Source organism: Beta vulgaris, chromosome 8 (genome assembly GCF_026745355.1).
Source record: "Beta vulgaris subsp. vulgaris cultivar EL10 chromosome 8, EL10.2, whole genome shotgun sequence".
Taxonomy (NCBI): Eukaryota; Viridiplantae; Streptophyta; class Magnoliopsida; order Caryophyllales; family Amaranthaceae; genus Beta; species Beta vulgaris.
In genome coordinates, this window is record NC_079209.1 from 54969588 (window position 1) to 55113766 (window position 144179).

Consider the following 144179-nt stretch of genomic DNA (forward strand, 5'->3'; position numbering starts at 1 on the left):
AATAATGACACGTGCTTGGTGCACGGATCGTGCACTTACCCCCACCCCCACCCCACCTGCACCTGGTGCAGGCTTCCTGTGTTAGCTAGATGCATTTTGGTTTATGTGTCTCGTTGACTGTCTCGATGTTGCGCGGGCGAATCCCGATGCGCTTGACGCACCCGTTTGCGCACCGCACAACCGCAGATATAACCAGATTTTGTTTGCTATCTCAAAATAAAAGATTCCTTTTGTCTTCATTAAATATTATTGTTTAAAATATGAAAATCAAAATTTATTGAAAAAACAATTAATTATTAGGAATAACTAATATATATTAAAGTATGATTAATTATTGGAAATAATTAATTAAAATTTTAAAAATTGGGGTTCAAAAATACAATTAATTATTATAAATAATTAATTGGACTTTTAAACTGAGATTGAAATAAATAAGTAGACTTTAAGGTTCTTAAAACGATTTTGAACTTAGATTGTTGGATTATTCTCCTTTGGACCAAATCACATTTGGACGACAATAACTTCATTATTCGTTGCCAAGTTGGGGAGACACGATTATACATCTACAATACTAATACCCCTAACTCTCATATTATATATTTCGATTTATTTAGCAATAAATGTCAAAACACAAATATTCTTTTTCACCCAAGTCAATTACCATGACAAGTACATAGGACATCTAATAAAAATCGCCATTCAAACAAAATATATACTTCCCCCGTTTTTGTTTACTGCAACATTTCCCATTGTCTAAAGTTTTATATGACCTGCAATATTGACAATATGTTCTCTCTTTTCCTCTCATAACACATGGGGGTCCTCTCTTATCTCTATCGATCACATAGGAGCTAAAATCGCATAAAATAGAATTGCTAAAATATGAATAACACTTGATATTACAGAAAGCCCACGAATCATCATATTCGTAAAGTAGAACATAGATCGATGGACTTCTTACGAATGTTGAAAATATGTTGAAATAGTCGATTGGAATATGTCACGTTATTCATATATCTTTAGTCAAAATAACAATTCATTTTAAGTGAACCACCTCATTTTTTTACCGCAAGATATGTTTTGTGAAGAGTGGTTACTAGAACCTTAATCTCATTTTTTTGTGCCATACTTCAATCTTATAAGTGAAAAAAAAACCCAAGAAAGTATAATCTTTATTATATAAAGGAATAGAAAAAAATTGAAGTGCATCCTAAATCACAAAAATACCATCAAATAAAAACCAATCAAACTCATTTTACCATTTTTGTCAAATTTCAAGGCAAGTTCACAACTGCATAACTTTTATTTTAGTTAAAAACAAATCTAAATAAATGCAATTACACAACATAACTTTTCATTTGTTTTTACATGCGTCGCATCGCATACTTATAAGACAAGTTACATCTGACATCTTCCATTATAAAATAAGTGAAACAATTCTTAAAAATACTATCATATAAAAGAGAGAAGCGTTTCTCCTACAAAATATATTTTTAACTTATTACAGTACTTTTTTTTTTCAAAAAAAACTTATTAGCGTTACCATATTTACACAAAATAATAATAATAATAATGTCCATCTCCCTCTCCAACACAACACTGCCCATTTCCTCTCTGTGGCATTCACACACACTTCCCAATATCAAATCTTCTCTCTCTCATCAGTCATCTCTGCCAAAAAAAAAAGCACTCACCTTTTTACCATTTTTAGAAACCCTTTTCTTTGCTAAGCACAGAACAAGGAAGAAGAAGAGGAGAAGCTCTGAACTTCAAAAATGGCGGGAAATGATTGGATAAACAGTTATTTAGAGGCAATTCTGGATGTGGGTCCAGGACTTGATGATGCAAAATCATCTTTGCTTTTGAGAGAAAGAGGCAGGTTTAGTCCTACTCGTTACTTTGTTGAAGAAGTTATCACTGGTTTTGATGAAACCGACCTTCATCGTTCATGGGTTCGGGTAATTTCTTTCTTTCTTTCATCTTCAATCATCTAATATTGTTTTTGTTTGATTTTGATTATTTCAGTAGTGATGATTTTCTGATTAGTTGTGATTTTTTTGGTTTTGGAAGTTCTTTTAAGCATAGTTTGATTGATATGATTTGATTTAATTTGAGTGTGTTAATCTTCCATTTTCTTCAAAAAAAGGAAGAAGAAAAAAAGGTTTGATTTTTGGTTGGTTTGATGTGATTTTCAGGCACAAGCAACAAGGAGTCCTCAAGAGAGGAATACTAGATTGGAGAACATGTGTTGGAGAATTTGGAATTTGGCTCGTCAGAAGAAGCAGGTGCTAAAGCTATGAACTTTGGTGGAAATTCTAGTATATAGTATATTTTTGGTTTTGAATTCTATGTTTGATCATAATATGATATTCAGAGAGATTGTGAAAAACCGCGAATTTCGAAGAAGAAAGTAGGGGTTGAGTTTGAAGCTTTGATGGGTTTTCTAAATCATGATCTGGGTGTTTGGTTATTGGGGTGTGTTTGTTGCTTTCAGGGTTGGAATTAGAAGAGATGGAAAAATGGTGGTTTTAGTTGTTTGATTGGTTTAGTGGGGAGGGTTTATATATGAGAAATGTAATGTGTGAGATCTGTGTATACTGGAATATAATCTTGGCTAGTGGATTGTTTATACTTTATGTGATTGTGAATTGATGTTCCTCAGCTGTGTGAGAGAGTCAAATCTTGGACTTGTAAAGTAGTGATTTCACTATCATGGTTTATTAATGATTTTGACACTTTTGCTCTTTTCAAATATGAGTCTTTTGGTCAATGAATCTATTATTAATGTGTGAAATGGTACATAATGGTTTAGTTTGACTTGCTTGAATTTGTATTACTTAGGTTAATCTGACTTGGTCTTTTGGTGGACCTTTAAGTCAACTCTGTATTGAACATTATCTGGGCTTATGATGCCTGATGCCTTCATGTTTTGCTGGGTATGTTTACATGTGTTTTTTATTCTTTTACATGATGTACAGCTTGAGAATGAAGAAGCTCAGCGGAAGACAAAACGTCGTATGGAGCTTGAGAGGGGTCGTCGAGAAGCAACTGCTGATATGTCGGAGGACTTATCAGAAGGCGAAAAGGACATTTCAGCTCATGGTGATAGCACCCGTCCTAGATTGCCAAGAATAAATTCTCTTGATGCTATGGAGACATGGATTAGTCAACAAAAGGGAAAAAAACTCTACCTTGTTTTGATAAGGTAATGTTGCATCAGAGTAATGATGGACTGGCTGGATTATGTGAAGTACTTTTGAAGCTACTGCAAATATCAAAAATTCTCATTTATTACACAGAGCTTGCGTCTTAATTTTTCGAGATACTTCTCCCCGTACATTCTGTTACGAGTCATCACTGCTACTCTACCTGTGTCCTATATCAGAAGAACAGACAGAGATACAAAGAGAACAGGGCAAACAAAAACTCTTGACAAAGTAGTCCATTTTATCAACTAAATTGACTTGGCCCTTCGCGACTAATCTATATTTATTCCTACTACCCCTCCCCCTCTTAAGCTAGGAATGGATGCTCAATAAATTTTAATAAATTCTTAGCTTGCGAATATCATTGTGATGCTTTTGAGTTGGACCAATTTTGGTAAGAATGTTTTCCGATTGAAGCTAAACCTTTGATACCATGTATTTCCGCATCTTCCATTAAAAGTTTAACAGGAGTGATGCTTCGGATCGGAGCTGAATATAACTTGCAGCTTATTTAGTTGTGATAGTGATTGGTATGGAAGGAAGGAGATCTCTATTTTGTGTGTAGTTGCTAAGCATTGGCCCATCTCTTAGCAATAGTGTGGTTTTGTTGATTACACACTGAGTTTACATCTGTATATATGCAGTCTTCATGGTTTGATACGAGGTGAAAACATGGAACTTGGCCGTGATTCTGATACTGGTGGTCAGGTAACATGAATATAAGATCTTGTGATTTATCTCTTTATTTCATGATAGACAGACTCAGAATGATGGAATATTCCTTCTCTTCGTTACAGGTTAAGTATGTGGTTGAGCTTGCAAGGGCTCTAGGTTCGATGCCAGGTGTTTATAGAGTTGATTTGCTAACTAGGCAAGTTTCATCTCCTGACGTGGATTGGAGTTATGGGGAGCCTACTGAGATGCTGAATCCAAGGGATTCCAATGGTTTTGATGATGATGATGATGAAATGGGAGAGAGTAGTGGTGCTTACATTGTTCGTATACCATTTGGGCCGAGGGATAAGTATATCGCAAAAGAAGAGCTTTGGCCCTATATTCCTGAATTTGTTGATGGTGCTCTAAACCACATAGTTCAAATGTCCAAAGTTTTAGGTGAGCAAATTGGTAGCGGGGAAACAGTTTGGCCAGTTGCCATTCATGGACATTATGCTGATGCTGGTGATTCTGCTGCTCTTCTTTCTGGTGCCCTAAATGTTCCAATGCTTTTAACGGGGCATTCTCTTGGCCGAGACAAGTTAGAGCAGCTCCTCAAACAGGGTCGAATGTCTAAAGATGACATAAACAATACATACAAAATAATGCGTAGGATAGAAGCCGAAGAGTTATCACTTGATGCCTCTGAGATAGTCATAACTAGTACAAGACAAGAAATAGAAGAGCAATGGCGACTCTATGATGGGTTTGATCCTGTGCTAGAACGTAAACTCCGTGCTAGGATGAAGCGTGGTGTAAGCTGTTATGGAAGGTTCATGCCCCGGATGGTTGTAAGTTCATCAAACTGGTTTTTAGTATATATCAAAGTTCGTGGCCACTGCTATTGTCTATTAACTGAACCATTAGATGTTTGAGTGACCAAATTGGCGATGTTCGTTTTCAGTCTTGTTGATAGTTCTTTCAATTAACTACATGAGATCCTTTCCTAATTAGCCCCCATTAGTATCTTTTTCTAATTTTGAAAACATGGGATTAGTTGGTACTGCAATACTACGCCCTTATTGTCTGATAGTCCCACTTGGGGTTCGTTTTCATGAAATTGTTTTCTGGAAAAGCTAGAACTCTACCAAATCTTTATACATGACTTGTTTCTTCTGTGTCTCGAATATAACAGCAGCCGAACACTCCCCCCCTCCTGTCAAGCTATCTGGTGGGTCATTTGGTAGATACTGGTACTGATTAGGGATGTTTCCCTTTTGCAGTCATAATACTTCTCTGTATGCCTATATTATGTGGATCCCGATTCCAGATCTTAATCTCTTTTTGGTCTCGTCCTGTGTCGTTCCCTCTCATCTTCTAAATTGACCTTTGTAGATAGTTCTTTTAAGCTGGTGATGTAGCAAGATGAGAGTGTTGAGACACATGATGAGATCATAAGACACTCAATAGTCTGAAATTCTTCACTGATCAAATGTATCTGTTTCAAATGGCATCATCTGCATTTTGCAGAGCTGTTCTCATTCAACAAACTTTGCACCTTAAGGATTCCTTGAGCATAGGAAAAATCTCATTTGTTGCTCCCGGACCCAATTTACTGAGTTGCATATGTCTATACTTTAGTTCTTAAATTTGCTCCTGAAAATATGTCATATTCTGCAGGTTATTCCTCCTGGAATGGAATTCAATCATATTGTTCCACATGAGGGTGATATGGATGGTGAAACAGAAGAAACTGAAGAGCATCCTACATCACCTGATCCACCTATCTGGGCTGAGGTTTATACATGCTCGATTTTCCTAATTTCAACATTATAAATTTCTTCTTTACTCCCCGTGGTTTTATTGGTTTACCCACTTTTCTTTTTGGGTTGTCATATTTTTAGTTTACCCACTTCTTTTTTTCCTTTTCTGGGAGTGGTCTCACGGCTTCTTACTTTACTTCTCTTAGCCGACAACATTAACTTCGATACAATATGCAATAAATAAATACTCTCTTTCCTTTTATGCCCACATACTTATTTCTCCTAAAACTCTGTGCCCAAAGGAGTAGGCAAGCTAATATAAATTGGAGGGAGTATTTGCTTATTTGGTATCTGTACTTTGATATCTTTTGTCTCTAAAATTTTTCTCTGGTTTCCACATGCACAGTTACACCGAAAGCCCTTGCTTCTGATTTCAAATTTTTTATTTCATGTGCAGATTATGCGCTTCTTTTCTAACCCAAGGAAGCCAATGATACTTGCCCTTGCTAGGCCTGACCCGAAGAAGAATATCACGACTTTGGTCAAAGCATTTGGAGAATGCCGTCCACTAAGGGAGCTAGCTAATCTTGTACAACTCCTACCATGATTGCTGCTTTATTGAAATTATAAATGGTGTTACCTCCACAATGTTCTTTTCTTCACCCCCTTTGAGTATATTTGACTTCCGTTTGATTTTTGCAGACTCTTATAATGGGTAACCGAGATGGTATTGACGAGATGTCAAGCACCAGTTCTTCAGTTCTCCTGTCAGTGCTTAAGCTAATTGATCAATACGACCTTTATGGTCAAGTAGCATACCCCAAACATCACAAGCAAGCTGATGTTCCTGAGATTTATCGTTTGGCAGCAAAGACAAAGGTATTTTTGTTGTAATGTTTGGCATTTATTGTACTAGTATGGTTTTGTTTAGAACATTTAAGGTTTGACTTTGATAGTGCTCTTGAATCATCTTCTTTCTGGAAAGTATTAATCTGTTCTCTTTTTTTGTTTGGTTTCCATATTTCTGCAGGGAGTCTTTATTAATCCAGCTTTTATTGAGCCATTTGGGCTGACTCTAATAGAGGTGCTTATCTACCTTTAAAAACTCTACTACTACCTTCATTTCTTTTCATAAGGCACAATATTTGAGGTTGAACTTTGGCAGTTAATTACTCTCAATCATATTTAAAGAAAATAGTATTCTCAAGTAATCTCAACACATATTGATAAAAAATTAGAAGAAAATAGTATTGTTTGTCATTGTAATTCAAAATAAAGCTGATGGTATAACTTTCATAACAGTAATTTCATCCAAAGCTAAGAGATACTTGTGGTCAAACCAAATTTATAGGGAGCTACGTGCCTTATAGGTAGATAATTGATCAACGCTTTTCACCTCTTGTAGGCAGCAGCTCATGGTTTACCGATGGTTGCTACGAAAAATGGAGGCCCTGTTGATATCCAGAGGGTAAGTTTGCTGATTGATCTCGTTTTGAAACCTGACACAGTCACTTTTAGGCTGGGTTTTATCTTTGTTTCGATGTTTCATAATTATATAATATGGTCACAGGTCCTTGATAATGGTCTTCTTGTGGATCCTCATGAGCAGCAGTCTATTGCTACTGCTTTGCTGAAGCTTGTTGCTGATAAGCAACTATGGACAAAATGCCAGCAAAATGGACTGAAAAATATTCATCTCTACTCTTGGCCAGAGCATTGCAAGACATACCTATCTCGAATAGCCAGTTGCAGACAAAGGCAACCACAGTGGCAAAGAAGTAGTGATGAAGGGCTTGACAATCAAGAGCCTGAATCTCCAAGTGATTCTTTAAGAGATATAAAGGATATATCTCTAAACTTGAAGTTCTCGTTAGACGGAGAAAAGGGTGAAGACGTTGAAAATCTTGGGATTGATGACAAAAGCAAATTCGAGAATGCTGTTATGTCATGGTCTAATGGTGTCCATAAAGATGCTCGGAAGGCTCGGTTCTCTGACAAAGTAGATCAGGCTTCTAGTAAATATCCAGCATTTAGGAGGAGAAAACTTATATATGTTATTGCTGTAGACGGGGATTATGAAGATGGACTTTTTGATATTGTTCGGAGGATATTTGATGCTGCTGGCAAGGAGAAGATTGAAGGTTCCATCGGGTTTATATTGTCAACATCCTATTCTATGCCCGAAATTCAGAACTATTTGCTATCAAAAGGCTTCAATCTTCATGATTTTGATGCATATATATGCAACAGTGGGAGTGAGTTGTACTATTCATCTTTGAACTCAGAGGAGAGTAATATTATAGCAGATTCAGATTACCATTCACACATAGAGTACAGATGGGGTGGAGAAGGCCTTAGAAGGACTTTGCTTCGCTGGGCAGCTTCCATCACAGAAAAAAATGGTGAAAACGAAGAACAGGTTATTACTGAAGATGAAGAAGTTTCTACGGGTTATTGCTTTGCGTTTAAAATAAAGAACCAAAATAAGGTAATCTCTTCTTTGATTAATATAAGCAATGAAGAGTGAAAATAATACATCCTCTGTTTTTAATGCATGCAACATTTGACTATTTTAGGTCAAACCTCACAATTCTATCAAAAAAATCTTATCATGTACGATCTTGTTAGATTAATTTCCATTTATACTTTCACAATAATTATTTTTGTTAACACTTTAACCAAAGATGATGGTCAAAGACGTGTCTTGCAAACCGTAAATAGTCAAATGTTGCATGTATTGAAAGCACTAGAAGTATGATTTTCTCATGTTGTTTATCCTTCTAATTTGGTCTTGCTGCACGAGTAGTGGCTTTTCTTATGTAGTTGTTGATGTCATGTAATGCTTTTCTCATCGCAGGTTCCCCCTACGAAGGAGCTCCGCAAGTCAATGAGGATTCAAGCTCTTCGTTGCCATGTGATTTACTGTCAGAACGGATCTAAAATGAATGTGATTCCAGTACTAGCATCCCGTTCTCAAGCCCTCAGGTTATATGTGATTCCAGTACTAGCATCACGTCTCTTGTTTCCCCCCTCATACCCCAAAATATCTGGGAGAAAACTGAGTGTTCCATAATGTATCTAACCTAATCTTTCAGGTATCTTTATGTTCGTTGGGGAGTTGAGTTGTCGAAGATGGTTGTCTTTGTTGGAGAATGTGGTGACACAGATTATGAAGGCTTGCTTGGCGGGGTCCATAAAACCGTAATACTGAAGGGAGTCTCCAACACTGCTTTAAGGTCTCTCCATGCCAACAGAAGTTACCCTCTTTCACATGTCGTGTCGCTTGACAGCCCCAATATTGGCGAGGTGAGCAAAGGGTGCAGCAGCTCCGAGATCCAGTCCATCGTCACAAAACTCTCCAAAGCTTAATCAGATATCTGCTGCTTTCTTTTGGGTAAGCAAGGTTTCATCTTATATGATTATATCATAAGATACTATATAAGCACCTTATTGGTAAGTCAGTCCCATAATAATAATGTACTTCAGAACCACAATACTTAAAAGTTGGTTCAGTAGTGATTAGTCTCATAATAATCATATAATTACACATCCGCTGTTAACTAGTGGTAATATCTAAGCTCAACAATAAAGATGTAAAATGCTAGTATGGAAATGAATTGCTAGCTGTTGATCTCTTTCCCTTTATTCTGTATTATTTCTTTCCTCATCTCATGTAAAAACAATTTTCTGAAGGTGTACAGTTTTTTCCCCTTATATATCTGTATTATTTCTACTATTTTTTGTTTGTAAGAATATCCTCTCATCGAGGAGTGATAATTAAATAACCGGCTTGCTAAATATAAAGCTTATTCGAGTTAAAAGCTGCTGATCGCTAAGACGCTAACCGCGTTAGTGGTTTCACACTCGTTTAAAACTTTGATTACCGGTTATGGGCTAATACTTTCGGTCCTTTCGTCATGGTTTTAGTTCTTGAGTGATAGGTCCCTCTGGTAGTGTAGGAAACTCTGGTGTATGGTATTATATCATAAGTGGGATTAAGGCTATGTTCAGTTCACCTTATATTTGCTTATTTCAGATCTAATCAGATCAGAAAAAATAAGTTCAGATCAGATCAGAAAAAATAAGTTCAGATCAGATCATGCTTATATTTAAAAATCATTATACTATTAAATATCTTTCATTACATATTAGTAAAAATTATAATAATTGAATATTAATAAAGTACTCATTGAGACGAATCAAACAAGACCTCACATGACTATAATTTTTGTTATATATTGAGAAAAATCTAAAAGATAAGATCTTGTAAGCAGATCAGATCAGATCAGAAAAAATAAGTTCAGATCAGAAAATTTCAGGTGAACTAAACATAGCCTAAGCTTTTCTGCTGATTAGCAGCAATGAACTTAGAAGCTAAATTAGCTCAATAATCTATGAATGGTGTGAGTTTATTAAGTGCACTGAAGTGTAAGATATTTACAACAAGTTATAGTAAGTCAGATAGGTGCACTGTAGGGGAGGAAGTATCCATCCTCTGTAAGGTTAAAAATCATAAATTTTGACCATTTTTTAAAAAGGAATCATACTTTTCTTTTGAGGAAAAAAAAAGGAATCCTAGTTTTATTATATTACTTTCATACTGCAATTCATTGTGTAGAATTAAGATTATTTTTCTAAATTAATTAAGTTCTTTTTAACTACTTGAAACTTACGCACCAAAAAACCAGAATATATATATAATTAATAATAGATGTATACAAATAAAATATTTTCTGAAGATCATGAAAGGCTGAAAGCATAAGCCTTTTTCCACGCATACATGTAACAATTAATATGGTGCCCAACTATTATACCTTGCTCTCCAAGTTTTATTTATACCAAAAGTCAATTTGATTCCTTAAAAAATGAATTGGATTCTTAATCCTATAAAAACAAGGAAAAATTGTCAAGAATAAGTCAACCTTTGCGTTGACCGCTTTTGACAAGTCAACCTTCATTTATTCCAGTAGCAAGTAAAGCTTGTACATGAATTAGCTTTTAACGAGTTTTTTTACTTATGACCTGAACAACCCCTACAATTTTGTTCAGTTTTAAGTTTCTCACGGAACTTTTATAAAATTCAAGCAGTGCAAATATGTTCTAGAGAACAATTTAATGAGTTCTAGATACACACCTGTTAAAACTGAACAAAATTGTACGGGTTGTTCAGGTCATAAGTAAAAAAACTTGTTAAAAGCTAATTCATGTACAAGCTTTACTTGCTACTGGAATAAATGAAGGTTGACTTGTTAAAAGCGGTCAACGCAAAGGTTGACTTATTCTTGACAATTTTTCCTAAAAACAATACCTGAAAAACGAACTTATAACTTTTGCTTCATCCTCTTCTTTTGAAACTTTCAAACACCAAAACCTCCCTTTCATCTCCCAAGATGATCAAGATCACCGTAGTACCCTTAACTTCTACCGCTGCTAAACCCATCTACATCACCGAGCTTGACCGCCATGCTACGCTCGACGATCTCAAGAATCGTCTCCTACAAACATATGCCATTCCTACACATCAACAACTCCTCCTCCTCCCTTCACCCTCTTCTTCACCTCATCAGTTCACCTCTCCTTACGGCCCTCTCCGACCCCTCGATGGGATCTCTCTCTCGGAATGTGGGCTCTTGGATGGTAATGGTTCCATTGTCTACCTGTCCCTCCGCCTTCGTGTTCTGGTGGAGGAAACAGAGTTTTTTGTAGACCTTAGTTATGGTTGCACCATAGGTAACCTACGTGATCAAGTCAAGTCCTTTACAAAAATTGTTGTTGATGAAATGAGTGTTTCTTGGGGTACCCTTAAGTTTGGCCCTTATAAAGATAGTACCCTTGAGAATGTGTGTAAAAATCTTTGGGATAACCCTACACAACCTTTTGTTGTTGGGGTTGTTTCCTTTGTAGTACCCCACAAAAAGAGGGATCCATCGTTGGACCTGGACGATGGACAGTTGGACACAGACTCCGAGGATGAGAGGGCCCGGGAGAGTGGGTATAACTCTCCCGGGGCTGTGTTCACTTGTGAGCGTCGTCGGAAGTACAGTGATGTGGGTCCCTTACACGCTAAGCGTGGGGGCGGAACTTTCTTTGGGATTCAGTATAAAAAAATTGGGCCTAGGTCTATGATTGTTGATGCCCTTGACCCTCCGGGAACTCTTATTCCTTTCCCAGAGGGTCTTTCGGGCATCGAGCTGATCAAGGATCCTAAGATTAAATTTGTTATCTTATGGCTCGGGGTTGAAAGAGGGTTCGAGGATTTGTTACTAAGATTCAACTTTCATAAGCAAAGCAACACGCGTTGTGTGATTGTTAAAGGGGAGAGAGACTTATCAACTTATTGCTTTCTTAGAAAGCTTAAAGCTGATTTGGTAGATGTACCAATATGTGCTCTTACAGATTGTGATCCTTGTTCTTTAAAGGTGCTTGCTTTTCTTAGACACCCATTAGTTGAAATCCCTCCAAAGTTGCAAAGACGGTTGGGAAGTGATTGGAAGAAAAAGGCAACAATGTATGGAGCTAGAATTGAGATCAAGTGGTTGGGTTTAAAACCTAGTTATAGCAGGTTGTGTCAGATGGAAAAGTTTACTATGACTGAGAAGAATTTGGAAATGGCAAAGGACTTTTTGGAAGAAGATGGGTTTATTGGGTTGTTTCCTGAATGGGCTCAAGAGTTGAAGCTTATGATTGAGTTCAAGGAAATGGCTAAAATCGAAGCGTTTTCTCGGTTTGGAGAGGAGTTTCTGACTTCTGTTTTTCTGATTGAGGAACTTGGGAAGCATCGTTGCTGCAAGATTAAACTTAATCATGCTGGTCGTCGATAATCGTCGATAGTTGAGTCTAACACTTGAACAAATTATCCTTATTTGAATTAATATGGGTAACATAGAATTTGATGGTATAATTTGGGGAGCTTCCTAATATATAACTAATAGCTATGATACACAAAGCATATCACCTTGCCAATTGTTATATGTGTATTTTAGGATTTTTTTTTGCAAAAACAGAGAAGTGCTACGGGAAGTTTGACCTCTTTTCTCGCACAAAATTGCCAACATATCACATTTATAAACTAAGAGTTATTCACATGTTTAATCTTGTGATAGAAAACTAACTTATTATGCCAAAAGAAGTGGTCAAAGGATAATAATTTCTTTCACTTCTTGTTTTGGTAATCCCAATTGCATAAGATTACAATAGGTATATCATTATGCTTAAACAGTTAACACCAACAAATGATATGAATAATTATATCTGACAGCTAACAAATGAATAATTTTCCTTTATCTACAAATCCTATGAATTCCAATATATATAATCAAATCTTTACCAGTGAAGAACACAATAAATATTGAATACAATGAAGATGATATGATTAAGAAGTTAATCCATATTTTAGGTCATTGTCAGCACCCCACAGCATCTCTGTATTCCATGAAAAGCAGGGCAGCGCCATAGTGAGCCAACGCACCCAACAGCACAAACACATGAAAAATTTGATGGCTATGGCCAGCAAGATCAAACAAACCGGGCCTCCACCTCTCTGGGACTCGACTCACGTAGAAGCCGGTTCCAATAAGGTAAGACAAGGCCATGGCAGACTCATAGGCAAGGGTCAAGTTCCTTCTTGGGTTATCCCAATTTAATACACAACCATGTATGGCAGGAACAAGACCAAACAGACCCATGGACACAAAGAGTATGGCTCGAAAGGCTCGACATTTCCCTGAGGAGAGGGTCGGAGAGAGTAGTGTCGCGATTGTGAAGGCCCCAAAGATAGAGATTCCTGAAAGGTAGATGATTTGCCATAGAGGTTGGCATTGGAAGATGTAGTAAATCGGAGGGAAGAATGAGGTGATGATCATTACAGTGATCCCGGTGTAGTCCATTCGGAGGAGCCATAGGTTCATGTGGTGAGAGTGGCAGCAAAAGAGATGGCAAATTGTGCTTGATAAAAGGCAGAACATTGAGCCACTCAAGTAGACATAAAATGGCCATCTTACTGCTTCTGAGTTCATATGCTGGATTTCATTACCTCCTTGATTGGATATGTTATTCAAATCAACCAAATTTGTCACACCCTGCAAACATTTAGTGGTACAAATTAAGCTAAGAAAAATGGTTCCTCAATTATATGTTGATTCAAGGAATTAAGTTGCAGAAAATGTAGGATAACCCGGAAATCTGCTTACCATAAAGATATTAGTAGAATCATGAGATGAATTTTTCTCTAATCCAGAGGGATAATTCCTGAAAATTTTAGAAAATTATACAGATATATCAAGTTCATATTCCTAAAAATTTGACAAGTATATAAAATTGTAAGCGAAAACTAGCTGTACATTATTGCTGTAATTTTGGGGTGAAGTATCAGTTTTAATTACGATAGACAACAATGTTGCTTTCTGTTACAAGGTATCTTAACAATCTGTTGCTTGATCTTCATTATCTTCTCTAATACTCTTATTAGAACCGGAACAATGCGTACATAAGTCATGTCAATTAACAAAAGTAAAATTAGCTCGCAACAAGATTTGAACCCGTGACCTCATGCTATTATACATGACACAATTACCATCTCAATCAACTTTTAATCATGCTTTAAGTGTTCACATTATTATATTTGTACCTTTTAAATGTTGAGTTCTTAATATATTTTAATGGGAATTAAAAAAAAGCATATTAAGTTCAAAAAACAACATCAAACAGGCGCAATACCCGAGCCTAAATACTAGTTCCTTGCTAAAACTATGAAAAATTACTATTAATACACGAAAACTTGGAGAGTTTCTAATTTCATGAACAAGGACAATTCAAAGATGGTATACCTACTCAAAGACCATATTATTCAATTACTACAAGATACCATGTAGAGCAACAGTTAAATGTGGTTTAACAACCACCTTAAAAGTCAATTTTTAGCTTTAGGGAAGCAAACGTACAAGTGGAATTTTTTAATAGTAGCTAATACATTGCTTTTACTCGTAAACCATAGTTAAGAATTGTGATTGGTATATATTTTGATGTAGAGGTGCAATACAAGTTTCATGCATGAGTTGTGGATTTTAATTTGATGTAACTTAAAAGTGATACATGATATTTGGGTGTCTCACTTTAGAAATTAAGTATCGATAGATATTGAGGTAACTCATAGTTGATATGTGATTAGGTTATGTGTTTTTTTTCACAAAATTATCCTCTTATTTAGCTTGGAAAATCTTATAAAAGAAAAAAAACTGGATTGGACTTAAAATAGTAAAAACACACTAGGAGTGATTTATCACTTGTGTTAGTATATCATAATATCAAGTTATGAAGAAACTAAAATAATCAAAACATAGGTGAAGCACACAATATATGTTCATGAACGCAACATACTCGACCATGCACTATAATAGTAACGCCAGATATCCTTCACTTGATATTTAATTAACTAAAACAAATTTTGAAGGTAATTTTATTGAATTTTTTTTCTTTTAACTTTTTTCAATCTAAAATTGATACGGTGATAACCCTACTATACTCCGACTAATTTTGAGTATGAAAATCTAAAATGGGATTAAACATTTCCCAAGTTCCAACAAAAAGTGTAGCTAAATTCCGAGGGATCAAACCCTAAAGTCTAGTTAATTAGTCGGTAAAGAACTCTAATTAAGTTGGCACAAACCCTTTACGAGCTAATCCCAACGCTTATTGGTAAATGAATTTGAGCCTTGAGGTGAACATAGATGCCTAAAACCAACTTAAGAGATGCACTTACTTAAGCTCAACTAATTTGAATTTAAAGACCCAAATGAAATGATCAATTTTGGTCAATCAAAGCTCATGATTAACAAAATTTCAACCTAAAGAAACAAGTGAATCCTCTCATATAACAACAAAACACAATTTTATCTTTTGTAGAAAAATTACCTAAAAATTCCGAAAAGGTCAACTGCTTGTGACACATGAGCTGCATTAACAACAGTTAAAACCACAAACAGAGCAAATCCAAGTAAATGCCTGCACATAAACCCAAAATCCACAATCAAAATCAAGCCAAAAATAACTAATACCCATCAAAATTAAGCTCACAAAAAAGTCAAAAATTTCATCTTTTAGAAGAGAGAAAGTAAAAACATACGTCCAAACATTGAGAGTTTCATTATGCCATTGAAACAAGCTAAAAAAAGCTTGCTTTACAGACCATTCTGCTCTATAATACTTCAGAATAAACTCATTATCCTTCATATAATCAGGTAATTCATTGAAACTCAAAAGTTCAACATTTTTGTTTTTGTTGGAATTTTTTCCAAATTTCTTCATACTTTGTTGTTGCTCACAAAATTTGTTCCCATTTTCCATTTTATTCCCCTGTTTTCCCCTGTTTCTTGCAGAACACATTGCCCCAGAAAAATTCCTCTGAAATTATTGATTGTTTGTTTGTAGTAATCACAAAGAAAAAGAGAGAAAAAAAAGAGTCGTCTTTCTCTCTCTTGCTTGGATTGTTTGTTGAAAATGTGGGTGTTTATGTGTGTCAATTATATATTGGTTGTTGGGTATTTTGTTTTGCAACTAACTTAAATGAAAAAAGGAAGTTAGCATTTAAGGAATATAGTTGTGAAGATAACAGCAGTAATAGTATAGTACAAATATTATAGTCATATACTGATATTACAGGTTTTGATGAGCTTTTTATGGATTGGAAAAGGTAGAGGAGACAAAGAAAGTTTGTGTAATTAGGTTAGCAATAAATTTTGGTGACCTCCCTTAGGAAGAACACAACCTAACTTCAATTTAAATGCCGTCAATTTATGCACAACTTTGCTGTGCTGTGACTACTTGTTGACTAAGTACACGCTTTGCCTATGCCTTTGAATAATCCTTGGAAGGCATGCTTGTTTGAATTTATATTTACAAGCATAATATATTTGAGTAACTAGCAAGATTTTTTCACACCTATACTCATGGTCATGTAATTTATGTAAAAAAATTGTTCTTCTATCTATAGTCTTAAAGATGTAATACAAGTGGATAGAGGTGGCTAATGGATCATATTAGAGGTGTGCTAGTAATTGAGAGATGGGTGGATCGGAGAACTAGTGATCGATGAGTCCATGAAGCATTTTCTCATAGGAGAATGCTATGATAAGTTGATAACCATTATTAATTAGTTTACTTATTAGAGATCGACAATGGAGAAGAATTGAATTCCACTGCGTGTTAACAATTTACTTTTTGATGGGTATTTGGTAGATTAAGAACTTTCTATGCTAAGAAGGCAACCGATCTTATGTTACGTTTGCCACCTTGTTACTAATCAATTTGCACTCTTAGGGCATGTTCTCTTCAGTATAAAACAATTTAATTGAACTGAACTGAATTAAACTGAACTGAACTGAACTGAACTGAAATGAATAGTGATTGATATCATGAGGTGAGTTATTGAGCTACATATGTCTTGATTTGTTTATATATGCTCACCATTATTTACAATTTTCCCATCATTAAACCCTAATCCTAATTCTAATCTAACCCTAACCCTAACCCTAGTCTAACCATACCCCTAAACCCTTCTCCTTACCCTAATCCTAACCCCTTGGCAGCCCCCACCCCCTCCCCTCTACCCCACCCTAGCCCCCACTCCTCCCCCTCCCCCACCATCGCAACACCGTTCCCCCTCCCCCTCTTCGTTCACTGATGCAGCACCCCCACCCTTCCCCTCCACCAGTCCCCTTCCCCTCCACCGGTCTCTCTCCCCTCCAACTATTGCTGGAAATTCACGTGTCCTCCTCCCCCTCCAACTGCTGCCGGAATTCGAGTCCCCTCTCCCCCTCCAACCGCTGCCGGAATTCGAGTCCCCTTTGAATTCGAAAACCGCTCCACCGGTCCCCCCTCCCTCTCTACTACTGCCGGGAATTCGAGTCCCCCTTCAAATTCGAAATAAAGATAAGGACGAGAGAGGGGTTGTGGTGGCATGGGAGGGGTGGGGGTTGCGCTAGGTTAGAGGGGATGGGGATAGGGTGGCGGCGGCGATGGCAGGAGAGGGGGTGGGGTCTGCGTTGGGTTAGAGGGGAGGGGGAGGGAGTGGGGCTTGGGTGGACGGTATGAGGTGGGTTAGGGTTAGGATAAGGGATTAAAGATTAGGGTTGGAGATTAGGGTTAGATTTTAGGATTAGGGATTAATGATGGTAAAATTGTAAATAATGCTAACGGTGAGTTAACGGCTGTTAGAAAAAAGGTATTTGGTGCACGTTTTCGAATAGTCAGGGGTATACGGTGCATTTCTGAAACATTGAGGGTATATTGTGAATTTCGCGATTTGTCGGGGGTATTTGGTGAAAAACGGTTAATTTTCTATATATCTTAGACCTAAACGAATTAGTATAGGTAAGAAAATAGTTTGGTTTATTTTGAGAAGAGCCCCTCAAAAGTTAGGATTATTCTGGAATAATTCAAAGTTGAGATTATTTTGAGAAGATTAGTGAAAGTTGGGATTATTCATATCATATTTTTTTTTTCTATAATTTTCTTATTGTAATTTCACTTGTTTGTAAATGGATATTTAGTAAGTTTATATCTCTCATCCCTATACAACCACTTATTTGCCTAATATTATTATTATTATCCATTTTATCCTATATAGGTCTATTTCATTAGTTTGACCTATTTCTCAACAAATTAAAGTGACAATTTCAAGTGATAAATGTGTCATTTTACATCACTCTCTTCTTTTGGTCCCTTCATTATCCAACCGTCGACTTATCTCTCCTTTGACCTCCACCGGAGCAAGTCACCATCCCTTATTTTTTACATACTCCAATTTATACTAGCTTGTTGTGGATGACTGTTCACACTGGCGCATTACCATAGGTCATAGCAATGATAGTACTAGGCATATGGTGAATAACTAGATGAGTAAGAAGTACTAAAGTTGACATTATTTACAAAAAGTACTAAAGTGGACATGGATACGAACTCAAATATGGATATATAATATATATATATATATGTACTTGTGATTTGCTTGGTAGGCTATAATAGATTGTGACAGTATGATAGTGGCTAATAACTATAAGAGCATAAACAATGGTTTATTCAAAAATTTGGATCATCAATTATTTTAATATTTCCTCTCTCTTCCACTTCACTTATGATCTATCATTAGTTTTATGCTTTTTTTTACCCATAATGGATGATCTACAATTTTGAACTTTTTAACCATTGGATTGGTTTTTTTAATGCCATTAGATTGTTGCCAACTCACCATACGTGAGACCTACCAATTATTCTCTTTCATGAGCTTTAACTATGATCCAACAATGATCAGATCATTGTAATGATCTGATCATCCTCCTCTCTCTTCTCTCTTTTTTTTCTCTCCTAATTCTTTATAATATTTTTCTCCTTCTCTCCTCATGATCTAGTTTGTAGATCATCCAATGGGCTCACTCTAAGGTTCAATTGAAAAAAATTATTGTTTACACAATCAAGCAATGACTATTGCAATTCAAAGAAAGTCAAATTAGATAAAGCAATCACTTATGAAGTACTTTATCTGTTTCTTCTTGTTCTTGTTATTTAAAATCTTGACATTATTCACAATTAGAGAAAATCTTTTAAATTTATTATAATATATAAGAACCAAATATAGTCACAAGGGTCTTGTTTAATTCGTCTCAATAAGTACTTTATTAATGTTCAATATTTCGTTATAACTATACTTTTACTAATATGCAATGAAAGATATTAACGTCAAAGAAGTGATGCATTGACAAACGCGCACAATCAAGACAGGATGAACAAAAAGAAACTCATAGAGTATTTAGGAATATGCATTGGTGCGTATAATTGAAAGAGATTTAACGGGAGCAAAAATATAAAAGGCTTAATGGGAGCAAATACATTTAACCTCATTGTATTTTTTCGACATCAAGAGAAAGTACATAACTAGAAAGTACTAAAAGGAATGCGGTTTTTGCGACACCAGATTGTCAAATCATGTGTCTTCTTTACCTGTTTATAGACCTGTGCATGGGTCGGGCCTGTTCACGGGTTCGGTTAGTGGGCTTGGGGAAATGGCGGGCCGGGCTCGAGCCAGTGAGCGTCGGGCCTGAAATTTTCAGATTTTGTCCACGGCCCGGCCCAGGCCCACGGGACCGCGGGCCAGGCTCGTACCTCCTGCGGGATTGGGCCCCGTGTTTTATGCTGTTTTTTTTTTTGGATTTTTGACCGTTTTAGGCTAAAAAACAAAAGAAAGGGGGTGTTCGGTCCACGAGCCATCTAGGCGGGCTCGTACAGGTGCGAGCCTGAAATAAAATTTCATGACCGTAGGACCAGCCCACATAGTGGACAACAGGCCGGGCCTCGAGCGGGCTCGGGTTGGCTCGCGTGCTGTCCCGGCCCATGCCTACCTCAACATGCTCGTGTGATATGACACTACTGTAGGGAGGCTGCTGTGCGGCGAATAGTTGCTATTGTCCATTTTGTATTTGCACTCAATTGGTAATGCATGCAGCCGTCCAATTGAAATCTTGATGCCTATTTATTCATTTTGTATGGCACAAATTAAAAACCAGCCGCCAAGTTTGATTCTCTCTCCTTGAGTATACATGATCTTGACAAAATAGTGCACGAACATTCTACTTCATGGTCCTCCATACCACGATCATTCCTACACTAATGACCTATATAGTTATTTGAGTATGATTTGATGATGATAGACAAGTGGATTCATTGTACAACATTGTGCTCATTGTATATACCAGTCTCCATTTTTAATAAATAGGTCACACATCTATTTTAAGCAGTCCATGGTTACAGTAATAGGTCACAATATATGGACAACGTTAATGTAACCAGAAAGAAATCCAAAAAATGAATGTATAGTACCCAAAAAAAAATGGACAATATGATGAAGTTTGAATTACAAAAAAATAATAATACTTGTAGGGGAGGGGAGGTGAGAGGAAAAGATTTTGGGTTTTTTAAAATTTTGTTTACCTATTTTACAGGTTGAAGGTCAAATTGACCTACCGGAGGAATTTTAGGCAGAAGTTTGTATTATTTAGAAATAATTAAAATTTTGTATTATTATAAGAGAATGGACAAAAGTTTGTATTATTCTAATTAAAAATTCTTTTTAAGAAGGGTTAGTTAATGTTATCAAACATCAACAAGGGTAACTTTTTACACAATATGCTTTACTTTTGGTATTATTATATGTAAGACAATTGATATGATTTAACGAATTCTAATATCAGACGATCTAATAAGACGAGACTGGTTAATCTCTTAATTAAAGAATACACTTTTCGATTTTTTGGTTCGTAACAAATAAGGTGGTGAAGGAAATCTAATGATACTTGCATGAGAGTTTTTGGTTGGGGAAGGTCATCTATGTTAATTTTCACGTAAAACATAATAGCTGTCTTTCTTTTCCTTTTTGTTTTGGTGCATGAATCCGTTGACTTGCACTAGTATTACTTGGTTTGTCAACGTTCAATAATACTAACATGGGACTTGGGAGTAGTAATATATATATGCATTCTAGAAGCAGGAAATGGGCAGCCTCATCTAACATGGGATTATGTGAACACGGCACGGCATACATGGTGTGATGGCGACATGTACCCTAAACTCCTTTAACAGCAATGTTTTCCTTCATTAAGCAATTCCAAATCTCCAACCATAATTCATCATTAATACATGATTTGTTTTTGTAACTTTAATATAAATTTTATTGTCATCCTTAAATGAATAAATTCCATCCCCGCGGATGAAGGACATGTCTATACCCTTGAACACCTGTTCTTGTGCTTCCTGAAATGGTAAGGTAGGTAGGGTGGTACTAGTAGCATATCGACTAAGGATGATGATGTTAAAATTAGTCCGAATTCTTAGGTGTATTCAGGAGCATGTAGAGCTATATGCTTCTAATTACATTTTACATATTCGATTCGTACTTTTGTTAAATAAGAAAGTATAAAATATGCAAATATTATGAGAAGGATAGGTGTTTCCAAGAACATTATAAACTAGATGGATTCTGTAAAATTAGAGATGGAGTAAGGTGCGTTTTTATGCGGTGAACATTTGAATCATCCGAATTCAATGAACATCATCTACGTACATCACTGCAAGTTCTCCTAGGAAATTTGGTGGTGTTGTTTATGGTGGGCATGTTTTTTCATTATTTGGTCCATATGGAAAGAAAGAAACAAAAAAAGGTCTTTGTGGAACTCAAACCCGCATCTTAAAGTAGGACAGAAGATTTCTAGCCCAAGACCTCCAACAAACCACTGAACCATACAACAATACAATGATGCAATACTGTGCATAATGCTTATATATAATTTTTTAATTTTGATTTTTTCATTGATTTTTTTTCCTTTAGATTTTCGTAGGTTGGATCCGCCCCTACCACCCATCCACCCAAAAAAAGAGAACTTCTTTATTTTCTCTCTCTACATTCAATTGAATTTGTTTCTCCTCTCTACATCAAATATAAAGGGAAAGCAAACCAAAAGCATTCAAAAACTGGAGAAATAAAAAACGAAATTTGCATAAATTGCAAGAAAAATCATATGGCGATTTCAAGGAAATGAAACGAAATTGGGGGGGTTCTGATTTCATGAGAAAATAAGATGCAGAAATTCGAGAAGAGATGTAGTAGAAAATCTAAGCCCAACACAGCAGAGAAGCACTACAAGGGAATGAAAGAGATGTTAAAATACGAGAAGTAAAAAAAATCCAAGATTTAGGGCCCGTTCGGTATTACGGTAGTTTTCTATTTTTTGGTTTTTTTATTTTCAAAGTCATATGATATATGTCCTATAATGAATAGAAAATTTATTGGAAACATGATGATTTTGAAAACTGACAACTAAAAAGTGAAAACCACTTTTTTTGGTTTCCTGTTTTTGGTTTTTAGTTTTCAGAAAAACTGAAAACTGAAAACAAAAAACGATAACGAACGGCCCCTTAGGTACCTGATTTTGAAACGTTAATTTTTTTACCTTGTCAATTTCAGTCATTTTAGCACCTAAAATTTTATTTTTTGATGTTTCCCAAACACACCTAATTCATTTTAATACCTAAATGTTTTAGCAACTTATCATTTTAGGCACCTAAAATACCGGCCTCTTTTCCTCCCATACCCCTCATAGAGATCAACTTTGCATAGATACATGCTATTTTTCGAGCCATCCAAATTACTATGGGGTGTGACCGTATTCAAAACCAAAACATCATCATTGAATATGATTCACTAAATGCTGTTAACCTGGGAAACTGAATTTCAATAGAAATGCCGCCAAGTCTTGGTTTTTCATCTCTATTAACCATCATGTATTCATGTTGTTGATGATTTACTTGCTAAACATAATAAATTTTTATAATTATACGTAATTATAATTTATAAACACATGATCTTTAATAAAATGTGAGAGTTTAACCATCAATCCACTACAATTTCTATGTTTAAAGTTTCAAAAGAAAATATATTAAATTCTTATAATTATATGTAATTATAAAGACATAGACAATCTTTTTTTATCTCTAACACTTTTATGAAGGTAATAACATTCTATTACCCCAATTCCATTGACATTGTTATATTTATCACCAGTTCCTTGATTTTTTTTTTTAAATTAAACAACTTATCATGCCATAACATCAATTTTTCAATTTCGCACTAGATATAAAATAACGAAAAGCTAATAAAATCAATCATAAAACTTACGATATTAATATTATTCGGTTTTTTCACCAAGTACCCCGAGTTTTCAAAAAATTCACCAGGTTCCCCTCATGTTTTCAAAATTAACAAGCTACCGACCCCTCAATTTTATGTAAATACACTCAAATAATCTTTAATGACTAACAAGCTACCCCTCCCCAACCCTCCCACCACTCCTCCGGCCCCTCCCAAGCTGCCCCCAACCCCGAGCCGCCCCCACACACCAGCAACCCCCACTCCCCACCCCACCCCACCCCCACCCCAGCGCCGCTAACCCTCACAGTCTGAACCCGCCCGCAGCCCTCGACCCCACACACCCTCTGCCACCCCTGCCAACCTACGCATTCCCCGCCAGCGCAACCTAACCCCACTCACCCCCTCGCCAATCGCTTGCCTCGAATTTCAAAGCCTCACCACCCCTGCCATTTCTGTTGATCTCCTATAGTTTTCGACCAAGCTTGCCTTGAATTCTGAGTGTGGAGGAGATGATCGGGGTTGGGGGTATTTCGAGAACGCTTGCCATCCCACCAATTACATGTTTGCAAGGGTGGGGTGAGAGATGGAGGGTGTGGGGGAGAGGATATGGGTTGCGGGTTTGTCGCTTCCCAGTTGGCAGGGGTGGGGGTGAGAGATGGAAGGTGTGGGGAAGGGGATCCGGGTTGCAGGGTGGGGGCTGGGTGGCGTTGGCAGGGGCTTGTCGGGGGCGTGGGATTGGTGGCGATGTTGCCGCTGTTGAGTAGGGGAGGTGGTGGGGGTTAGGGTTAGTGAGTTATGCTTAGGGTAAAGGGTTAGAAATTAGGGCTTTAGTTAGATTAATTAGAATTTAGGTAGGGTAATTAGCATTTAATTAGATTAATTACTAACGGAGTTAACTATCATTAGTCATTAAGGGCTTTTGATGTATTATCACAAAACTCGGAGGTATCTTGTGAATTTTGAAAACATGAAGGGTACTTGGTGATTTTTTTTTTTTTTTTTTTTTGAAAACTCGAGGTAATGGTGAAAAATCGTAATATATTTGATAATTATAATTGCTCGGGAAGTCACCCGATAAAAAATACTAGTTTTTTATGATAAGCTGTTTAACAATAGATTAGTAAATGACCGATCTAAGTTTTCCCCAACCAAAAATCTGAACCAACCACGGTCCACTTTAACGTTTTACCTTTAAGCAGTAACCAGGCCAAAGCAACTAAGCGAGAATGTGATTGCAGGCCTCTTGCAATAGAGGACGCTTAGAAAATCAATCCTAAATTGGGTTCTTTACCTTAAAATTATGGACCACGTTATAAAATAAAGTCCACCTACTAACAACCACTGTGACTGAATGTAAAGCCCAATTATCAATTAGAGATTCAGAGTGCGTCTTAACTTGGGTGTAACCTATTACACAATAATTTGTTGTTTAACAAAATCTTACAGGTACATAATAACACGAACTCCGACAAAAATGGTATAGACTATACATATAATGACATGAATTACCAAGGATGTTTTGGCCTAGTGGTTAAGATTGAGGTGCTGTGAACAATAGGTCACAGGTTCGAATCCCCCCTCCCCTTGTTTGTACTTTGTACCGCCTTCGTGGCTCATATGGATAAAAAAAAAATATAATGACATGAATTTGATGTCATTTTGTCATTTATTTCATGTCATTTATATTTTTCTTACAAAAAACACGGTGATTTATGAGTTGTTACTCCATAAATAATGGTGTAACATTTACATCCAAAGATTTCTATATCAATTATCAAGTCCAGAAAGAAAAAACTAAAGCAATCTCTAGCTTCATTGGAATTTTGTCTTATTTTTACTCTCATATTCGCATATCTTTCTCCAACATCTTTTGATTATGAGAAATGGTATCAATATCCAAGGCAACTTGACTCCGATGAAGTATGCATAGTAGTAATATGGGCTTGCAGAAAAATGGTTCCCTTCCAAAAACGCAGTCAAGTAATATATCGTGAAACCGTAACATTGCCACAAAGATATAGCCAACTGAAGAACATACCTATAGGACTTGTGAGTTGCTATGGCATACCTACAAGCATTATATGAATTCAACATCGAACGAGAATTAGCATTATCATAGGGGTGATAATAAGCCGAACCTAAGGCGATCTTATAGCACTTATACTTGAGTTTGATAATTGAGAGTTTAAATTAATGTAGAAAAAAACATATAGAGTTCTAAAACTCTAATTAATTTAAATTACCTTTACCCCCAAAAATAAGGTTTATGTTCCTTTGGGTTGCAACCCTTTTGAAGTCATACTACAACTTTTCTAGTATTTTGAGATCATTATAATCATGCAAAATCTTTACTACAAGTCTACAACCTCAGTTTTCATATAGATATAACACTTGTTCTTTTATACTCCCTCCGTCTCATAATATAGTACCTACTTCATTTTTGGTGGGTCAAACTTTAAAATCTTTGATCGAATATTCTCATTTGTATATATAAAAAAAACATTTCATGTGGTATCTTGTTAGATTCGTCGCAATGTGTAGTTTCATAATATCAACTTTTTATATTTTTTATTAATACAAAATTGAAGATATTAATGATCAAAGTTACGTCTTGGAGACCGTGTAAAAAAAAAAAACAAGCACTATATTATTGGACGGAGGGAGTAATATACAATGTATGCTTTTGACCGTTAATATATTCATATTTTTTTTTAGTAAAAAAAAGTAAATGTTGCTATTCCGAAACAAAACACTTAACAAGATTCCACATGATAGCATTTCTCAATATAGTAGTAAAAAAACTAAGAACAAATAAAATTTAATGCTAAGTACTTACGTTGCTGAAAGACAAGCTGGAGCTGCTATAAAGACAGTTACTCCTTGAAGAGCTACAACATTGGAGTCCATAATGGCATATCTGGAATCACCCTTGCTAAATTCTTTCCCTGAGAAAACCAAAATATCAAATAATATATGTTGCTAATTAATAATAGATTTTACGAAAAATTCACAAGAATAATTCTAACTACACAGAGTCATGGATCATTATCAGACCTATTTAACAATTGATTACTAAAGATATTAATGATAGAGTATAAATCTATTCATGGGGCTTCAACCATCAGCTTAAACTTTTGGTTGAGTTGGTCCTTTGACATGGTATGATAAAGTATAAATCTATTCCTGGGGCTTCAACTAAAAGCTCACAGGAATAGATTTATACTCTATCAATTAAATGTTGAAATTGTACATCAACAAGTATGAAAATCAAGTGAAACAATTAAATAAAAACGGAAGCAATATTGTATAAGAACTTTACAAATTTCGTCGAGGTAAAATCCAGTCTTGTCTTTGTAAAAATGTGGTCTTAGAGGCAAATATAACTCAACAGTCATATATAATAGACCATTGAATGTAAACCAACAAATGAGCAATCTTTCCACTTTCGTTGACTTCGATAATAGGCCTGCATTACAAAGACAAACTGGTGACTAAAATTTGTAGCTAACAGTCACACAAATATATAGACATTGCTACATCTACTCGATGAATAATTTACCCATTATTAATAGAAGCATTAAAATATTATTAATCATGTGAGTTGAATTCCATTATCATCACAAGACTAATTATTTTTCGAAAGATATCATCTTCACTTGAATTAAGAGTTAAAGGCTAAAATTCCTATGCCAAGAACAATATCAATGATAATAATATTGTAAACCCTGATACATGTAAATATATTATGCTACATGTGCTTTAGTAATAGTATATGTTTAACAACTAAACTCTTCAACTTAAAAAAATAAAGTTATAGGTCTAACAAATTTAGATACATAAACAAGTTTTTTTTTTTTTTTTTTTACATCTAGTACATAAACAAGTTTTAGTATTACCTTACTCCTGTTTGGTGAACGTGAAGAGAAACCACTTCACTTTAAACAGCTAATCATTAACCTCTAATAATTTGGTACTTTATAGGTTCTAATAACAAACAAGCAAGATCTTGCAACTTGCAACAACAAAAAAAACTATTAGCCGACTACACCTGTAAACAACTAGTAACCCAATTAATTATATATAATCTCAACTATGATTAGTTTTCTCACAATAATTAAATACTAAAAACTTGTGGTTTGTATCATATACGGATTAAGATATATTATTATAACAATAATAGTATATTTCTTTGTCAAAAATATTACCATAATTTTTAAATTAAAATAATTGTAAGAAACCTAAATAATAGAACATCTTATCAAATAATGATATTGAAAAAATGTTTGATACTCCCTCCGTTCCAAAATATAGTTCCCATTTTATTTTGGACAGTCTTCAAGACGTACTTCTAACCTACAATATCTTCTATTTCTTATTAGTAAAAAATATAAAAAGTTAATATTACGAATTTATACACTGAGACGAATCTAATAAGACCCCTCATGAATATATTTTTTTATACATTAATTAATAAGAGTATTTGGTCAAAGTTTATAAAATTTGACTCCCAAAATAAAAACGGGAACTATATTTTGGGACGTAGGGAGTATTTACTACTGTCATTAACAATTTTAACTACTCTCCATATTATTACAAAATTCTTACTTACTAGGATAACATATAAAATTAGAGTTTTTTTGTGGGGATATACCAGGGTAATAGGGGATTTTGTGGGAATATACGTCACTAAGTTTTTTTTGGGATATACCAACCTAAATTTAAGTTTTGTTAAAAGGTATCATAAATATTATTTTCGGTGAGAAAATCAAATTTTCAGCCTTTGAGCCACAAAGTGACATTGAGAAAGTTGGAGAAAAATGAATGTAATAGAAGCAATTGAATATCACACATATACAAAGAGTAATTAATAAATCCAAAGGCCGAAAATTGACTTTCTCGTCAGAACTAGTGTTTTTGGTACCTTTTAACAACATTTAAATTTAGGTTGGTATATTCCTACAAAAAAATAAAATTAGTGAGGTATATCCCCACAAAATGCTCTACTATCCTGGTATATAAAAAAGTGAAAAGATTAAATATGGTTAGTGGCTTAAAATATTTACAATATACACTCCATCCGTTTCATTTTGATCTACACTTTTCACGCATGTCAATGCAAAATTTTGAAGACATTTATCTTTAGTTTTGTATTTGTAAAAATTATAAAAAATACATATTAATAAAATACATGTTATGATGAATCTAACAAGATCTCACATGACTATATTTTCATCCGCGTATAAATCACAAATGATGGTCAATCTGAAATTGGTGAATAGTATAAAATATCAAAGTGTAACAATTAAAATGAAATGGAAGGAGTATAATTTACGTAATTTCTTAAAAGTGTAGGGACAATTGGCATACATAAGCCACAAGATTCACAAGATGCGCCGAGTGTCAAATACTGGGTAAATCTATAAATAATATAATAGATTAGATGTGTTCTTGTTCCATAAGAAGCATAATTATGAGGTGCCTTTATTAGATAGAGGGTAAGAGAAAATAATTCAAAAAACAACGAGATAATCAATTATTAATAATTTAAGACTTTATTATTCGGAGATGATACCTCGCATAGTTGGGTCATTCCATAATAGCCCATAACCAATAATGTTCCACAAGACCAGCATAATAAGATGTATTATTGTGAATTTCTCCTAATTTTATAGAGCAATAATAAACCTTGAATATGTAACAAATTATTAATATACAAATTCTAATATTGACATCCATATTATTAGTTGATGGTGTGACGTGAAGAACTGATATCGTTAATAGCTCAATTTATAAATGTGTATTCGCAAAAAGTTTTATATTATTTAAACAAGAATTGCGTGCCAAGGTTATAATAACTAATGAGGATATTGTTAACGGATTAATGCACATATAAGATTACTGACACAGTCACACTCATAAATTGTATTACTAATAACGAGGTTACTTATCATACTGCGCCATCATATCCATGTGAGCATGCAACATGTTACTGAAAATATGATCTATTATTTCATTGCATACAATTTGAGACAAATAATTTTCCTGATAAACTTTTTCCTAAGAAGAAACTCTAAGACACTCAAACTGCTTTTATTTCTCACCTTCAAGCTGCTTCTATTATTTTGAAGTTTTTTGCAGGATGGATTGAAGCGGATTTTGGGGAGTTGGACTCCTCTAACCTAAGTGGTTGGCCTAGTGGTAATTTTCCTAAGGTGGTTCGCTTAGTTAGAATGTGACTTGGAATCCCCTCCGTATTTGCCAGGTTTTATTAAGTTAAATTTTGATGATTCTAAGTTAGATAATGGTAATTCTTCTTTTAGATTTATTATTAGAGATGAGTATACTATTGTTGTTCTTGCGAGTGCTAAGGTTCTTGGGCTTTTGCTTCTATTCTACAAGCTGAGGCTTGGGGTTTACAGGAAGGCCTCAGGGGTGCTTTATACGAAATCTTATTATAAAAGGTGATAACCTTGCTGTTATCAACTCTAGTAAGAATATGTGGAGTATTCCATGAGAAATTAACAATATTATTATTGATGCAGATATTGATCTAGATCGTTTTTCTTCGATTCATTGTGGTCATATCTTCAAGGAGGCTAACAGATTGGCGGATTTTATGGCTCATGAAGGCCACTCTTATCCTAATCTCCTTCATTCCTTCCCTCCTTTATGACATTGATTTATCTCTTATCATCAAAAAGATGGGTTAGGTTGCCTCTCCGGATTAACAGAGGTTTTTCCTAAGTTTTCTTTCCTAATAAAAAAAACCATGTTAAAGATCGAGCAAGAACAACAAAAAGTCGGTCAAAACAACTAGGATCAGAAAAAAAAATTAATTCTCTCAAGTTTAGATTGACTTTGATACCGTGGTAAGGTTTGGAATATATGAAAACTCATCCACCTTTCTCATTCAACTTTAGAGAACATATATACAACCTAATATCATGATATCTTGATAAACTAGAAATTATAAAAACTTTACAAATAGGAATGCATGAACTACTACTTAACTACTGAAGTGGACTCCTTATTAATATAATATTCTAATAACACACTCAAACATATATCATCAATATGAGTATGTAACTTGAACTATATATGGCCATATGGGTTACACAAATATATAAGTCATCTCTATCTTGTATAATTTTAAACTGATTATCTCAAATTATTAAATGGTGAGATAAAAGAAGAATTAAGCAAGGTAGTAAATTAGATAGTTAACGTACCCGAGAGAATCCATGAGATGGAGAAAACAATGACTGAAGCAACAACAAAAATACCAAAGATGGTTGTTCCAGGAAGAAGATTAGGGGTAAATTCTGGCAAATGAAGATCTTTTGGTGAATACGGATGTCCCTCCATTTTCAAGATAACCTTAGCTTGGAACTTTTCCTCAATACATATACTCTATACAGTAGTCTGTAAGGGATGAAAAAACAGGGAGAAAATAGGGAGATCTAGAAGAAGAGAGTAGTTTGACTTTTGATCATTATGTTATCAAGTCATAACTCATAATCACGTACATAGTTCACATGTCCAACTTGCTATAGTAAGGAATACTATATACTTCCTCTAGTTTTTTTCAAACTTGTAAATTTGAATTTTATGTTCACCTATGCATAATTTCGATTGTTAATATATTTTTCTTAATATTAATTAACAATTATAAGAAGTAGATTTTTGGAAATTATATGTTCAGACAAATTTAACAAGATCATACATGAATATATTTTTTCTTAATTATAGATCACCAAATATAAACTAAGTAGAGTTATTGAATAATGTAAACATCAAACAATTGAAGTAAAAGAAACATAGGAAGTATGTGAATATTGTCCCTAGACCATAATTAGAGGGCGTTTGATATAATGAATGGAAACGGAATGGAAATGATTTGGATAAGGAGGGGAAATGGAAACAATAATTGTTACCTTTAATTGTGGTTTTGTATCCTAGAGGAATGGAAACGATTGAGAGGTTTATGATTGAGGAAGAAAATGTAATTTGTTTCCACTAGTTTGATAAGGATAACAAATGGAGGGATTATGTTTCCCTCTGGAAACGGTATTTGTTACTTAACACTCGTACCAAACAATTAGAAATGGAAATGCTTAATTGAATGTGTTACCTACATCAAATTTCTCTATACCAAACATCCTCTTAACCAATTACTAGTACCGCTTGTTTTGAAATAGACCATTAGACGTTAAGGGTCTGTTCTCTTTGGCATAAAACAGCTGAACTGTACTGAACTGAACTGAACTGAACTGAACTGATCAGAACTGAACTGAACTGATCATGAACTGAACTGAATTGAATTGAACTGAACTGAATTGAATTGAATTGAATTGAATTAAATTGAATTGAATTGAATTGAACTGAACTGAAATGAATAGTGATATGTGATGAGAGTAAAAGTATTGTCAAGAGTTGAACTGAACTGATCTGAAGTGATCTGAACTGAACTGAACTGAACTGAATTGAACTGAACTGAAAATAAGTTGGGGAGAACAGGCCCTAAGACTAACTAATGTCAGACGTGGTGGCGTAAGCTTAACGTCATGTGCATGCATCAAACACATATCTTGGCCAGGTTATAAATAATAGTGAAAATAGTTAAGTACTTGCAGCTATTAGTTATGCCAATCTTAAATTGTCTCTCGACGAATTAGTTAAGCGCTCACAGATATTAGTTATACTATACAAATCAAATTATAATGCATTTAATTACCCCTAAATTTATTACCAGGAATTGATCATTCTGACGTTCTCTCTTTCTTCCCCAATGCATCGAGCCATCCTAACTCATTAAATTCCTCCTCCCTTCTCTATTTTTTTTAATTGCAGTTGTCTTCATTAATTCAATTAAAGTAGCAATATTACAAGGCGTTAAGGCCCACAACGATACAATAGTATTAGAAAGTGTTGGTAACTAATAGTGAGATGCTATTTTGGCATCTCATAAAAGTTGTCAAAGCAATATGTACCATAGTAAAGTACAAGATGGTACCAAAGCTCAGTCAAATTGATACCGAAGTAAAGTACAAGCTGGTGGTACCAAAATTTGGTCAAATTGGTACCAAAATTCAGTCAAATTGGTACAAAGTAAAAGTTTTTTTTTTTTTTTTTTTGACGGGTACAAAGTAAAAGTTATATTGGTATTGATATCACAATAACTCTATTTTGGTAATAAGTGGCTCTATGTTGGTACCAGTTTGACTGAGTTTTGGTACCAAAGTTACAATTTGGTACAAACATACATTTTCGTACCAAGTGAGAGTTACTTTGGTGGACTCTATCTTGATACCAATTTGATTGAAGTTTGGTACCAACTTATAATAACTTTGGTACCTATTGCTTCGGTAACCTTTGTGAAATGTCATTTTGGCATCTCACTATAAGACGCCAATCCAAACTCATACAATAGCAAGATTCACATAATCGGAGTTTGGCAGAAGATAAGACACCAAACAACGAAGGAACATTCACGAGTATGTGACTGATAACCTTCACGTGTTGGCAAAGATGGCATGCATGTGGCTTACAAAATGGACAGTCTGACGAAAAGCTTAATGACAGGCAGTCTCTTAATGACAGGCGATCTCTTTTAAGAATTTGTGTCTAATTACTATGTTTAGGATTAGGGGCCAATTCTATTCAACTTATTTTTACTTATCTGAATTTAATTTAACTTATTTGAACTTATTAGGAATTAACTAAACTTATTAGACTTTATTTTGTGAGAGTATCACACACTTTTTTCTTATATTTGCTTAGTGAAGTTATCTAAACTTGCTAGACCTATTAGAGCTATTCTGACCTTATCTGATTTTATTTCTTTTGATACGGACTAAAGATAAGGTGAACAGAATAGGCCCTAAGTGTGATGTGTGGATGCTCGATTTAACATATTTCTTTTCATTTACTCATGTGGAGGACTCCAAACGTGTAGATTAAGAGAACCGTAAATGAGCAAAAATGTTTTAGACGTACCATTCACATGATACACGCAAGTGCCTTATACATGCACTAAATTTGGGGCTTTACCTCTTAGGCTCAAGTATTATGCGAGCAGCATTGTTTATGAGATTTTGGAAGCCTAAGGGCGAACAAATACACTAGGGTCGTAATCAAGGTGTTCATCTGCTTGTTTGAAGTAAAATTGGAAAAGTTGATCGGTATTCCGTCCAAGGTTTTTAAATTTTCGATTTTTGGTCCGAAAAATGTAATGTTTTTTTCAAAAGTAATTTATATATTTATTTATTTTTTTGAAAGAGAAATTTCATTAAGTAAAGGTCAAATGACATCTACAATAGATATTAAAGAAAACAAGATACAATTGAACAAGATTTAATCAAATTTGTCTCCGAATAAACTATAATGAACGAGATCGAGCAATACACTGCAACCCCCTTGTATTTGCTGAATCAAGCAGCTATTGATGAGGAAGTCTATCATTCTGACATAGTTTGGGAAGCACATTCTGGATCGAGCTATGTTAACCACATCCGAGATTCCAATACCTTCATGTTGAGTCTCGAACTTCAACCAATAAGAATAATTTCTCATACCTAAAAACAAAAAAACCACACTCACAACTCCCATAGGGGAGAAGGAGATCTCCGATACAGATACTAAAAATCCCATAATAGGATTTGAAGAAATCTCATAAAGAGATAGTAATTTATTCAACAAAACAAGAAAATGAACTAAAAATTGAAAATAAAAGGGAAAAAGGGGCTTACCATGGATGAAATTATCCATGGCAACCCTAACTGATGAAAAAGGGATAGGGGAGGCTAGGGTTTTAGAGAGAAAAAAGAGAGAGGAGACTAGGATTTTTTTCTTTTTCTTTTTGACAGGAGAGGATTGATTCAAGCCAAGCTAAGTAAATTAGGTCAAAGTAATCTAAAAGACGAGGTACATCTTTCATAAATGGACAATTAAATATAGAGGTGATCATTTTGGCCTGGCCCGGCCCGTTTTTTTGCTGGGTTTTGGGCAGATTTTTGGGCCTGCGGGCCGGGCCCCCGGTCGTATTTTTTTGGTTTTGGGTGGGCTTTGGGCAAGCCAAAAACGACTTTTTAGTCTATTTTTTTTTGGCCCGGTCCGATTTGGCACGCAAAAGCCTGCTAATTTAGGCCCGAAATAGCGGGCTTCGGACAAAAAAAATCAGCCCGAATTTAGGCCTGGCCCGACGAATGGGCAAATTTTTTTGGCCATGGCCCGTCCCGTCCCGGCCCATGATCATCTCTAATTAAAAAATAAGTAACTAAAGTAACTTATATATAATTTAGTTTCATTATATATTTTAATCAATTTTTTGTAGATAATATATCCAAAAATAATTATTACATATTGGCTATATTTTTCAAAAACTAAATAAAATATGATATTAAAACTACAAAAATATAATTATTTTTAAAGTGAATAAAATAAATAAATCCATAAAACCAATATATGACGCGCTTTACTAGTTTAGTTTTCATTATTTCAGAAATTTCAACATTTTCAATTTACGATCCAATCATGTATCAATGAACATTCAAATCCATATTTCGATTTTCGATCCGATCATGTACCAATAAACATTCAGATCCCTAATTAACAATAACTTAAGGGTCCAACTGCATGATACAATACAAGAAAAGATCACTTTCAACAAAACACGTACGAGTTACGACATAACAATAAAAATAACAACAGACTTCACTGGACTTTTCTCTTGTTTGTACGCTCAATTTCACAAATATTTTTCCAAGATCTTATAATTATGAACAATGGTATTAAAGCCCAAGGTAAATTAGCTCCAACGAAGTAAAGTGGACTTGCGGAATATTGTTTGCCTTCTATGAATGGAGTCGTGTGAAATATAACAACACCATACAACTCCCCTAGACTTGTGACCAATTGGAGAACATTTTTATAGCACTTGTCAGTTGCTACAGCATACCTGAAAAAGTTGTACAATATGAGAAATCTTGTTAAGCTTAGTGTGGTAATATTTATTAGTCAAGAAATGTACTCACTCCGTCTCAAAATATAACTTGGTACTAATTTAGGTACTAATTTAACTTGGTTTGATTATTGCAATCAAACCCATGTTGGAGGTAGAAATTCTCCAACTAAGATTCTTGAAAATGAGGATTTCCTTATCTTTTCCTCACTCTTGACTCGTCTGTGATTTTGGGCTGAATCAATCTATAAGCAATGAGAGAATGATATATATACTCTCTAATCATACCATAAGAATGAAATAATTATGTATGTAGAATTGTAGATGTAGCAATGGGAAAACTCCTTTTGCTATTAGCACTAATGTGTAACTAGATTGATTCACACACTATTTTTAAATTACCTATCTTTGTTAAACCATGCACACATTTAATTTATTTTTGTACAATTGAATTGGGAATATTTACTACACATATAATTGTGAATATAGGTTAATTTTCTGTGTAATATCCTTCTAGAAAACAAATAAGTAATAAATTTTAGGAAACTAATGTCATTCAAGTTTTCAACCGCTACCTTCGTCACTTCAAGAAACTGTTCCAAAAGCATCCAAAAGGGTATTAAATAAAAAATTGTCCCAAAAAAAACATAAAAGCGACTATATTATATAATAGAATTGTAAAAATGGCAGTTCTAGACTTACATGCTAATATGCTATTAAGCCGTTAATTAATCTCATCATTAATAACCAAAAGATAATAGGCCAACAATAGAAGAAGATAGCATGCTAAATTGTTAAACACTTACGCTGCTAACAGGTTCGCCGGACCTAATATAAAGATTGAAAGTCCTTCAAGAGCTATTGTTGTGGAATCATAAGAGAGATATCTAGAATCACCTTTACTGAATTCTTTCCCTGTATAAGCAAAAAATTAAGCTATATTAAAACACATATAAATAGTCAATAGAGACATGAGGATCAAGATTGGTCTAGTGGTTGTTAAACTCTGATCTCCTCCCATTCTTATGATAGCTAACAGCCAATAAGGGTCGATTCTCGCCCTTTGCAAAGCGAATCCCCTCCCCCTAACTCATCAATTTCAAAATGAAGTGACAACAGCACATATCTTTGCTTTTTATTCAAGAAGGTGTTAATTAATTAAAAAACCTACCAAGTTAAATTAGCAAAAAAAAAAAAAAAAAAAAAGTAAAAATAGTTAAAGAGGCGTACAAATTTCAGCAAAGATGTTTCCAGTCTTGTCCTTGTAGAAATGAGGTCTAAAGAACAAGTATAACACAAGGGTCAAATGCACAAGACCATTGAATGTTAACCAACATATGACCAACTTCTCCGCTTTACTTGCCTTTGAATATAGCCCTGTGTCACAAACATAAACTATTTGACTAAAAACGGTACTAATACAACAAAAAAATCATTGAAATTAAGAAATATAATACATCTTATATTAATCTCAAATTACATGTTGTTAATTACTCACTCCATCTCATTTTATAGTTCCCGTTTCACTTCGGGTACGGGAATTAAGGAAATAATTATTATTATGTACTTGCATTGAGAGTTGGTGTGTTTTTTGGAATTATTGTAATAAAAAAATGAAAAAGAATCTATATAAATATATTAAAAGGCGTGCGAGAACAAGAAAATGTGCCACGTGGCGCTCCCCTAGGGAGTTTTAGTTCATGTAATCCATGAACAATAAAAAAAAATTAAGAAATTGCATAGTATAGGGTTTGATCCCGAGACCTCAAGTACATATACTAAAGTTTTAGAGAACGTATTGTGTCGGACTCGTCCGACCATAATCTTTGGTCGGACGACTTTCAGGTGGTTTCAATTTTTTTTTCAGTTAGTCTTAATTTTTTTTCAGTTAGTCTTCATTTTTTTCCAGTTAGTCTTCATTTTTTTTCAGTTAGTCTTAATTTGTTTTCAGTTAGTCTAAATGAAAATAAGTTACCTCTAAATAAAGTAAGTTACCTCTAAATGAAAGTAACTTAGGTCTAACTGAAAGTAACTTAGGTCTAAATGAAAGTAACTTAGGTCTAAATAAAAGTAACTTAGGTCTAACTGAAAGTAACTTAGGTCTAACTGAAAGTAACTTAGGTCTAAATGAAAGTAACTTAGGTCTAAATGAAAGTAAGTTAGGTCTAAATGAAAGTAAGTTAGGTCTAAATGAAAGGAACTTGAGATTCTTAGTTTTATAATTCTTTCATTTAACAACTAACTAATATTAAAAAAAAAATACTAATCTCTGCTTTCCTCTCACTTTCTCCTTCTTCTTAATTCATTCCTCTTAGCTGATTTCTTTCTTTTTTGTTAGATAAAAAAAAAGTATAACAAAACTATATACATTCAATGGCTCGATCTTTTTCTAACGCTAAGGTTTTCTTCTCCCTTGTTGTTGACAACATTTCCATGGCCTCTCAAAGGTAGTTATACTCGTGTTTTTTAGCTCTAAAATGTTTTCAAGTGTTGTCCAGCGGCACGGCGGCGGCGGCGGTGGAGGAAGAAGATGAAGAAGGAAGAGCGATACCGTTGTCGCGATTTCGTCCGACGAAACATATTGAGTCAGACGGTCTGACCCAATACTTTCACAAAGTTTTAACCACGAGGCTAAGTTGTATTTAGTGTTATTATCATAAAGTATTATATTAATGAATGAAATTTTTTCTTACCCGGGGCATAGCCCGGAACTAATAACTAGTTAGAAAATTAAATGGTGTGAAAAGAGGAGGGAGGAAGTAAAAAAAAAAAAGTGAGATTGAATGAACGTTAAATGAGGGTGTTAGAAACCCATGTAAAAAGGTAAAAGGAGAGTAAAAAGTAATGTTTAAAAATGAAAATAAGGGAAATAGAAACAACATTTTGAAATAGGAGGGAGGGAGGGAGTATATAGAGTACTATTGATTATTTAATACAATTATTCAAATTGATAGAGTAGAATATTCTGTGGTAGATTATGCAAACTCCCTTGATCGGAGTCAATGCGTTTGATCATATATTTATACTCCTACTGTCTTTAAATAGAATTTTCATTTCTTTAATGCTCGTTTAACAATGCACATTTGTATAGTTAATCTTTAATTACATATTAGTAAAAATTATCAAAGTTTAATTTTTCTAATATATACAATGACATGAATAAACACATGACTATGTTTTATATTATATATTGATAAGTGTATATTTGAGTATATTTTTATTCTCTTATTTAGCTTTTTATACCATTATTTGGTCAATATTTTAGATATATGAATTACTTTTTATGATGTTAGATACTATATTACACTTACTAAAATTTAGTATAAATTGTGTTAATTAGCTTATTTTGTTGACATAGGTACATTTAAGCCATCTTACATCATAAGACAAGCAAAGGAAGGGAATAATGAGAAATAAAATAAAAAGAGAAAATGAAAAAGAAACAAGAATCAACACACCATTTTACATCATGTGGAATTCAAACAAGAAAAGAAGATAGAGGAAAAAATCTTAAAAAAAAACCCTAGCCTCTCATTTCTTTTTCTCTCTCTCAAATCCTAGCCTCCACTACCCCTTCTTTATCAATTAGGGGCTGCCATAGATGTTTTCATCCATGGTAAGCCCCTTTTTTCCTTTTATTTTCAGTTTTTAGTTTATTTTCTTGTTTTGTTCAATAAATTAGTCTCTCTTTATGAGAGTTTCTCAAACTCTGTTATGGGGTTTTTAGTTTCTGTTTTGGAAATCTGTTTCTCCCTTATGGGAGTTGTGAGTATGTTTCTTTTGTTTTTAGGTATGAGAAATTATTCTCATTGGTTGAAGTTCGAGACTCAACATGAAGGTATTGGAATCTCGGATGCGGTCAACCTTACTCAATCAAGAATGTTCTTCCCAAACTATATCAGGATGATAGACTTTCTCATTAATAGCTGCTTGATTCAGCAAATACAAGGGGATTGTGTTGTATTGTTCGATCTGGTTCATTGTAGTTTCTTCGAAGACGAATTTGATTTAGTCTGGTTTAATTGTATCTTGTTTTATTTTAATACCTATTGTAAATATCGTTTGGCCTTCAATTAATGAAATTTCTCTTTAAAAAAGAAGATAGAGAAGAAATGAAGAAAATCTTCATGTATCTCATCTTACGGGAAGAAAGAAGATCGAGAGGAAAAATAAAAGTTTCCTATTCAACTTGTTGTACATCACAAACATGGAAGGTGATCAAATTACTCGAATTTCCTTCTCTCTTCCACACTAAAAATCTTACAAAATCAGTTCCAAATTGTCATTCGACGAATTTTGGAAAGTTTCCCACGGTCTTTGTTTCGCCGTGAAATTGAGTATAAATTGGAATCCCTTCTTCCAATATAGGGTATGCAAGTATAGTCAGAAAATAAGGAGACCATTATAAGAGAGTTTTGTGAAGCCATAGTAGCGGAATCGGGAGTTCAATTAAGCGAGAAATTGCTTTTCGCGGCTGTTTGATACGTCCGAAATAGTCAGTGAGCTTACGTGATATTCTCTTTATATTGTTTCTCTTAATTTTGTTATTAGAATTCTCAATTCAATTTCTTTGTAGTTTGGTTGATCTTTGTATTAGTAGTATGATTTTAGATTAATTATATGAATTTAAGGTTTGGTTTAATTTTCGAATTACATTGAATTTCAGTTTACCATCGTAATTTTATCATGATTTGCTATCTTTTTGTGTTTTGGATTACGATTGTTTGCTAAGTGTATAATTTGGCCTAGTTTAAATTATATACTATTAGTAGTACTAATCTTAATGTATTTCTGCGAATAGTCTGATTTAAGGTTAGAGTGTATAATTCGATATAATATTCATGTTAAACTTATATTCACATGATGAAGTCCTATTCCAAATGCTCCTAGATTTTGCCATTATAAGTCGCTATCATACTTAGAATGTAGAGTCTAGTTTAGAGTTAGTATCGCCCTAGTTCAGTACTAATTAATAATATAAAGGATAGGGAGATTTTGCTATTTTAATCTCTACAATTAATCAATTATACCAATCTTGAGTTTAGTAGTTATATTGAAAATCATGGCTAGTTGCTTAAGTCTATTGTGGTGGTAATTTTCGGACTTGTTTGTCATCACTTGTAGATAGTATATTAGTTTTATTTTACATAGTTCTATTGGTTATTATAATCTCGATCCCCCCCAATCTATATAAATAGGTAAATAGTTGTATAATCTCGCTTATTTGTATGAATAGTATTTGTCTTAATTAAATTTTGAGATTAGGAATTTAGTAGTCTTTCCGTGGCATCAAGTCATTAACCCTTTCTTACCCTTTTCTACTTGTTAATATTTTTGAGGTCCAAGAATAAGTTATAAATTTTATCCAGTAAACGTATGTATCATATATTAAAAAAAATGAAAGATATTCTTTACCGGTTAATAGTGACAAAATTAGGAATGAGAAGTCTATTTAGGACGAAGGGAATAATTACAAACTAATAATAATCCTAAATGTGTTACGTGACCTATTGAGAATATAATTTTTTTTAAATATCCAAATACTATTCTATTCTATCTCAGACAATATGTAACCAACACTACACTATACTGCTATAGAAAGAAGTATATCAAGTTTGACTTCTACTACCCACGGTTAATTAGATCTTTAATTTTGATCTTATGATGAATTAATAGGTTACGTTATGATAAAATTTTGATTCTAACACCTAGTTTAACCCCATATCATTTCAAAACTTACATAATTTTTGGAGAAGAGAGAGATAGACAGGCTGAAAACAAAATGATCCCATATAAACATGTAATAGAAGAGAGATAGATAAAAGTTATTACCCAAAATAGAAGTGTAACATCTAATTTGAAACTTCCTAAATAGAAAACGTAACATGTAAAAAAAACGGAGGAAGTATAATATTTAGTAAACTTTAGATTCAAATAGTAAAAACTAAGTCAACTCTATCAAAACTTTAGTTTTAATCAGTAAAAAGAGCGTATGTTTAGTGAAGAGTTGAAAATAAAGCAAATTAATCCAACAACAAATGAATTAGTATCATTTTCAAGTATCAATAAAATAAATATGAGTAAAGTAAAAAAAAAAGTTTACCAGTGAGAATCCATGTGAGAGTGAAAACAATGATTGAAGCAGCAGCAATATAAGTGAAGATGGTTTGTGGAGAGAGAAAATTAGGGGTAAAATCTGGTAAATAAAGATCTTTCGGAAAATAGGGATGAATGTGACCCTCCATTTTTTGTGATGTTACCCAGATACTTTTGGATCTTCTCTCTTTATTTATTTGTCTTCTTGACCAAAATTACACAGAAAAAAAGAAAGGGGGAAAAGAGAAAGAGAGAAATTGAGAGCTGATTTAGTATTTTCTTTTGGCTCACAACATTACTATAATAAGGTATTCTTCAGGGAGGGCAAGTGGGCAACTCCCAACTCCCAAGTTTGCATTTATTAGGGAGAAAGCCTTGATAACCAACTGTTTGAGTCCAAAAGAAACTCAAACACCTAAAAAAACACAATGGTATCATTATAATCTGGTATTGGTATCAAATTGTTATCAGGACTGGTACCAAGCAAACCTTACTTTGGTATCAATATTTTCGGACAATGGTACCATTATAACCTAGCATTGGTACCAAGCAAACCCTTGCCACACGCGCGTGAAATTTCCAACACATAAAATGACCAAATTGCCCCCGTTTAAGTCCACCAATAGACTCAAGCGGTTGGACGCCTAGCCAAACTCATTTATTATGTGTAGTGATGTCATGAACTCATGATTGGCTTATTCATTTTAACTTATTTTTATTTATTTGAATTTATCTCAACTTTTTACACTTCATTAGTTTTTGTTCGAGTTAATCATGGTCGAGCCGAGCTAAGCTACGGGCCGAAATTCTTGCACCATTACTCGCAAATTTAGGCTCGGTCAAACGGGCTTTTCGGATCATTTTTAGATTGTGCCAAAATTCAGACGAATTTTACATATTTAAGTTGTTCGTGACGTTGGTTTTTTGCCCAAAAATCGGGTTGGGCCCGAACCATTGGCAAAAAAAGGTGTGTCCAAAACCCGCCCATTTTTAGGCCGGCTCTATGTTGATCACCTCTAGTTTTTATTAGACTTTATCTCAACTTATTAAACCTTATTTTGTGAGTGTCATAACTTATTTTTACTTATTTTTTGTGAATTGAACTTATCCGAACTTATTAGATCTAATATGAATTCATCTGAACTTATTTTCTAATAGGTACTAAGTAAACTGAACTTGCTTAATGTCATTTGTACTTTGATAATTTAGGAGGTTTAAGCGGAATGAAAAATATCCAAAGTCTAATTCAATCTAATTTAAATTTGTCAAATTAGATTGATTTGACAAAAAAAGTTCAACTTCTCTTTTTGAACATCGAATATTCGAATTTAAAAAGTTTTGGATTGATCTAGACTCAACCAGTTTCTAAATTGAAATTTTACAAATGGTAATTCTGCATTTCAAGTATGAAGTAACAATAAAGAATTAGCTTCAAACAATATGGATTGTCATGAATTCCGTTATTGAGAAAGAAAGAAGTTGACTTGTGAGAATTATTAGACCAATGCGTAGATGGTGCACCAAGGTGTAGGATGACCATCCTGCACCTTGTCCAAAACGCAAGGCAAAAAGAATAAAACGCACAATTCAACATGCAAAAAGTAATTGATTTGACAGCCAATGTACATTCCCCTTACATCCAATGTACAAAATCGAAAATTCAAAAAGTAAATGATTTGACATTTACTGTTCACCATTTAATAACTGATTTGATGTCCCCCCATATACTGTTCACCACTTCTCTCTTTCCACACTCAACCTCCTTGTACATTCTTGGCTTCGTGGTTGTTCATTAACAAAATCAAAATGTACAATGACAGCCCCCAGCTGAAAGTAACCCAATTCCTGAAGCTGATGTCAAGTGAGTAATTTGCAATCTTTGTACACTAGGTGTGTTGATGTTTGTTCACTAATGAAATTCAATATGTACAATTACAGTCTCATACCGAAATTCACCACTTCTCTCTTTTCCACACTCAACCTCCTTGTACATCCTTGGCTTCATGGTTGTTCATTAATAAAATCAAAATGTACAATGACAATCCCCCAGCTGAAAGTAACCCAATTCATGAAGTTGATGTCAAGTGAGTAATTTGCAATCTTTGTACACTGGGTGTGTTGATGTTTGTTCAGTAATGAAATTCAATATGTACAATTACAGTCCCATACCGAAATATGTCAAGTGAGTAATTTCCATTCTTTGTACACTGGTGTGTTTGATGTTTGTTCACTAATGAAATTCAATATGTACAATTACATTCTCATACCGAAATTCAATAAAATCACAATGTACATTGATGGTCATTGCTTTGATCACTGAAAATCCCTAAATGTACACTCGTAGATTATTGTACACCAAACCATATGCATTTGTACATTAAAAAAATTGTTTCACGTGATGAGAGAGAAAGAGCTGGCCCACTTTCAAAAATATTGCCAAAAGTCAGCCACATAGGCAAGGTGCAGGATGCTCATCATACACCTCGGTGCAGGATCTAATTTGCGTTATTAGACAGCTAAAGTTCGCGATTATTGATTGCTCTAATTTAATATATTGGTTTGATATGGTTACAAGTAATTTTCACGTGTTTTGCATAATGATAAGGTGATTTTTCAAGACAATTTCTAAGTCTAGGTTGTCTACTGTTTAAATTTTAAAACATCCATTATGTGTGTATTGATGTCAATATGTCATTATGTCATTTATGTGTATCAAATTAATTGGTCCGAAATTGGATAAGATCCAACTGAATAGAATATTAAATTTGCACTTACTTTAAATTTCAATAAATTATTGAATTAAAGTATTAGAAGGTATAAACGTGAGGAAATCATCAGATAGATGCTCTGATGATTCTTCAAAATGCTCTTGATTATAATTAATGAAAATCCGCCGTACATAAATATATATATTGACAATATTAAAATAAAAGGTTTATTTTCAACATAAAATTAGACAAATTCAAATCTAGATTCTCCTAATAAGCCTATTTCATCTCAATCTAACCCACTACTATCTCAGATATTTTGCATCAATCTAGTCGTCCATTTTCTTCGTCGTTTTCTTTTGAATCTCGAACTATACAAATTGAAAAAATAACATGAAAATCTTATCGAATGGCAAGATTGACCTAGTCATTATATGGATTAAAGCATGTGATTACAGAATGGATAAAACTGACACTAAATAGACTAAACTGATCACTAATTGAAAAAGATGGTTCATTCACTTCTTAGTATTAAGTTTGGGTCATTGCCTAATTTAAAATTAAAAATAGGTCGTCTTGAACCACCGCCTCTGACGCAAATTCCCTTTCTCCTCCTCTTCCCGTCCACCTCCGATGATACAATCTTTTGTAATTAAATGATTATGCACTAAGTTTGGCGTTACCTCTAAGGCTAAAGTACGTATTATGTGAGGAATCCGTTTATAAGATTTCAGAAGCCTAAGGGCGAATAAATAAATTGGGGACGTCCTAATTAGATGTTCATCTTTTTTTCGTTTTTCGACTGTTAATAAGTGTGTTCGTTTTTTTTTTTCGTTTTTCGACTGTTCAGAAATATTTATTTTTTCGTTTTTTGATTATTTCAGATCTGTTTTTTTTTTTGTTTTTCTTTTCTCGTTCTTTTCTTCATTTCTTTTATTTCAGATCTGTTTTTATTTCGTTTTTCAATTGTTTCTAGTTTGTTTAATTTCTCCTTTTTTATTATTTCATATCTGTTTTTTTCGTTTTTCTTTTCTCGTTCTTTTATTCAATTCCTTTGTCAGGTCTGTTTTTTTTCGTTTTTCAAATGTTCAGATTTGTTTATTTTTTTCGTTGTTTTATTATTTCAGATCTGTTTTTTCGTTTTTCTTTTCTCGTTCTTTTCTTCATTTTGTTTGTTTCAGATCTGTTTTTATTTCGTTTTTCGATTGTTTCAGATATGTTGATTTTTTTCGTTTTTCAATCAGATCTGTTTTTTTCGTTTTTCTGATTTTTTTTGGGTCGACCTGTCATGGGAGTTGTTTTCTTTTTTTAGGAAGTTGATGAAGGTTGGGATGACTGGAACGCAGATGAAAACGAGGAAAACTTCACATTTTTTAGTTATGATTTTGATAGTTTATGCTAAGTTTGTCTAATGTAATGTTAAGTTTGTCTCTTTATTTTTTTTTTGTTAATGTGTTAGAATCAATGTTAATATTTTCTGATGTAATGTTAAGTTTGTCTCTTCATTTTTTTTTTGTAATGTAAGCATTTCTTTCTTTTTTAATGTTTTGCAGTTAGATTATGTTGAAAGTTTATGACTTTTTGCTATTTTTCTGAATTTTGTTCATCTTTGATTCGAATTAAATGACAAAATGCAAAAAAAAAAATTACCTACACCACTACCTATTGCTTCGGTTTTGGCTAGAAACCGCAACAATATGCTTATTATTTATTATAAAATAGAGTATATTGTTGCGGTTTGTCCTAGAAACCACAACAATATACTGAACTTTGCTAATATAAAATAAATATAGTGCTGCAGTTTTCGCTAGAAACTGTAGCAATATATTAATTACCTATTGTTGTTTCATTAATTGTTGCGCGGCCAAAACCGACGCAATAAATTACTTAATGACCGCAACAATAAGCAAAAATTCTAGTATTCTACTAGTGCAACCAAGAATTTTAAAACCCTAAACATGAATCTAGCCAATATTATAAAACAAATAAAGTAACTGTAAGAAAAGTCTTATACATTAATTTCTATCTCAGTTGAGGACCTTCAACTAAGCAAGTCTTGAGTACAATCAAAGAAAAGATCACTAGCAACAAAACACGTACGAGTTACGACATAACAAAAGAAATAACAACAGACTTCACTGGACTTTTCTCTTGTTTGTACCCTCAACTTCGCAAATCTTTTTCCAAGATCTTATAATTATGAGCAATGGGATTACAACCCAAGGGGAATTAGCTACAACGAAATATCCATAGAAGTAAAGTGGACTTGCGGAATATTGTTTGCCTTCTATGAATGGAGTCGTGAGAAATATAACAGCCAAATACAACTCCCCTAAACTTGCGACCAATTGGAGAACATTTTTAGAGCACTTGTCAGTTGCTACAGCATACCTGAAAAAGTTGTACAATATATTGTTATGCTTAGTGTCGTAAAATTTTTTTAGGGAAGAAATATACTCCCTCCATTTTAAAATATAACTTGGTACGAATTTAAGTACTAATTTAGCTTGGTTTGATTATTGCAATCAAACCCGTGTCGGAGGTAGAAATTCCCCAACTAAGAGTCATGAAAATGAGGATTTCCTTATCTTTTCCTCACTCTTGAGTCTCTACTCATATGTGATTTTGGGCTGAATCAATCTATAAGCAATGAGAGAATAATATATATACTCTCTAATCTTACCATAAGCATGAAATAATTATGTATGTAGAATTGTAGATGTAACAATGGTAGAACTCCTTTTGCTATAAGCACTAAAGAGTAGAGATGAAAATAAGTTTTGGACCCGATCCAGACCCACTAAGACCCTACCCATTCATAAGGGTCTGGATTCAGAAATTTTAGACCCAATGGGTCCATATCGGGTCTGTGTCCCGAAAAACATGGGTCATGTCCGGGTCCACAAATGTTAGACCCAGACCCGTCCCGTAGACCCATTTATATATTAGAAATTTTTTTGTACCTATACTCTAAGGTTTTATGAGTTGTGATTTTGTGAACTCGTTAGTGTTGTAACTTCATCTAAGACTTGTAGCTTTGTAAGTTGTAACATCCTAATATTTTATGACTTAATTTTTAAAATTTTGTTTTGATAATACTTTAACCATGGATACATGACCTATATATATTAGGTTGAAAATTTTTAATTACATATATTCAAAAATATGATGGAAATTTAAAACTAAGAAGGACCCATTTAGGACCCTGTTAGAACCTATAGACCCAGCGGATATGGGTCTGAAAAATCTAGACACAACAGATCAGGGGCGGGTCTGGGACTGTAAAAAATGAACGAGTCCGGTTCTGGGTCCGATCCAAACATGCCCCATCGCCATCCATACTAACTAAATTAATTCACACACTATTTTTAAATTACACTATCTTCGTTAAACCATGCACACATTTAAATTATTTTTCTACAATTGAATTGGGAATATTTACTACACATGTAGTTGTGAATGTAGGTTGATTTTCTCTGTAATATCCTTCTAAAAAACAAATAAGTAATAAATTCTAGAAAACTAATGTCATTCAAGTTTTTTCACTCCAAGAAATTGTTCCAAAAATTAAATAAAAATTGTCCCCAAAAAAACATAAAAGTGAATATATATATAATAGAATCATAAAAATGACAGTTCTAGACTTACATGGTAATTAGTAGTTAATTAATCTCATCATCAATAACCAAAAAATAATAGGCCAACAATAGAAGAGGATGGCATGCTAAATTGTTAATCACTTACGCTGCTAAAAGGTGAGTTGGACCTGATATGAAGATTGAAAGTCCTTCAAGAGCTATTATTGTGGAATCATGAGAGAGATATCTAGAATCACCTTTAGAGTATTCTTTCCCTGTATATAAGCAAAAACTTTAAGCTATATTAAAACACATATAAACAGTCAATAGAGATATGAGAAAATTTGTCAGAATGGTCTTCCTACTAAAAAGAGATTAGAAATGAGTCATATTTTCCTTCCTTTAGAGTGTTTTTGTAACTTTCATTCTGAAGATGACAATCACTTATTTCTTAATTGTCCTTTTATGCATGATGTTTTAAAAATAGTTACTGTCAATGGAGTTTTTTTCTCCCCTTCCTATTGATAATGATGATCTTTCTTTTATTAAGTACCTTTGGAATCTAAATTTGACTCTTAAGAACCTAAATTTCTACGCTATTGTGTGGTGGTTCATTTGGTATGCGAGAAATAGTATCACATCTCGTCAGTGAAGCTTTTCTCCAGCCAAATTAGGGGCTACGATTAAAGGTTATATGCATAATCTAGATTATTCCTATTCTAATTCTTTCAATTTGGGATATAGTCAACAAGTTGTTAAAGAAGCTAAAAAGCCTAGGCATAATATTATTTGGTAACCCCCTCCTCTTGATTTTATTTAACTTAATTTTGATGGTTCCAAGGTTTAGAATGGTAGCACAACTTATGGCTTTGTTATTAGAGATGATGTGGGAAATCTTTTGCTTAGTGGTGCTAATGACATTGCTGATAATAATTCTATTTTAGTTGATGAGGTCTGGGGTTTAAGAGAATGTATAAGGGGAGCTCTCTATCTGAGGGCTAAGAAAATTACTATTGAGGGTGATAATCTCTTGGTTATTCAAGCTATCAAAATCTATCAATGCTCTTATTAATGATGCAGCGGATGATTTGAGAAAATTTGATAAGTATACTATTCAGCATGTTTTTAAAGAAGCTAATATTGTTGCCGACTGGATGGCACATCATGGCCATTCCACTACTAATCTCTATTATTGGTTTGAATCTCCTGATATTGCTTTTTCCAAGATCATCCGTAAGGATGCTTTAGGGTGGCCTGTTAATAGGGTTTCTCCATAGTTCCTTTTTTCCTAGCTAAAAAAAATAGAGACATAAGGATCAAGATTGTTCTAATGGTTGTTAAACTCTCCTCCCACCCTTACGATAACTGACAGCCGATAAGGGTCGATTCTCGCCCTTTTTGCGAAGGGGATCCCCTCCCCCCTAACTCATCAATTTCAAAATGAAGTGACAATAACACGTATCTTTGCTTTTTATTCAAGCAGGTGTTAATTAATTAGAAAAACTACCAAGTTAAATTAGCAATATTATGGCCTAAAACATCCATTAGCAAAAAAAAAAAAAAAAAGTAAAAATAGTCAAAGAGGCGTACAAATTTCAGCAAAGATGTTTCCAGTCTTGTCCTGGTAGAAATAAGGTCTGAAGACCAAGTATAACTCAAGGGTCAAATGCACAAGACCATTGTATGTTAACCAACACATGACCAACCTCTCCGCTTTACTTGCCTTTGAATATAGCCCTGTGTCACAAACATAAACTATTTGACTAAAAATGGTACTAATACAAAAAAAAAAAATCATTGAAATTAAGAAATATAATACACGTTTGACAATGCACATTTGTATCGTTAATATTTAATTACATATTAGTAAAAATTATCAGAGTTTAATTTCCTAATGTACACAATGAGACGAATAAAACAAGAACTATATGACTATGTTTTATCTTATATACTGGAAAAAAAAAGATTTTCTTTATTTGTTAATAGTGCCAAAATTAGGGATGAGAAGTTTATTTAGGGCGACGGAGTAATTACAAACTAATAATAATCCTAAATGTGTTACGACACCCATTGAGAATATAATTCTTTTTTTAAATATATCCAAAAACTATTCTTATCACAGATAGAGATGTCAATGTATGGGTAAGATTTGAACAGGGTCCTCTAGGATCCAGATCCTTTTTTAGTAAGCAAGGATCCAGATCCTAATCGAATCCATTGGGTAATAAGAATGAGGATCCAGATCCGTATGGATCCTACAGATTTAGGTCCTAAACGGATCCTTGCTTGTTTTGCTCAAACTATCCTAATTTTTACAATAATATAATTAAAGATTTTAAACAATAAAGTCATCTAATATCAACCAAAAATTACATTTAATTTTTGAAAAATACTATTGCAACTATCTAATACTTCCTCCGTCCCAAAATATAGTTCTCATTTCCATTTTGGGTGTCCCAAAATATAGTTCCCATTTCCATATTTAGTTCCACATTTTTTCGTAATTTGTCTAGAAAAACCGTGTCCCATCATTTATTTGCTTCTTGAATTTTGTTTTTTCCTTAGTTTATTCAACCAAAATGTTACAATTAATGCTCTTTCACCAATTATCTCCATTCTCTCTCCTAAAATCATCTTTTCCTATACAACTTTTATTTAAATAAACAAAAAATCTTTACTATCCCAACTTGCATAAATTACCGTGAAAAGAGGGAAATGGGAACTATATTTTGGGACGGAGGGAGTAATTATCAAACGCTAGATCAATCAACTATTTCTGAAAGATTAAAAATTATAGAGTAAATTCGTACATTAATTAGAACAATAATTTGAAATTCAAGCAAAAATCCTTTATTACATGTAATAACTAAGATTATAATATTATAAAAATAAGTAAACGGATCTAGATCCAGGTAGTAAACCGGATCCAAATCCGTTTTTTCAAAGGGTCCAAATTTTGAGGATCCAGATTCGTAAAAAATGGATCTGGATCCACGGATTCGGGTAGGGTCCATCACCCACTGCCAGTCAAACAAGCCAACTAAACCAACCAAAAGCCCAACCGCCGATTATATTGCCAAACAATCCCAATATCGTAATGTGATTTTTTTATGTCTACTCTTTTTGTTCAGAATTCATTTACAAAAAATTAATATTAAAAAACCACTCACAACGTTTGTTAGTTTTTTACATTAGCGAATTACTATATTTCAATTCATCTAACTGTTAATCTCAGCTCTCATATTTTAAGTGTAATCATAATTATAGTACGAATAAAGTACATACTAGAATAACAAGTTATGAAATTAACGCATATATCGCGCGTATATTAGACTAGTACTATTCTATTCTATCACAATGTTTTACTTCTACCCACGGTTAATTAGCTCGATAATTTTGATCTTATGATGAATTAATAGGTTACGTTATGATAAATTTTTTATTCTAACACCTAATTTAAGGCCGTATCATCTCAACTTACAAATAATATTCAGTAAACTTTAGTTTTAAATAGTAAAAATTAAGTCAACTCTATCAGAACTTTAGTAGTTTTAATCAGTAAAAAGATCTTATGTTTAGTTAAGAGTTGAAAATAAAGCAAATTAATCCAACAACAAATGAATTAGTATCATTTTCAAGTATCATACGATAAAATAAATATGAGTAAAGTAAAAAAAAAAAGTTACCAGAGAGAATCCATGTGAGAGTGAAAACAATGACTGGAGCAGCAGCAAAATAGGTGACGATGGTTAGTGAAGAGAGAAAATTAGGGGTAAAATCTGGTAAATAAAGATCTTTCGGAAAATAGGGATGAATATTAGTCTGACCCTCCATTTCTGTGATCTTACTCAGATACTTTTGGATCTTCTCTTTTTTTACACAGAAAAAAATAGAGGGAGAAAAGAGAAAGAGAGAGAAGTTGACAGCTGATTTAGTATTTTCTTTTGGCTCACAACATTACTATAATAAGGTATTCTTCAAATCTTCAGGGAGGGCAACATTACTATAATAAGGTATTCTTCAGGGGGCCAACTCCCAAGTATAGCCTCGGGGCTCGAGCGCATTTATCCATCTTAATTTATTTTTACTTATTTGAATTTATCTGAACTTATTACAGTTTATCAGTTTTTATAGAGGTAATCATGGTCGGGCTGAGCTAAACCATGGGTCAAAATTCCCGCGCCATTACTTGCAAATTTAGGCTGGGCCAAACGGGATTTTTGGATCGTGCCAAAAAGTAGACTAATTTTACATATTTAAGTTGTTTGCGACGTCGATTTTTTTGCCCAAAAATCGGGTTGGGCCCGAACCATTGGCCAAAAGGGTATGTCCAAAACCCGCCCATTTCCAGGCCGGACCTATGTTGATCACCTCTAGTTTTTATTAGACTTTATTTGAACTTATTAAACCTTATTTTGTAAATGTCATAACTTATTTTTGCTTATTTTTCATTGAATTGAACTTATTAGATCTTATATGAACTCTTACTAACTTATTTTTCTAATAGGTACTGAAATTAAGTAAACTGAACCTTCTTGATATCATTTATACTTTGATGATTTAGGGGGTTTAAACCGAATGAAAAATATCCATAGTCTAATTCAATCTAATTTAAATTTGTCGAATTGGATTGAATTGGAAAAAGTCAACTTCTCTTTTTGAACATCAAATATTTGAGTCTACAAAGTTTCGGATTGATCCGGACTCAACCAATTCCTAAATTGAAATTTTACAAATGGTAATTATGCATTTCAAGTATGAAGTAACAATAAAAAATTAGCTTCAAACAATATGGACCGTCATGAATTCTGTTATTGAGTGAGAAAGAAGTTAACTTGTGAGAATTATTAGACAGCTGAAGTTTGCGATTATTGGTTGCTCTAATTTAATATATTGGTTTGATATGGTTACAAGTCATTTTCACATGTTTCGCATAAAACTTGTAATAAGGTGATTATTCAAGACAATTTCTAAGTCTAAACTGTCTACTATATAAATTCTAGCACATCCATTATGTGTGTATATATTGATGTCATTATGTGTATCAAATTAATTAGTCCAAAATTGGATAAGATCAAACTGAATAGAATCTTAAATTTGCACTTACTTTAAATTTCAATAAATTATTCCTGTCAAAAAAAAAATTCAAGAAATTATTGAATTAAGTATTAGAAGGCATAAACGTGAGGGAATCATCAAATAGGTGCTCTGATGATTTTTCAAGATGCTCTTGATTATACTTAATGAAAATCTGCCACAGTAAATATAAATATTGACAACTTATTAGAATAGAAGGCCTAATTTCAACATAAAATTAGACAAATTTAAGTCTAGATTCTCCTAATAAGCCTATTTCATCTCACACTAACCCAATATTACTCTAAACATTTCGCAAACTCGAGAAACGTTCAATCTCCTCCCTCTCTTTAAAACCCTAGCTAGTCCCTATGTGGCCGGCGATTCTCCGTCGTCCGAGGACGGCGGATGAAATCCGGCGCTGTCTGGCTCAGTTGATCAGTCAAAACACTAATGTTGCGGGTGATACTCTTCCTCCTTCGTCTCAAGAGGCCGATTTGGCGGTGGTTCTTTAACCACCGCCTCCGACGCAATCTTCCCTCTCTCCCTCCTCTTCCCGTCCACCTTCAACGACGCATTTATGCACTAAGTTTGGCGTTATCTCTCAGGCTAAAGTATGTATCATGTGAGGAGTCCGTTTATAAGATTTTAGAAGCCTAAGGGCGAATAAACAAATTGGGGTCTTAATCAGATGTTCATCTTTATTTTTTCGTTTTGACTGTTAATAAGTATTTGTCCATTTTTTCTTCTGTTTTTCGACTGTTTTAGATATATTTATTTTTTCGTTTTTTGATTATTTCAGATCTGTTTTTTTCGTTTTTCTTTTCTCGTTCTTTTCTTCATTTCTTTTGTTTCAGATCTGTTTTTATTTCGTTTTTCAATTTTTTTCAGATTTGTTTATTTTTTCGTTTTTTATTATTATTTCGGATCTGTTTTTTTGTTTTTCTTTTCTCGTTCTTTTCCTCAATTCGTTTGTCAGATCTGTTTTTTTTCCGTTTTTCAATTGTTCAGATTTGTTTATTTTTTCGTTTTTTTATTATTTCAAATCTGATTTTTTCGTTTTTCTTTTCTCGTTCTTTTCTTCATTTCGTTTGTTTCTGATCTGTTTTTTATTTCCTTTTTCGATTGTTTCAGATTTGTTAATTTTTTCGTTTTTCAGTTGTTTCAAATCTATTTTTTTCGTTTTTCTGTTTTTTTTTTTGGTAGGCTTCTCATTGGAGTTGTGGTAGGCGTGTCGCGTACCTATCAAAAGTAATTACCTAACTAACTTCCTAACTATGTAGCAGAGCAAGTCAGGGTCGAATCCACAGGGACAAACGTATCAAACACTAGATATCTTGACTCAATTTAACTAAACGAGTGACAAACAATGATGAAAAGGGTGTTGACTAAGACTAACACTAAACTATGACAATTACTAGGAACACACAAGATATAATCAATTAATTAAAACATCTAGAATTAAGCATCACCACTAGCATGACCAATACATGAATAATTTCCATCCCAAATAACATAATCAAGAATTCAAGAGGAGTAATGCACCCTATAATTACCAAAGATCTCTCCCGAGTACCAATGGCTACTCTAAACAAGCAATCAAACCTATTCCCATAGAATCATGCAAGAAAGAGGCATTAAGCATAGCATCACAATTAAATTCCTAGCAATCCATCTAACTATTCCCATAGAAGATATTCATACCATTGATTGGATCAACAAAACCATCTAGATTCAATTCCCATTGAAAATAAGATATAGGAGTCAAATCAAAATCACCTATCCCTAGTATGATAATGAGCATAAGAACAATCCAATCAAACAAGAACAATTGATCATATAAACTTGGGATTAATGGAGGAATTCACATATTAAATCATTGCTAGGGTTTTACTTAACCCTAGATTAATAGACTACTCACACATAATTGAAATAACAAAACAAATAATGAACAAGTTAAAAGACATAATAATAATGAAAGGAAAGAAGAGATTAAGAAAACTTAGTCTTTACTTGAAGGAATCAAAGCGTAGTAATCAATGTTCAACAATGGAGTAAACTCAAAAGCTCTCTAAAAAGTTATAAAATGTATTCTCTAGTAAAAAGGCGTAGTTTTTAACTCTAAGAAAATAGTATTTATATGTCTCGTAAATCCGGCGCAACACGCGCTCAAAACAGCCCATAAATCGTCTCGCCCGACCGGTCGGGCGGATTTCCCCGGTCGGGCGGTTGTCAGGTATTTTGGTTTCTTCGTCGCGCCTGACCGGGCGCCATTCAGCAGCATTCTCGTGATAATTTCCGTCTCGCCCGACCGCCCGGGCGGTTTCGCCCGGTCGGGCCCGCAGGTAATACTCTTTTGGCTGCTTTAATCTTTCTGAAATTGGCTAAGTAGCATTCGCCCGACCGCCCGGGCGGATTTCGCCCGGTCGGGCGCTCGTCAGACTGCACAAAATCTCAATCTTTAAAACGCCATAACTTCTTCGTTACTCGTCGAAATTAGGCAAATGATCACTCGTTGGAAAGCTCTTGAAATGTAGAATCTAACACAATTGAAATCACTCTATTTGGATTTGTATAACTTGAGATATAATAAAAAGAGTGGACTGAAGTCATTTTCCTACTTCCTTTATTATTCGCTTTGCTTCAAAACTCTTCAACTCAATGCTCGTGCTCTCGAAAGTACATCATCTCTTGTAGTGATATAATGAGTAGGAAATGCACTAAAACGTGCAAATTCCTACAATGATCAATCTGAAAATACAAACACACTACAAGGAGCACATTAGTAGTAAAAATGGCTCCGAAGAGCGCAGTTAAGACCAATAATGAATGAGAGACAAAGGTAAAATCTCTATATAAAATAGACATATCAAGTTGTTTTCTTTTTTTAGGAAGTTGATGAAGGTTGGGATGACTGGAACGCAAATGAAAACGAGGAAAACTTCACATCTTTTAGTTCTGATTTTGATAGTTTATGCTAATTTTGTCTAATGTAATGTTAAGTTTGTCTCTTTATTTTTTTGTTAATGTGTTATAATCAATGTTAAGCTTTTCTGATGTAATGTTAAGTTTTTCTCTTCATTTTTTTTGTAATGTTAAGCTTTTCTTTCTTTTTTTTTATGTTTGGCGGTTAGATTATGTTGAAAGTTTATGATTTTTTTGCTATTAATCTGAATTTTGTTCATCTTTCGAATCAAATGACAAAATGCAAAAAACATTTTTTTTTTACGGCCTACACCACTACTTATTATTGCTGCGATTTTGGCTAGAAACCGCAACAATATGCTTATTATTTATTATAAATAAGAGTATATTGCTGCGGTTTGCCCTAGAAACCGCAACAATATACTGAATTTTGCTAATATAAAATAAATATATCGAAAACCGCAACAATATATTAATTACCTATTGTTGCGCCCTTAATTGCTGCGCGGCCAAAACCACTGCAAATGCCCACTTAATGACCGTAGCAATAAGCAATTATTCTATTGTAAAAAAGGTCTTGTACATTAATTTCTATCTCAGTTGAGAACTTTGGACTAAGCAAGTCTTGAGTACAATCAAATAAAAGATCACTTGCAACAAACCACGTTCGAGTTACGACATAACAATAGAAATAACAACAGACTTCACTGGACTTTTCTCTTGATTGTACCCTCAGCTTCACAAATCTTTTTCCAAGATCTTGTAATTATGAGCAATGGTATTAAAGCCCAAGGGAAATTAGCTCCAACGAAGTATGCATAGAAGTAGAGTGGACTTGCGGAATATTGTTTGCCTTCTATGAATGGAATCGTGAGAAATATAACAACACCATACAACTCCCCTAGACTTGTGACCAATTGGAGAACATTTTTATAGCACTTGTCAGTTGCTACAGCATACCTGAAAAAGTTGTACAATATGAGAAATCTTGTTATGCTTAATGTCGTAAAATTTATTAGCCAAAACATATATTCTTTCCGTCCCAAAATATAACTTGGTACTAATTTAGGTACTAACTAGCTTTTTATGCACGCGATGCGTGCGATGACATTTTCAGGCCTTATTATTACTAAGTAGTAAACAAAAAGAAAATGCAAGTTAGTATTTTACGGTCACCTCCATTTTGTGAATAAGATTCTTTGAAATACAATCAAATAGTACTCCTTCTACATTCTGTTCTTTCTTTTGCAGTTATTAACTCTTTGCATTTAAGTAGCATTACAGTATTACTCCCTTAGTTAAACTTATCTCTATTGAACAAAAAAAAATTGAGTCCATATTATTTGTTACGTTGAATTTCCAACGCAACAATATTATAATTTGGCTAATTTATACTTTGATCTACACTTGTATTTGAAACCCATATTATAATTTGGCTAATTATAATTTGAACCACACTTGTATTTGAAACCCAAAATTTTGAGTGACTTGCTGTAGCCTGTAGGCACATCCTTCTACAATTTTGACAAAAAAAATTTCACTACCTTTTCCACTACTTGGCAACATTAGTATAGTTCCACTACTTTTGCTATTCATTTTCTCTCTCCTACAAATCTACGAACCATATTTTCAAGGAACCTAGTTCATCAAACTATACACTATACAATAAAAAAAAATCAGCCTTTTCAAGTATTAAGCAAAGCAGTAGATCTAATTCATCAAAAATCCATCAGCCGTATCAACCACTTTTGAAGGAAGCAAACCAACTTCAGTTTTTTCTTAGGTCGATTTTCTAACAAAGAAAGGTAATTTCTTAAATCAACTTAGTTTTTTCTTGGGTCGATTTTCTATCATCCCAAAATTTAATCCGAAAAGTATGAATCAATTTCATTTTTTTTCCCTTGCCTAACATCTAAATTATGATTTCACAAACTTATATTTAAAATTTTCATCAGTCTCATATTTAAAATTATATTTGAGATAAATTTTAAATTTTCATACACAATTTGATATTGGAATTCTTTTAAAAAAACAAAAATCGTTTCTTTTATCTTGTTTTCTAATTTAACATGAAAATGAATTAAATTTAAATTGTATAAAAGCCCTTTTTTTCCATTTCAAAATTTTACAGTTGTCTTGGTGCTTAATTTCACTATTTGTTTTCAATGTAATTTTTTTCTGATAATGGTTTTAGCAAATTAATTTAATTTTTTTTTCTGAAAATTGATTTTTGCAAAAATTGTTCGCAAAAACTTTGATTTTGGTTTTTTTTTTCAAAATTTATTTGTGAAAATGTTTTTTTGCAAAAGTTATGAGCAGAATTTTTAATATTGGAATTTTTTTAAAAAAAAAACTAAATTTGTTACTTTTATCTTGTTCTCTCATTTCATGTGAAAATAAAGGGTTAAATTTAAGTCCTTTTTAACTAATTGCTATCATCTCCCTTTTTCTGTTAGTCGCTACATAACAATTGCTATTGTTTTTTCAACTAATTTGAAATAACTTGGAAGATTAAAAGAATTATGTACCTTTTTGAAAGTTTGCAAATCACCGATGGACAAATGTGTGATATCCCCGTCGAAATTTTATATTTTTTTACAAATTTTTATGCATAGCGTGTATAGGTAAATAATAATTTGTAAGTGAAACTTGTGAGTTCTCGAGAACAATGATTTGTAAGTGAATTTTGTGAATGTTTTTCTTATGTATTTACGCCCTACTATATTAGTTTTGGTTTGTAAGTTAATTTTTAGTTTTCTGTAAAGTTTAGTGATTTGCGGGATTTCTTGAACGTGATTTAGAAAGGGATTTGTAAAGTTTCCTAACATAAGTGATTTGGGAGTGATAATAATGTTGAAATTTAATTTCCGGTAGCTTTGTTTGAATCCCCATTTTGGTATTGATATTATTTTTGTAATTTAGTAAGGAAAAGGGGGGCAAAATAGTCAGTTCAAAAGAGGACACCATAGGACCCCCCTTCCCCTATGTAATAGAGATTTAGCTTAGTTTGATTACTGCAATCAAATCCGTGTTGGAGATAGAAATTTCCCAACTAAGGCTATGTTAAGTTCACCTTATTTTTGCTTATTTCAGATCAAATCAGATCAGATCAGAAAAAATAAGTTCAGATCAGATCATATCAGACAAATTCAGATCATGCTTATATTTAAAAATTATTATTGCTATTAAATATCTTTCATTACATATTAGTAAAAATTATAATAATTGAATATTAATTAATAAAGTACTCATTGAGACGAATCAAACAAGACCCCACATGACTATATTTTTTCTTATATATTGAGAAAAATCTAAAAGATAAGATATTGTAAATCAGATCAGATCGATCAGAAAAAATAAGTTCAGATCAGATCAGACAAGTTCAGATCATGAAACTTCAGGTGAACGAAACATAGCCTAAGATTCTTGAAAATGAGGATTTTCTTATCTTTTCCTCACTCTTGACTCGTATGTAATTTTGGGCTGAATCAATCTATAAGCAATGAGAGAATGATATATATACTCTCTAATCTGACCATAAGAATGAAATAATTATGTATGTAGAATTGTAGATGTAGCAATGGGAGAACTCCTTTTGCTATAAGCACTAAAGTGTAACTAGCTAGATTAAATTCACACACTATTTTTAAATTACCTATCTTCGTTAAACCATGCACACATTTAAATTATTTTTGTACAATTGAATTGGGAATATTTACTACACATGGAGTTGTGAATGTAGGTCAATTTTCTGTGCAATATCCTTCTAGAAAACAAATAAGTAATAAATTTTAGGAAACCAATGTCATTCAAGTTTTCAACAGCTACCCCCTTCACTTCAAGAAATTGTTCCAAAAGCGTCCAAAAGGGTATTAAATAAAAAATTGTCCCAAAAAAAACATAAAGCGAGTATAATAGAATTATAAAAATGGCAGTTCTAGACTTAAATGCTATTAAGCAGTTAATTAATCTCATTATTAATAACCAAAAAATAATAGGCCAACAATAGAAGAAGATAGTGTGCTAAATTATTAATCACTTACGCTGCTAAAAGGTTCGCTGGACCTAATATAAAGATTGAAAGTCCTTCAAGAGCTATTGTTGTGGAATCATAAGAGAGATATCTAGAATCACCTTTACTGTATTCTTTCCCTGTACAAACAAAAAATTCAAGCTATATTAAAACACATATAAGCAGTCAATAAAGACATAAGGATCAAGATTGGTCTAATGATAGTTAAACTCTCCTCCCATCCTTACAATAGCTGACAACCGATAAAGGTCGATTCTCGCCCTTTGCAAAGCGAATCCCCTCCCCCTAAGAGCATTCTTAATGATGAAAAAAAAAATGGTTCATGAGCTTGAACCATTAATTTTTTTCTTAATGATGAATTGGGGAATGGTTGACACTTGAATCGAGGCCCAACCATTCGGATTTCCGAATTGGTTCATGAAATTGAATCACTACTACACGCTGGCAAAGGAAGGAGAACAAAACCCAAAAAGAAAAAAATACTGCCACATGTCGCCCTAAGATTTGCTGGAGCAGCTCACAAAGGACGAAATAGTGCAGCAACTCACTGACGCGCGCTGATGTGGAAAGCAATACCTGCGGTCCTCTCAAATTTCGCCAAGTGTTTAGTTTCTATTGGTCTTGTTATTATTAACATTACAATTTTTGTAACGTTAATAATTCAAAAAATACAATTTGAAAAAAAAAATAAAAAATACTAAAATTCATATTTTTTTATTCTCTATAAATAGACACCAATTTTACTATACTTTATTCACACTTTCAATTTTCTCTTTTTTTCTTATTATCATTTCTTTCCTTACATTATTTTGCTTTAACTTACAATCTTTCAGAAGAAAAAAAAATTCATAATTATGGATTCAAATTATTTCTTATAAATTAATAATTATAATAGTTACTTACAATTAATTAGTGTAAAGTCGTTTTACATTAATTAATACAACTTCATAGAATTATTTAAAGAGAGAGAAAATGTGGTGGGGTAGGAAAAAAGAATGAGAAATAGTGATGAACCATTATTTTTGGGTTCATGGTTAAGAGTAAAATTGTAAATGATTTGTGAGAATGATGTGGAGGAGAGAGAAAAGAGGAAAGAGAAGGATGAACCATTTTTTTGAGTTCATTAATAAGAATGCTCTAACTCATCAATTTCAAAATGAAGTGACAACAGCACGTATCTTTGCTTTTTATTCAAGCATGTGTTAATTAATTAAAAAACCTACCAAGTTAAATTAGCAATATTATGGCCTAAAATATCCATTAGCAAAAAAAAAAAAGTAAATAGTTAAAGAGGCGTACAAATTTCAGCAAAGATGTTTCCAGTCTTGTCCTTGTAGAAATAAGGTCTGAAGATCAAGTATAACTCAAGGGTCAAATGCATCAGACCATTGAAGGTCAACCAACCAATGACCAACTTCTCCACTTTACTTGCCTTTGAATATAAACCTGTGTCACAAATATAAACCACAAAAATTATTAAAAGAGATGGTCTAATTTTTATATATATGTAGACCTAGTCACAAAATGGATTAAAATAGTCAATGAAAGAAATTAACCTAATCATTGGGCTAATTCTCTTTTCAATATTGAGCTTATCATTACCTAATTTTAAATAAGCGGTCTCTTACAACTTCATAAACTATTTGACTAAAAATGGTACTAATACAAAAAAAAAATCAATGATCGAAGTTAAGAAATATAATACATTTTATATTAATCTCAAATCACATGTTGTTAATTACTCACTCTGTCCCATTTTATAATTCTCATTTCATTTTGGGTACGGGAATTAAGGAAATAATTATTATGTATTTGCATTGGGAGTTGTGTTTTTTGGAATTATTGTAATAAAAAAATGAAAAAGAGTTAGAAAATTAAATGGGTGGGCATGTGAAAAGAAAAGAAAGAAAGTAAAAAAAATTGTTTTTTTTATACCTAATCAATGAGATTGAATGAACGTTAAATGAGGGTGTCAAAAACTCATGTGAAAAGGTGAAAAGAGAGTAAAAAGTAAGATTTAAAAATAAAAATAAGAGAAATAGAAACAATATTTTAAAACACTCGAAATGGAATACAAGATACAACAACTATAAAATTGGATGGAGAGATTATATAGAGTAGCATTGATTATTTATTACAATTATTCAAACTGATAAAATAGAATATTATGTGGCAGATTATGTAAACTCTACTGATCGGAGTCAATGCCATTGATCATATATTTATACTCCTATCTTTGAATAGACTTTCCATTATTCTAATGCACGTTTGACAATGCACATTTGTATCGTTAATCTTTAATTACATATTAGTAAAAAATTATCAAAGTTTAATTTTCCTAATGTACATAATGAGACGAATAAAACAATCAAGACACCACATAACTATATACTTCCTCCGTTCTGTTTTAAATGAAACGTTTGCTTTTTCACGCAACCCAACATGCTTCTTTAATCATTAATATCTTTAGTTGTGCACGCCTAAAAAATATAAAAAAGTTATATTTTGATGGTATGCATCGAGACGAATCTAATAAGATCCCACTTGACTATGTTTTTCTTTATATAATGGTGAAAAATTAGAGTCAAAATTGATCAATGAATAGTGTCATTTTGCACAATGTTTCATTTAAAACAGAACGGAGGAAGTATGTTTTATCTTATATACTAAAAAAAATGAAAGATTTTCTTTACTTAGTTTGTTAATAGTGCCAAAATTAGGAATGGAAAGTCTATTTTGGGCGAAGGGAGTAATTACAAACTAATAATAATCCTAAATGTGTTACGAGACCTATTGAGAATATAGTTTTTTTTTAAAGGAAATTTCCTCAGGTACCCCTGAGGTTTGGCGTAATTCTCAAAATACACCCCACATTTGGAAAATTTCCCAGATACCCCGGAGATTTGTGTTTGGGCTCAAGATACTCCTTACTATGGACAGAACCCTAACGCCGTTAAATTTTCCCCTCCTTTCTCCCCAATTTTCTCTCTCCTCCCCTTCCCCCACCCACTGCGAAACCAACCCCCACTCCGGCACCGGCGACCCTACTCCTTCCCTTCCCCATTTCCGATTTCCTTACCCTCGATGTTAGCGCCGGCCAGAACAACAGCCTAGAGTGATTCCGAGGGCGGGTTTAAGGGTTTGGGGCCGGTGTATCTAGGTGGGGAAGGGGTCGACTCACGATGGGAGACAAGGAAGGGGACGGGGCCAAAGTAATGTCCAATAGGGCCGGGGACAGGGTGGAGGGGGTGTCGGGGTAGGGGAATCGAACATGGGGAAAGGGAGGGCAAGTGTGGGGGTATCGAGGGTGGGGGAAAGGGAGAGAGTGGGGTCGTCGGGGTGCTATTGTTTTGGGCGGCGAGGGAGGAGGAAGGATCGTCGGCACTGGAGTGGGTGGTGGTCGCGACTGTTGGCTACCGGTTGGGGAAGGGGTGTTGGCGGTGGGTGGGGGCTCGGGGAATGGGATGAGAGAGAAAATTGGGGAGAGAGAGAAAATTGGGGAGAGAGAGGGGGGAAAACCTAACGATATTAGGGTTCCGTTCATAGTAAGGTATCTTGAGCCCAATCGCAAACCTCAGGGATATATAAGGAATTTCCCAAATATGAGAGTAATTTGAAAATTACGCCAAATCTCAGAATTACCGAAGGAAATTTCCTTTTTCTTAAATATATCCAAATACTATTCTATTCTATCATAGACAATATGTAAACAACACTACACTATACTGCTATAGAAAGAAGTATATCATGTTTGACTTCTACCCACGGTTAATTAGCTCGTTAATTTTGATCTTATGATGAATTAATAGGTTACGTTATTATAAATTTTTGATTCTAACACCTCTTTAAGGCCCATATCATTTCAACTTACAAATAATATTAAGTAAACTTTAGATTTAAATAGTAAAAACTAAGTCAACTCTATCAAAACTTTAGTTTTAATCAGTAAAGAGATCGTATGTTTAGTGAACAGTTGAAAACAAAGCAAATTAATCCAACAACAAATGAATTAGTATCATTTTCAAGTATCATACGATTAAATAAATATAAGTTAAAAAAAAAAACAAGTTACCAGAGAGAATCCATGTGAGAGTGAAAACAAGGATTGAAGCAGCAGCAAAATAAGTCAAGATGGTTAGTGGAGAGAGAAAATTAGGGGTAAAATCTGGTAAATAAAGATCTTTCGGAAAATAGGGATGAATATGACCCTCCATTTTTGTGATCTTACCCAGATACTTTTTGTGATCTTTAGCAAAATTACACAGAAAAAAAGAGACGGAGAAAAGAGAAAGAGAGAGAAATTGACACCAGATTTAGTTTGTTCTTTTGGCTCACAACATTACTATAATTAGTATAATAAGGTATTCTTCAGGGAGGGCAAGTGGGCAACTCCCAACTCCCAAGTCTGCATTTATCATGTGTAGTGATGTCATGAACTCATGATTGGCTAATTATTCATTTTAACTTATTCTTACTTATTTGAATTTATCTCAACTTATTACACTTCATTAGTTTTTATTCAAGCTAATCATAGTCAGACCGAGCTAAGCTACGGGCCGAAATTCTTGCGCCATTACTCGCAAATTTAGGCTGGCCAAACGGGCTTTTTGGATCATTTACAGATTGTGTCAAAATCATTTTGCATATTTAAGTTAAATCGAGTTGGACCCGAACCATTGGCGAAAAAGGTGTGTCCAAAACCCGCCCGTTTTTAGGCCAGACCTATGTTGATCACCTCTAGTTTTTATTCTGATCTTATTAAACCTTATTTTGTGAGTGTTATACTTATTTTTGCTTATTTTTTTGTGAATTAAACTTATCCGAACTTATTAGATCTAATATGAATTCATCTGAACTTATTTTTCTAATAGGTACTAAGTATACAGAACTTGCTTAATGTCATTTGTACTTTGATAATTTAGGAGGTTTAAGCGGAATGAAAAATATCCAAAATCTAATTCAATCTAATCTAAATTTGTCAAATTAGATCGATTTGAAAAAAAGAGTTCAACTTCTCTTTCTGAACATCAAATATTCGAGTTTAATTAAAAAGTTTTGAATTGATCCGGACTCAACCAATTCCTAAATTGAATTTTTACAAATGGTAATTTTGCATTTCAAGTATGAAGTAACAATAAAGAATTAGCTTCAAACAATATGGACCGTCATGAATTCCGTTATTAAGAGAGAAAGAAGTTGACTTGTGAGAATTATTAGACAGCTGAAGTTTGCGATTATTGTTGCTCTAATTTAATATATTGGTTTGATATAGTTACAAGTAATTTTCATGTGTTTCACATAAAACTTATGATAAGGTGATTCTTCAAGACAATTTCTAAGTCTAGGTTGTCAACTGTTTAAAATCTAGCACATCCATTATGTGTGTATTGATGTCATTATGTCATTTATGTGTATCAAATTAATTAGTCCAAAATTGGATAAGATCGAACTGAATAGAATATTAAATTTGCACTTACTTTATCAAGAAATTATTGAATAAATTATTAGAAAGCATAAACGTGAGGGAATCATCAAATAGATGTTCTCATGATTCTTCAAGATGCTCTTGATTATAATTAATGAAAATCCGCCATACATAAATATATATATTAACAATATTAAAATAAAAGGTCTATTTTCAACAGAAAATTAGACAAATTCAAGTCTAGATTCTCATAATAAGCCTATTTTATCTCAATCTAACCCACTATTATCCCGGATATTTCGCATCAATCTATTCGTTAATTTTCTTCTCTTTTAGTCATTTTCTTTTGAATCTCGAACTATGACAGACAAATTAAAAAAATAACATGAAAATCTTATCGAATGGGAGGATTAACCTAGTCATCATTATATGGATTAAAGCATGTGATTGCAAAATGAATAAAACTGACACTATATAGACTAAACTAGTCATTACTGAAAAAGATGGTCTGTTCACTTTTTAGTATTAGGTTTGGATTGTTGCCTAATTTAAAATTAAAAATAGGTCGTTATTTACAAGACCAATTGATAAATATTTGAAAGTGATGATGGATGTCATTATTTACTTAAATACTTCAAAAGTTCACCCTCAAATCTCAATTAAATGCAGCATAGGAGTACTATTATTTAGGATGTCTTATATGCACACATGGTGAAAGTAAATAAAAAGTTAAATTGTGTAATTACATCTAATAACCTCATCTAACATGTGAGAAAATTAGTTAAGAAAGTTCTCGTAAAGAAAGATATGATAATTTAGATGAACAACTTTTTTTTGAAAGATAAATTTCATTAATTGAAGGCCAAACGGCATCTACAATAGGTATTAAAGAAAAAAAAACCAATCAAACTGGGTTACCTCAAATTCATCTTTCAAGAAACTATAATGAACCAGATCGAGCAATACAACGTACCCCCCTTGTAAGCAGCTATTGATGAGGAATTCTATCATAATGACAAAGTTTGGGAACATTCATGATCTAGTCATGTTCGCATCCGAGATTCCAATACCTTCATGTTTAGTGTCGAACTTCAAACAATGAGAACAATTTCGCCTACCTGAAGACAAAAGAACCATACTCACAACTCTCATAGAGGAGAAGGAGATCTCCACAACAGAGACTAAAAGCCCCATAACAGGGTTTGAGAAAATCTCATCAAGAGAGACTATTTTATTTAACAAAACAAGAAATAAATGAACTAAAAACTGGAAATAAAATGGAAAAAGAGGCTCACCATGGATGAAATCATCCATGGCAGCCCCTAATTGGTGAAAAAGGTAGGGGAGGCTAGAGTTTGAGAGAGAAAAGTGCGAGAGAAGAGGGCGGCTAGGGTTTTTTTTAATAAAATACTCCATCCGTTTCATTTTAATCTACACACTTACACTTTTCACGCAGCATGCCAATGCAAAACTTGGACGACGTATATCTTTAATTTTGTATTTGTAAAAATTGTAAAAGGTACATATTAATAAAATACATGTTATAATGAATCTAACAAGATCTCACATGCCTATATTTTCATCCGCGTATAAATCACAAATGATGGTCAAAGTAAAATTTGTGAATAATGTAAAATATCAAAGTGTAACAATTAAAATGAAATGGAGGGAGTACTAATTTAGATGAGCAACTCGTGAGATTTGATACAATTGTTGCTTTTCTTAATCGGTAAAGGTGAATTTAATTGTTTTTTATTCAAGAAAATACATGGAATTTAAGGTGGACATCAAGTCCGATCCTCCTCTCTACCCTTCTACTTCTATTCGATGAATGGGTTATGAGTAGAGATAGATTGATATATATAATAGAGATATGATATACGATAAATGAGTAGCGTGAAATAAAATAAAAGAGTGACCTATAAAGCGAGATAAATTTTCTATCAAGAAAATTCACACTTGATAGAAATTAAATCTGCAAGCAAATATGAGTTCTCTCTAAAAAAAAGTAAAAGAATATGAAGAATGCTTTGGGCACACACAAAAATAAATTAGGTACCAACTTGAGTGAATTTAAGGATATGAAAGTAGAGAGGTTCTCTCTCTAAAATCTCACACTCATTTTCTCTCTCTATTCCTTAAGCCTCGTTTCCAAAAAAAAAAAAAAAAAAAAACTTCTATCATCCATCTTCTCCGTTTTCATGCTCAATCTTTCCAAATCTTTACCTCTCTTCCTCACCATTGTAACTATAAACAGCCATTTTCATCATTCCAGCTCCAACGCATTAGTGCTATACTTGACGTGATAGTTAAGCCCAACGTTCCTTTCATAATGGAACAATCCCAATCCACCTCAAACTTTGTAGTATGGCACAGAAAACAAGGTCCCCTCATACCAGCCCCTCTCGACCAATTAGCCAACAATTCAATTGATATCTCTTTAATACTTGTAGGAAAATTCATTGACAAAAGAGACTTCTCAGTCCGACATATTCAAGAGTGGGTAGACTCTTGGTTCACTCGAGGAAGGATTAAGGTAACGAAAGAAGAGAAGCTCTTCTTTTTTCATTGTCGTGACATGCATGATCGAATGGATATCTTAGGCCTTTATGATACATTAAACTTTAGAGGGGCATTATTAGTGCTGAAACCGTGGAAGCCACTCGATTCATTCAAATCATTCAATTTCTCCGAGTCAGCAATGTGGATCAAGCTAGAAGGTATCCCTCTTCTAATCAACTCGAAATCATTAGCCAACGAAATCTACTCACGCATTGGTAAAGTGCTACTATTCGACGAATCTTCAGAAAATCCTGGTCTTAAAAAACATTTCCGAGCTCTGATTTGGATCAAAACCAAAGCACCACTGGTCCCAGGGATGTATATAGAAGTTCAGGATAGCAGAACAATATGGGTCGACATTCGTTACGAAGGGGTTTTTGTTTTCTGTAAGAGATGCGGGAAGATAGGTCATAAGAGCTCTTCATGTGTCCAATCGTGGGAAAAAGCAAAGGATGATATTGAAACAGTAATCACTGAGGCATGCAAGCCAGAGGCCCCTATGATGTATGGCAGTCCAAACGCTTCTCTATACACTAATAAGATCATAGGTCTGCCACGAACCCCTGAATATTTAAACACAATTGTCAAACTAAATGAACCTCGTAAACCTCCAATCTCGAGTTCGTCAAGCAGCAGCTCAGATGATGATGGCGATGATGGAGGTAATCAATCAAGGGACGAAGAAATGGAAAATGTATCCTCATCTCATGAAGCCCATTCCAAGAGATGTAACAGTAGTAACAGTAACATCTCAGGCCCGTCCATCACAAACAAATGGCAAGAATTATGAAAGGGGAGGCCCGAGTAATTTACTAGCCCACGAATTGGGCCCGAAAAATCCAGTTATACGTAGGAAGCTCACAGCTAGGCGCAAGGGCAAATCCGTACTTTCAATTTCCAACATATCCTTCAAAAGAGTGAAAGGGTCGAAACTCAAGCTGTCATCCTCTTTGGATGACGTCATGCTGGACACTCAATCTACATGCCAGGCGGCGCATGTCAGTACAATGGATAATTCCATCCCAACCTTTCCTTTTCAGGTATTAACACTAGATAATCCCCATTTTCATTCCATAAACCTTAATACCGAACAAAACCGACCCATTTCAGCTCCTTTTTCCTCCTCAAAAGATTCCCCCATAAATACCCCTTTCCCACCCCCTTCCTCATTTAATAAAATGACTAATCACCAACTTCCACGTGAAACCATATTTGAAGAAATGGAATCTAATCACTCTTCACCTCACTCATCAAATTCAATTACTCAACCTTCCACTTTACCATTGTCTCCTTATAACCCACAAAACCAAGACAATAACTTTCCTATTTTACTGCCTTCTGACCCCTTAGGAGGGTATTTTGATAATTCTCAACAAGTTGGGAATCAAGAGTTTGGAGTAAATGACGAAATTCATACATCATGGGAGCATCTTCTTGGTCCTGGGAGTACTTCTTCATACTTTAACTCAGATGATGCTCTTCTTAGGGGGGGCCATATGAAAATCCTTACCCTTTAAATGACCAAATTGACTGGAATGAACTACAAAACATTTTCCCAATTGAAACCTCCTCACTCTCCCCTCAAACTCCTCTACAACTTCCTGGCTCTCATAGCTCCCTGCAAACTGGTTCTTCAAGCTCCTACCATTCGGTTTTCCCTGGAATCCCTTCGTCGGAGTTCGCGGATTTACGTATTTTTCCGACGTGGTCTCAACCACCACCGTTCCTTATGGAACAAGTTCCGGTTCAAGAGTTTAATGGCAATAAACGAAAACTTGATGAATTGCATGACATTGTAGAAGCTGCTTTATTTAAGCCACTCGAAGAGGAAAGGAAGGGAAAAATTTCTGCTTTTGAAATTTCCAAAAAACCCTGTGTTGCTGAAGAGGTTGCCGATCAAGAGGAAGACCGGAAAATTGTGTCGGTGAAGCCGTCGAAGCCCATAGAACCGGCAGCAGTTACAGTGCCTGACGAGAAAAAACCGAGTCCAGGTCCAAAATCAGGTAACGACTTCAAATTCAAGATACCGTATCAACTTGAGAGAGGTAAAGAAATTGTTTTATGTGATGTTGGGCCAAGAAAAGGCTCTGGTCGTCCCCCTAGGCCCAAGCAGATAATTGTCCAGGCTTTAGTGTGCGAAAAGAAAAGAAAGTTTGAAGAATTTGAACCCCTTCTTGATGCTTTTATTGGTGAGATAACTCTGGACCTGTATAAATGGATCACCGAGAAGAGACAAGAAATTCTCCACAAATTCAAGAAATTCAAATATATGGCATTTTTCGGCGAAGAAGGCTTGGACACTGGGCCAAATCAGTCTCCAGAAGCTCCATGAAAATCCTTGCTTGGAATTGTAGGGGACTTAATTCAGCGGACTCCCCCACAATTCCTTTTCTGAGTTGGTTAGTCCGCAAGTGCATGCCACAGATCCTTTTTTTGTCGGAAACAAAATCAGCAAGTAATGCTATGTCTAAGCTAGCTATGTATTTAGGGTTCCCTAATGTAACCACCGTAGATGCTATAAATAATGCAGGTGGCCTAGCTTTATTTTGGAGTACTGATGTAAGCTTAGAACTTAAGGATAGCTCTAATAATTATTTTGCATGTATCATCAACGACTTAGTTGATGAAAATGTATATATATGGAACCTTATTTTGCTGTATGGGTCACCGTATTTGGAGTGTCGAGGAGAGGTTTGGGAGAAGATCTCTAATTATGTAAATCAAAATCCAATAGATACGGTCGTCATGGGCGATTTTAATCAACTGGAATACCTAAGCCAAAAAATGGGAGGCTCTGAGCTCATTCCGGGGAAAGAACAGTTTACATCATGGAAAAATCAACATGAACTCTTAGAAGTCAATTTTCAAGGGCAAAGTTTCACCTGGTGTAATAATCGATCAGAAGCAGAGCGTATCTATGAAAGACTTTACAGAGCCTACGCATCTGAGAATTGGCTGCACAAGTATTCTGAAGCGACGATATTGAGTATGCCGATCCTCATCTCTGATCACAACCCAATTTTGCTCATCACCTCACCAATCAAACCACGGAAGAAGTCGCCAATTAAAATGGAAGCATGGTGTTTTGACTTCAAGGAAGTAGAAACCATCATTTCTTCTCATTGGCAATCTGCGAGTAGTGGATCTCCGATGTACACAGTTGCTCAAAAGCGTCGAAATGTGAGATTCAAGCTTTTTCAGTGGTGCAAAAATTATAAAGAAGCGAATAATATCCAATGGGAAGAGTTGTTGAATAAGTGCGGTGAGATCCAATCTACCCTGCCTCAAAGAGAAGGTGGCATTCTGGACGAAGAAGTGAAAAAGGAGAGTATTCATAAGTTGCAAGTTCAACTGAAATTCTGGCAACAACGGGCAAAGAGCAAGTGGAAAGCCTGGGAAGACACAAACACCAAGTGGTTCTTTCGAAAAGCTAAAAGTCGTAAACAAAGGAACGAAATTTTGATGCTTAAAATTCAGCTGGTCGATGGGTTACGACAAAAGAAGACATCCAAAAGGAATTTCTTAGCTATTTCACAAACATTTTTCAGGGTTCGCAGCATAATCAAGATTTCTGGGATGAACTTGACGGGATTCAACATTTGGTACCCCGCATTGATGAGGCGCAAGTAGAAGCTATAGTCAAGCCAGTCTCGAAGGAAGAAGTCAGATATGCAGTTTTCCAGATGGGAGGTCTCAAAGCTCCTGGTCCAGACGGCATCCCCGCTATTTTCTATCAAAGACATTGGTCTATTGTAGGAGATGACATATGGCGCGCAGTTTCACATTTCTTCACCACAGGCTACATTCTTCAAGAATGGAATATCACTAATATATGTCTAATCCCCAAAAAGGACCGTCCTGAAGAAGCAAGCCAGTATAGACCAATTAGTTTGTGCAACGTCATCTACAAGATTATCTCGAAAGTCATCACCAATCGGCTGAAACCAATCTTGAAAAGCATTGTGACCCCCCACCAGAATGCTTTCGTGCCAGGAAGACTTCTCTCAGACAATTGTTTCATCGCTCATGAAGCAGTCAGTCTAATCAAGCAGCGCACAAAAGGAAATCAATTCTTAGCTGCTCTAAAGATAGATATGTTTAAAGCATATGATAAAGTCGATTGGGACTTCCTGCATTGGCTTCTTACTCAAATGGGATTCCCTGCAATTTGTCGACAATGGATTATGCAATGCGTCACCACCGTTTCATACTCGATTCTCGTCAACGGTGAGCCCACTCAACGATTCAAACCATCATGCGGTCTCAGACAAGGTGACCCCCTCTCCTCTTATCTATTTATTTTGGTCATGGATGTCTTATCGAGAATGCTACTTAATGGAGTAAGCAATGGCACTTTCCAAGGAATCAAACTGTCTAGATCATGTCCATAAATGTCTCACCTCTTTTTCGCGGATGATTCTTTAGTTTTCTTTAAGGCTACTCCAGAGGCTTGTGCAGGTGTAAAAAGCATCCTCGCTCAGTTCAGCAGACTGTCGGGCGAGGTGATTAACTATAGTAAATCACACATTATGTTCAGTCCCAATTACACACCATCTCGTTTCAAGAGGTTTATGAGAAGCATCATTGGCACCCCCTCGGAAGAGTCTCTAGGCAAATACTTGGGATGCAACATTGAAGTGGATGGTAGAAGTTCCAGGAAGTTTCACCCTCTGGTAGAGAAAGTGGAGAGAAAAGTTTCTAGCTGGCATCATCTTTCCTTGTCTCATGCAGGAAGAGTCTTATTCATCAACAACATCCTTTCCATGCTCAGTCTCAACATTCTAAGCGTCTTCCTCATTCCCAAAATAGTGGCAGACAAGTTAAACTCAATCTTTGTGAGGTTCCTTTGGGCTAACTCTCGTAACTCAAAGCCCATTTTTTGGAAAAGCAGGAAGATCACAGAACTCCCAAAGGGTGGAGGGGGGCTGGGGATAAGAAATGTTCACCTATTCAATAAAGCCATTCTTGCAAAGCAAGCTATAAGGATTCATAACTCTGATCAGTCTCTGATATCTCAAGTTTTCATCGCCAAGTATAAATCGTCCCCAATCAATATAGTTCTACAAAACAAGAAGTTAGGAAGAGTCTCTTGGGGCTTCAGGGGTCTTTGCAGAGCAATGCAAGATTGTCGGGACGGTTTTACAAAGCAAATAGGAAATGGAGCCGATACGAGCATTGAATTCGATAAATGGCTTAGAGAAGGCCCAGTTGCAGTAAGATCGGGACTAAACCTGTCTAACATGGGAATTCACAAAGTCAAAGATCTAATGAAGTCTCCCCAGAAAACGTGGAACTCTCCACTCATCTGGAGATGCTTCTCCTCAGAATCAGCTATTAGGATCCTCTCCACTCATGTCCCTAATGAAGATCAGCAGGATAGATACGTCTGGAGCGAATCCAAGTCTGGAGTTCCCAAGGTTAAGGATGTTTACGCATTTTTCTTGAAATCCAAGGGAGCCTTAAATATCCCTCAGGAGGATAGACAATTCTGGAATAGGCTCTGGGCTTCCGACCTCAAACCCAAATGGAAATTTTTCATGTGGAGGTTACTGAATAAGGCCCTTCCCACAAGCTCTAATTTGCTGAAGAGGAACATCCAAGTCCAAGAAGTCTGCCCAATGTGCAAACAAGAAAAGGAAAATGAAGTCATTTATTCCGAGATTGTAATATATCAACACGAATCTGGGCGTGTTTAGAGTTGGGTATCAGATCCTGTCCTATTCCCTTCATTCCATTTGAAGAATGGATTAAAAACTTCCTTAGATTATTTTGGAAAGAAGATGGAATCAAGTCGCCTCGCACAGCAGAATTCACCACAACCCTCTGGGCTATTTGGCTTCACAGAAATAACATAGTCTTTAGAAATGAAGCTGTTAATCCCTTGGCTATTGTAGAAATCAAGACACTCCTTCTGAAGGAATTGGAAGAAAGCTCCAGGATTAAGGAAAGAAACTCTTCACTCTCTCCCATTAATGCCAAAATCGAAGGCCAAGAGCACAATTTGCTGGACAATCATCATAACGATGTATGCGTAATCCTAGTTGATGGTGCTTGGAAGCGTCGTAAACAAAATCACCCAAGAGCGGGTATTGGCTGGTCAGCTCACGTCAACAATAACAAAATCTTCGAAGGAAATGATGTGGTATTTGCAATATCATCTTTGCAAACGGAAGCACACGCGATTATGCGCGGGTTACGTGAAGCATCTACCAAGGGCATCAATCGTGTTCACATTTATTCCGATAACAAAGAACTCGTTCAGGCTCTTCACAAACGACAATATCCTTTTGAAGTGGCATCTCTAGCACATGATATTCATGCACTCAGTAATAAATTCATTAGCTGTAAAATTCATAATATGGGTAGAGAAGTAGTAAACCCCGCCCACGTACTGGCTACTGCTGCTAGACTAGGTAAAATTGTCTCTTAGTTCTGTTTGTACTTGTCGTCAAAAAAAAAAAAAAAAAAAAAAAAACTTGAGTGAATTTTCCTCTTAATTCTAGTCTCAAATTCACATTTTTTCTTCTTATCTCCCCTTTCTTTTTTTAAGTGTGCACACACGCCAAGCTAGTCATCCCATCATAGATCTATATCAAGGGGTAACAATTGCCAACAAGTGGACTTTAAAGCATAATTATAAACAATAAAAAAAAGTGGACTTTAAAGCATGCACCCTTCTTGATGTTAATCCGGCGGTAATAATAATAATAATAATATGACGTGTAAGTGATGAATAAACCATTGTCGATGTTAATCAAGCGATAGTAATAATAATAATAATAATAATAATAATAATAATAATAATAATAATAATAATAATAATAATAATAATAAAAATAATAATAATAATAATAATAATAATAATAATAATAATAATAATAATAATAATAATAATAATAATAATAATAATAATAATAATAATAATAATAATAATAATAATAATAATAATAATAATAATAATAATAATAATAATAATAATAATAAAAATAATAATATGACTTGTAAGTCATGAATAAATCTCCTTTTCTCATAAATAACTTTTTGAACATTTCGAGTTCATAAAAACCAATCAAACCTTGCCTTGTAAAAACAATTTAAGTTTTCAAAAAGGATAACAGAACTTTTCTATAAAAATGATTGATTAAATCACATTTTCTTTTCACTTTCAAGAGTTAATAATAAAATATTATAATCATTTGAAAACAAATTTCGAAATTCATTCAATCATTAAATCAATAAACAATTTTACCATATAAAATCATATTTCAAAAGATCTAGCTACATAGCGTACCTTGATCTTACACAAACAATATACTAGTATCTCCACTTAGTCTTAATTTTAAACGATCTCCTAACCAACCAATAATAAAAAATTTAATAAGTAATTTATCACATGAACTTAATCATGAATTTAAACATGAATAACCTATCATGAGCATAATATTTTTGAGTAAGAAATAGGAAAAAACTTTTTTCTTAACCTAAAGAAAATTGGACCTTGAATAAGAAATATAAAACTAGAATAAATAAGAAGAGAAAGAAGAACCTTGAAATAAGAGAGTATGGATTTTTCAAAGTTTTTGCGTGGAAAAGATGGTTTAGGGTATGTGGCATTTATAGGAGTATGATAGGTAGTACTTAATTTACAAAATTAAATAGTTTGCAACCTTCACCATAAATTAGGAGATTAATAAACCAAGATTTGTAACCTCAATCATAAATTTGAAAGTTTTAGGAAACAAACCCCCCCTCCCCATTTACGATAAATCCCGTAAAAATAATGGCTCAAAATTATTATTTTTTTAGATTTTTGTTTTTGAAAACTTTTGACTAGTATTTGAAACCAAAAGCTTAACAAATTCAATTTTTGCGTCATCTCGCGCCAAAATAATTTTTAAAACAAGTGAAATTACTAAAATACCCTTTGCTTAACATACATATTTATTTTAGAAAATAAATATATTAATTGCTTGAATAAATACTCAAAAATACGGGGTCATACAATTAATTTTAAGCATAATCGAGCACAGCTCCAACTCCACCGCATCAAGCTTGACGCAAGCAATGTACTTCTATGTCTTTGCATCTTTCCAAGTAGAGACTTTCACAATCTATTTATGTGATATAATTGTTCCTAATGACGAATTGCTGAAAAAACTTAAACCCTTATGGATCCATACCATCTTCCTAATTATTGACACTATGAAAATAAGAAAACTCATATAAAGATGAGAAGAAACCACCAATAAGGGAGACAAATAAAACTCTCACAAATGGAGAGAACTGAACAAAAGAAAGCAAATCAAAAAGATATCATAACACTAAAATCTAAGGAAAATGGTCAAAGTAGTCTAATTTCTGAAGAAATTAGACTATTTTCAGCCAAGAATTTTAAAACCCTAAAAATGAACCTAGCCAATATTATAAAACAAATAAAGTAACTATAAAAAAGTCTTATACAATAATTTCTATCTCAGTTGAGGACCTTCAATTAAGCAAGTCTTGAGTACAATCAAAGAAAAGATCACTTGCAACCAAACACGTACGAGTTACAACATAACAATAGAAATAACAACAGACTTCACTGGACTTTTCTCTTGTTTGTACCCTCAACTTCACAAATCTTTTTCCAAGATCTTATAAATATGAGCAATGGTATTACAACCCAAGGGGAATTAGCTACAACGAAATATCCATAGAAGTAAAGTGGACTTGCGGAATATTGTTTGCCTTCTATGAATGGAGTCGTGAGAAATATAACAGCCAAATACAACTCCCCTACACTTGCGACCAATTGAAGAACATTTTTAGAGCACTTGTCAGTTGCTACAGCATACCTGAAAAAGTTGGTACAATATATTTTTATGCTTAATGTCGTAAAATTTATTACCCAATAAATATACTCCCTCCATCTCAAAATATAAATTGGTACTAATTTTGCTTGGTTTGATTATTACAATCAAACCCGTGTCAGAGGTAGAAATTTGCCAACTAAGATTCATGAAAATGAGGATTTCCTTATCTTTTCCTCACTCTTGACTCGTCTGTGATTTTGGGCCGAATCAATCTATAAGCAATGAGAGAATGATATATAATACTCTCTATTCTTACCATAAGCATGAAATAATTATGTATGTAGAATTGTAGATGTAGCAATGGTAGAAATCCAGAATCCTCTTGCTATAAGCACTAAAGAGTAGAGATGACAATGGGTCCTGGACCTGATCCAGACCCACTAGGACCCGACCCATTCATAAGGTTAGGGGTGTGCAAAAATATCCGATCCGAAATTTTGGATCGGGTATCCGGAAAAAAAAATCGGGTTTTCGGATGGGATACAGATCAGCATTTTTCTAAAATGTCAACGAACCCGATCCGAAAACCCGGTGATTCGATATGAAAAGTCCGGATATCCGAAAAGTTCAGATCGGATTCGGATCACAATTCCTCTTATCCGATATCCGACATTGAACACCCCTACATAAGGGTCTGGATCCAAAAATTTTAGACCCAATGGGTCCGGGTCGGGTCTGTGTCCCGAAAAACATGGGTCATGTCCGGGTCCGAGTCCACATATGTTAGACCCGACCCGTAGACCCATTTATATATTAGAAATTTTTTGTACCTATAATCTAAGGTTTTATGAGTTGTGATTTTGTGAACTCGTTAGTGTTGTAACTCCATCTAAGACTTATAACTTTTAAAATTTTGTTTAGATAATACTTTAATTAAAGGACATATATATATTAGGTGAAAATTTTTAATTGCATATATTCAAAAATGTGTTGAAAATTTAAAACTAATTAAAAGTGACTCATTTAAGACCCAGTTAGAACCCGTAGACCCTCTAGACCCATCGGATATGGGTCTGGGTCTGAATAATCTAGACACAACGGATCAGGGGCGGGTCTGTGTCTGTATAAAAAACGGGTCTGGGTCCGAGTGGACCCGATCCAGACATGCCCCATCGCCATCCCTACTAACTAAATTAATTCACCCACTATTTTTAAATTACACTATCTTCGTTAAACCATGCACACATTTAAATTATTTTTGTCCAATTGAATTGGGAATATTTACTACACATGTACCTGTGAATGTAGGTTGATTTTCTCTGTAATATCCTTCTAGAAAACAAATAAGTAATAAATTCTAGGAAACTAATGTCATTCAAGCTAAGTTTTTTCACTCCAAGAAATTGTTCCAAAAATTAAATAAAAAATTGTCCCCCCAAAAAAATATAAAAGCGACTATATATATAATAGAATCATAAAAATGCCAGTTCTAGACTTACATGGTAATTAGTAGTTAATTAATCTCATCATCAATAACCAAAAAATAATAGGCCAACAATAGAAGAGGATGGCGTGCTAAATTGTTAATCACTTACGCTGCTAAAAGGTGAGTTGGACCTGATATGAAGATTGAAAGTCCTTCAAGAGCTATTACTGTGGAATCATGTAAGAGATATCTAGAATCACCTTTAGAGTATTCTTTCCCTGTATAAGCAAAAAATTTAAGCTATATTAAAACATATATAAACAGTCAATAGAGATATGAGAAAATTTGTCAGAATGGTCTTCCTACTAAAATGAGATTAGAAATGAGTCATATTTTCCTTCCTTTAGAGTGTTTTTGTAACTTTCATTCTGAATATGGCCACCACTTATTTCTTAATTGTCCTTTTATGCATGATGTTTTAGAAATAGTTAATGTCAATGGAATTTTTCTCCCTTTCCTATTGATAATGATGATCTTTCTTTTATTGAGTACATTTGCAATCTTAATTTGACTCTTAAGAACCTCTATTTTATGCTATTGTGTGGCGGTTCATTTGGTATGCGATAAATAGTATCACATCTCGTCAGGGAAAGCTTTTCTCCGGCCAAATTAGGGGCTATGATTAAAGCTTATATGCATAATCTAGATTGTTCCTATTCTAATTCTTTCAATTTGCATAGTCAACAAGTTGTTAAAGAAGCAAACAAGCCTAGGCATAATATTATTTGGTAACCCCCTCCTCTTGATTTTATTAAAGTTAATTTTGATGGTTCCAAGTTCTAGAATGGTAGCACAACTTATGGCTTTGTTATTAGAGATGATGTGGCAAATCTTTTGCTTAGTGTTGCTAATGACATTGCTGATAATAATTCTATTTTAGTTGCTGAGGACTGGGGTCTAAGAGAATGTAAAAGGGGAGCTCTCTGTCTGGGGGCTAAGAAAATTACTATTAAGGGTGATAATCTCTCGATATTCAAGCTATCAAAAGAGTCTGGAAAATTCCCTGGTCTATCAATACTCTTATTAATGATGCAGCGGATGATTTGAGAAAATTTGATAAGTATAATATTCAACATGTTTTTAAAGAAGCTAATACTGTTGCCGACTGGATGGCACATCATGGCCATTCCACAATCTCTGTTATTGGTTTGAATCTCCTGATATTGCTTTTTCCAAGATCATCCGTAAGGATGCTTTAGGGTGGCCTGTTCATTGGGTTCCTCCCTAGTTCTTTTTTTCTAGCTAAAAAAAATAGAAACACGAGGATCAAGGTTGTTCTAATGGTTGTTAAACTCTCCTCCCATCCTTACAATAACTGAAAATCAATAAGGGTCGATTCTCGCCCTTTTTGCGAAGGGAATCCCCTCCCCCCTAACTCATCAATTTCAAATGAAGTGACAACAACACGTATCTTTGCTTTTTTATTTAAGCAGGTGTTAATTAATTAAAAAAACTACCAAGTTAAATTAGCAATATTATGGCCTAAAACATCCATTAGCAAAATAAAAGTAAAAATAGTCAAAGAGGCGTACAAATTTCAGCAAAGATGTTTCCAGTCTTGTCCTGGTAGAAATAAGGTTTGAAGACCAAGTATAACTCAAGGGTCAAATGCATAAGACCATTGTATGTTAACCAACACATGACCAACTTCTCCGCTTTACTTGCCTTTGAATATAGCCCTGTGTCACAAACATAAACTATTTGACTAATAATGGTACTAATACAAAAAAATCATTGAAATTAAGAAATATAATACACGTTTGACAATGCACATTTGTATCGTTAATATTTAATTACATATTAGTAAAAATAATCAGAATTTGATTTTCCTAATGTACACAATGAGACGAATAAAACAAGACACCACATGATTATGTTTTATCTTATATACCGGAAAAAAAGATTTTCTTTATTTGTTAATAGTGCCAAACTTAGGAATGGAAAGTCTATTTAGGGCGAGGGAGTAATTAGAAACTAATAATATAATCCTAAATTTGTTACGACACCCGTTGAGAATATAAGTTTTTTTTAAATATATCCAAAAACTATTCTATTCTATCACAGATAAAGATGGTAATGGGTAAGATTTGGACAGGGTCCTCTAGGATCCAGATCCTTTTTTAGCAGGCAAGGATCCAAATCCTAGTCAGATCCATTGGGTAATAAGAATGAGAATCCAGATCCGTATGGATCTTACGGATTTAGGTCCTAAACGGATCCAAATTTTGAGGATTCAGATTCGTAAAAAATGGATCTGGATCCACAGATCCGGGTAGGGTCCATTACCCACTGCCCGTCAAATAAGCCAACTAAACCAACCAAAATCCCAACAGTCGATTGCCAAACAATCCCAATATCTTAATGGTATTCTTTATGTCTATTCTTTTTGTTCAGAATTCATTTACAAAAAATTAATGTTAAAAAATCACTCACAACGTTTGTCAGTTTTTTACATTAGCGAATCAATATATTTCAATTCATCTAACTATTAATTTGTCATATTTTAAGTGTAATCATAATTATAGTACGAATAAAGTACATACTAGAATAACAAGTTTTGACATTAACACACACCGTGTGTATATTAAACTAGTACTATTCTATTCTATCACAAACAATATGTAAACAACACTACACTATACTACTGCTACAGAAAGAAGTATATCATGTTTGACTTCTACCCACGGTTAATTAGCTCGTTAATTTTGATCTTATGATGAATTAATAGGTTACGTTATGATAAATTTTTTATTCTAACACCTAATTTAAGGCCGTATCATTTCAACTTACAAATAATATTCAGTAAACTTTAGTTTTAAATAGTAAAAACTCTATCAAAACTTTAGTTTTAATCAGTAAAAAGATCGTAATGTTTACGTTTAGTGAAGAGTTGAAAATAAAGCAAATTAATCCAGCAACAAATGAATCAGTATCATTTTAAAGTATCATACGATTAAATAAATATGAGTAAAGTAAAAAAAAAAAAAAAAAAGTTACCAGAGAGAATCCATGTGAGAGTGAAAACAATGATTGCAGCAGCAGCAAAATAAGTGACGATGGTTAGTGAAGAGAGAAAATTAGGGGTAAAATCTGGTAAATAAAGATCTTTCGGAAAATAGGGATGAATATGAGTCTGACCCTCCATTTCTGTGATCTTATTACCCAGATACTTTTGGATCTTCTCTTTTTACACAGAATAAAAGAGAGGGAGAAAAGAGAAAGAGAGAGAAGTTGACAGCTGATTTAGTATTTTCTTTTGGCTCACAACATTACTATAATAAGGTAAGAGGTGGCTTTGGTGGGTCTTCGTGCCATTTTATTGGAGAAATTAAGTGGATTGATATTCGCGGATTCAGGATTTTTATATAAGGACATAGGATGAGCCGAATTTATTGATTAATTTATTTGAAAACGATATATAGATCACTCATAAGTTAAATATGTAAGTTATTTATAAATATTTTGGATCATGGGGTGGGCCGAGGCCCGGCTAGGCCACCCCCTAGATCCTCCCCTGTCCGCCATTGACTTATTTTGGAAGATCCTCGAGGTGGCATCATAGATTTTGGTTGTATTTTTTAGGGCCCCTTCGCTATCATTTTTTGTTTTCAGTTTTTGGAGAACTAAAAACCAAAAACAGAAAACGAAAAAAAAAAGTTATTTCACTTTTTAGTTGTCAGTTTTCAAAATCATCATGTTCTCAATAAATTTGACTAACTTTTTATTCATTATAGGACATATATTATACGACTTTGAAAATCAAAAACCAAAAAAAAAAACCTCAGTAATAGCAAACGGGCCCTTAAGTATTTGTTTTGATTATGTTGTTTCTAATTTGTTTATGCTTTTCCCGCTTGCTTGTTTGGGGTTGTGTCCCTCTTATTCAAAAAAAAAAAAAAAATAATTAATCAAAGTAAAATATAAAGATGATATTCATATGTTATCTGTAGTATGTTTATAAAACAAACTAGGTTTTGGACCCGTGCATAATGCACGGGAACTTTAATACAATAAAAATGTTTATATATCCGCTACATTGAAAACATATAAACGATTATTTACGTCTACTTGATCAAAAACTTTGTGTTTTAAGAGAAATACACATTTATATTATATAAAGTTGTTTTAACAGATACATGATATTCATATGCTTTGGAAGACTTCTTTTTAGAGCAAAACAAAATTGTTTTAAGAAGCTACTTCATCCGTTGTAGTCTAATATAACAATGAGATTTTTACACTATTCATTCACTATCATACCCTTTCACTATATATTGTTATTTTATGTAAAGACAAATATAGTCATGTGGGTATTGTTAGATTCGTCTTGATATATACTTTCAAAATATCAAATGTGTATAATTTTACTAAATAGTAAATAAAGATATAATAGTAAAAATTGACATTGGCAAGCGTGAAAACCCAATTGCTGCAGTAGAAAAAGAACGGAGGAAGTATAATATAGTCAGAAGCAATTATATCATCATAAGTAAAGCCAACAACACCTTAGGAGGAAGATTGGAATTCCAGATTTTCTTCCACACTTCCGATACAATAGAATCGCCAACAATTGTATGGGAATTCTTAAAAAAATTAATAAAGTGATGGTCTTATTTAGTAGAACATACCAATTTTGGTGTAGCCCCATAGAAAGCCATCATCTAAGGGTTGAGATGGTAAAGGTTAAGGATCTCAACCGCCTCAACAGGGAGAAAATTTGCACGAACTTGGTTTTCATCCCAGTAACCAGTGGGGGGGGGGGTCAATCGTCTCAGAAACTCTCTCTACATTACATCTTCATTTTTTCCTCGAAATGGCCTTAAAGTATTAGACTTCCCATTATCTTTCTGATATAGGAGTACTATTAGGCAATTTTTACCAATGACTGAGAAATGGCTACATAAAATTGGCCATGACTGAGAACTGGTCTCGGAAGATACAAACCCACCATGCGATAGGGATTGTCCTTGACTTTTGACACACGACCAACTAAAATTGCCTTTTTTGAAACTCAGAGGAAATTTGTTCCATCTGACGGAATGAGTACCATACGGGGTATAAATACCTTATTCCACGTTGCTACCTAAAATGACCACAATTTCGATGATATATTGTATCATACTTTATTCCCCATTTCATCTGGTGGAATGAGTATCATACAGGGTTTCCCCACTCTACTTTTTTCCTAAATACCTTATTCCCCGTTGCTACTTGAAATGATCACAATTTCGATGATATATTGTATCATACCTTATTTCCCATTCCATCTGACGGAATGAGTATAATACAGGGTTTCTCAATTTACTTTTCACCTCCCAAAGACTACCTCAAGTGACTTCAATGGTCCACAATTAACCCTTATTCATTAATTTCTTCCTAAAACCAATTTTCGAATATATTAACGAACTAAAGTTTTAATATTCATTAAGACTAATTTAGAAAATGTAAACAAATATAAATACGCACTACTTGTATAATATATGTGTGTTTTATAGGTTCTTTATAAGATGTACATTTCAATATTATCTTCTACATCAAAGAAAAAAAAACCAAAACAAAGTTAAATAATTAACAACTTTTCCAATTCAATAACTTTATTTGATCTTTTCAAAACAGTTTCACTCTATTATAAACCAATTAAACTTGAATACTTATAAATCCCCCTTTTTTTTTACATATAAGCTTGACAATTAACTCATCTTGTTGATTCACCTTCTAAATTAGTGTCGCAATGCTCATTAGAATATCTCTCTTTCCAGTCTAATATCGTCCACACGATTTATGGTTTAAAAATTGTAACATTCTTTTATATATAAATATAAGATAATTATTTTACTTGTAGTTCCCTAAAATGACCACAATTTTGATGATATATTTTATCTTACATCATTCCCCATTTCATCTAACTGAATGAGTATTATACAATATTAATTATATAAGAAAATCATGGCGCTGCTTAACTTTAATGATGAATAAGTGAGAAATATCTATTTTAGCAAGGAAACTATATTTAATCATGCATATAAGAAATAATTATTGATATCCTATAATGTCAACTACTTCATGATTCACTCATACTTTCATATATAATTTGAGTTTAGGATGTTAAATTTATGAACAGTTATATTAGTTTTTTTTTTGCAAGAATAATTAGTTAAAGAATATTGGATTATATTGAAGAAAAATAATTACTATTCTTAGTTTCTTAATACACGCAACATATTTCTTTTTGGGATATTTCATAAAACTTGCAAAATAATTCGCAAACTATTATAAAAATTAAAGAAAGCTTTATTTTATAATTTAAGCACATGTGTCATGTTTTCACTCTCTCTCCTACTCTTTTATTTTATAATTTTTATAGAATGGGCCAAATTCAAAGTGTGTGAATTTTCTTTAAAAATGATATTAGTATCAAGCGTAAGTTCATAAGTGTATGTACTTATATCGTTTGTTTCATTTGAATGTAAGAATGTGGGAAAATATTTGAGTGACCCTAGTCCCTAAGCCTAAGGTTGTCAACCTTCTTAGTCGCAATAATAGAATATATATTAATATATATCCAATAAATTGGAGGAGAATTGCCATAGATTAATGTTTTAATGTACTCTTGACCTTAACTTTTTAGTAGTGAGAAGAATATCCATTTTTATCTTTAAACAACTTATCTTGTCTGACATTTTCTTAATTCTCCCTTAAGTTGTCTGAAAAACACTTAATTATTATATCTAAATTTGTTTAATCTTATCTAAATTTTCCAAACTTATATTATCATAGTTATGTAAAATTAGTTAAAGTAGACAGATGCTTATATATTGGTTTTCATTTTTTTTACCTAATTCAATTTCTTGAACATATATATAGATGAACTCTTATTTTACCTCTCTCACTTTAACTTTGTTTTTTTAAAAAAAATACTTTTAGTATGTATTGGTCATGGATATGATTTTTTTATGATTATCATATTAGCTTACCTAAACCACTTTGGGACTAAAAATTGAATATTTGAGTTGTTATTGTTTTTGTTATATATAATCTCTAGTCATAATCATGGTGTGTTATATTTTTTTCAACAAAATCATCTTTTTATTTCTTGTTTGGTAATAAAATAAACTTGCATTACTATTATTATTACATTTGCATATTTTCTTGAAGGGGCTAGCATCTCATGATAATGTGTGTATTCATTACCAAAAGTGAATAATATTAAAAAAAAACTTATTAGACCAATGTACCCATTGGCTTGAAATTAGGTAATTTTTAAATTAATTATATTATATAAGTTTGATAGTGTGATGAAAAACTTAAAGTTGTTATACCAACGCACCCATTGGCTTGTACTTAGCTAATATTTGTTTTATATTTGAAATTTCATATTTTGACTTTTTGAGTATCTTGTATTAGTGAAAAACTTAAAGTTGTTTATATCAATTCATCTTTTTCATTGTATATTTTCTCTCTCCTCTAAATTGGTATTTAGCTTGAAAATAATTCCATAACTGGTTTTTGTGAAAATAATAAGAATAACCGCTAAGATAATATATGATTTTCGTTTAAAAAAAAAGATAATATTTGATTTGTTTCCTTAATTGATAATTGGTTGATTGATTCCTTTAGTTATTGTAGTTGTATTATTTCCTTCATTGTTACACAATCGGAGGAATTAATTGATTATTGTTAAAATTATTTTTAGCAATGCCACGTGGCATAAGCAAGCATTAGGTCGAAAAGTTGAGGGTGAAGGAGAACAGAGGAAGGTTGAGGTCTTGCCACGTAGGCTAATTTTTTCTTGCTTTAATATTATATATGATGAACCTAGCCAACCAATATTATAAAACAAATAAAGCAACTATAAAAAAGTCTTATACAATAATTTCTATCTCAGTTGAGGACCTTCAACTAAGGCTATGTTTAGTTCACCTGAAATTTTCTGATCTGAACTTATCTGATCTGATCTGAACTTATTTTTTCTAATCTGATTACAAGATCTTATCTTTTAGATTTTTCTCCATATATAAAAAAAATATAGTAATGTGGGGTCTTATTTGATTCGTCTTAATGAGTACTTTAATTATATTCAATTATTATAATTTGCAAGTCTTGACTCTTGAGTACAATCAAAGAAAAGATCACTTGCAACAAAAACACGTACGAGTTACGACATAACAATAGAAATAACAATAGACTTCACTGGACTTTTCTCTTGATTGTACCCTCAGCTTCACAAATCTTTTTCCAAGATCTTGTAATTATGATCAATGGTATTAAAGCCCATGGGAAATTAGCTCCAACGAAGTATGCATAGAAGTAGAGTGGACTTGCGGAATATTGTTTGCCTTCTATGAATGGAATCGTGAGAAATATAACAACACCATACAACTCCCCTAGACTTGTGACCAATTGGAGAACATTTTTATAGCACTTGTCAGTTGCTACGGCATACCTGAAAAAGTTGTACAATATGAGAAATCTTGTTATGCTTAATGTCGTAAAATTTATTAGCCAAAAAAATATATTCCCTCGTCTCAAAATATAACTTGGTATTAATTTAGGTACTAATCTAGTTTGGTTTGATTATTGCAATCAAACCCGTGTTGGAGGTAGAAATTCCCCAACTAAAATCCTTGAAAATGAGGATTTTCTTATCTTTTCTTCACTCTTGACTCATATGTGATTTCGTGCTAAATCATTCTATAAGCAATGAGAGAATGATATATATACTCTCTAGACTCTAATCATACCATAAGAATGAAATAATTATGTACTCCCTCCGTTTCTTAAAGATCTTCCCTCTTTCCGTTTAAAGGTGTTTCCAAAAGATCTTCCCTCTTTTGTTTTATTTCTTATTTGGCAAAACAAATTTCCCTATTTACCCTCTCATGTCACTATCATATGGTCCACCATTACATTATTAATTCAATTTTACTCTCTTTCTCTTTCCTACTTTAACCCCTTTTTATTTGTTTATTTATCTTAACCCCTTTCTCTCTCCTACTTTACTCACACCATGCCCCACACAACTTGATTTTCCTTGGTATCTGTAGGAACAGTAAGTGGGAAGATCTTTAGGAAACGGAGGGAGTATGTAGAATTGTAGATGTAGCAATGGGAGAACTCCTTTTGCTATTAGCACTAAAGTGTAACTAGATTATTTCACACACTATTTTTAAATTACCTATCTTCGTTAAACATGCACACATTTAAATTATTTTTGTACAATTGAATTGGGAATATTTACTACACATGTAGTTGTGAATGTGGGTCAATTTTCAGTGTAATATCCTTCTAGAAAACAAATAAGTAATAAATTCTAGGAAACTAATGTCATTTAAGTTTTCAACCGCTACCTCCGTCAGTTCAAAAAATTGTTCAAAAAGCGTCCAAAAGGTTATTAAATAAAAAATTGTTCCCAAAAAACACATAAAAGCGACTATATTATATAATAGAATTATAAAAATGACAGTTCTAGACTTACATGCTATTAAGCAGTTAATTATTCTCATCATTAATAACCAAAAAATAATAGGCCAACAATAGAAGAAGATAACGTGCTAAATTGTTAATCACTTACGCTGCTAAAAGGTTCGCTGGACCTAATATAAAGATTGAAAGTCCTTCAAGAGCTATCGTTGTGGAATCATAAGAGAGATATCTAGAATCACTTTTACTGTATTCTTTCCCTGTATAAGCAAATAATTTAAGCTATATTAAAACACACATAAACAGTCAATAGAGACATGAGGGTTAAGGTTGGTCTAGTGGTTGCTAAACTCGCCTCCCATCCTTACGATAGCTGACAATCGATAAGGGCCGGTTCTCGCCCTTTGCAAAGTGAATCCCTCCCCCTAACTCATCAATTTCAAAATGATGTTGTGAAATGAAGTGACAACATCACGTATCTTTGCTTTTTATTCAAGCAGGTGTTAATTAATTAAAAAACCTACCAAGTTAAATTAACAATATTATGGCCTAAAACATCCATTAGCAAAAAAAAAATGTAAAAATAGTTAAAGGGGCATACAAATTTCAGCAAAGATGTTTCCAGTCTTGTCCTTGTAGAAATAAGGTCTGAAGACCAAGTATAACTCAAGGGTCAAATGCATCAGACCATTGAATGTCAACCAACCTATGACCAACTTCTCCACTTTACTTGCCTTTGAATATAACCCTGTGTCACAAACATAAACTACAAAAATTATTAAAAGAGACGGTCTAATTTTTATATATAAATAGACCTAGTTACTAAATGGATTAAACTAGTCAACGGAAAAAATTAATTTAATCATTGGGCTAATTCTCTTTTTAAAATTGGGTTTATCATTGCCTAATTTTAATTTTAAAGTACGCGGTCTCTTACAATACAAACTCCATAAACTTTTTGACTAAAAATGGTACTAATACAAAAAAAATCATTGAAATTAAGAAATATAATACATTTTATATTAATCTCAAATCACAAGTTGTTAATTACTCACTCCGTCCCATTTTATAGTTCTCATTTCATTTTCAGCACGGGAATGAGAAGGAAATACTTATTATTATGTATTTGCATTGGGAGTTATGTTTATTGAAATTATTGTAATAAAAAAATGAAAAAGAATTAGAAAATTAAATGGGTGGGCATGTGAAAAGAGGAGAGAGAAAGTAAAAAAAAAATTTATACCTAACCAATGAGATTGAATGAACGTGAAATGAGTTTGTCAAAAATCCATGTGAAAAGGTGGAAAGAGAGTAAAAAGTAATGTTTAAAAATGAAAATAAGAGAAATGGAAACAACATTTTAAAACACTCGAAATGGAATACAACAACTATACAATGAGACGGAGGGAGTATATAGAGTAGTATTGATTATTTATCTCTATTATATAAGGGAAGGGGGGAGCAACGGTGTCCTCTTTTGAAATGCCTATTTCCCCCCCTTTCCTTTCTAAATTACAAAAGGAATGTCAAAATCAAAATCGACACTCAAAGAAAACCACCGAAAATTAATCTACAACACTCACTTACAAATCACTTGAAAGAAGAAACTTTACAAATCACTCATATAATTAAGAAAATCACGTTATAAAAATCACGCAAATCACTCAAATAATCAAAATTTTTTATTAAAACTTAAAATTAACATACAAACTAAAACTAATAACCTAGAACGTCAATACATACAAAAACATTTTCAAAAATTTACTTACAAATCACTATCTCAAGAACCATTCACAATTAATGGCGGGTCATGATAAAAATAGAGGTGTATTTGTAGTAAAATCAGAATTTAGAAGTTGGACAAGGGAAAAAATTATTTACATTTTTATAGTGTTTGGAATTTAGAAGTTAGTATTGTACTTAATTCAAAAATCATCTAAAAAATTATAATATTATAGAAATCATAAATAAATTCAATAAAATTTCTATTTTGTTCATAGAATTTAACTTTGAAAAGGTAAAAAAAAAAAAGACAAAAATAAATTTCTATTTTGTTCACAGAAACTAAACCAATCAAATTTTGCAACTAAAAACAATTATACTTCATATGTCTAATGTTCAAATTTTGACTCTTATGCCGAAGAAAATTGAGTTTCTGTTTTGAAAAAAAATCTAGTTACAATTATTCAAACTAATAGAATATAATAATATTATGTGGCAGATTATGTAAACTCTCCTGATCGGAGTCAATGCCATCGATCATATATTTATACTCCTTTTGTCTTTGAATAAACTTTCCATTTTCCAATACACGTTTGACAATGCACATTTGTATCGTTAATATTTAATTACATATTAGTAAAAATTATCAAAGTTTAATTTTCCTATGTACATAATGAGACGAATAAAACAAGACACCACATAACTATGTTTTATCTTATATACTAAAAAAAAATGAAAGATTTTCTTTACTTAGTTTGTTAATAGTACCAAAATTAGGAATGCAAAGTCTATTTAGGGCGAAGGGAGTAATTACAAACTAATAATAATCCTAAATGTGTTACAAGACCTATTGAGAATATATATATATTTTTCAAGGGAAATTTCCTCAGGTACCCCTGAGGTTTGGCGTGATACTCAAAATACCCCCCCACATTTGGGGAATTCCCCAGATATCCCCGAGATTTGTGTTTGGACTCAAGATACCCCTTACTATTGACGGAACCCTAACGCCATTAGGTTTTCCCCTCCTTTCTCCCCAATTTTTCTCTCATCTCCTCCCCCCACACACTGCCTCCCCCACTTCGACGCCAATGACCCTACCCATTCCATTCCCCATTCTCGATTCCCTTACCCTCGACATTGGCGTCGGCCAGAACAGCTGAACAACAGCCTAAGGTGGTTTCGAGGGCGGGTTTAAGGGTTTGGGGGCGGCGTATCTGGGTGGGGAAGGGGGTCGACTCACGATGGGAGACAAGGAAGGGGACGAGGTCATTTCCGATATGGGGAAAGGGGGAAGGGGTGTCGGGGTGGGGGGAATCGAAAATGGGGAAAGGGAGGGCTATGGTGGGTTATCGAGGGTAGGGGAAAGGGAGGGGGTGGGGTCGCCGAGGTGCTACTGCTCTGGCTGGTGAAGGGAGGGAGGAGGGTCGCCGGCGTCGGAGTGGGTGGTGATCGTCGGCTGTTGGCCATCGTCTGGGAGAGGAGTGGTGGTAGTGGGTGGGGAATGGGAGGAGAGAGAAAATTGGGGAGAGAGAGAGAGAGAAAACCTAACAACATTAGGATTCCGTACACAATAAGGATATCTTGAGCCCAAATATAAACCTTTGTAGTATATAAAGAATTGCTCAAATGTGGGGATAATTTGAAAATTACGCCAAACTTCACGAGTACTTGAAAATTTTTTTTTTAAAAAAATATATATCCAAATACTATTCTATTCTATCACAGACAGTATGTAAACAACACTACACTATACTGCTATATATAGAAAGAAGTATATCATGTTTGACTTCTACCCACGGTTAATTAGCTCGTTAATTTTGATCTTATGATGAATTAATAGGTTACGTTATGATAAATTTTTGATTCTAACACCTAATTTAAGGCTATATCATTTCAACTTACAAATAATATTCAGTAAACTTTAGTTTTAAATAGTAAAAACTAAGTCAACTCTATCAAAACTTTAGTTTTAATCAGTAAAAAGATCGTATGTTTAGTGAAGAGTTGAAACTTGAAAACAAAGCAAATTAATCCAACAACAAATGAATTAGTATCATTTTCAAGTATCATACGATTAAATAAATATAAGTAAAAAGAAAGAGTTACCAGAGAGAATCCATGTGAGAGTGAAAACAAGGATTGAAGCAGCAGCAAAATAAGTCAAGATGGTTAGTGGAGAGAGAAAATTAGGGGTAAAATCTGGTAAATAAAGATCTTTCGGAAAATAGGGATGAATATTTATATGACCCTCCATTTTTGTGATCTTACCCAGATACTTTTGGATCTTCTCTCTTTATTTATTTTTTTTCTTTCTTTGGCAAAATTACACAGAAAACAAGAGAGGGAGAAAAGAGAAAGAGAGAGAAGTTGACAGCTGATTCAGTATTTTCTTTTGGCTCACAACATTACTATAATAAGGTATTCTTCAGGGAGGGCAACTCCCAAGTCTGCATTTATCATGTGTAGTGATGTCATGAACTCATGATTGGCTAGTTCATTTTAATTTATTCTCATTTATTTGAATTTATCTCAACTTATTGCACTTCATTAGTTTTTATTCGAGTTAATCATGGTTGGGCCGAGCTAAGCTACGGGCCGAAATTCTTGCGCCATTACTCGCAAATTTTAGTCTGGGTCAAACGGGTTTTTTGGATCATTTTCAGATTGTGTCAAAATTCAGACTAATTTTGCATGTTTAAGTTGTTCTTGATGCCGGTTTTTTTGCCCAAAAATCGGGTTGGGCTTGAGCCATTGGCAAAAAAAGGTGTGTCCAAAACCCGCCTATTTTTAGGCCGGACCTATGTTGATCACCTCTAGTTTTTATTAGACTTTATCTAAACTTATTAAACCTTATTTTGTGAGTGTCATAACTTATTTTTGCTTATTTTTTGTGAATTGAACTTATCCGAACTTATTAGATCTAATATGAATTCATCTGAACTTATTTTTCTAATGAGTATTGAAATTTAGTAAACTAAACTTGCTTAATGTCATTTGTACTTTGATAATTTAGGAGGTTTAAGCGGAATGAAAAATATCCAAAGTCTAATTCGATCAATCTAATCTAAATTTGTCAAATTAGATTGATTTAAAAAAAAAAAGTTCAACTTCTCTTTTTGAACATCAAATATTCGAGTTTAAAAGTTTTGGATGGATCCGGACTCAACCAATAATTCCTAAATTGAAATTTTACAAATGGTAATTTTGCATTTCAAGTATGAAGTAACAATAAATAATTAGCTTGAAACAATATGGACCGTCATGAAGTCCGTTATTGAGAGAAAAAAGAAGTTGACTTGTGAGAATTATTAGACAGCTGAAGTTTGCAATTATTGGTTGCTCTAATTTAATATATTGGTTTGATATAGTTACAAGTAATTTTCATGTGTTTCACATAAAACTTATGATAAGGTGAATCTTCAAGACAATTTCTAAGTCTAGGTTGTCAACTGTTTAAATTCTAGCACATCCATTATGTGTGTATTGATGTCAATATGTCATTATGTCATTTATGTGTATCAAATTAATTAGTCCAAAATTGGATAAGATGGAACTGAATAGAATATTAAATTTGCACTTACTTTAATTTCAAGAAATTATTGAATAAATTATTAGAAGGCATAAACATGAGGGGAATCATCAGATAGATGTTCTGATGATTCTTCAAGATGCTCTTGATTATAATTAATGAAAATCCGCCATACATAAATATATATATTGACAATATTAAAATAAAAGGTCTATTTTCAACATAAAATAAGACAAATTCAAGTTTAAATTCTCATAATAAGCCTATTTTATCTCAATCTAACCCACTACTACCCCAGATATTTCGCATCAATCTAGTCGTCCATTTTCTTCACTTTTAGTCATTTTCTTTTGAATCTCGAGCTATGAGAGACAAGTTAAAACAAGAACATAAAAATCTTATCGAATGGCAGGATTAACCTAGTCATTATTATATATATGGATTAAAGCATGTGATTGCAAAATGGATAAAACTGACACTAAATAGACTAAACTAGTCACTACTGAAAAAGATGATCCGTTCACTTTTTAGTATTAGGTTTGGGTCGTTGCCTAATTTGAAATTAAAAATAGGTCGTTTTTTACAAGACCAATTGATAAATATTTGAAAGTGATGATGAATGTCATTATTTACTTAAATACTTTAGAAGTTCACCCTCAAATCTCAATTAAATGCAGCATAGGAGTACTATTATTTAGGATGTCTTATATGCACACATGGTGAAAGTAAATAAAAAGTTAAATTGTGTAATTACATCTAATAACCTCATCTAAGATGTGAGAAAATTAGTTAACAAAGTTCTCGTAAAGAAAGATATGTTAATTTAGATGATCAACTTTTTTTTGAAAGAGAAATTTCATTAATTGAAGGCCAAACGACATGTACAATATGTATTAAAGAAAAACAAAAACCAATCATACAGGGTTACCTCAAATTCATCTTCCAATAAACTATAATGAACCAGATCGAGCAATACAGCACACCCCCTTGTATTTGCTGAATCAAGCAGCTATTTGTGAGGAAGTCTATCATAATGACATAGTTTGGGAACATTCATGATCTAGCCATGTTGACCGCATCCGAGATTCCAATACCTTCATGTTTAGTGTCGAACTTCAAACAATGAGAACAATTTCTCCTACCTGAAGACAAAAGAACCATACTCATAACTCTCATAGAGGAGAAGGAGATCTCCAAAACATAGACTAAAAGCCCTATAATAGGGTTTGAGAAAATCTCATAAAGAGAGACTATTTTATTTAACAAAACAAGAAATAAATGAACTAAAAACTGAAAATAAAAGGGAAAAAGAGGCTTACCATGGATGAAATCATCCATGGCAGCCCCTAATTGGTGAAAAAAGGTAGGAGAGGCTAGGGTTTGAGATAGGATAGAACGAGAGAGGATGGCGGCTAGGGTTTTTTTAATAAAATACTCCATCCGTTTCATTTTAATCTACACACTTACACTTTTCGCGCATGTCAATGCAAAACTTTGACGACGTATATATTTAATTTTGTATTTGTAAAAATTGTAAAAAGTACATATTAATAAAATACATGCATGTTATAATGAATCTAACAAGATCTCACATGACTATATTTTCATCTGCGTATAAATCACAATTGATGGTCAAAGTAAAATTTGTGAATAATGTAAAATATCAAAGTGTAATAATTAAAATGAAACGGAGGAAATACTAATTTAGATGAACAACTACCGTGAGATTTTATACAATTATTGCTTTTCTTAATCAGTAAAGGTGAATTTAATTATTTTTTATTCGAGAAAATACACGTAATTTAAGGTGGACATCAAGTCCTCCTCTCTACCATTCTACTTCTATTCGATGAATGGGTTATGAGTAGAGATAGATTGATATAATAGAAATATATATGATATACGATGAATGATTAGCTTTGAAATAAAATAAAAGAGTGACATATAAAACCAGATAAATTTTCTATCAAGAAATTTCACACTTGATAGAAGTTAAATCTGCAAGCAAATATGAGTTCTCTCTAAAAAAAAGTAAAAGAATATGAAGAACTCTTTGGGCAATACACAAAAATAAAATAGGTACCAACTTGAGTGGATTTTCCTCTTAATTCTAGTCTCAGATTCACATTTTTTCTTCTTATCTCCCCTTTCTTTTCCTAAGTGTGCACACACGCCAAGCTAGTCATCCCATCACAGATCTATATAAAGGGATAACAATTGCCAACAAGTGGACTTTAAAGCATATATAATTATATAAAAAAAGTGGACTTTAAAGCATGCACCCTTCTTGATGTTAATCCAGCGGTAAAAATAATAATAATATGACGTGTAAGTGATGAATAAACCATTTTCGACGTTAATCAAGTGATAATAATAATAATAATAATAATAATAATAATAATAATAATAATAATAATAATAATAATAATAATAATAATAATAATATGACTTGTAAGTCATGAATAAATCTCCTTTTCTCATAAATTAATAACTTTTTGAACATTTCGAGTTCATAAAAACCAATCAAACCTTGCCTTGTAAAAACAACTTAAGTTTTCAAAAAGAATAACAAAACTTTTCTATAAAAATGATTGATTAAATCACATTTTATTTTCACTTCCAAGAGTTAATAATAAAATATTATAACCATTTGAAAACAAATTTCGAAATCCATTCAACCATTAAATCAATAAACAAGTTTACTACATAAAACCATATTTCAAAAGATCTAGCTACATAATGTACAAGTATCTCCACTTAGTCTTAATTTTGAACGATCTCCTAACCAACCAATAATAAAAAAATCTAATAAGTAACTTATCACATGAACTTAATCATGAATTTAAACATGAATAACCTATCATGAGCATAATATTTTTGAGTAAGAATTATGAAAAATCTTTTTTCTTAACCCAAAGAAAATTGGGACTTGAATAAGAAATATGAAACTAGAATAGATAAGAAGAGAAAGAAGAACCTTGAAATAAGAGAGTATGAATTTTTCAAAGTTTTTTTGTGGAAAAGATGGCTTAGGGTATGTGGCATTTATAGGAGTAGGATAGGTAGTACTTAATTTACAAAATTAAATAGTTTGCAACCTCTACCATAAATTAGGAGATTAATAAACCAAGATTTGTAACCTCAATCATAAATTTGAAAATTTTAGGAAACAAACCCCCCCTTCCCCATTTATGATGAATCCCGTAAAAATAATGGCTCAATATTTTATTTTTTTGGATTCTTGTTTTTGAAAACTTTTGACTAGTATTTAAAACCAAAAGCTTAACAAATTTAATTTTTGCGTCATCTCGCGCCAAAATAATTTTAAAACAAGTGAAATTACTAAAATCCCTTTTGCTTAACATATTTATTTTAGAAAATAAATATATTAATTGCTTGAATAAATACTAAAAAATACGGGGTATTACACAATTAATTTTAAGCATACTCGAGCACAGCTCCAACTCCACCGCATCAAGCTTGACGCGAGCAATGTACTTTTATGTTGTTGCATCTTTTCAAGTAGAGACTTTCACAATCTGATTCTGTGATATAATAGTTCCCAATGAGGAATTGCTAAAAAAACTTACACCGTTATGGATCCATACCATCTTTCTAATCATCGAAACTATGAAAATAAGAAAACTCATACAAAGATGAGAAGAAACCACCATTAAGGGAGACAAAAACTCTCACAAATGAAGAGAACTGAACAAAAGAAAGCAAATAAAAAAAGATAATAACACTAAAATCTAAAGAAAAGGGTCAGAAATAATCTAATTTTCGAAGAAATTATACTACTATTCCAGCCAAGAATTTTAAAACCCTAAAAATGAACCTAGCCAGCCAATATTATAAAACAAATAAAATAACTACTCCTTCCGTCCCGTAATATAGTGCCTACTCCATTTTTGGTGGGTCAAACTTTAAAATCTTTGACCGAATATTCTCATTTGTATATATGAAAAAGCATATTCATGTGGGATCTTGTTATATTTGTCTCAATGTGTAGTTTCATAATATCAAATTTTTATATAATACGGAATTGAAGATATTAAAGGTCAAAATTACGTCTTGAAGACTGTGTAAAAAAGAAACAAGCACTATATTATAGGACGGAGGGAGTATAAAAAAGTCTTATACAATAATTTCTATCTCAGTTGAGGACCTTCAACTAAGCAAGTCTTGAGTACAATCAAAGAAAAGATCACTTGCAACAAAACACGTACAAGTTACAGCATAACAATACAAATAACAACAAACTTCACTGGACTTTTCTCTTGTTTGTACCCTCAACTTCACAAATCTTTTTCCAAGATCTTATAATTATGAGCAATGGTATTACAGCCCAAGGGGAATTAGCTACAACGAAATATCCATAGAAGTAAAGTGGACTTGCGGAATATTGTTTGCCTTCTATGAATGGAGTCGTGAGAAATACAACCACCAAATACGACTCCCCTACACTTGCGACCAATTGGAGAACATTTTTATAGCACTTGTCAGTTGCTACAGCATACCTGCAAAAGTTGTACAATATGAGAAATCTTGTTATGCTTAGTGTCGTAAAATTTATTAGCCAAGAACTAAACTCTCTCCATCTCAAAATATAACTTTGTACTAATTTAGCTTGGTTTGATTATTATAATCAAACTCGTGTTGGAGGTGGAAATTCCCCAACTAAGATTCTTGAAAATGAGGATTTTCTTATCTTTTCCTCACTACTCTTGACTCATATGTGATTTTGGGCTGAATCAATCTATAAGTAATCAGAGAATGATATATACACTCTCTAATCTTACCATAAGAATGAAATAATTATGTACGTAGATTGTAGATGTATCAATGGGACTTGGGAGAACTCCTTTTGCTATAAGCACTAAAGAGTAACTAAATTAATTCATACACTATTTTTAAATTACACTATCTTCGTTAAATCATGCACACATTTAAATTATATTTGTACAATTTGAATTGGGAATATTTACTACACATGTACTTGTGAATGTAGGTTGATTTTCTGCGTAATATCCTTCTAGAAAACAAATAAGTAATAAATTCTAGGAAATAATGTCATTCAAGTTTTTCACTCCAAGCAATTGTTTCAAAAATTAAATAAAAAATTGTCCCCCCCAAAAAAGAACATAAAAGCGACTATATATGTAATAGAAGTATAAAAATGACATTTCTAGACTTACATGCTAATTAGCAGTTAATTAATCTCATCATTAATAACCAATAAAAAATAATAGGCCAAGATGGCGTGCTAAATTGTTAATCACTTACGCTGCTAAAAGGTGAGTTGGACCTAATATAAAGATTGAAAGTCCTTCAAGAGCTATTATTGTGGAATCATGAGAGAGATATCTAGAATCACCTTTAGTGTATTCTTTCCCTGTATAAGCAAAAAATTTAAGCTATATTAAAACACATATAAACAGTCAATAGAGACATGAGAAAATTTGTCAATGGTCTCCTACTAAAAATAGTTTAGAAATGAGTCATATTTTCCTTTCTTTAGAGTGTGTTTTTGTAACTTTCACCTTGAAGATGACCATCACTTATTTCTTGACTAAACTTTTATGCATGATGTTTTAGAAATAGTTAATATCAATGAAGTTTTTTCTCCCCCTTGCTATTGACAATAATGATCTTGCTTTCTTTTATTGAGTACTTTTGCAATCTAAAGTCTTGTTTGACTCTTAAGAACCTCAATTTCTATGCTATTTTCTGGTGATTCATTTGGTATGGGATAAATAGTATCACATTTTGTCAGGAAAACTTTTCTCCATTCAAATTAGGGGCTATGACTAAAGCTTTTCTGCATAATCTAGATTGTTCCTATTCTAATTTTTTCAATTTGGGATATAGTCAACAAGTTGTTCAAGAAGCTAAAAAGCTTGTGCATAATATTGGTTCCCCTTTCCTCTTGATTTATTAAACTTAATTTTGATGGTTCCAAGTTGGAATGGTAGCACATCTTATGGCTTCGTTATTAGAGATGCTGTGGGAAATCTTTTGCTTAGTGGTGCTAATGCCATTGTTGATAATAATTCTATTTTAGTTGCTGAGGCATGGGTCTAAGAGAAGGTATAAGGAGAGCTCTCTATCCGGGGGCTAAGAAAATTACTATTGAGGGTGATAATCTCTCAGTTATTCAAGCTATCAAAATATTCTGGAAAATTCTCTAGTCTATCAATGCTCTTATTACTGATGCAGCGGATGATTTGAGAAAATTTGATAAGTATAATAATCAGCATGTTTTTAGAGAAGGTAATACCGCTGCCGACTGGATGGCACATCATGGTCATTCCACTACTAATAATCTCTGTTATTGGTTTGAATCTCCTGATATTGCTTTTTCCAAGATCGTCCGTAAGGATGCTTTAGAGTGGCCTGTTAAGTGGGTTCCTTCCTAGTTTCTTTTTTCTGGCTTAAAAAAAAAATAGAGACATGAGGATCAAGGTTGGTCTAGCGGTTGTTCAACTCTCCTCCCATCCTTACGATATATGACAGTCGATAAGGGTCGATTCTCGCCCTTTGCAAAGCGGATCCCCTCCCCCTAACTCATCAATTTCAAGATGAAGTGACAACAACACGTATCTTTGCTTTTTATTCAAGCAGGTGTTAATTAATTAAAAAACCTACCAAGTTAAATTAGCAATATTATGGCTTAAAACATCCATTAACAAAAATAAAAACGTAAAAATTGTTAAAGAGGCGTACAAATTTCAGCAAAGATGCTTCCAGTCTTGTCCTGGTAGAAATATGGTCTGAAGACCAAGTATAACTCAAGGGTCAAATGCACAAGACCATTGTATGTTAACCAACACATGACCAACCTCTCCGCTTTACTTGCCTTTGAATATAGCCCTGTGTCACAAACATAAACTATTTGACTAAAAATGGTACAAATATAAAAAGCAATCATTGAAATTAAGAGATATAATACACGTTTGACAATGTACATTTGTATTGTTAATCTTTAATTACATATTAGTAAAAATTATCAGAGTTTAATTTTCCTAATGTACATAATGAGACGAATAAAACAAAACACCACATAATTATGTTTTATCTTATATACTGGAAAAAAAGAAAGATTTTCTTTATTTGTTAATATTGCCAAAATTAGGAATGGAAAGTCTATTTAGGACGAGGGAGTAATTACAAACTAATAATAATCCTAAATGTGTTACGACACCTATTGAGAATATAATTTTTTTTAAAAATATATCCAAATACTATTCTATTCTATCACAAATAGAGATGACAATGGGTAGGATCTGGACAGGGTCATCTAAGATTCAGATTCGTTTTTTAGGCAAGGATCCAAATTCTACTCGGATCCATTGGGTAATAAGAATGAGGATCCAGATCCTTATGGATCCTACGGGTTCGGGTCCTAAACGGATCCTTGTCTGTTTTGTTCAAAGTACCCTAATTTTCACAATAATAATTAAAGATTTTAAACAACAAAGTCATCTATTATCAACCAAAAATTACATTTAATTTATGAAAAATAACTATTGTAACCATTTACAAATTACAACTATTTAATTATCAAACTCTAGATTAAGCAACTATTTCTAAAAGATTAAAAATTATCCAGTAAATTCGCTCATTAATTAGAACAACGATTTGAAATTCAATCAAAAGTCCGTTATTACATGTAATAACTAATATTAAATAATAATATTTATTATTATAAAAAAGGTAAACGAATCCAAATCCGTTTTTTCAAAGGAGGATCCAGATCCTACTCAGATCCATAGGGTTCAAAATTCCATAAAAAATGAATCTGGATTCACGGATCAGGGTAGGGTCCATTACCCACTGCCAGTCAAACAAGCCAACTAAATGAATTTGGATGCAAGAATATTATGACTAGTACTATTCTATTCTATCACAGACAATATGTAAACAACACTACACTATACTGCTATAGAAAGAAGTATATCATGTTTTACTTCTACCCACGGTTAACTAGCTCGTTGATTTTGATCTTATGATGTATTAGTAGGTTACGTTATGATAAATTTTGATTCTAACACCTAGTTTAAGGCCATATCATTTCCACTAACAAACAATATTCAGTAAACTTTAGTTTTAAATAGTAAAAACTAAGTCAACTCTATGAAAACTTTAGTTTTAATCAGTAAAAAGATCGTATGTTTAGTGAAGAGCTGAAAATAAAGCAAATTAATCCAACAACAAATGAATTAGTATCATACGTTAAAATAAATACGAGTATAGTAAAAAAAAAAAGTCACCAGAGAGAATCCATGTGAGAGTGAAAACAATGATTGAACCAGCAGCAAAATAAGTGACGATGGTTAGTGAAGAGAGAAAATTAGGTGTAAAATCTGGTAAATAAAGATCTTTCGGAAAATAGGGATGAATATGAGTTTGACCCTCCATTTCTGTGATCTTATTACCCAGATACTTTTGGATCTTCTCTTTTTACACAGAAAAAAAGAGAGGGAGAAAAGAGAAAGAGAGAGAAGTTGGCAGCTGATTTAGTATTTCCTTTTGGCTCACAACATTACTATAATAAGGTATTCCTCAGGTAGGGCAACTCCAAAGAGAAGTTGACAGCTGATTTAGTGTGTTATTTTGGCTCACAACATTACTATAATAAGTAAGAGGTGGCTTTGTTTGGTGGGTCTTCGTGCCATTTTATTGGAGAAATTAAAGAGCTTGTTTGGTTAACCTTCAAATATATGGAAAATTAGAATTCTTAGGAACTACTCCCTTTGTTTTTTTTTATTGTTCTCACTTAGAATCTTGGCACTATTCATACTTAGAGAGAATCTTCTCAATCTTTTTCAATTTATAAGACAAAATATAGTCATGTGGGGTCTTGTTTGATTCGTCTCAATTAGTACGTTATTAATAATTCAATCGTTATAATTTTTACTAATATATAATAAAAGATATTTAAGTTCAAAGATGTGCATTGGGAGATGTGCACAGGAAAATGAGAAAGATAAACAAAAACAGAGGGAGTAGGTATATGTGTTGTTGTTTGGTTGGCAAAAACATGCGAAGTAACACTTTCTAGGAAGTTCTATTTCCTACAAAATGGAGGAAATAACTTACCTAGGCTCCCATCGGTAAGTGGAAATTCCCACGGGAAATAGAGTTTCCCATGTTCAACCAAATAAAAAAAATGCACTTCCTAGGAAATGAAATTTCACGGGCAATGCAAATTCAAGGGAAGCTATACTTTCCAACTTCAACCAAACGACCCCTAAGTGGATTGACCTAGTTCGAAAGATTCTGGAGGTGGCATCATAGATTTTGGTTGTATTTTTTAGGGCCCTTCGTTATCGTTTTTTGTTTTTTGAAAACTAAAAACCAAAAATAGAAAATAAAAGTGATTTTTCACTTTTTAGTTGTCAGTTTTCAAAATCATCATGTTCTCAATAAATTTGACTAATTTTTTATTCATTATAGGACATATATCATACGACTTTAAAAATCAAAAAACCAAAAAAAGAAAACTACAATAATAGCAAATGGGCCCTTAAATATTTGTTTTATTTTGATTATGTTGTTTCTAATTTGTTTATGCTTTTCCCGCTTGCTTGTTTGGGGTTGCGTCCCTTTTATTAAAAAAAAAAGATTGATCAAAGTTAAAATATAAAGATGATATTCATATGTTATCTGTAGTATGTTTTGAGTATGTTTATTGTAATATGTACTTAGAGTTTATTATAGCATAAATAGTATTTCATCCGTTCCATAATAGAGTGTTTCTTCCGATTTGGATGTTCCTATATTGTTTGTTTTTATTATTGATTATGCAATTTTTCATGATCTATATGGAAATGGTGTCCCTATCAATTATTTGCTTCTTGAAAATTGCTTTTTGCTTCATTTATTCTACCCAAGGTTTGAATTAATCATGCATGTAATGTCCTACTAATTATTCTCTATTCTCTCTCCTAAAATCAGCTTTTTTCACACAACATGTATTTTAATAAACAAACACTTTTCAAATCCCTATTACTTATTTAATTTATGTGAAAAAAATAGTATCAAGCACTTTATTGGACGAAAGGAGTATAACTTTTACGATATATGAACGTGTTTTCTTAAACATATTAATTATCTATTACTATGTAATGTATGGTAACTCATCAAAAATATTTCATATTGTTAATACCAAAATTTTGTCATTATTAATGGTACACTGGAAGCTCAAATTATGAAATATTTTGAAAATTAAATTATTATCATGAGAGTATTTTCGACATAATTATTGATTGAAAATAGAAATAAGACTTATATTTTGTAGAAGTGATCATGGGCTGGGCCAAACTTTGACAAAAAAAAGTAGCCAGTTTCGGCCAAAGTCGCGGGTCCGGCAAAAATTGCATCAAAACCTGTTATTCGGACCGGACCTAGCGGGCTTTTCAAACCGATCGAACTTTGGCCTATTTTTCCAAATTTATGTTGTATGTGACTCGATTTGCCCAAAAATCGGGTCGGGCCGAAAAATCATCCCCAAAATCTGCCCATTTTTTAGCCGGATTCAATCTTTCATATTACTCCCTATGTCCCAATTTAGTTGCTACATTTGCTTTATCACAATTTACGATAGGGGTGTTCGCGGTTTGGGTTGGTGCGGTTTGGGATGTAACCCAATCCAAACCGCAAATACACGGTTTGATATTTTTGCCAACCAAACCACACCGCAATTTTTCCCAAACCGAACCGCGCAATACAGTTTGGTGCAGTTTGGTTTGCAGTTTAACTATTTTTTCCTCCGCGACATTAATTTTGTAATTTAAGAGTAAAAAAAATTTGTTAATAAGGGTCCAAATAGATATGAAGTTGACTTCATAATTAAACTTAAATAATGATTTATCAAAAGTGTTAAAGTTCTTTACCTCAAACTTCTTTTTTTAGTTTTATACTTGTATGCCACCTTGTCAAGTGTATTTATTTTAAAAAAACATATAAAATTGCAATTTGCGGTGCGGTTTTGGTTTACAAAAATTAAAACCCAACCCAAACCGCAAACTGCGGTTTGCTTGAAATCATAACCTAAACCGCAATTTTAAAACCACAAAAAACGATTTGGGTTGCGGTGCAGACCGCACTCTGAACAACCCTAATTTACGAGATGTAACTTCAAACACCAATATCTTGAGTTACATATATGAAAAAATTATATATTTGAAAAATACGAATTGGGACGAATCAAACAAGATTAAACATGACTATATTTTTCCTTATATATATAGAGTAAAGATAGTCAAAGTTATGACGTGAATAGTACCTACGGTCAAAATGTACCAACTACATTGGGACGGAAGGAGTATTTTGGAACATCGTATATGGAGACAAGGAGTAGAAGTAAGTAAACTAATATTTTTTAAAAAGGATTACATATAAATTCCTTGAACTTTAGAAACCTCTGACTTTCACTCTGACTCTCACTCGTACTATGACTTCACTCGAATCTATCCTGAAAGCTCGTTCCAGGTTCTTTTACATCTTTTTCCTTAGATTAATCTAATTGTTTAGACGATATTTTCTTGCGATTTTGAAGATCTACTTCATGGATTATTCATGCGACTGATTTTATGCGGTTGTTATTGTTTGTTTCATGAATTCAACTTACTTATTCTTTATCTCATGTTATTTGATGTTTTTAGGTATAATTTGGATATTATAAACTTATTGAGTCGAATTCTTGGTATAAGTTTCGTAGTTCATGTTTGTTCCATGGAACCAAATAATAAGAATATTTATGTTACAATTTGTAGTTTCACATACTTTCATGCAATGCAGCAATGCAATATGTTCATGTTTGTTTCATCAAATCACTTTTTTTTATGGTTGTGACTGAAAATCTGGAATGAATAACCTCCTGCCCTGGCTTCAAGTCACTTGCTTTCTGATCATAAGTTGGATGAAACTAACAAAACAAACGATTAATGAGAAAAAGGGATATCATATTCTATAGAGATCTCCGTGATTGGTTAATCCTAGCGCCAGATAATTAATTCAAGGCATAGTTCAACAAGGTGGATACATTGATTGTGGTTAAGGAGAAAGAAGGATATCAAATTCATAAGGTGGGAGATTTCCCAACTCTCCAATTGTATCATATGCTAACTGTTTCGGTATCGAAAACGGTGCCGGACCCTTTGAGAGTTGTCCGACAGGAGATGGATGTCCGTGAGGGATCTGCAACAATGACAAACGTGAGCTACCCTCGGGGGTGTTTCGAGGAAACCCCCTCCGACGCTCAAGTCAGCTAAATGCTCAAGAGGATTCTAGAGAGAGAGCTTAGAGAGAGAGAGATAGGCTATTTTTAGTATGAGAGAATGTACCTGCAGGAATAGTACTGGATGGCTATTTATAGGCGTACTATTCACCTGACAGGGCGTATAATCTTGTGACACTTGTACTGTTGTGATTAATCTGTCAGAGGAAAGATTCCCTCTACTTTGTCGTTTTCCATGACCGTGACGGCAATCTCGGCCCGAATGATGAATTAGGATTGGTCTCCCTTTTGCGAGCCCACGTCACTTTGGTTTGCTCTCGGCCAATATGCAATGTCCGCTAGCAAACTTGGGTCACACCCATACACTAACCATTGGTAGAACCAAGAGCTCACCAACCCAAAAGTTTGATTATTTTCGTGTAGAGGGAGTACTTCCTTGACCCTTACTGTACTGCTATTAGCCTATTACTATGAATGTGACCAGTTCTGTGTAACTGTTGTAATTTTTTTCATTTTTATTTTTGCTTCAGGAATCCAGTCATGGGATTCTGTGATGCGACGAAGCCTCGCAAACTAACGAAGGATAATGATGGTCTGGCTATACTCATAGAAGATAGGATCAGCAGTTTACCAGACGTGTTATTAGCTGAAATACTTTCACTCCTTTCCACTAAGGATGCTGTTGCTACAAGTGTTTTGTCTACACGGTGGAGGTATGCTTATACATGGGTAGCATCCCTTGACTTTGACGACTCACCTATCTCTCATTGTGTGCAGTATCCACATATGAAAGATATATTCCCTGTTTTCAAGATATTTGTTGATAAGGTATTGGAAGCCTTTCAGTCGTCTGAAAATATATCCACTTTTAGGCTTCACTTTGGCCGAAGTAAATGTTGTGATAAGCTAAGTAGATGTGAAAAACATTGTTTTCCTGATGTGGAACCTGTGAATCTTAGTACCTGGCTGTGTTTTCCCTTAACCCACGGGGTTAGGAAGCTTGACATTTGTGCTCATGTGAGGGAACCTCACGCGCTGCCTTCTGCCATTTTTACTTGTCAAACACTCGAGGTGTTGAAGCTCAATGTGAATCTCGACCTTGAACTTCCATTGTCACTGTGTTTGCCGAACTTGAAAGAGTGCCATCTCACTTTGAAAGAGTTTCCTACAGATAAATCTGTGCTGAGTAGTTTAGTTTCGAGCTGTCCTTCCCTTGAGCAACTGGATTTGCTTGGAATCTGGCTCCCAATTTATACCATTAAAATTCGCTCAACCTCTCTTCGTAGGTTATCTCTACGTAATTATCTTTGGGAGTGCCCAAGGCAAAAGGTTGTACTTGATGTTCCGAACTTGGAGTACCTACTGTATGATGAAGTTGCATCTTGGAATCTCACCAGCCATTTTAGTGCTCTTGTTGAAGCTCAAGTTAATATTTCTTGCCCCCCTACTTGTCAAGATGAAGTTGAAAGTGTACTTAGCCTTGTAAGCCCATTGGCTAATGTTCAGCGGTTGTATCTGATGCGAGGGTGTGTAGAGGTTTGTTTTGGATTTCTTTCATCCTTTAGTATGTGCTTCAAAAATACTGGTTTTATGTCAATGCTATCAACTGATGCTTTCATCAACCTGTTTCAGGTTTTGTCCTTGTCTAATTTTGAGCATCAGCTCCCTAACTTTCATAATCTGAGACATTTGCAGCTGGGTTGTGAATACCATGTTTATTGGTATAAAATGTTGATGGAGCTGCTAAGGTGTGCACCTTTGCTAGAAATACTCACTTTCACAGAGGTAAGTGTGCTGTGCTTTTCCTATTCCAAAATTTCAAAATTGATTTCACCTCTTATTTTAGACACAGGTCCTTTAATTTTTTTTCTCAGGGAATCATAGACCATGTTCTTAGATATGAGGCAGAGGAGTACCCGGAAATGTCTAAGTTGGAATGCGAGTCATGGAGTGGAAGTCAGATAATCCCATCTTGTTTGCGATCTCATCTAAAAAGGATTGTAATAAACGACTACGAAGGGACAAAATGGGAGCTGGAAATGGTTAAATATTTTCTCAAGAACGCATCAGTTTTGGAGGAACTGGTTGTAACTTGTCATGAATCAATGGCGATGGCAGACAGGATATCGCTGGGGAGCACATTTCAGAAGTTATCAAGAGCCTCGATGGCTTGTTCAGTAAAAGCTGAATGATTTTAGGACTTATAACATACGTACACTGCAGTGGTTAGAATAAGCAGCTTAGCAGCGTTCATAGCTATCTTATTGTATCTGTAGAATTCTAACAGGCCAGTGTTCTCTTCTGTATTTTTGGTCATTCATAATTGTAGTACATTAGATTTATGTCCAGTATGTTGAATAATAATTATCAATATGATTATGCAGTTTACGTCTAGTATCTCTTGTAGTTTTGACTACATAGCTAAGGCTTTACAGTTCAAATCTGTAACTTTCTCCCGTCCTAGCTAGTCTGGGATCATATTTCTTGGTGTCTGGTTTCAGAAATTTTTAGTGGATGTGTTTCTAACCATATGATAAATCTGTGGAAACAAATGAAGTCTGCTACGACGAGAGGCTTGTGGGCACTTCAGGATGTTGCTGCGGAATGCAGACTGAATTGGTGTCGCACCACGCTCCTGAAGTATAACTGTGCTCTCTTTGTTGCCAGGTGAGTTTCCAGCTGGAGTACTGCTGATGCATTTGTGATAACATCCACTTGTGGTGAAGTTTGAGGAGCTTTTCATGAATATTTCTAAATGGTCGACACTCTTAAAAACAATGTCAAATATTCTATAATATGGATCTGTAACAACTTCTATTTTTGTTACCAGTCCACCACTCCTTGTTGCTGTAAATGCTGGCTAAACTGATTTGAATTGCTGCCTTATTTGGATGCCAGAAACTAGACATGGTGGAAGGTGTTGACTGCAAATTTTTTGTGGTTTGCTAGCGGCATTCTTGTTGGCATTTTCCTATCGAAGGTACTGTCACCCTTATATTGAGGATCATCATTGATTGTCTAGTCTTCCTCCGCAGTTCTGTATTACTTAACTGGTTAGCAGTCTTTGTTCAAAGATGTTGCTTCTGCGGTTTTAGTTCAATGTAAACTGTATGTTAGACCTTTTCTTGATTTGTGAAAATAGTATGTTAGACCTTGGTGCACGGTCCAGCAACATAACACCACATTGAAATTTAGTCCAACTCTTTCTTACTTGATTCAATTTTCATTTTGTCTGCTACATTAACGAAGCAGTCTCCCATCTTTTTTCTGAACAAGCTTTCTCAAGGTTTCAAGAATCAAATCTCCATCAAAATTTGCTGAATTTCATTTCCTTCTTCTCTTGTAAAGTTTATTGTTTTCGAGAAATTTTTTCAAGTTTTTAGCTTGATTTGTTGCTTGCTTGTATCGCTAATTCGCAATATTTTAGTTCAATTTTGCTCTTTGATTACTTGTATCATGATCTTCACTTTTTATTTTGAAGAACTTATGGTGTTTGCTAATGATATTCAATTTGCATTTGAACTTTTATGGTTTTTCTTTGAGATTAATTATGCTTATTAGGTGCTCCTTTCTACTTTAATTTGTTGTGTGATTGTTCTTGCTTGTGCTTTTGATGTTGTTTTTTCAAAGAATATAAGCTCTCTTATTGATTTATAGATTCAAAATATATTTCTAGGATTCGTATTTGCATTTCGTTAATGTGCCATTTTTGCTAAGTTAAACTGATTTTTGCTCGTTTTAACTTTCTGTTTGTACCTTAATTTATTTTTACTCTTGAACTTAATTTGTCTAACACGACTACATTTCTAGGTGTAGATAAGAGTAGCCTCCCACAGTTCTTTAATGGTATCTTCAATGCCATAACTAATTGATTGAATTAGTACATGGTTTTTTTTCTTGAATGATTCCTTGGTGGATTAACATTTGCACTATGTTTTGATACAAGGATTTGGAGGGAAATAAAGGGGGAGGAAGATGATTGTGTTCATTTTCTATTGTTTGGATAATTAATGGATTAAAGCTAGGATTTTTTGGTTAAAACACCCTTACGTTTGGTGATTTTTAAAACAATCCCCCTTTTATTTTTTTTTTTTAAAAATGAACCACCAAACGTTTTATAAAAATTTTGGTTGCACCCCCAAAACCTAACTTCCGTCAAATTAAGACGTTTGTGGGGCCCACTTGTGCTATTATATAACAACCACTTTATCCCAAATCAGCATACTCCCTCTCTCACAACGGTCATTTTGCGATACACCCAAATTGAAGCTGGTAATCCGAATTTTCGAACGGAAAATTGCAATTCCACTCTCAATTGACAATTCCTGACATCCTTCAAATCAAGTAAGTGTTACATTCATTTCTATGCATTAAATTTTGGGTAATTTTGCGATTCTAGGGTTTATTTGCTACAATTAATTTGGGTTAATTGTTGAATTAGGGTTATGGCAACCAAATGCAATTGTCGAATTCCTGCTAAGATTTTGAGGTCATGGACGCATGACAATCCTGGGAGGAGTTTCTATGCCTGCAAATTCTCAGATGTTCATACTAGAAGAGAAGGGTGTGGATTCTTTAGATGGGTTGAGAAGAACCAGGAGGAGTGGCAGAAGGTGGTCATTAATGAACTGGTGCTGGAGAAGAGGTTGTTGACACATGAAGTAACGTTTTTAAAGAGTGAAATTGCAAGGATTCAAGACACTAAGCCAAAGGTGGAAAATTTGGTGCTGTTGAACAAAAAATCAGGGGCATTACAAAGGCAATATGCACCAAAAAATTGTGGATTTATGACTGGATTGTTTGTTGGGGTAGTTGCAAGTTTTTAAATTTTATTCCTTATTGTTAATGTAATGTAGAATTAGTGGAAGGTTGTATTGGTTAGTGGTTAGTTTTAGTTGTTGTTGTAGTTTAGTGGTGCAATATATTAGTAGGCTGTATCTTGACTAACTCTATTAATGAAGATGATGCTATTTGGTGAATTTAAAAGTCTTCATTTCATTGCACACATAACTAATTAACTGTCATAGTACACAACATAACATAAAGGATAAATGAGTTACATAACATGAACTTAATGTTTCTCACTAGTCTAAAACACTATTACAAGATTAATTGTCCACAATTTTAAGCTGTCTTCTTCAGTGACTTAGTTGGCAACTTGGGTCTTGGTGCTGCCTTAGAGGACTGAGACAGAGATATTGCAGGGCCCTTGCTTGGCTGCTTGGTGGTTGTACCTTGACTGCTTGATGCTTGACTTGATAGTGGAGGAGGACAGGAGTGGTTTTGTGACACAGATTCAGCCTCATTCACAGAAGGAGCAACATAATTCATCTGTTGAACAAACAAAAAATGGAGATTAGTTTTGTATTTGTATTTGTGGGTATGGGCTGTGAGCAGGACTTCAGGAACATTTGGGCTGTATAAGACATGGGCTTTGGTGGTGAGAAAGACACAAACTTGGTCCTAAATGACGGCACAGCTATTTGAGGTTTAGGTTCATCAATCACATACAACACTAGTTTTTCATGAATGTCCCTACTTTGGTAAAACTCTTCAAAATCACTTTCACTCTCAATTTTTTTCCTGCCATTTGTCATTTCCATTCTAGGATTCTTATACCACAAACTGAAATTTTCACCACTTGTTAAATTCAGTTTTTTCTGTGATTGCATGACATAACCTCTTATTGTTGCCATGTTCAACTCTCTAGAGCTCACACCTTCCCTCATACAAATTTGACCCCCCACATAAACAGATTTACCAGCAACCAGTCTAAATTTACCACCCAAATGCACAACCAGCACCAGATGAGTAGGATTACACCTAGAATATTTGAGCAACAACAAATTAGCAATTACAAAAGGGGGGTTCAAGTACTTAAGTCAAGTGAGTTCAATAATGACACAATTGTTAATTTTTAACCAAATGACAGTACAAATTACACTTGGGTTACAATAACAAGCAAATTTCAAAGAACCATTTTTTAGCATAAACAAGCAATAAAAAAATTAGGGCTTCTAAGCACCATTACAGTAATCCAAAAAACCAGCAATTAAAAAATCTTTTTTGCTTGAAAATAAAGGTAATTTCACCCAAAGCGCAGTGAATTACCTATTTTGGGCACCATGCTCTTGTTTTACCGTCAGTAAAAGTTTCCCCTTTTCTGTCATTGTACCAGTCTCCATGCTGACGAGAGAGAGAGTGTGTGCTAGATGAGAGAGACTGAAAGAGAAGATGAAAAGGATTAGATGATGACAAGAGAGAGAAGATGAATATTTGACTGAACCAAGGGAGAGAGATGAAATCAGAGGACGAAGGAATTGAATGAGAGAGATGAAGAGGTTAGTTGAAGGGTTTTATCACCCAAGGATACAAATGTCATTGCACGAAACATTTAGGAGGGAAAATGGAAAAAGAGCCCCACAAACGTCTTAATTTGACGGAAGTTAGGTTTTGGGGGTGCAACCAAAATTTTTATAAAACGTTTGGTGGTTCATTTTAAAAAAAAAAAAACAAAAGGGGGATTGTTTTAAAAATCACCAAACGTAAGGGTGTTTTAACCAAAAAATCCTTAAAGCTAAGTAAAGGTTGTAATTTGGAAAATATATATATCTGTGCGTTGCTATCTCATGGACACGAAGGTAAATGTAATCTCAATAAAGGTTGATACAGGAAGGAAAATGATTGTATGTGTTCATTTTTTTTTATTCCTCTAGTATAGTTGTACTAGCCGATGCTTCTACTGTAGATTCTTTATTCTGTCTTCTACTTAATGCATATAGACCAGGTCCCAACTCACCAAGAACTAAGGAATGACTCAGGGTGCGTTCTGTTCAACTTAAAAAATTAAGTTTCAGGTCCAATAAGTCCAGATAAGTTCAGATAAGTTTTGATAAGTTCAGATAAGTTTTGATAAGGTCTAATAAGGGCAATAAGTTCCAATAAGGTCTAATAAGGTCCAATAAGTTCCAATAAGGTCTAATAAGGTCCAATAAGTTCCAATCAGGTGCAATAAGTTCCAATCAGGTCTAATAAGGTCCAATAAGTTCCAATCAGGTCTAATAAGGTCCAAATAGTCAATGTTTAATAAACATTTGTATTATTGTCCATTATTTTGTTATTCATAATTTCATATCACTATTAGCTGATTATGTTATTATTAGAATTTTAATTAAAGTACCACAATGATTATATAGTATTATACTTGTATTAGTGTCTATTATTTTATTATTTATTTGTATTATGTCTATTATTTTATTATTTATTTGTATTATGTCTATTATTTTATTATTCATATTACTATTAGCTGATTATGTTATTATTAGAATTTTTTATTAAAGTACCACAATGTATAGTATTATACTTGTATTATTGTCTATTATTTGATTATTCATATTGCTATTGAATAATATTATAATCATGGTCAAATAATTAAGGTTAACAATAATAATAATAATAATAATAATAATAATAATTACATATAATAATATTAATAATAATTACATAATAATAATTAAGGTTAACAATAATAATAATAATAATAATAATAATAATAATAATTACATAATAATAATTAAGGTTAACAATAATAATAATGATTATTAATTTTTTGATTTTCTACTAGTGTTTTAGAAACATAATCTTAACTGGTGCATAATCCTTAGTAGAAACTAATCTTAACATAATTTTAACTGGCTCTACTGCTCTAGTTTGTAATGTTTTTCTAATGTAATAACTAATAAACTAAAACCAAAAAGATAATAATTTGAAACATAGCATGCATGAAAGGCTTAGTTAATATATTTAAAATCAAAGATAATGGTGTTTATAAAGATGGTGTTCACAGTACCTCAATCTTAACCACTAGGTCAAGACATTCTTGGTTAACCAGATAGCATTATCGTAGGTATATAATATTTTATATTTAGTATACTAGGGGTGTAAGTTTGTTGGACTAGATTGGACTTTGCCAAATCCAAATCCAGTCCGATGTTTTTTGGACTCGAGAAATTGAGTCCAAGTCCGATCCAAATATTTTTTGAGTCCAGTCCAATCCAATCCGATAATTTTTTCTTGAGTCCGAATCCAGTCCAGTCCAATCCGATTATTATATCTTTTTTCCCGATTTAGATTCAATGATACACAACGTTTTTTGCGATGCTTGAGCATTTTACATCTGATTCAATTATCAATATCCAAAAATTAGATTGAAAGCTTAAATTAAAGTAAAATACTATGAATAAAAAGTTGAATTAGATGCTTACCTTGATCTAAGTTGAGAGGAAGCAGAGAGACTGAGAATTAATCTGAGGGAGAAATAGAGAATGCGAGAGTCGAGACAGCGAGGTAGAAAGAAAATGAAGAGTAGGAGGAAGTGAGTAGTAAGGACTGAGGAGTGAAGTGAGATAGAATTAGTCGGCTACTAGCCTACTAATGCAGTATTGCTAGTATAATTTACTTATTTAACAAATGGAGCTAAGTGCAATAGTCTGGCCCCAAGTAAAACTGTCTGGCGCTAGTTGAAATATTTAGAGAGGGAAGGTTGAAAACTCCAAAATTTTAAAAATAGTATCAATTTTTTTAATATATACATTATATATGTATTAAATATATATTATATATAAAAATATTTCTGGATTGGACTGGACTTATTGGACTGCAAAGGGATGAGTCCAAATCCAGTCCAAAAATATTTGGACTCGAAAATTTGAGTTCGAGTCCAGTCCGAAAAATTTTCAGTCCAGTCCAGTCCGACAAGTTTGGACTGGACTGGACTGGATTGGACTCTTGACTTTTCGTAGTCCGCTTACACCCCTATAGTATACGATACATCATTTATGTTTTGTATTACTCTTTCATGATTGTAATTTTTTTTCATTTTTGAAGAAGGATCGAACTGTGTGGACTTCGACGTCCGTATATGTTACGTTTGCGGATACCCAACAACTACCTACTCAATTAATGGTATATATATATATTTCCTCCGTTTCTATATGGTAATATTATTTTTGTTGGGAGCTCTAAGGCTATGTTTGGCAACACTGACTGAAATGAAGCTGAAACTGATAAGCTGGCTGAAAATGATGAGGTAGCAGCTGAAACTGTTAAGGTGCTGAAACTGATAAGCTAGCTGATTGCATAACCTGTTTGGTAATATTATTTATGACTGTAGCTGAAATATCTTTTTAAACTTAAAAACATAAAAAGAAAATATCTTTTTAGGCTTAAAAAGATAAAAAGAAAATAATAATAAAAAAGAAAATTCAGCACCTGATCTCATAAGCTATATTTTACTCCAACTCCATTTCAGTCAAATTTTGGACTTAAATTTTATTTAAGTTCCTCCACCAAACACCACTTAAAAAGAACAGACCATTAATCAATAAATTTTTTTAATAAAATTTTGTATATCATATAAATTTCAATTATTTTTTATCATTTTATTTCGGTCGAGGTTAAATTTTTCCGCCTTTGGTCCTTCTATATAATAGATCGTTGTAACTTTATTTGTAATTTCTTTATTAATAATTTAATTGTGCATCTTTTCAATTTTTTTTCTGGTTTTGGGATTGACATATTAAATGATCAAGTACTTACATCCTTATTTTAACGTCTCTTTCAAAAATTTCGGACCAAAAAATTGTTTTTTTTCGGTCTAGACCGAAAATAAAACATTAAAATAAGTTGCACTTAATCAGGACCCTAATATGTATGCTCGCCCTTGAGCCTCCAAAATCTCATAAACGGGGCGGACTGATATGGATGAGAGCACTTTTACTGTGAGATGAAGAGGACAATAACCGATGAAGGATCCATAAGCAGAGGTGTCAAGAAAATAAAGCAGAAATATCCAGGGTTGTCCGATGGGGTTTCGTAAATTTTTTTTGGAATTTGGATAATGGAAGGTTGTCGATCGATTACGTGACCATCATAGCCATCTCTGCTAGGGTTCCGGTTCCCGGTTGGTGTCTGACAAGAGGTATAAGAATTTAGTTTTGACTATAACAACATTAATAGTACAATATAATATTAGTCCTATAAATAGTAATACCTGTTGCCTTGTTGGATAATTTTTGGAAGTTAATAGTCATGCTTATAGTATACTGTATAACGATGGGGTTTCGTAAATTTTTTTTTGAATCTAGGTGATGGAAGGTTGACGATCGGTGAGAATCATAGTCATATCTGCAATGAGGTATAGAAATTTTGTTTTGAAGATAACAACAGCAATACTACAATACAAATATTAGTCATGCTTGTTGGATAATTCGGAAGTTAATAGTCATGCTTATAGTACGATTTTTGTAACTAGTCAGATTATGTTGATGTATGTTATCTAGAGTTTTGCTCATATATGCAATTCCCAATTGGCCTCTTTCTTGACCTTGGTAATTCCCAGGCATATTGGGTTGTTTTCTTTTTTTAACTTGTTAGTTGTTATCTTTTTCTTTAATTTCCTACCGATACTTTTTTTTAATTTGTTTTTATATTTTTCTTGAATTTCTGAAAAATCGCAAAAAATTACAAGAATTGTAAAATTTCAAAAAACATGCAGAATTGCACAGACTGACCCGAAACACTATAGTCCGGTTTTATATTATGAAGCATTCGTTTTCAAATTAAAATTGACTTCCAAATTTTTTTATATTCAATCTATCTCACTTCTCAAGCAAGCATAGGCTAGCAATCTCAAACACGCACAAAATCTCTCGTCTCACAACATCTCTCTCTAAAATTGTGGCTTAAAAGAGCTGGTGATTCAAGGGCGTGCTACATCTTGCTTTTCGAATCAATCAAAAGTGGTACGTTTCTAAGATATCAAAGATAAGTATCAAATTTTCGCTCTAAAATGCACTCACTAATCACTATCAGTTTAATTAATAAGGGCATTTTAGATATTTTAAAGCCTGAATTTCTCTTCAATTAACGTCAATCAACAATAAATAATTGAATTGTTTCGATAAAAGAAAGTTGACAAAGATAATTCACATCATGCGGATTGTTACAATCGAAACAAATTTGACGGAATTAATCAATAAGGGGATGAGATCTACATTTATTTTTCGAAGAGTTTTCATGGATTGCAATATTTTCCTTTACTATTTTTAGACACTTAATTAAGGTTGTAGTGTTGTACTTCACTTCTTTCTTTACTAGTTGCATATGCACGCTATGCGTGCGTCGACAACTTTATGTAGGTATATATAATGGACATGTTTTTTTTATCTAAAATTATTTTGGTAGTGATGTAAATTATTGAGATTTTTTTTGTAGATGTTATTATCTTTTAAAATTAAAGGTGAATGATTTTTAACTGTTCAATACCCTCTGAAAAATTTGGTCGATAATTTAATAATTTCTTTTAAACGACTTTAATATAGTTATTTAACAATTATATATATATATATATATATATATATATATATATATATATATATATATATATATATATATATATATATTAATAAACCATATTATTTGAACTTTATAAATATGAAATATTATATTATCATGATATATTGCTAACTTTTTTTGGTTGAAGATTCTAATTGATACTTGATTTCGTGAATTGATTGTGTCAATCTAGTTTGTCAAGTTATTAATGGTGTTGCATATTCTATTTTGACCTACTTATATAGCAAGTTTCATTAATTCTCATTTTTCAATTTTTTATAAAAAGAAATACATTGTTTTAAATCATTAAAGGGTATTTTAGTCACTTCAAAAGAGGACACCAAACCTCCTCCCTTGGCTTATGTAATAGAGATTTTTTAATTTTTTTATAAAAAGAAATACATTGTTTTAGATCATTAGAGGGTATTTTAGTCACTTTAAAAAAGGACACCAAACCTTCTCCATTAGCTTATATAATAGAGATAGTTTGTCAATCAGCGTTGTTTGCACTATAAGTTGGTTGTTTCCCTTTTAAATATAGTATCTTCCTTCTTTTTTGTTCTTTTTGAAATGAAATTTCTTTTAAACTCTTTATATTATCAACCACAAAAGTGGGACTAAAATGCTCATTTATTTATTAATAATCCCAACTATATCTTATGTGGCAAGTCAACTAGGATGCCACATGTCACCCATATAGTGGGTCGCGTGTTGCATTTCTATGTAAAAAATACTACTCCCTCCGTCTCATAATATAGTGCTTGCATTGCTTTTTGGGTGTCCCAAAATGTTGTGCTTATTTTCCTTTTTATCAATTTGTTTGGACTGAATTATCCTTCATTTTTACATAAAACTTTTCAAAATACCCCTACATTTCTTTTAAAATATGTACCCCTATTTATTGTTTTACACCATTCCAAGGAACATTTATTGCTCTTTCATTTTACTTTAAAGAAAAAAACTAGTTCCAAGACAAAAGTACCCAATAAATATTTACTTAAATATATGTTTTTGTGAAATCCTAAAACTCCTTCTATTTTCCTTAATTCTTGTGAAAAATGAGAAGTAAGCACTGGAACGGAGGGAATATATTAAATGACAGACAATTGTCAAATTTCTCAATACCAAGTGCCATTTAAAATAGTACAAATAACAACCTCGGTCCTTGGTTAGATCCACAAATTCTACTCCCTCACCACCGAAACAAAGTAATACTGAGGTTACACCCTCTAACATTCAAAGCACGCAACAACACAAATGCACTACTTCTGGCAAACATCCTCCCAATGCTGAAACAAATGAAAATATGGGTGAATTGGGAAGAGGTAAAAGGCGGAAATGGCCTCCGGGAAGCCGAAGTGTATCTAAAACCGCTAAGGGATGTGTGGGTGTATCCGGAGACAGACGAAGCAGTAGTCCCATGGATAATGGAAGACAACGAGGAAGTAAGGAGGCTCAAGAGGCAGCCACACCTTCCATATGACATGTCAATAGTCATGTGGAATGTAAGGGGGATTAGCCGCCCCTCCTTTAAACCCAATGCGCGCCTTATCATCCAAAACCATCACCCAGACCTTTTCATCCTTGTGGAAACCCAAGTTTCGCGTCAGAACACGGGATGCATGATCACAGACTTGGGATTTGATTCATCACATTTGGTTGAGCCGACCGGACGTGTGGGAGGTATTCTTCTCCTCTGGAAATCGGATAGAATTAAAATCCATATCCTAGGAGAAAACTACCAAGGAGTGTATGCTCTGGTGGAGGTAAGTAATTCAATATCCTTTGTACTTACAGCAATATATGCAAGTCCTAAATTTCAATGTAGGAAAATTTTATGGGATGATCTAAATGCTTTTGCGGCAGGGCTTAACCAACCATGGCTTCTATTGGGTGACTTTAATGAAGTCACAAACTCTCTAGAAAAATTTGGGGGGCGGGCTGTGAATAGAAAAAGGGTGGATTTATTTGTGGAGACTATGCAAAATTGTAATCTCATAGACTTAGGATACCATGGCTCTAAATTTACGTGGAGTAATAAGAGGAAGACTAACCCAATACTTGAACGACTTGATCGTGGTTGGGCTAATGATGCTTGGATAACCGCCTTCCCCAATGCCAACTTATGGCATTTACCTCGAGTAACTTCAGACCACTGTCCCATTTTGCTAAATCTTGATAAACCTCCTCCTAATTATGGGCCGAAACCCTTCAAATTCGAGCCTATGTGGCTCAAACACCCAACTTTCCATTCCACTGTTTCAGGAGCTTGGAATAACGAGAGAGGAGGGGATATATGGGATAGACTAGAATGTGTTAAAGAGTCGCTAGTTTTATGGAATAGATCAACTTTTGGTGATGTGTTCTATAGGAAAAGAAGGGCTTTAAGTAGGTTAAAAGGTGTTCAGGAGGCTTTACATAGAAATCCTAGGTCTAACTTTCTCCAAAATCTTGAGCAGGAACTTGAACATGAATTGACTGAGATTTTAGATCAAGAAGAGTGGCTATGGTTCATGAAAAGCCGTTTAAACTGGATTACAGAGGGGGAAAGAAATACAACTTACTTCCATAAACATGTTGTTATACACCGTAGCACTAATAAAATAATGACCATTCGTAATGAGGTTGGGGAATCCCTGGATAACCCTCTCTTAATTGCTAATCATATTAGAAGTGCATTCCTTAAACTCTATACAACTGAACACACTTATTGTCCTCGGAGGGATTACCAGTCTGATCATTCGGTCAGTGTAGCTATGGAACCGACCCTAGAGGAAATAGAACAAGCTCTTTTTGCAATGAAATCTACAAAAGCGCCTGGCCCAGATGGGTTCCACCCAATTTTTTTCCAAAGTAAGTGGAGTTGTGAAAAATGAAATGTGTGTAGATATCCAAAAGTGGTTTAAAAATCAACAAGTCCCCGAGTCTTTGTGTCATGCTCTAATTTGTTTAATCCCAAAACAACCATGCCCTGAAACGGTGAGACATCTACGACCTATTAGCCTTTGTAACACCACTTATAAACTTGTTACTAAAATTATAGTTAATAGGCTTAAACCCCTTATCCCTCACTGGATCTCGATGAACCAAAATAGTTTCATAAAGGGTAGGGGACCTGAAGTAAACTTGGTAGTAGCGGCAGAAGTACTTCACTCTATGAAAAAAAAGAAGGGAAAATGGGGGTGGTTTGCTTTAAAAGTTGACCTTGAAAAAGCTTATGATAGAATGGAGTGGGGTTTCATCAAAAATTGTCTTGAATTTCACAATCTTGATACCCATTCTGTCAACTTAATTATGGACTGTATTTCAAAAGCTTCATCGTCAGTTCTTGTTAATGGTCAAAAAACTGAAAATTTCTCACATACTAGAGGCTTAAGACAAGGAGACCCAATGTCACCGTACATTTTTAATATATGCCTTGAGTACTTGACTTCCCTAATAAACCATGCTTGTGAGGGGAAAAAATGGACCCCCTTCTGGGTGGGGAAAGATAAAGTGCCTGTGTCCCACTTATTATTCGCTGACGACTTACTTCTTTTTGGAAGAGTGGATGAACAAACAGCTTTCCAGGTTAGGGATGTTCTAGAAAACTTTAGTAAGGAGTCGGGTCAAAAAATTAATGATACAAAGAGCCGCCTTATCTTCTCCTCGAACACACCTTTAGAAGTCAAAGAACTCTTCCAGGAAACAATAAATGTAACAGAATCATGTAATCTTGGGCTATACTTGGGTCTACCCATTTCACATAAACGTCCAAATAGGAGGGAAGTACAATTTATAGTTGATAAAGTTCGCAAAAGATTAGCCTCCTGGAAAGCAAACTTCCTCTCGAGGGCGGGGAGGTTAGTACTCATCTCCTCCACTCTTAACACAATACCTAATTACTACATGCAAGCAAATTTCCTACCCATGACTACACTAGAGGACTTAGATAAGACTTGCAATAATTTCCTATGGGGGGAAAAGGAGGGAAAACAAAAACTACACCTAGTTTCCAAGGAGTGCACGTTTCTTCCTAAAAACAAAGGGGGCCTGGGCATGAGAGACCATAAAACTTTAAATAAAATTCTCATGGCTAAGTTGGGGTGGCGAATGTGTCAGGGGCCACAAAATCTTGCAAAAGAATGCATCACATCAAAATATAGTCGTGAGAGAGGCATTACAAAATTCCAACATGGGTCTCAAATATGGCAAAGCATAGGGAAAGGTTGGGAATTATTAGAAGCTAGTTGTATGTGGAACCTAGGGGACGGCAAGGATGCTTCATTTTGGCTAGATAATTGGCTAGGGAGTGGCAATGTAAGAAACCTAATGTCTGGCCCTCTAAATAAAGATGAGAAGCACCTGTGTGTTAGGGAAGTATGGAACAATGGAGAGTGGAATGGGGGTAGGATATCCTTCGAATTGCCGCAGGAAATAATTGAAAGATTGAAAAGCTTGTGTTGGACCCCATCAAATGAAAGAGATGCGCCCTTCTCATCTCTTGTTATGCAAAATATTTTTTCTTTAAAAAAAGCGTACAACCTAGCGATTTCTAAAAGAACTGAAGCAAGTAATGACCTTTCTTGGATATGGCAAGGCAATTACCCACCGAAATTAAAATTCTTCTTATGGCTTTGTTGGTTAGATAGGTTACCAACTAATAAAATGCTCTGGATTAGGGAAATTCGACCATCCCCAAAGTGTACTTTATGTCAAGTAGAAGAGGAAAGTGTCACCCATATCCTTAGAGAGTGTAGCTATGCAAAGGAAGTGTGGGATATCACTAACATAGAACCTAACCTTCGTATGGGTCATACAGCAGAATGGATAGAAAAGAATATTCAAGCCCAGTTCATGTTTAGGAACATCCCCTGGCCTACTCTTTTTCCGTTTTTGTGCAATGAACTTTGGATAGCAAGAAACAAAAAAATCTTCGAAGATAAACCCATCCCAAGTCCAAGCCAGATCATTAAAAAAACGGTTTTTCTCGCCCTCGAATTTATATCCTCTGCCTTCATTACACAAAAATCACAGAAATCCCCCCCCCCCTCGGTTACTCCAAGCATTATACCCCATAGATGGTTTGCCATATATGTTGATGCATCCTTTGTAGGCTGTCAGTCCCCTGCAGGTATAGGAGGTTGGTTGTGTAACCATGATGATAAGTGGGTAGAGGGCTTCCAAAAGCAAATTTACGTAGCGGATGTATTAATGGCGGAGCTCATGGGTATCATGGAAGGGCTCTACATGGCAAAAATAAACCGTGTTGATTATGTTTTACTCTACTCGGACAGCTTACAAGCTATAAAATTGCTCTCACAGGAGATTATCCATAATGACCTATATTGTAATGTCTTGAAAAAATTTAGGGAAAGCACTCGGGAGTTCAAGGATATCCAGTTCGTATTCGTGAGGCGTGAACTCAACAAAGTGGCGGATTATCTTGCACGCGGGAGTAGGAAGCAGATGATGCCCCAAAATATAGTTAGGATTATTCCCCAAATCCCTAATGATTGTATGGAGCTTATATTATCAGATCGATGTAGGCTCTCTAGCCAAAACTATGTTTAAATTTAATATTATGCCTGATTCACCTAAAAAAAAAAAAACTACGAGCTAAAAGTGTAAAATACACCCAAGACCCAACAAATGCAAAACAATATTTAATTATTATCAGTCAATCAAATGTTACCACTTGTCACTCAGCTATTGGCTTACGTGACAAAACTTTATATGAATTCTATAAATAGCTCCATACAAATCTTTAACTCTCATTTTTCAGTACTTTTTGCTCATTTGGATGATTTCATATGTAAGCAAAAAAACTAGCTTGGATGTATCATACTAATTTAAAATTGAATTATTAATAATTGAAAAATATAATTACCCGAGATATAATCTAGACCTAAAAACTAGTTAATTTTAATTATGAGTTGTTATCATATGCATCGACTTCGATATAAATAAATGGCAATCGCAACCTTTCTTTCACCCTTCTTGAAGTATCCCTCTATTTATTCTTTCTCTAGAATATCTTTCAAGAAGTATTCATTAATCCTTCCTAAGAAAGCTTGGATAGCATGGAAAAAAATTGCACACGTAAATCAGAAGGGGGGTCTTGGGTGTCTTACAACTTACAAGTGCTCACACTAATCAATTTAGCCTAGCTAGGTTGTGCTGGAAGCATGACAATAATATGATATGGGCTGCTAAGTGCTAATATTATCTATGACAATTGACAAGTATATCATTGGCAAGGTTTCTCTTAGAAGTATATGGTGCCCAAATTGTTAACATTATTAACAAGTATATCCAATTAGGAAAATATTATTAACAACTATTAACATTATTAATAACTATACTTCGTGATTCATATGGATAAAAAAAACATTATTAACAACTATCCAAATAGGAAAATATATCTATAAGTGTTTGTTCAGACATAATATTATCTATCTACGAGAATATGTATGGTGCACCCACATTTGTTTTACTCTTTCTGGTATTTTTCTCAGTCAATCTATTATATTAATTCTTAAACGGAGAGTTTACTTGATCCCTTTTTTTTCCAGAGTTTAAGAAATAAGACGATCCGTTACATTAATTCCTAAACGGGGTGTACCCAACCCCTCCTTTTTGGGGTTTAAGGGGTTGAGGGTTATGGTTTAGGAAATGTCATGCCCTTGATAAACCAAGTAGAACTTGGTCTAGTGATAAATCCCTCAAGAGGCATTTTATGGTGGGATCCCTTATCCTTCCACACTTTTAAAGGATCTTGCTTGTGTAGTTGGGTCCACGTATATAAGGTTTCATTCCATATGGAACTTCTCTCTACCAATATAAAAAAATAAAGCACTTGATAAAATTCACAATCAATATTATAGAAAAACGTTATACGGAAGACTTAATATATGTACAAAGTTTATTGTACACCCGGATGTACCGTGAGTATGGTCACCCAAGGCTTTTTTTTGCTCATTACTCATTTGAAATAATCGAAATGAGCAAAATGTACTAAAAATGATAGTACGTTCCAGATTAATGAGCAAAAATTAATCTTGGATGTACCATTCACATGGTGCACCCGAGTGTATGACGAATGAACTTTAATATATGATGTAGTGAGTGGTAAACTTGTAGGTGAAACTATCTAAACTTAATAATTATAAATATGAGTTAAATAACTTGTAGCTGATTTAGTATTTATATCGACTAGTATGTGTTTTATTTAGCTGTTTTTTCTTCAAACAACCTTACATAATAGGAATCAAAGATTATTCAATATAGCTAATCCGGTATCACCAATGCTCTAGTGAGCTGAATTACATTTATCTAGTTTAATAAGTTTTATTTGTAATTGTAAGTCTAGTAAGGGCTTGAGCCTATGAAATTGCCTGGTGGATCATAGTTGCAAATGACAAAAATTCCACCACTGTTACATAAAACTCTAGCACAACCAAGGCGAATCGAGTCACGCCAAACCACTTGAGTATAATGTCTACATTCTTTATTAGTAGCACAACTATTGGAATTATGGTCATAGTTAACCTTCTCACTAACCCACATATTTACAGCATCTATGCCACTTAACTCATATCCACCACTACCGCCACCGGCAATGTTCTCTCCATAGGGCCCTCCAGAATGTTGCCCGGCGCAATCACCGATTCGTTGGTTGGCGTATTGTTGGGCATAAGCCGCCACTTGATCATCCCATTGAATGTTACCAACATTCACTGCAGCCCTAGCAGCATTATGGGCATCAACAAAGTCTTGTGGTGAATTTTGTGCATAGCACATTTGGGCAAGTGCTAGAATTGCTAAGGTAAAGCACAAATAAGTTGCAAAATTTGTAGTCATTTTTTTTTGTGTGGGGGTATTACTAATGTAACAAGAAGATTTAGTTACTTTGGATGAATTTTATGGGCAAGAGATAGGGCTTTTTATAGGGGAAAACTGTTGAAATTTCTTTGGAATACTAAGAGCCTAAGTTAGGCAACCTTAAGAAAATTTGCAATTTTAAAGACTTTCGACATATCATAAACAATAACTCCACAACACTTTAATTTAGTCAAGACAAGTACATCTTGATGCCAAGTTTTGTGTAACTATTCTAAGAATTCAAGTAATTTAGCAATAACGAACACGACAAATAGAGTAAGTGTACTATTCTCTAACAAGAGGAATATATGTGTGTGAGAAGACACTTGGGGTAGGGTGGTAAGGGAGTCACCCTTCCACATTAATGACCTAAAATCGATTTTCATCTCTTCCCCAAAAGGCCATATTACCCCCTTATGCCTGAGATAGGATACAAGGGATGGGGCTAGGTCGCTAGGAGTAGCAATTCGAGTAAACGGGTCAGGTTCAAGTTTAATTTCAAATCAATTTCAGGTTGTGTTGGAAAAAATATTAGGGATATTGTAAAACTTAATATTACAATATATGACTATTGGGTCAAAAATCAAGTTATATATGTTCGAGTTTAAACCATATTCAAGTCATTATAGGTTGGGTCAGGGATTGTCAGCTCTAAGTAGGATCCATTGTTGTACCCAAAAAATATATATTTGTAATAAAAATATAGAATATCAACATTAATTTCCTTATCGTGCACATGTGAGTACTTGTCCTACATTAAAAAAGAGGAGAAAAAATACGCTTTATAAAATAGAGAAGTTGCTCCTATTATATTAAATTTTAGTATTGGACCTCCTTTAACCTTGTATTAATTGTTGAACTCTCTAACTTCCTCATTATCTCCGTTTTCTAATTCCTCTTAATGAAGTATAATTAGGGATGGACATGGATCAGATTTGGGCCGGATCCATCCAATTCCAGATTCGTAAATTTTGAATTGGATCCAAATTTGCCAGAGGGTCTAAAAAATCTGGACCTTTATCCAAATTTAGGTTGTGGGTCTAAAATGGGTCTCAAACTTATTAGGAGTTATTTTTGACTCTTTTTTTTCACTTGTTCTTTCAGTTATTAAATGATAAAGTATCAAAATAATAGTCTAACTCTTCTATAAACAATCCAAACTAAAATATCAACAACAATTTGGCTTGAGTCCCAATTAACAATGAATAAAATGAGAAGTTTTGGGTTCGAATAATTATTGAATCACTTGACACAATCACTGCGTAATAAACTAAAAATTCAAAGTTTAGGATGAAAGTTTCATTGATTTTTAATTATATTATTAATATTATTATCATCATTATCATCATCATCTTCATCATATTATATAAATAAAATAGGTTTGTAAGACGGGTCTATGTCTAAATCGATCAGACCTAGACCCAACAAGTCTAAAAAATCTAGACCTAAATCCTTAAAATGGGTCGTATCCAATCGGTTCTGAGTCGAATTTTGGATTTATGCCTATTCCTAGAGGAAGTGCTTTATTCTTACTAAATGTAAAATTGTAATGCTTGACTATAATATACTTCCCCCGTTTAGAAATAGTTGCATCGTTTCATGTTTCATGCTTGTCGATACGTGGTTTCAAACGTTAATATTTTCAATTATCAATGAGTAATAATTATAAAAGTTAATATTAAAAAATATATACATTGAAACGAATCTAACAAGATCTCATATGACTACGTTTTTCCTAAAATATAAATCACCAAAGATAATCAAAGATGTGAATAGTAAACACTATACAAATAGTGCAACTATTTCTAAACGGAGGAAGTATAATTCTCCTATGAAGAATAATCTATACCTATATATTTTCATTCACAATTACCTAGAGCTAAAAAGAAATTAAACAATGAACATTATTGCAAAATAAACAAGTTTTTTTTATCCGGGCTATGCCCTGAATAATTATAATTTCAATGTATTAATATTTTACTTAAAAACTATAACACCAAATATTACTTTAAAATTATAACACCGTACATTAGTCATGGGATTAAATTTTATACCATGTACTTTTAAAGGAAACATTCTAAGAAATAGTACCACGTAACACAGCTTCTCAAGATCTTATCCCACTAACAGTCAACTTTTTAAAGAAAAAATTCATTACTCAAAAATCAAACAATTCTGATTTATAAAAAATGTTAGATAATGCATTGACTTCTCTTGAGTCTTGAGTCTTGAGTCGAGTTCACCGGAAATTATGGGTTAGAAAAATTGATAAACTCCATTATGGTTGTATTCTTTTAGAGATTCTAGAAGATCGAGATTTTTGATATTTTTATCAAAGAGAAATAAACATTAGAAATGTAGAAATATTGAATCTGATTTTTACTTGAACATCCTGACTTTTCTTTTCGTTTCTGGTTCCTTTATTTTTTCCTGAATGCTGATGCAATTATTGTGTCTTATTAGTACAATTCAAAGCACTAATGTATTTTTTTTAAGAGTATACTGAGTTGGGAATTCCACCCATATTGAAAAAATAGAGAGAATGACTAAATCTATACTAATATATTACAAAAATAGAGAGAATGACTAAATCTATACTAATATATTAAAAGGCGTTCCTAAGCGTGAAACGGTGCCACGTGGTGCTCTTTTTAAAGTATTTTACTCCACGTAATCCACATACAATAACAAACTAGAAATTGCATAGCACAAGGTTTGATCCCATGACCGCAAGGTTATATATTAAAGTCTTAACCACTCGACCAAGTGATATTTAATGTTATTATTTTAAAGTACAATATTAATAAATGAAAATTTTCTTACCCGGGGCATAGCCCGGGCCTAAAAACTAATCTATATATATATCTAAAGTAAAATCCTTGAGGCCACGTGTCGTTCAGTTAGCCATTTCAATCCCACGTGGCATGACGTGGCATGCTCCGTTGATCAGTATTCCTCGAAGCTCAATGAGAGTGTCCACGTGTCACACGGATCAAATTCCCATAATCATGCATATCCCTTCCCTTAATCACGTATATAATTGATTCAGTAATCTATATAATTGACGTCAATTACGGATTTTAATTGACACGTAATCTATATAATTAAGGAAACAGTAGCATGCTCCATTGTTTATAAGCTCAATGAGATAGTCCATGTGGCAATGATCTCATTTTGAACAATTTCGGACAAATTAGGAGATTAATTTCCTGAAATTATGCCTCTTAATTGAGATTTTAATTGTTGTATTTTAAGAAACACGGATTATTACTGTTTACATCACGATGCAAATTAAGATTTTCCATGATTTTAGACAAATCTTCTCCTTACGGTGCAAAAGATTTTCCATGATTTTAGGCAAATCTTCTACTTAAATCACGGTGCAAAAGATAATCTTCTCCAATTTGCAACTGTGAACATTTTATTACAAACTTTTATGTGCTTTTTGAACTAAAAAAAAAGAGAAGGGGAGAGAGAGATGGAGAAATAGAAACATCACCATACTCTATTTTACCAGCAATTCTGAATCGAAGAAGTAAAGAACATAATCGTAATGTCAAACTCGAAGAACGCTATCTTCTAGGACTCAACAACACAAAGGTCTGCCTTTATTAGGTTGCTCATTTTGGTAAAATGGTCTCTGTATCATGTTTGATTTACTATGAATCTCTCTCTTTTCCTTTACCGTGTTGTATTAAATGACAGATATGGAGAACATATGGGTCTAGGAGGGAAGTGACAACAGTATCCATGTCGTCAGTAGTGAATCACATACCTGCAGCTCCTATACTCATTCCAGAAGGACCTTGGAAACAGGTGACTGGAAATTTGTGTTCGATCTTTTTATCCATGTTTTTCACAATTGTTTTTCTGGTGCATAATTTTTGAATTGTAATTGCTGTTTTTGTTTTATGTATCATCTTTGGAGGTGTAGGTGTAAGAAAAATCTAGACGTGGAAGTGGAGAGAGAGATTACAAGGTATTCTCATGGTGAAGGTAGCTCAATTTGTTTTATCAAGGTAACTAACTCTATATTACATTACATTACAGTAAGCTATTAGTATATCTTCTTTGTTTTTAGTTTTGATTTTGCTACATCTGCTTCGCAATGCATAATAAAAAAATTTATAACTAGAAATTTTTACGTAATCTTATACATTTATTTTTATGTATAATTACAATTTAGAAATATAAACTGACTTGCCAACAATTGTAGTTTCAGGTGGTGTAAACATGCTGCTGGAACTTTTGCTAAAGATTAAAGTGCCCATCTTTGGAGCAGTCTCATATCTGTCAATGGTTGTTCTTCTCAGTTGTGCTTTCTTTTATGACATATTCCTATCAGAAATATTGTGCTTAATTTCTTGAGAACTAACTATGCCAAAAAACAGAGGAGAGAGAAAAAAGAGATACAGAGGATCAAAGAAAGAGAGAGATCCAACGACTATGGGTGAGACCTTGAGAGCTAAGGGAAGCATTAACTGGGTGTTTTTTTCTTAAACAACTCACAAAATTATTTAATTTTCTGGTGAGTTTTTGTTGTTTCATTTTTTGATTCTTTTTTTTGTATTTGATCATGTTTGTTGACTGCTAAAATGAGGAGCTAATATGTTTTTTTTTTTTGATTTGGTGTTATGTATAATTATGAACGTTGTTGTCGTTTCATGATTTTAAGATTTAGAGTGTCACAATTTATGCCTGGATTCATTTTGAGTCAATTGTGTTTAATGGGATTTGATGGAATGTGGAGGAGAGTTGAAGGAGTAAATAGGAGGTGACTGGGATTTGATGATCCAAGAAGCATGTTACTGCTGTCAAGGAAAGTTGTTCATCTCCCCGCTTACCATGCCACATTATCCTTGGTAATGCTTTTTTGTGATTAACAGGAATACAGGATACCTCTCTGACTTTAATTTTAATTTACTTTGCGGAGGAAGAATTTCATATGCAGCAGCAGCATCTTCCTCCTTTTTATCATTTTTCCGGCATATCTGCTTACTCTGTAGCATGGGAAGCCTAGCACATTTCCTTCGTTCAGGTACTGCGGCGTCAAGAATAATGATTTCTGCAAGTAGTATTATGTATGAAAAACGACATTATATAGCTAATTGTTTTATAGAGAACGGAGTGTATATTGATATTATTGTCACCTCATGGCTTATTTCTTTTTGTTAGTAAAGTCACCAAAGTCAATAATAATGTATAACAGTATAAGCAAACACTTAATTATATTGTCAGACTTGATCGTTTCATTGCATTTGTTCTTCTTATCGCAATCCGTATATAGAGATGTTCATAGAATCATATTCACTGACTCACTGGTGTGCATAAGAAAGAGGGAAGATTTTTGCACCAAACTAAAGTATAAGAGAACCTCTTAATTTAAAGTCTTGCTTTTCCCTAAAAAATACAAAAATCTATTGTTTTCATAGTGTATCTGGAGGAAGCTTTCACTACTCACTAGACCAATACTCTATACTAATGAAAGAGGGAAGCCTATTGACTTTAAAAAACATATTGAATGTTGTTTGATGGAGAAAGAAGGGTGGAAGCAGAAAGAAATTTGGATATTAATTTGTATATTAATTTGAACATATCCAACTAAAATTTTGGAAAAAGCTACTTAAGACGTGGGACTAAACAAGCACATAATTTGTACTTCAATAGTTTTTTTTTGTAACGGGTACTATCACAATAAATATTACGTTATCCCTCATTCAAATTCCCGGATCCGCTCTTAATCCTCGAGATTTGTAGACCAGCTTTTTCACTTTTGGTTTTGAACTTTTGTGGAACAAAGGTCGAGCTATTGTAATTGATATAACAGATAATAAAAGAGAAAATAGAAACAAGTATCACCAGAGCATTATAGCTATTGTAATTGATATATCTCAACCATTGATAAGGTTGACTTTAGATTTATCAGACATATAATACTACGATTGATAAATTTTCCAAATTTGAATCAGTATAAACATCAATATCATCTTCTGATCAATAATCACATCTCTCCCCTAATTTGAAGGACAGTAATCATCCATCGCTTGATTTTGTTTGGCAATTATCAATGGAGGTTGAAAGGTGATTGTAGGAATCACAATTCACAAAAAGAGAAACTAACTAATACCGGCTTTCTACAATGATAAGCAAAACAATTTGTAATTAGGTACATCAAAAGAGAGAAAAAATCGTGGAAATTAGTTATAATGTTGAAGTAAATTAGATCTACAAAAAATTACAATAAAAATGGAAGGTATAAATCTAAGACTTTAAATGGATGGTTGTGCTGTAAAACTTATGATAGTTAGGGTATGTTCTCCTCAACTTATTTTCAGTCCAGTTCGATTCAGTTCAATTCGGTTGTAAATAGTTCAGTTAAGTTCCAATGCACCTTCTAAATTGAGTATTTACAAATTTATAGATTAGGCTGCATTTAGGACTTGGTATACACTCTAATGCACCTTCTAAATTGAGTATTTATAAATTTATAATAAATGGTATTGTGAGATATGCATAATTATATTAGTACTCAATTTTTTCCCCATTAGTCAAATTAACACATATGCTATCACATTATATGAGGCATTGATTAAGTTATTACAATTGTATAAATCTCTGCAACATTTGGTGAATCATTCATATTTTGTTGCTTCATTATTAGTCTATTACCCCATTCCAGAAAAATTTTGTGTCAACATTTCATAGTTTGTTGCTTTTTTATCTTCACATTCCTATTCCATAAATCAAGTATAAAATAATGAAAAACAACCCTTAGAATCTATCATTCCTTTCCAATAAGATAAGTATATTCTAGAAATGATAGTAATTGCATATCAGTTTTGATAACGATATTGAGTGGCTCTTCTACACTTCATCATATGTAAATAAAACATGTGTATAATAATTTGAAAAAGAATTGCTATAAAAAATTTTAGGTTATGTAATATGCAAGTTGCAATATCGAGAACTAAACACAACATAATATGCCTAAAAGTTTCTATATATTGTTTAACAAAGTATTACCATCAAGACGTGATATAGTAGCTAACGAACGCAAAAACCCTTTGAATGAATGAAGTGTACTCTACCGAATTCCTATATACAATCATATTTTTGGGGTTACAGAATCATAGTACAACATTGAAAGTTCATACAATGATCGTATATAGGAATTCAAGTATGGATGCATCACGTACTTCAATTTTAAATGTATTTTGGTGAAGAGTCAGTTAGGTTTAGGAGAATTCAGGTTGAGAGAACGCACCCTAAATTTTAAAGCATTTATGATATGGTGAATCATATGATACATTATCAATCACGAAAATCATGAAAAATATCATGAAAGATGACCATAAATTTTTGGGGAGAGTTCATGTTGTAGAGAGAAAACACTTGGAAAGTGTATTATGTATATTATACATACACATATTTTCATGGGTAAAAGTATAATTATGTCTTACAATTATATAATCCAGAAAATATTATCTGTTAATTAATCTTCTACAAAAAAAATGAATATATTAAATGTTCATATAATAAAATTGGGTTAAATCATATTGAGCATTGAATAAAATGTGTGTGTGGGGTGGGGGGGGTGTGTGTGGGTTAATATACTATGACTAAAATTTCGGGTCTAAGTTGCATAATTTGTAAAAGAGGGAGAGCTTAACTTGCCATATGAAAGATTGTCGTTAAATTTGTTTGGCGAAAGTTAACATTATGATAGCGAAAAAAGGTGGCAATGTAAGTATGCATATTTTTTGTAGGTAAAGGTATAGTTATATGTAATACAATTATTATAATTTTTTCAAATGTAAAGAAATTTTCAAAGGAAAAATTCACATGAATAATCCGAACTATTGGCAATCTTCCCATATTAATCCCAATTATGGATTATTCTAGTATAATCCTAACTATATGGGGTATCTTCTCCTAATGAGCTGTAACCTGAAGAAACCGGTTAAGCAAGTTACTTAAGGCATGTGTCTTGCATACATTGGTTCCTATAATTTTTTTGAAAGATAATAACCACTTCACCACGCACCAGCACCACCACCGCACCAGCATCACACACCAACCCCACGCACCACCAGCACAACACCACCACCGCACCACCACCAGCACCACACACCGACACCACCACCACCGCCACACCCTTCGAACCCCCTAGCCACCATCAGAACCACCACCTACCGCCGCACTCCTACAAATCAACCCCACCCCATCGAACCCATAACCCCCACAGAACCACCACCTCTAATCGACCCAAATCAACCCCAAACAACCCACCCATTCAAATCGCACCACCTCCACCTTCAAGTCGCACCACCACCACCTTCAAACCACCACCACCTTCAAACCACCCCCACCCCCATCGAACCCACAAACCGCCACCCCATCCCGTCAAATCGCACCCCCACACAGCCCACCGTCGAACCCATTCGAACCCCAATCTCGCCCACCGTCGAACCCATTCAAACCCCACAATCACATCATCGCAACCCCAGCCACCCCCGAAAACCCATTCGAACCCCAACCCCAAAACCCATTCAAACCCATTCAGAAACAAAAAGAAGAAGAAGAGAGGAGGTCTGTGGTGGTGCCGGTGGTGACGCGAGGGAGGAGAGAGAGTGGGGAGGAGTGCCGGTTTGGTGGTGGTGGCGGAGTTTGTTGGCGTGATACTATAGTGGAGTTAGTGTATGGGTTAGGAAGGGGAATAAATGGTTGTGAGGGGGCATGTGACTAGGGGTCGGGGGTAGTTTTCAGGTGAACGGAAGTGTTTTTCGAGGTGGTGGGGTTGGTTTTGAGGTTGATGAGGTGGTGGTTTTCGGGAAGAATAGGATGATTTCCATATTGGTGGTGGTGTTTTATAGGGTGGGTGGGTGTACTGTTGGTGTTTATAGGGTGGGTGGGTGTACCGGTGGTGTTTCAATGGATGAAAGTGATGGTCAGTAGAACAGAAAGGAAGAGAGAAAGAAATAAAAAAGAAAAATACGAAAATCTTAAAATTTAACCTGTTTAACAGGTTGTAGGTCATCAGGGTTCAATTTAGGAAGGTCCTTCAATAGTTAGGATTATACTAGAATAATCCGTAATTGGGATTAATATTGAAACACTAGCCATAGTTCGGATTATCTATGTGAATTTTTCCATTTTCAAATGTAAAGAAATGGGTTGGTTATTCTATTGACACTTATCGAATCGTATTGATCATACCATAAATTTAAATATTGACAAATTCAAACTTGGCGTGTTAAATTTATTTAACACCTATATATTCAGATCATGATTTTTATAGTGGAACTAAATAAATGTCTATAATAACCCTTTGTTCTAGAGATAGGTGATAGGTGAATGTCAAGTATAAATTGAAGTCAATATTTTTGTTCAATTTGAAGTTTATTGTATGATTAGTGGGGTGGCTATGGGAATAAAGTTAAAGGAATGATGGTGGTTTCTATTTAAGGTTGGTTTACATTGAGTAGGGCAAAACAATATGAAAAATAATATATGCTAAATTCTAATTTTACTAAGTTGCATAATAGAGGTGTGGTTTAGTGTGCATTTTGGTCGAGTAGGACCACTTTCTATTAGTAATTTATGATAGTTATGGTAATCATAATTATTTATGTTATTCTCTTATAATTCTTTAAAGAAAAACCATAATTTTGTTTGAGTAAAATTAATGACTTTAAAATAACATGGATTATACAAATAATGACATCAACGTGATGTATTTATCTCATGTCGTTTGAGTTTTTTTTTTATTGCACGGGCTATCTCATCCCGTGCATTTTTATTAAACGTAAATTATGAATTATTTAATTTTCTACAAAACAAGTCATATTTTCTACCAATGGGTAGCGTATTTCTTCTACCAAATTTGGTTAATTGTGGTACATGGATAATCGAACATTCATCTTCGAGGTCATAGACATGTTCAAGCTAAGGGGCTCCAAATAAAAGGAGATTACACTACTAAAATGAGAATAAAAAAAGATGGAAAAACAACCAATCAGGTGGTGGCAAGGACACGGGGTGGCTCAAGGAGCCAGTACCAAAGGAAATCTATCACGTTACTGTTTTAGCCGGGGAAAGGAAAATGATCCTATATCAACTATATATATATAGTAGAAAACATATATTTGGTATTTCCTAGAGAATCATTTAAAGGGGGTCTGAGTATGTCAAGGAAAGGGGAGTAGTATGGTATTTATACCCCGTATGACACTCATTCTGTGAAATGGAACAAAATTTCCCTTGAATTGTGTTTTGCAATGATTATAAATAAAAGTCAAAGATATCCCTATCACATATGGGTTTGTATCTCCCAAGTTCGGTTTTCAGTCATAGCCAATTTTATGTGGTCATTTCTAAAGTCACAGGTAGAAAGTGTATAATAATACTGATTTGTGAGAAATTGATCACGCATATAATTGATTTGATATTGAATTAAATTAGGAAATCAGTAAGATTCATAATCAAATTGATCCGTAATCAATATAATTAAGGAAACAATTATTAGTATATTAATGTGATTGACGTTAATTATGGTTACAATTACGTAAATAAAATCTTAAATTGATATGTTTTTGGCCGAAATTTTTAGTTGTCATATTGGTATATTCGAAAATTTTACTCAGCAACTAAACATGGCAAGTAATTTAAATTATCAATCAATCTTAATTATTGCCTTCGTTAATGGTAATTGTCAATCAATCACTTAATTTATATTAGTATCCGAAATTAATAAAAAATTATTAACATGGTAATAAAATTAAGATATCAATCAATCAATATTTATGCTAATTTTCAATCAACCATAATTTTAGGTGATTTATGACTTTAATTAGGCAATTAGTATCCTTAAATCTTTATGAATTTAAATCACTACTAAATCATTGACATTTTCTATTTAATTGATTGATATTACAATCGTAGTTTAGGGGTAAGAGATCCAAAATGTCAATCAAGTCAATCATATATATTTTTGGAATTAGGAAAAAAATCAATTAAATGTACAATATTACAAGTATAAATATAGACCATGTCATAGCTCACCATTACTCCAAAACGTGCCCTACTCCAAAATCATGCATTGAGTTATACGTAAGCTTTGGATATTATAGAGTAGGGAGATCTTTTTTTCTTCAATATCATATGTATACAAAAGCCCATATTTTTAATTGGAGCACCAACTACACCACAATACCATAGTAGTAACGCAAACAAAGCAGCATCAACGTAAGAGGCTAAAGAAAGAGTTACGGCTGAAGTTGATGATTCGAAGCTCATATGTACATGTTGTTGTGCTAATCATTTTTTTTATGGTTTCTAAAGATTACATATATGAAACGTTTTTTCCATGGGTGATGATGTACAAGTCATATTGGTGATCTATTAATAAGTGATGATATATAAACATTTCATATATTGGTGATGATGTACGTACAAAAAAATCAGCTTATTTATTTACGCTAATTTAACAATTGATACTAAAGTAAATTTAAATATGCATATCCAATCTAATTGATGATAATGGTAGCTCTATGATTCACATGTATTTTCTCCCTTCATGATCGTCCATTTGCTTGATTCATTATTCGATATAGTTTAGGTAGGTGCAGTTTCAAATTTGTGAAGATTTATTACTTAGGTTAGGTCATTAAGTTAGTAGTAGTAGGGAATAGGGATGGGGCATTAGTGCAGAAATCTGAAATCACGCTTCACGCATACAACATACTCCGAAAATTAATATTCTTCCTCTTCATTCATCGGTTTTCACGCACAACCATTCCAACCTTCCATTTTTTTTTCAACTTTCTAATTTCTTCCATCAATATCTTTCCTTATTTCCGAAAATCAAACAATGAATTCTTTGATTTGTTTTGATTCTCCATGAAAAATTATATTCTTTTTGTCTTACCCAAAATAATTTTGACGGAAAAAAAATTAGTTTTACCAAAAGTGAGATTGCCATTCATAATTAATGGCGAGGAGCAATTAATCTCAATTTCTCCTAATTTATTCTCATCAAACGGTTAATTTTTGAGCAAATTCTATATAAAGGAGTAATAATCTTGAAGTTTCTCCCATTATCTCCATCCCAATTCGCAATTCAAGTAAGCACTATTACGTTTATTTTTTTTTCCAAAGTTTGCTTCATTATACTTTGATTTAATTCATAAATTGTTAAAAGCTTAAGTTGTTTATAATTCTATCTTGAATGTAATTTATTTTCATGACTACTTTTTTTAGTTGTAGATTAATGTTCATTTTTGTAAAAGAAATAATAATATAAATCATAAGTCGTTTATTAAGATTTTGGTACTGATGTGTTTTGAGATGTCAGATATGGCCAACATCATGTGAAGTAAAATGGTACTGCAATTTTGCAAATATTAAATATAAGATTGGGGAGACAGGGATAGGAAATCACTGATGTTGAAGGCCTATAGCAAGCTTAATATATATGGTCCATTATTAATTAAGTTAGCATTAAGCTTAGATGATTTTAATTTTTGCTGAATTTTTGTTCAGTGTTATTTTATACGGAGTATGTTTAGTTTTCATGTTACTTTAATTTTAACCTCTATGTTTAACTTTATGTCGTTTTGAAGCAAAAAATGTTGAAGTGAGCAGAGGAAACAAAGTGTTTGGAAAGCACAAATGTTAATTTATTTATTTTATATAGTTGTTAAATTGTTTCAATCATACTCTAATAGGAGTATATATTAAGGATAAACATATTAGTGTATATAGTGTAATTGTTTGCCATAATGTAGAAGGGATAATCAAATTCTAATAGGAAGTAACAATAAACGCGATTTTTTTGGTGTGATTTTTAGTAGAATAATTTAAATTGTGATATAAATAATATCTATAACTTTGTAGAATATAACACCAACTACAAAAAGACACTAGATGTAATTAAGTATACAGTAAAATACTATAAATACTCAAGCATATCGGAATATTAAAGTTTTGTGTGCAACCTACAGTGGAGTATAGCAATATGTTCAAAATGAATATATTTTTTCAACAAAGTAATAATAACAAACTTTAAAAATAATTTTGGTGAAAATACTACTCTCACTATTTTCTTTTGTCGTTCCTATTTTGTATTCGAAAAAGCCAATATAACTTAAAAAATGGGAAAGATTTCATTATTTTAAATAAAATAAAATAAATAATATAAGCCTTTGAGTTAATCTGATAGGCAACCAATAACACAAAAAAGTTTGAGAGGTAAAAGATTAAGTACTTATCATTAGTGTGAACAAATTTGTTGGAGTTTAAAATTAATGGAGATTTAAGTCATAAAATTACATTATGTATGAAAAGATTTAGAATAGGAATAACATATTGAAAGTTCCCGACAGGGAATATATAATCAACAAAATAATATGGAGAGAGTATTATACTTATTATTTGAAATAAGTCATAAGTCAAAATAGTGTAACACATTTAGTGGCGGATCCATAATTTTGCAGCTGGTGAGTCACCACCGTCCATAACAAAATGTCACTTAATAATCAATGCATGAATTCAAAATTTCATAAAAGTTTCACTCTGGAAGTAATACTCCAATCTAATTTTTCGATATTTAAACCATATTCATGAAAAATATGTTTTCATTTAAAATCACCACTTTCTATTAGTAAGTTATGATAGTTATGGTAATCATAACTCTTTATGTTATTCGCTTATAATTCTTTAAAAAAAAACCTTATTTTTGCTTGAGTAAAATTAATGACTTTAAAATAACATGGATTATACAAAAATGACATCAACGTGATGTATTTATCTCATGTTGTTTGAGTTTTTTTTTATTATACGGACTATCTCATATCGTGCATTTTATTAAACGTAAATTATGAATTATTTAATTTTCTACAAAAACAAATCATATTTTGTACCAATGGGTAGCGTATTTCTTCTACTAAATTTGGTTAATTGTGGTACATGGATAATCGATCATTCATCTTCGAGGTCATAGACATGTTCAAGGTAAAAGGCTCCAAATAAAAGGAGACTACACTACTAAATGAGAATAAAAAGATGGAAAAACAACCAATCAGGCGGTGGCAAGGACACGGGGTGGATCAACCGCTCAAGGAGCCAGCAACAAGAAAATCACTCGCATTATTTTTTTAGCTCGTGAAAGGGAAATGATCATATATCAACTATATATAGTAGAAAACATATATTTGGTATTTCCTAGAGAATCATTTAAAGGGGGCCTGAGTGTCAAGGAAAGGGGAATAATATGGTATTTATACCCCATATGACACTCATTATGTCAAATGGAACAAGATTTCCATTGAATTGTGTTTTGCAATGACTATAAATAAAAGTCAAAGATAACCCTATCACATATGGGTTTGTATCTCCCAAATTCGGTTTTCAGCCATAACCAATTTCATGTGGTCATTTCTAAAGTCACGGGTAGAAAGTATATAATAATAATGATTTGTGAGAAAGAACATGATATGTCTAATAGTACATCTAATGACATATATAATAGTCTTCTACAACCTAAGAGTGTCATGTATTTGCAAAACAATTTCATAATTAAATAAAGGAGCCTTTTTTGTCTTTCTGTGTAAAGTGCATTATTGATGCTTTGTTTTTGATCCGATATGTATAAGATTATTTTGTATTTCAATACATCGTTCAAAGTTTATTAATTTAATATGGTATAGAGGTTAAACTCATTTGAGTTTCGAGTAGTACATAAGCCTATATTAAATCGAGTAGACGTAGAGAATTTTTTGTATGCTTTTACTGTAGTTGGTATATAAATTTGTCTTATTAAGCAAATCACTTCCCGTGCATTTTTGCACGGGTCCCAAAACTAGTTCCATTATAAAATAGAGAGAAAATGAGTAACATTTGTGGGTTACTCTACTTATTACCAATTAATTTTAGGATCTCCATTTTTACTTTTGCACTTATTCAGATACTCTACTTAACCATATTTTTCTACATAAGTATAAAAACCAATGTTGACATATAAGATGTTGGATTTTTCTAAATGTATATTATCAAAATATTATTTTTTTATATTTTTTTTGTAAAGAATAATTAGAGATATAAATGATCAAGGATGTAAATTGACAAATGTGTAAGTCAAAATAAAGAATTATCTGCAAAGGAGGGGGGTATTTTATGATACATGCAAAACTAATTAGATAAAACTCTTGGTTCGATTGCAAATATTGGTTGTAATTTAAGAGTAATTTTTTATTTATTAATATAGCATAGTACTTTTATACAATTTGGAAATGGAACTAGTTGCCTTCATCCGTTTTTTTTAATCTACATATTTTCTTTTTTGATTTGTTTCTTTTTAATTTACAATATTGTTGCATCTTCTATTATTGGTAACATGTTCCGTCTATTTTCTCTTCTTTTTTCCACCCATATCATTCACTTTTTAATATTTTAACTCAGTTTTCTGTGTCTCTCTCCACTTTTTCTGTTTCTCTCTCATATATTTGTATTTTCTCCTTATTTTTCTCCAAAAATGAAGTGAGTTAACTAAATAGAAACTGAGAAAGTAAGCCATATTGTTATATTGACTAGTTAAAAAGAACCTTCATAAATCAAAGGAAAAATTGTCAAAAGTAATCTCAAGTTTGGGCCATCTTCCACCATTAATCCCATTTTTCTTTTATTTGAGAATAATCCTAAGTTGTGATGCTATCTTCTCATATTGGTCTTCTTCCTTTGATGACTTGCTTAACAGGTAAAAATGTCATGGGATCCACTATCTTTTTTCTTTTTTTCAATGTTGATCCATTTCCGTTGAAAAAAAGGAAAAAAAAAAGGAAGAACAAGTGCTCACTTGAATAAAAAAATAAATAGTAATGTAATAAAATTATATAAAAAAAAAGATCTAACAACAAATTAAACTCACGCATAAACTTCTAAATTTGTGGCCTCGTGCAATCATTATCAAACTCATAAATTTCGAAAATTCAAACCAACAAAGAGTTATAATTAAAAATGAAAACAAAAACATAAAATATAATTTAAATTATAAAAAACTTAATTAAACCAAAATAGATATAGTTAAAAATAAATAAAATTTATCAATTTTTACCTACTAAAAGTAGATTATCTTGGAGTTGAACCAATATTGGAAGATAACATGCGAACTTGGAATTTTTCAGGAAAAAACGATACTTGAGATTAATGGTGAAATACGCTTCAAACTTCGGATTATTTTTGAACAATTTTTCCTGAATGAAAATGTTGTTTTCTTCATAGTGTGTGGTGAATGGTGAGACAGACAAAAAAAAGGGCCAACTCGACCTACAACTTGCATTGTTCTTGCTTCTTCACAGTTCCTCTATAACCCCTTTCAATTTTTCTTTTGTTTATTCTCCAGTTGATTTATCAAATGGGGGAGAAAAATATAATACATCCAACCAATCAACTTAAAAAAACCAAACATTGTACCTCTGTCTCTAATCTATATGTAATATGAAATTTATCATCAGAAATAATGGAAATAATATCTATATTTACTTTCCACTTGTCAACACTCACTTTAAATATAATTATGTTTCTTAGATGACATATTTTCCTCAAATACAAAATATATCTTTTTTACTTTAGAGTAATGATGATTGATATATATCAAAGAAAAAAGATATTTACCAACGAAATTAGGAAAAAAAAAAAGGACTTCCCACAAAAAGAGAAAAAGAAACTGAAAGAAGAGGCGTTGGCCTTAATATTTTTACGGAATTTTCAATGCCCTGCCTGGTAAGACATTTACCATGTTAACATATTTGTAACTTACAAAAAAAAGAGAGAGAATGTTAGAGAGAGAAAGTGAGAGAGAGCGTCAGAGTGAACTCCCAACCAACGCAGAGAAATGGATCCCAGTTGGAAAGAAAAAATCACCAAAACCTCCTTCAACCTCCCCTCAAGCCATGAGAACCATCTTCATTGCCCAACTCCCTCAAGACACCAGAACTTCAGACATAGCAGGACTTTTCCAAAAGTTTGGCAAAATTACCAACATAGTCATCCTTCCCATCCTAAAACCAAACCCACAATTTCGTTTTGCTTTTGCGAAGTTCAGAGACACGCAATCAGTAAGAATGGCCATCAAAGAAATGAATGGTCTGAAGTTAGAAGGAAGAACCATGAGCGTGCAATTAGCAAGGCATGATACATCGATTTTTCACCCTCCCAATCTAGGGAACCAGAAACCATACTCAGCCAATATCCCAAAAAAAACAACCCATCACCCAATCAAACCATCCCTGAGAGACCATAGAACCTACAAAGAGGTTTCTTCTACCCAGCATCGAGCAAATACCGCCAGCCACCAAACAACTCAACCTACTACAGCTTCACCTAACGAAAACAAAATAAACCAAATAAACCAAATCCCCATCCCTATAAGAAATGATGAACCTGAACCAGATTTTTTTCAAAAATACCCATCAAATGCTAGAAAGGTAAGCTCAAAAATCCTTGGAGAAGATACTGAGAAGGCTCGAGAATAAATAAAGGCAATGGAAATTGACGACGAATTCGCATTAGTTGTCAAGGGCAGCAGAAATGAGGATAATATTGAAATGTTCAGACGAAGTGTGTTCGCAGTAGCCCACTCATCACAATCATCCAATGAAATTCTAGACAGCATCCTATCGGAAGGGGTCTTCAGCATGACTATCAAACCCCTGGGAGGCCCCCTTCATCTCATAACCTTCGAAACAGAGGAGGAAAAAGCAGCCATGTTAGAAAGTAACTGGCTGGACAAATGGTTCATGAATATCCAGAACATAAATAAGAAAGTGGCTGCCCAATGGAGGCAAACAACAGTAAGAATTTATGGAGTCCCTCTCTCGGCATGGAATTATGAAAATTTCTACAATATCGGATGCGTATATGGCCGTGTCATCTCAGTTAACTACTCGAGCTTCGAATTCGCAGAGGTAACCCTAATCACAGATTGCATGTTCAAAATTAATTGCAACTTACATCTGGAAATTGACAAAGACATATTTCCCATCTTCACTTTTGAATCTGCAAATTGTGCCAAAAATGTTCATTGCCAATGTCACTACAGTCCAACCATCCATACTGGGAAAGATGACATCACCAAAACTTCCCCTAAAGCCAGCCCAATCATCACAAATCATGCCTTTTCACCTTCCAAAACCAGTCCACAAAAAAGGTTGACTTTAGACTCCCAACAGCCAATTAATTCACCTTTGTCCACTCCCAAAAAACCTCGGTCCCCAGACATCGAAATTATAGACAGCCAAAACTTTTCCCCTTCCTGTCATTATGAACCTGACCCCTCATCATTGCACAATAATTTCCTGTCCCCCACTCAGTCTTTTTCTAAAAGCAAAACCAAATCCCCAGCCCCTAGCCCAAGAAATCTAATCATCAGTCCACAAAAATCCTCCTCTCACATGGGGATTGATGCCCAACCAAAAAACCTGCTACCAACCTCAAACAAATTTGCCCTATTACTCAGACCAAAAAACTCCCTGTCAACCTCATCATCATCCCTATCTGGTCCTACCTTTCCTCCAGGGTTTGAGGAACTTATTCCTAACTCAATGAAAAAAGCCCACGAAAGAAAAAGACTCAGAAAAGCAAGAAAAAAAGAAAAACTCCTTCACCTCAAAAAATCCCTAAACAAAAACCCATCTTCGTCACCCCCCACCTCCTTCAGCGTTTTTTGAAGTCAACATTTCAAAAATCACCCCCTCTGATGTCATTGACTTGGCCATGCAACTTGGTATGACTTATCACGGCCCAATCTCGGAGTTACATGATAGGATTGGTACGATCCTAATAAATCAGAAGAAGTTCTGGGATGCCAGATAAAACATTCTTCTCACTATCACCTCACCAAAACATATCACCCGTGATTATCCTATCCTGGAACATAAGAGGGCTCAATGCCCGAATTAAAAGATCCTGCCTTAGGAAAAATATCATCACCCACAAACCAAACTTTGTTTTCATCCAAGAAACCAAGATGGAATCTCTTAACCCTAAATTCCGCAAAACAATATGGAATGAGGATGGGATTTCCTTTGCATTAAGTCCTTCCAATGGGAACTCCGGGGGTCTGATCACAATGTGGCAAGATGACTTCTTCTCATTTGAGACCGATAGGATTGAAAGAAATTGGTTAGCAATCTGTGGAGTAATAAAACCTCTCAACCTCAAAGTGTGCATTATAAATGTGTACAACCCTTGTGACCTCAACGAACGTGAAATAACCTGGACCCAACTCACCGATTTCTGGACTCAAACAAAACTCCCTACCCTTTTTCTTGGTGACTTTAACAAAGTCTTAAGCCCAAACGAAAGAGGCAGCAATATTGTATCACAAAAAGGGCTTGAAGATTTCCAGAATTTCGTGGAAAACACTCAACTAACAGAAATCCCACCTTCAAATGGGTGGTTTACATGGTTCCGTGGAGAATCAAAAAGCAAGCTAGATCGTTTATTGATAAATCCGGAATGGATCTCATTCTTCCCATCTCTCCATGTATCAATTCTAAAAAGGAGCCTCTCCGATCACTGCCCGCTATTGGTAAGATCAGCTGAGAAAAATTGGGGGGTCAAGCCATTCAGATTTCAGAACTGCTGGTTATCACACCCAGGGTGCCTCAAGATCATAAAATCAGTATGGGAATCGAACAAAAATTTCCCTTGGGAAGGCAAACTGCAAAGCTTAAAGGGAGAACTCAAAGCGTGGAATGTGAATGTCTTTGGGCATATTAAAAACAACATTTCGAATTTGGAAGACAAAATCCATAACCTTGACCTATTATCCAATGGGAGGCCGCTAACCCAAGAGGAAATAAAAGTCAGAATCTCAACCCAACAATCTCTTTGGGATTGGTTGAAGAGAAGGGAAACATACTGGTCCCAGAACTCGCGTTCAAAATGGCTTAGGGAGGGTGATAGGAACACAAAATTCTTCCACACACTGGCATCAATAAGGAGGCGACAAAATTCTATCACATCTTTGATTATTAATGAAACTAACAT

The 144179-nt window shown here is 33.5% G+C and overlaps 12 protein-coding genes and 2 long non-coding RNA genes across 17 annotated transcripts; 4 read left to right on the forward strand and 10 right to left on the reverse strand.

Annotated features, from left to right (window-relative positions):
• Positions 1 to 1756: 1756 nt before the first annotated feature.
• SBSPS1 (probable sucrose-phosphate synthase) lies at positions 1757 to 9444 on the forward strand. The gene is given in 18 exon segments (NM_001303068.1): positions 1757 to 1958; positions 2196 to 2285; positions 2979 to 3205; positions 3851 to 3914; positions 4004 to 4711; positions 5541 to 5657; positions 6081 to 6212; positions 6326 to 6502; positions 6654 to 6707; positions 7029 to 7091; positions 7194 to 7479; positions 7482 to 7497; positions 7500 to 7567; positions 7570 to 7591; positions 7593 to 7596; positions 7599 to 8111; positions 8481 to 8608; positions 8719 to 9444. Coding segments are annotated over 18 exon segments (3126 nt in total). The 5' UTR covers positions 1757 to 1775; the 3' UTR covers positions 8993 to 9444.
• A 3309-nt stretch (positions 9445 to 12753) lies between these two features.
• LOC104901951 (heptahelical transmembrane protein 1) lies at positions 12754 to 16355 on the reverse strand. The gene is made up of 4 exons (XM_010689582.4): positions 15744 to 16355; positions 15533 to 15622; positions 13813 to 13870; positions 12754 to 13701 (listed from the first exon to the last, which is right to left on the reverse strand). Exons 1-4 carry the CDS (start codon positions 16001 to 16003, stop codon positions 13027 to 13029), a joined length of 1083 nt encoding a protein of 360 aa, XP_010687884.1. The 5' UTR covers positions 16004 to 16355; the 3' UTR covers positions 12754 to 13026.
• Positions 16356 to 24948: 8593 nt separating this feature from the next.
• Positions 24949 to 30830, reverse strand: LOC104901952 (probable 3-beta-hydroxysteroid-Delta(8),Delta(7)-isomerase). Its single transcript, XM_010689584.4, has 4 exons — positions 30545 to 30830; positions 26635 to 26781; positions 26152 to 26260; positions 24949 to 25383 (listed from the first exon to the last, which is right to left on the reverse strand). Exons 1-4 carry the CDS (start codon positions 30678 to 30680, stop codon positions 25128 to 25130), a joined length of 648 nt encoding a protein of 215 aa, XP_010687886.2. The 5' UTR covers positions 30681 to 30830; the 3' UTR covers positions 24949 to 25127.
• Positions 30831 to 34850: 4020 nt separating this feature from the next.
• On the reverse strand, positions 34851 to 41656 carry LOC104901953 (probable 3-beta-hydroxysteroid-Delta(8),Delta(7)-isomerase). Its single transcript, XM_010689585.4, has 4 exons — positions 41378 to 41656; positions 36505 to 36651; positions 36081 to 36189; positions 34851 to 35271 (listed from the first exon to the last, which is right to left on the reverse strand). The coding sequence occupies exons 1-4, from the start codon at positions 41517 to 41519 to the stop codon at positions 35028 to 35030; spliced, it is 642 nt and encodes a 213-aa protein (XP_010687887.2). The 5' UTR covers positions 41520 to 41656; the 3' UTR covers positions 34851 to 35027.
• Positions 41657 to 46069: 4413 nt separating this feature from the next.
• LOC130589345 (probable 3-beta-hydroxysteroid-Delta(8),Delta(7)-isomerase) lies at positions 46070 to 51625 on the reverse strand. The gene is made up of 4 exons (XM_048634868.2): positions 51343 to 51625; positions 49247 to 49393; positions 47823 to 47931; positions 46070 to 46469 (listed from the first exon to the last, which is right to left on the reverse strand). The coding sequence occupies exons 1-4, from the start codon at positions 51488 to 51490 to the stop codon at positions 46214 to 46216; spliced, it is 660 nt and encodes a 219-aa protein (XP_048490825.1). The 5' UTR covers positions 51491 to 51625; the 3' UTR covers positions 46070 to 46213.
• Positions 51626 to 56193: 4568 nt separating this feature from the next.
• Positions 56194 to 64064, reverse strand: LOC104901954 (probable 3-beta-hydroxysteroid-Delta(8),Delta(7)-isomerase). The gene is made up of 4 exons (XM_010689586.4): positions 63763 to 64064; positions 60990 to 61136; positions 59701 to 59809; positions 56194 to 56617 (listed from the first exon to the last, which is right to left on the reverse strand). The coding sequence occupies exons 1-4, from the start codon at positions 63902 to 63904 to the stop codon at positions 56362 to 56364; spliced, it is 654 nt and encodes a 217-aa protein (XP_010687888.1). The 5' UTR covers positions 63905 to 64064; the 3' UTR covers positions 56194 to 56361.
• An 8004-nt stretch (positions 64065 to 72068) lies between these two features.
• Positions 72069 to 74107, forward strand: LOC125492441 (uncharacterized). Its single transcript, XM_048634923.1, has 2 exons — positions 72069 to 73297; positions 73441 to 74107. The coding sequence occupies exons 1-2, from the start codon at positions 72069 to 72071 to the stop codon at positions 74105 to 74107; spliced, it is 1896 nt and encodes a 631-aa protein (XP_048490880.1).
• A 1970-nt stretch (positions 74108 to 76077) lies between these two features.
• Positions 76078 to 81241, reverse strand: LOC125492592 (probable 3-beta-hydroxysteroid-Delta(8),Delta(7)-isomerase). The gene is made up of 4 exons (XM_048635234.2): positions 80956 to 81241; positions 79491 to 79637; positions 78068 to 78176; positions 76078 to 76514 (listed from the first exon to the last, which is right to left on the reverse strand). The coding sequence occupies exons 1-4, from the start codon at positions 81101 to 81103 to the stop codon at positions 76259 to 76261; spliced, it is 660 nt and encodes a 219-aa protein (XP_048491191.1). The 5' UTR covers positions 81104 to 81241; the 3' UTR covers positions 76078 to 76258.
• A 4768-nt stretch (positions 81242 to 86009) lies between these two features.
• On the reverse strand, positions 86010 to 91497 carry LOC125492591 (probable 3-beta-hydroxysteroid-Delta(8),Delta(7)-isomerase). Its single transcript, XM_048635233.2, has 4 exons — positions 91210 to 91497; positions 87980 to 88126; positions 87530 to 87638; positions 86010 to 86401 (listed from the first exon to the last, which is right to left on the reverse strand). The coding sequence occupies exons 1-4, from the start codon at positions 91355 to 91357 to the stop codon at positions 86146 to 86148; spliced, it is 660 nt and encodes a 219-aa protein (XP_048491190.1). The 5' UTR covers positions 91358 to 91497; the 3' UTR covers positions 86010 to 86145.
• Positions 91498 to 96755: 5258 nt separating this feature from the next.
• LOC104901957 (probable 3-beta-hydroxysteroid-Delta(8),Delta(7)-isomerase) lies at positions 96756 to 101187 on the reverse strand. The gene is made up of 4 exons (XM_048634743.2): positions 100906 to 101187; positions 99359 to 99505; positions 97919 to 98027; positions 96756 to 97152 (listed from the first exon to the last, which is right to left on the reverse strand). Exons 1-4 carry the CDS (start codon positions 101051 to 101053, stop codon positions 96897 to 96899), a joined length of 660 nt encoding a protein of 219 aa, XP_048490700.1. The 5' UTR covers positions 101054 to 101187; the 3' UTR covers positions 96756 to 96896.
• Positions 101188 to 104551: 3364 nt separating this feature from the next.
• LOC104901958 (F-box/LRR-repeat protein At4g14103) lies at positions 104552 to 107270 on the forward strand. Of its 2 annotated transcripts, XM_010689591.4 has the most exons (4): positions 104552 to 104724; positions 105407 to 106412; positions 106509 to 106661; positions 106751 to 107270. In XM_010689591.4, the coding sequence occupies exons 2-4, from the start codon at positions 105417 to 105419 to the stop codon at positions 107066 to 107068; spliced, it is 1467 nt and encodes a 488-aa protein (XP_010687893.2). In that variant the 5' UTR covers positions 104552 to 104724; positions 105407 to 105416; the 3' UTR covers positions 107069 to 107270. The 2 variants fall into 2 exon arrangements, with proteins under 2 accessions (XP_010687893.2, XP_048490884.1); XM_048634927.2 differs by lacking the exon at positions 104552 to 104724 and having other exon boundaries at positions 105247 to 106412.
• A 2576-nt stretch (positions 107271 to 109846) lies between these two features.
• LOC125492443 (uncharacterized) lies at positions 109847 to 114223 on the reverse strand. Its single transcript, XR_007269039.2, has 2 exons — positions 110988 to 114223; positions 109847 to 110207 (listed from the first exon to the last, which is right to left on the reverse strand). It is a non-coding gene; the product is annotated as an uncharacterized LOC125492443 (long non-coding RNA).
• A 9172-nt stretch (positions 114224 to 123395) lies between these two features.
• Positions 123396 to 124181, reverse strand: LOC104901959 (pathogenesis-related protein PR-1 type). The gene has a single exon (XM_010689595.4). It carries the CDS (start codon positions 124110 to 124112, stop codon positions 123618 to 123620), a length of 495 nt encoding a protein of 164 aa, XP_010687897.1. The 5' UTR covers positions 124113 to 124181; the 3' UTR covers positions 123396 to 123617.
• A 3339-nt stretch (positions 124182 to 127520) lies between these two features.
• LOC104901961 (uncharacterized) lies at positions 127521 to 129390 on the forward strand. 3 transcript variants are annotated; one of them, XR_008967449.1, is made up of 4 exons: positions 127521 to 127733; positions 127839 to 128152; positions 128350 to 128661; positions 128848 to 129390. It is a non-coding gene; the product is annotated as an uncharacterized LOC104901961 (long non-coding RNA). The 3 variants fall into 3 exon arrangements; XR_007269265.2 differs by having other exon boundaries at positions 127523 to 127733; positions 128350 to 128432; positions 128525 to 129390; XR_007269264.2 differs by having other exon boundaries at positions 127524 to 127733; positions 128350 to 129390.
• The last annotated feature ends 14789 nt before the right edge of the window (positions 129391 to 144179 follow it).

Excerpts from the sequence above, each read along its gene's own strand:
- LOC104901957 (XM_048634743.2), bottom strand. The coding sequence starts at position 101,053 with ATGGAGGGTCAAACTCATATTCATCCCTATTTTCCGAAAGATCTTTAT. Across the intron at positions 99,506-100,905 it reads TCTCACATGGATTCTCTCTG|GGCTATATTCAAAGGCAAGT; the intron begins GTGACTTTTTTT and ends TTTGTGACACAG. Across the intron at positions 97,153-97,918 it reads CCAACTCACCTTTTAGCAGC|GTATGCTGTAGCAACTGACA; the intron begins GTAAGTGATTAA and ends CAACTTTTGCAG.
- LOC104901951 (XM_010689582.4), bottom strand. The coding sequence starts at position 16,003 with ATGTGTTCTGCAAGAAACAGGGGAAAACAGGGGAATAAAATGGAAAAT. Across the intron at positions 15,623-15,743 it reads GAAACTCTCAATGTTTGGAC|GCATTTACTTGGATTTGCTC; the intron begins GTATGTTTTTAC and ends GTTTATGTGCAG. Across the intron at positions 13,702-13,812 it reads ATTCTACTAATATCTTTATG|GGTGTGACAAATTTGGTTGA; the intron begins GTAAGCAGATTT and ends AAATGTTTGCAG.
- LOC130589345 (XM_048634868.2), bottom strand. The coding sequence starts at position 51,490 with ATGGAGGGTCAGACTAATATTCATCCCTATTTTCCGAAAGATCTTTAT. Across the intron at positions 49,394-51,342 it reads TCTCACATGGATTCTCTCTG|GGCTATATTCAAAGGCAAGT; the intron begins GTAACTTTTTTT and ends TTTGTGACACAG. Across the intron at positions 46,470-47,822 it reads CCAACTCACCTTTTAGCAGC|GTATGCTGTAGCAACTGACA; the intron begins GTAAGTGATTAA and ends CAACTTTTTCAG.
- LOC125492441 (XM_048634923.1), top strand. The coding sequence starts at position 72,069 with ATGTCTCACCTCTTTTTCGCGGATGATTCTTTAGTTTTCTTTAAGGCT. Across the intron at positions 73,298-73,440 it reads GTCCAAGAAGTCTGCCCAAT|ATTATTTTGGAAAGAAGATG; the intron begins GTGCAAACAAGA and ends AAACTTCCTTAG.
- LOC104901952 (XM_010689584.4), bottom strand. The coding sequence starts at position 30,680 with ATGGAGGGACATCCGTATTCACCAAAAGATCTTCATTTGCCAGAATTT. Across the intron at positions 26,782-30,544 it reads CATCTCATGGATTCTCTCGG|GCCTATTATCGAAGTCAACG; the intron begins GTACGTTAACTA and ends TTTGTAATGCAG. Across the intron at positions 25,384-26,151 it reads CCAGCTTGTCTTTCAGCAAC|GTATGCCATAGCAACTCACA; the intron begins GTAAGTACTTAG and ends TAATGCTTGTAG.
- LOC104901953 (XM_010689585.4), bottom strand. The coding sequence starts at position 41,519 with ATGGAGGGTCACATTCATCCCTATTTTCCGAAAGATCTTTATTTACCA. Across the intron at positions 36,190-36,504 it reads AAACATCTTTGCTGAAATTT|GGAAAGAATTCAGTAAAGGT; the intron begins GTACGCCTCTTT and ends TTGCTTATACAG. Across the intron at positions 35,272-36,080 it reads CCGGCGAACCTGTTAGCAGC|GTATGCTGTAGCAACTGACA; the intron begins GTAAGTGTTTAA and ends CAACTTTTTCAG.
- LOC125492592 (XM_048635234.2), bottom strand. The coding sequence starts at position 81,103 with ATGGAGGGTCAGACTCATATTCATCCCTATTTTCCGAAAGATCTTTAT. Across the intron at positions 78,177-79,490 it reads AAACATCTTTGCTGAAATTT|GGAAAGAATACTCTAAAGGT; the intron begins GTACGCCTCTTT and ends TTGCTTATACAG. Across the intron at positions 76,515-78,067 it reads CCAACTCACCTTTTAGCAGC|GTATGCTGTAGCAACTGACA; the intron begins GTAAGTGATTAA and ends CAACTTTTTCAG.
- LOC104901959 (XM_010689595.4), bottom strand. The coding sequence starts at position 124,112 with ATGACTACAAATTTTGCAACTTATTTGTGCTTTACCTTAGCAATTCTA.
- LOC104901954 (XM_010689586.4), bottom strand. The coding sequence starts at position 63,904 with ATGGAGGGTCATATTCATCCCTATTTTCCGAAAGATCTTTATTTACCA. Across the intron at positions 59,810-60,989 it reads AAACATCTTTGCTGAAATTT|GGAAAGAATACAGTAAAGGT; the intron begins GTACGCCTCTTT and ends TTGTTTGTACAG. Across the intron at positions 56,618-59,700 it reads CCAGCGAACCTTTTAGCAGC|GTATGCTGTAGCAACTGACA; the intron begins GTAAGTGATTAA and ends CAACTTTTTCAG.
- LOC125492591 (XM_048635233.2), bottom strand. The coding sequence starts at position 91,357 with ATGGAGGGTCATATAAATATTCATCCCTATTTTCCGAAAGATCTTTAT. Across the intron at positions 87,639-87,979 it reads AAACATCTTTGCTGAAATTT|GGAAAGAATACAGTAAAAGT; the intron begins GTATGCCCCTTT and ends TTGCTTATACAG. Across the intron at positions 86,402-87,529 it reads CCAGCGAACCTTTTAGCAGC|GTATGCCGTAGCAACTGACA; the intron begins GTAAGTGATTAA and ends CAACTTTTTCAG.
- LOC104901958 (XM_010689591.4), top strand. The coding sequence starts at position 105,417 with ATGGGATTCTGTGATGCGACGAAGCCTCGCAAACTAACGAAGGATAAT. Across the intron at positions 106,413-106,508 it reads TGATGCGAGGGTGTGTAGAG|GTTTTGTCCTTGTCTAATTT; the intron begins GTTTGTTTTGGA and ends AACCTGTTTCAG. Across the intron at positions 106,662-106,750 it reads AAATACTCACTTTCACAGAG|GGAATCATAGACCATGTTCT; the intron begins GTAAGTGTGCTG and ends TTTTTTTCTCAG.